The 144,179-nt window shown below is 44.7% G+C and overlaps 2 long non-coding RNA genes across 2 annotated transcripts; both read left to right on the plus strand.

Annotated features, from left to right (window-relative positions):
• The first annotated feature begins 21,463 nt into the window (after window positions 1-21,463).
• On the plus strand, window positions 21,464-111,588 carry LOC308467823. Its single transcript, XR_013981318.1, has 2 exons — window positions 21,464-21,966; window positions 111,383-111,588. It is a non-coding gene; the product is annotated as an uncharacterized lncRNA (long non-coding RNA).
• Window positions 106,644-108,757, plus strand: LOC308467804. Its single transcript, XR_013981298.1, has 2 exons — window positions 106,644-107,134; window positions 107,742-108,757. It is a non-coding gene; the product is annotated as an uncharacterized lncRNA (long non-coding RNA).
• Window positions 111,589-144,179: the final 32,591 nt, after the last annotated feature.

Genomic DNA, 144,179 nt, shown 5'->3' on the forward strand with positions numbered 1-144,179 from the left:
CAGCGTTGTCAATAACTGAAAATGCATATTGGCAGGAAGCTTTTAAATTATTACGACCATCATATCATTTGCCAAGCAGACATTGCTTGAGCAAGCCTCTTTTGGAGTCAGAATATGAGCGTGTGATGGAATCTGTACAAGGAAAAATCAGTGAAGGACTGTCTTGCAATACTTACAGATGGGTGGACAAATGCTCAGGGAGAAGGAATTATCAACTTTGTGATAACAACACCTTAACCAGTCTTTTATGGAAGCATTGAAACTGGAGAGAACAGACATACTGCAGAGTATATCAGCAGTGAAATATGTGCAGTTTTAGAGAAAATTGAGAGTGGTAAAGTATTTGCTTTGCTGACTGACAATGCAAGTAATATGAAAGATGCATGGAAAATCATAATTGAAAAGTATCCACATATTACTGCAATAGGATGTGCATCTCATGGACTAAACTTACTTCTTAGTGACTTCATGAAACTGGACACCCTTCAAAGGATTTATAGAAGAGCTAAAGAAGTTATCAAATATGTAAAAGCTACTCATGTTGTCACCGCAGTCTTCAAGAAGAAGCAAGCAGAAAAAAATGCACAGAATAAAATAGTGACACTGAAGCTCTGTAGTAAAACACGTTGGGGTGGAGTGGTGATCTCCTTTGAAAATTTACTAAAAAACAAAGATGCTCTTCAAGCAACAGTAATAATTGAGGATCTTAAAATTCCCAGAAATATAAGGAACACTGTGCTTAATGAGGACGTGTTTTGGGTTCAGATGCAGAACTCCCTACAGATTTTAACACCAATTTTTTCAGCAATCCATTCATCTGAATAAGACGCTGCACTTTTGTGAGAAATTCCTAACCACATGGCTATGATAAAAACATCTGTTTTTGAAAACCTAAGTGCATCTCCACTTGCAACTGCTGAAAAAAGTAAAGTGAAAGATTTTATTAAGGAACAGGAATAATTCTGTTGCCATCCAATACACACTGCTGCAAATCTACTGGATTCAAGATGCAAAGGCAGTGGTGTGAGTGATGAGAATACAGCTGCTGGATTACGATACAAGCTGCATATTTAGGACTTGATGTTGGAAAAGTACTTTCAAATGTTGCAGAATACAGAACATCTTCAGGGATTATGGCCAGGAATGTGTCAGTGTTTGAAAAAGAAAAGGTTCTGACCTCCTTTGTCTGGTCCTTGGACCCTAGTCGGCACAAAGAGTCCTTGAGAAAGAGTACTTTGCAGAATGCTGCTTTTATTCTAAAAAAAGTCTTCTCCAACCACAACCGAGAGCTTTATACATATCAAACGCAACCAGCTTTCTACCAACCAGCCATTCTATATATACAGGCACATGTAAGTGAAAGGTTGCATGAGTCATGCAGGCTTTGCCGATTCATTGTAGGCCACTGACTCATGCAGACTCAGTTCCTTTTGTATTAAAGAAACAGCGGCTAATTTTAAGCTGTGACACCCCTTCTGTTTCTTTAAATGAAAAAAACTCCCAACAGAAACAAAACATATATACACTATATACATAAACCCAGTTTTGTCATCAATTCGGTATGACATGCTGTTGGCAAAGGCTTGGTAAACAAATCAGCTATATTATGTTGTGATTGACAATATTCCAGTTTGATTACCCTATTCTGTACACAATCTCTAACGTTTGCATGACAAATAGCAATATGTTTTGATGCGGATTTCATTATTTCCGAACTCGCTAATGCAATTCATGATTGACTATCTTCATACACTTGGATGGGCAAATCCACTTTACAATCTAGGTCTTTTAGTATCTGGATAAACCACATGATTTCATTACATGCTAGACAGTCTCCCGTATTCTGCCTCACAGGATGAGGTTGCGACAAATCCCTGTTTCTTTGACCTGCATCCTATTGTGCAATTGGCAAACATTACCATGCCACTTGTGGATTTTCTGGTAGCTACACTGCTCCCCCGGTCTGCAACAACAAATACTTCTAGTCTCTCATTTTGCATACTAGATATCTTTAAACATACACTTGATGTCTCTTTTAAATATCTGATAAGCCTTTCCACAGCACGCCAATTGGCAGTGCTGGGTTTAGATACACGTTGGCTCAGTACATTTGTAGCACACGCAATGTCTGGCCTTGACCACTGGCTTAAATACAACAGTGATCCTATTTTTGAGTGGTACAACTCAGGCTGATCAAATTCATCATTGCACACTGTCTTTGGGAAATCTGGTGTCATGGGAGTCTGAACTGACTTGCAGTTTTCCATGCCAAACTGCTCTAGCAAACGAAGATTGTTTTCCTTCTGGCTCAGTAGGAAGCTTCCATCAGCTTCACACTTTACTTCTACCCCCCCCCCCCCGTAGTTGCTTACAGGTCCTAGTGCTTTAAGCTTAAATCTCTTTTCCAGCTGACTTGTGAGCTTCTGGATTTCATCTGTGGAACTCCTTGCTACTAGCAAGTCATCAGCAAAGACTAGGAGCATCAGATATTTGTCACCTGTTCCCTTGGTGTAAAGGCATGGATCAGGCACACTCCTTTTAAAACCAAGTTTTACAAGGGCTTCATTTAGACACTGGTTCCAACACCTTCCACTTTGTTTGAGGCCATAGACAGCCTTTTTCAAACGCCATACTGCACCATTCCCCTCTTCAAACCCAGGGGGTTGTCTCATTAACACTTCATGGTCTAGATTTGCATGCAGATATGCAGCATCAAGGGACGCGGGTGGTGCTGTGGGTTAAACCACAGAGCCTAGGACTTGCTGATCAGAAGGTTGGAGGTTCGAATCCCCGTGACGGGGTGAGCTCCCGTTGTTCGGTCCCTGCTCCTGCCAACCTAGCAGTTCGAAAGCACGTCAAAGTGCAAGTAGATAAATAGGTACCGCTACGGCGGGAAGATAAACGGCATTTCTGTGTGCTGCTCTGGTTCGCCAGAAGCGGCTTAGTCATGCTGGCCACATGACCTGGAAGCTGTACGCCAGCTCCCTCAGCCAATAAAGCAAGATGAGCAACCCCAGAGTTGGCCACGACTGGACCTAATGGTCAGGGGTCCCTTTACCTTTACCTTTATGCAGCATCAAAATGATGCACTGCTAATTGTCTTACAGCAGCAATAGAGAGCATTAAACAAAAAGTTTCACTTTTTACAGTGGGAGAAAACACCTCATCATAACTCTCCCGTTTTATCTGAGTGAACCCTCTAGCTACTAATCTGGCTCGAAAACGTGGCTCCTCAGATGCAAGGGTTTTCCTTTTGTAAACCCTCTTGCATGACACCATTCTGCCATCAGGTGGCTGCATTATAACCTCAAACACTTTGTTACATTTAAGAGAGTTCATTTTTTCTTTCATAGCTTGTTGCCACAAAGCACATTCCTCAGGATGTAAGTCTAAGACTTTGTTATAGCTTTGTGGTTCCACATAACTCACATCTTTCACTCTCACTCCTCCTAGGGTCAAACGCTGGGGAGGTACACCCTTGTTTGAATGCTGAGAGCATCTAGCTACAACTACTTCTTCCTGCTCCCTTATCTCTGGGCTCTTCTTCCTCTACCTCTGGAGAAGTAGTATCATCTATTGCCACATCTTTTGGGGAAGTGTGTGCCTCCTCCTCATCCTGCTCCTGTGTTGCCAATGGCTGAGAATAAACCGCTTCTCTTGAGAACTTCCGGGTTGGCGCCATCGATAATGGCGGATTCCCTCTGAGTCTCTGAGGGACCAGCTCCGCGGGATCGGGTCTTACCGCTGCGGCGAAGTGGGCGCCCTTTAAAAATCACAGGCGGGCGAAGCCTGTGAACGTGGGGACTCGGCGGGCACCTTTTGCGCCCCCCCAAGTTGCGAAGGGACCCTTTTAAGAGCTCCGGAGTGGGACGGGGTGAGCGACGCGGTGCTGAGAGTCGACTGCTTCTTCCGCGGAGTGAAGCCGCATAGCCGTTATCAGAGAGCGCTGACTTTTTCCTGGGACAATTTGACTTTGAAAGCAACTACCCGTGAGTAGGATTAAATTGGATTTAAAGGGGAAAAAACAAGTTAATTCGGCACCGAAGCGGGAAGGTATAAACAGGAAGTCTGCCTTCCTTTCTTGTAAATAGATCAAAGCAAAGAGACTGTAAGCGGAAACTTGGAAAGACGTTTGAAAAAAGACTTAAATCTTAACATCTGGAAAGCGATCTCCCCTCCGGATTGCAGGAGAGGAGGGGGGAAAGGTTTGAACTGTATTTACCTGCAAAAAAAGAGGGAAAGGAAGCTAAAATCCACCGCCTAAAACCTGGGAACGGACTGCCCCGAGATAAGGAATGCCGCTCTGTGGAAAGCCTATCGGTAAGCAGAGAACTTTTGACAGCTAACTCTGCTAAAGAGATACAGTGTTTCTGAACTTCTCCTGGTTTTAAAGTAACTGATTAAGTGCAACTGAAACTGTTGTTTTTATGTGAATTGGGCGACTTATAAGGACTATTTTCTTTTTTAAAAGTTGCAAGCTTTGGCTGTTACTGTGTCCCCCTAGAGGAGGCTTGACATTGCTACAATAACAACTGGGCTAGAGGAATTTTCCATTCCAAAACAAATTTCCAGCCGTGGGATCGACCTTGAATTCTCATGAGAGTGTTATGGCAGATGGAAGAGGAAAGTTAGAGTTGGCGCAGGAAAAAAACTACTAGGTCTGGCAGACCCTATCGGACAGATACTGCGTTGCAGCGAAGGGCTTCAACATCTGGACCATCTGGAATACCAGGGGCTGCACCTCCACAGGTTAAACCAAAAGTTATGTCGCGCGAAGACGTTTTGGCACAGGCACTTGGAAAAATTCATGAATCTTTGGAAAATTTAGCTAGACAAGTAGCTGAAACAAATAAACAAGTAGCTGAAACATCAGTTAAAATTGACCAGAATCCTACAAGCATCAATAATTTGGGACAGAAGGTGAATACCAACACAGAGTCTATTGAAAAATTACTACAGGAATCTGCTTCGACCTGAAAGATAGCTGAAGAAGCAAAAGATATAGCAACTGCTACTCAAGAGAAGATACCACCGGTATATAAGCAACTGGAGGACCACGGTTTGACATTGTCTATGATTGAATTGAAAGAGAAACAAAGAAATTTAAGAATCAGGGCTGTACCAGAATGTGAGAAAGACAATTTGGCTGATTTTCTTATGCAGGAATTCGCAGATTTCTGGCAACAGGATTTGGGGAAGGAAGAATTTAAGATAGTGAGTGCATTTAGACTTGGAAGAGGAGGAAGGAGGAATAAGGTGAGAGACTGCTTGATTACCCTTCGAACAAAAGAGGAGAGAGACAAAATTTTGAATCTGCATTACCAAAAGACTTTGGAAATTTACAACTCAAGTGTGGAGATATTCAAGGACATTCCAAAACACCTTTTGGACTTAAGGCTCAACTACGGAGATCTGGTTGCCCTGCTGAGAAGAAACAGAATCATCTTTAGGTGGGAATTCCCTCAAGGCCTGTCCTTTAAATATAAAGGAAGAAATATAAAAATAAGATCAGTCAATGACAAAGATAGGTTTCTGAAGGATCATGGAGAAGATCTACAGAAAGAAGTGGAATCCGGAGAAGAGCCAAAAGCACTGGAAAAAGGAATACTAGACATAGCAAACTTATCTTTTGGATTGCATGGTCCAGAGACACCACTGACAGAACAAGAACAGACACTTGGCGCAGTTGGAGGTAAAGCGAAGTAACCCCATCATGGCTCTGCAACTGTTAAGTTGGAATTGTAATGGTTCGAACTCTCCTCGAAAGAGAAAAAGTGTTTTTCATTTACTAAAAAAGGAACAATTGGACTTGATTTGTCTACAAGAAACACATGTAACAAGGTTACACAGGAAACTACTGATTAATAAGAGATTGGGACAGGAGTTTATCTCATCTGACAAAGTTAAAAAAAGAGGAGTTGTGATATATGCAAAGGAGAAACTATCACCAAAATTAATTTTTAAAGATGACCAAGGAAGATTTTTGGCAATTGAAATTCAAGTTCAAGGAGAGAAATTCTTGATAGTAGGACTTTATGCACCGAATGAGGGGAAATCTGAATTCTTTAAAAAGTTGCATGAGACCTTATTGGATTATTTGGATTACAATCTGATTTTGATGGGGGACATGAATGGAGTAGTATCTACAAACATGGATAAGGCACAAAGACAGGTAGTCACCAAGGATGGTAGACTACCGAAAACATTTTTTGAGATGATAGACAATTTTGATTTAGTGGACACTTGGAGAACAAAGAACCCCTTGGGAAGAGAGGGAACCTTCTTTTCTGAAGCTAAGATGACATGGACTAGAATTGACCAAATATGGGTAACTAGAGGAATGGCACCAAAGATAAAGAAAGTGGAAATCTGCCCAAAAACCTGCTCCGACCATAATGCGGTAAGGATGGAGTTGAAGCTAACATCAACTGACTCCTTCAGATGGAGGATGAATGACACCCTATTTAGAGATGAAGAAGTGTATAAAAAGGCCCAAAAAACCTTGAGAGACTATTTTGAAATAAATATGAATACTAATGTAGAAAAAAGAGTAATCTGGGACGCAAGTAAAGCTGTCATGAGAGGGTTTCTTATACAACAGAATGCAATAAAGAAGAGAAGTCAAAATGAGAAGAAAGATAAAATTTTGGGGAAAATAAAAGAAAGTGAAAAGAAATTGAGAGCAAAACCAAAGTCGCATGAGATTTTGAGAGAAATAAAGTTATATCAAGTACAATACATGGAAATGATGAATCAGGAAATAGAATGGAAAATTAAACAAATGAGACAAAAAACATTTGAATCAGCTAACAAATGTGGGAAATTGCTGGCCTGGCAAATGAAAAAAAGACAAAAATTAAATACTATCACAAATTTAGAAGTGGAAGGAAAGAATATACATAACCCAACTGAGATTAGAAACTGTTTCCACGGGTATTTTAAACAACTATATACACAAGGGCCACAGAAGGAAATGGATATAGACCGATTTCTGAAGACAAATGGATTACAAAAAATATCCCAAGAAAGCAAATTAATGTTGAACTACAAAATATCTGAACAGGAAGTAGAAGGTGCCATTCAAAACATGCAATTAGGCAAATCTCCAGGACCGGATGGGCTGACTTCTAGATATTATAGATCTTTGAAAGAGTGGCTATTACAACCTTTAAAGGAAGTCTGCAGTGAAATATTGGAAGGGAAAAGGGCACCAGAGTCGTGGAAAGAGGCGTACATTACACTTATACCAAAAACAGAGACTGAAAAGACTCAGCTTAAGAACTACCGCCCCATATCGTTACTTAATGTGGATTACAAAATTTTTGCAGACATTTTGGCCAAGAGATTGAAAAAAGTATTGACGGAAGAGATTCATAAAGACCAAGCGGGCTTTCTCCCGGGAAGACACTTGTCTGACAATTTGAGGAATATAATTGATATTTTGGAAAAACTAGAAGTGAACATAAATGTAATGAGTATGGGTTGCTCGTGCGTAAGTTGCCGCCTCTCCTGGCTTTGTTGCCTTGCTAAACCTTTCAGTCTGGGCAGCCCTTCACTTCATGGCTGCCTCAGTTGCTAGCAGAATCCGTCAGTGGGCGTTTCTTAAATCTTTTCCAACATAAAAGTTGTTTGACACCCAGTCTCCTCCTACTCTCTCTGCGCGGAAGTCTTCTGCGCAGGGTGGGCGTGTTAATGGTTTCAGAACTCACAGAGTTAAAGAGTTCTGGTGACGTCTCTTTCCTGAGGCGTGGTTAGAAACACTTAAGGGAGGGGTTTGACTCCGTGTGTTTCAGTCTGACTCTCGGACGCAATGCGAGAGGGAGAATGTGTCAGTTCTCGCCAGGTCTGAATTTATGGTGTTATTCTTCATGATTAAAGGCAAGAGTAGATAAGGACTGCCTTGTGTCTGCTCTGATTTATTCCACACGTGCTGCACTTTGCTTCTCACCGCTGTGTTTCGCTCTGCTACCGGCAAGAGAAAGAGGCCTGAGGAGGACTTTTGCAGGAGGCACGGATAGCTTGCAGAGTTTCGCAAGGGAAGTGTGCCAGGCTCCATGTTCAGCCTCTGTTTACACTCTTGTCCGGTGTAAATCTCAAGAGGGCGTGGGTAGCGGAGGACCCGTCCTCTCCCCGCTGGTGTCCGGTGAAGAGTCCTGGAGCCCTCTCGCCGATTCCCCCATCAGCCCCCCTTTATCCCTGGTGTTGCGCTGATTTGCTTCCCCATCTGTGGAGCTGCCTCTCTCCCTGCTGGGCCCTTCTCCAGCATCATTTGAGAGCCTTCCCTCCGCCTCTAGCTCCGATGTCAGTTCCCTGACATCCACCTCCCCCCCAGGACCCCCTCCACCCCCGGCCCGACCTGCTGACCCAACTTCGTCCCTTTCTTCGGCCGACGATGCGGGGAACCCCCGGAAGGAACTGTCTCCATCCTCTGAGGATTCAAAACCCGCTTCCCACCCACTCTGATCCCTTCCCGCGGGGTGGGCCTCCCAGTCTGATTCTTCTTCCTCCGAAGCCTCTTCTCCCTCCCCTTCGGAGACAGAAAAACCCACAAAATCCTCTTCATCGTCTGTGGTTCCAAATTGCTCCTCCCAGAATCTCGCTAGTGGTTTGGGTTTGTCCGGGAACAAACGGTGGAATTCCTCCACCAGATACCCGTCAGTGATTGCCTCCGCGGGAACCCATGTTTTTTCCGACCCGGGTTCTCCCTCCCAAGCCACCAAGTACTCCACCTGGCGCCCTCGCCACCTTGAATCAAGTATTTCCGTGGCCAAGTTGTGGTGCTCCCTCTCTTCTACCTGCGGGTGTGTGGTGACTTCTCCCTCTCGCCCCGGGAATCCCCGTCCTTCCCTGTACGGTGAGAGTAGGGACCTATGGAACACCGGGTGTATCTTCATGCTGTCTGGCAATTTGAGCTTGAATGCCACGGGGTTCACCTGCTGTGTTACCTCAAACGGTCCCAGCCACCTGGGTTGCAACTTCTTGCACCCCCCCTTAAAAGGTAACCCTTGGGTTGACAACCACACCCGATCTCCCACCTGTATGGTCTCCCCTTCCCTATGGCGCTTGTCTGCCTGCCTCTTGTAAATTTCCTTGGCCCGCTCCAAGTTCATCTTAAGTTGCTGGTGCAGGGCTTCCATTTCTTCCACAAACTGCTCTGCCACCGGTACGCTCCACCCTTCCTCCCCACTCCCCGGGAAGGCCCTGGGGTGACACCCATAATTGGCCATGAACGGGCTCATTCCTGTTGACACATGTTCAGCGTTATTGTACGCAAATTCAGCCAGCGCTAGTTTCTCTACCCAATCGTTCTGCCTCTCGCTGACGTAGCAGCGTAGGTATTGCTGGAGAATACTGTTCGCTCTTTCTGCTTGCCCGTTGGTTTCCGGGTGTCTCGCCGTTGAGAAGCCCACTTCGACCTGCAGCAAGCTCATGAGCTTCCTCCAGAAACGGGAAGTAAATTGTTTCCCGCGGCCGGATATGACCCTCGAGGGAGCCCCATGCAACCTGAAGATGTGATCTACAAACAACCTGGCTGTTTCCTCTGCCGTGACCGCATGTGAGCAAGCTATAAAATGGCACATTTTTGTTAGTAGATCGACCACTACCATGACCGCTGTCTTCCCCCGGGACTTGGGCAAATCGGTCATAAAATCAATGGACACCACCTCCCAAGGTTTCCCCAGCGTGGGTAAGGGTTCCAGTAATCCTGCGGGGGCAGCCCGCTCCCCCTTTGCCCTTTGGCAGCGGTCGCAACCCCGTACATATTCCCGTACATCCTCCCTCACCCTGGGCCACCAGAACTGCCTGGTGACGAGCATCATGGTTTTGTGCTGTCCAAAGTCCCCCGCTGTTGGGTTGTCGTGGAGTTGTTTGAGTTCCTTCCCCCATAGGGTCTCCCCCGGTACGTACAGCGCCCCCTTATAGTACAGCACCCCTTCCTTCTCCTCAAACCCTCCTTGGGTTTCTCTTCCGTCTCGGAGTTCCCAGATTTTAGTTTGTGCGAACACGTCGTTTCTAGTAAGTCCAGCCAGTTCTCGTTGCCCCACCAAGGTTCCCCCCCACACCCATCGGTCCTCGGGGATCACGTGTCGTATCTCCGGTGGCCCCTCTCCTTCCAAGTACTCCGGTTTCCGGGAGAGAGCATCTGCTCTCACGTTTTCCTCTCCTGGTACGTATCGGATTTCGAAGGAAAACTTGGAGAACTCCTGTGCCCATCGAATCTGTCTCTGGTTGAGCACTCGTGTGATCTTCCAGTATTCCAAGTTCTTGTGATCTGTACAAACCTGGATCTTGTGCTGCGCCCCTATTAGTAGATGTCGCCATCGACAAAACGCCGCATAGATCGCAAGCAGTTCGCGGTCATACACCGTATAGTTTTGCTCCGATTTGTTCAGCTTTCTCGAGAAAAAGGCACATGGTCTCCATTCCTGCTTGCTCCTCCCTGGCTGCAAAAGAACCGCCCCAATGGCTCTGTCGGACGCGTCGGTCTCTAGCCTCATGGGTTTCTCCAGATCCACGTGCAGGAGCTGCTCTTCCGATGCGAACGCCTTCTTCAGTTTTTCAAAGGATTGTTGGGCCTCCTCTGTCCAGGCGAACTTCCTTTTGCTACTGAGACAATCTGTGATGGGTGCTGTCAAGTGGGCGAAGTTCTTGATGAACTTCCTGTAGAAGTTGCTGAACCCTAGGAACCTCTGCACGTCCTTCCGGGTTTTGGGCGCCTTCCACTCCAGCACTGCCTGCACCTTGCTTGGGTCCATCGCTAAGCCTTTGTCTGACAACTTGTACCCCAAAAACTCGACTTCTCTGGCGTGAAACTGACATTTTTCCAGCTTGACCCACAACTGGTGCTTCTGCAGTCTCTTTAGCACTTCCCTGACGTCTCTGACATGTTGCTTCTCATTGTCCGAATAGATTAAGACGTCGTCCAAGAAGGCTACGCAGTTCTTGTACAGCAGGGACCCCAACACGTGGTGCATGAAAGCTTGAAAACAGGTGGAGCCTGACTGTAATCCAAAAGGCATAACTAAGTACTCAAAGGCCCCCAGGGGGGTGAACATTGTGGTCTTCCATTCGTCACCCTCCCTCATCCTAATCAAATTGTAGGCTCCCCTAAGATCCAGCTTGGTAAAAATCTTTCCCTGCCTCACCCGTGTTAAAATGTCGTCAATCCTGGGCATTGGGAAGGTTACGGGTTCTGATACCAAATTTAACGCCCTAAAATCTATGACCAATCTGGGCTGGTTAGTCCCTTTTTTGTCCACGAAGAACACCGGACTGCCCCCCACCGCCTTTGATTCCCTTATGAACCCCCTCTTCAGGTTCTTGTCAATAAACTCCTGCAACTCCTTCATCTCCCTGTCCGACATGGCATACAGTTTACCCACCGGTAGCTGCGCCCCAGGCAGCAAGTTGATTTGGCAGTCAAAGGGCCTATGTGGGGGTAGTCTATCTGCCTCCTTCTCGCTGAAGACCTCCTGCAGGTCAGCATATTGTGGTGGCACCTCCCCTTTCGGCTCCACAGCTATCCCAGCCACCCTGGCCACGGTCATTCTTGGGGTTTCTCCCCCTAGACAGTGTTCCAAGCAGTAAGCGGACCCAAAGGTGACCGTTCTCTGATGCCATGCCACCACTGGATCATGTTGTGCTAGCCAGCTCATCCCTAATATTATTGGGGCCCCTGCCAGTGGGGCTATGTGAAAGGCGATGGTCTCCATGTGCCTGGAAACCCTCATTCTCATTGGTGGGGTCTGGTGCGTCACTTCCCCTCCCAGAAGCTCCCTACCATCAATGGTGGTTACTTGCAAGGGGAAATCCAGTGGCAGCAGGTGGAGCTGGTGCTCTAGTGCAAAGTCCTTGCTGAAGAAATTGCAGGAACTGCCTGAATCCAACAGCCCTTTCACCTGTACTGGGTGCCCATTTGGGAGTTCTAGCATCACTTCTATGGCTATAGCCGCCCTGGGGGGGGTCTGGTCTGGGCACTTCTATTGGTTGCTGGCCTGGCTGCTGTGCCCGCTGAGTGGCAGCCAAGCTTTGGCGTTTCCCTGCTCCTTTACCATCTCCTCCTCACCCCCTGCAGCTCCCACCATCCCTTGCCAAGCCTTTCTTTGCGGGCAGACCCTGGCAAAATGTCCTGGCCGCTGGCAGAGAAAACACTTCTTGGTGGTCTTCCCATCCTTTCCCTCCCTCTTGCGACCTTCACTGGAGTTTGAAATCTACCGCGCGCGCGCCCCATCTATTTCCATGGGCTCCGCCGGCGGGGAAGGCTGCCTTGGTATTTCAGGAATGCGGTAGTCATGGTAACGTTGCTCTCTCCCTTCCCGCTTCTCCTGGGCCCGCGCTTCCTGCCTTACACCAATCGCAAGCACAGTCTTGGTCAGCTGATCCATCGACTGCGGGCGGGGTGCGCGGGAAAGCTCGTCCTTCACCGTTGGGGACAACCCCTCCTCGAACAGCATTTGAATGGGTTCAGAGTCCAAATCCCACCTGAGCCGGTGGACTAACATGGCAAAGCGTGACCAGTAGTCTCTAACTGACTGGTTCCCCTGTTTGCAGCCCATCAGTTCCCGCCGAGTCACACTTTGCTTTACATCACTGGAATACATCGCATCCATCGCCTGGAAGAATTTCCTCAGGTCTTTCAAGGCGGCATTCTGCGTTGCCATTGGGGGCCTGATCCATTCTCTGGCCCCATCCTGCAGATGTAAGACAATATAGGCAACCCTCTCCCCATCGTCTGCAAAATCATTCTGTTGCAGTTCCAAAGCGTACTCTATTTCCGTTCGGAACGCACTGTAGTCCTGGGGTTTCCCTCCAAACTTGTGTACCAGTCCCGGTACCTTCCTTGCTACGGGGGTGGGTCTGACCTGAGCATCCTGAGACCTCCTTTCGTCCAGCCGCGCCGTCAGCAGAGCCACATGCTGTTCCAAATCTCGGTTCCTTTCCACCAGATTTTGCCCTCCACCTGCTCCCTCCGTGGCGTCAGCTTCTCCGGTTTTGCTCATGATGCTGCCTGCCTGTCGCTGTGCACGAGCGACGTCAGGGACTGACGGATTGCTGTAATGAGTATGGGTTGGTCGTGCGTAAGTTGCCGCCTCTCCTGGCTTTGTTGCCTTGCTAAACCTTTCAGTCTGGGCAGCCCTTCACTTCATGGCTGCCTCAGTTGCTAGCAGAATCCGTCAGTGGGCGTTTCTTAAATCTTTTCCAACATAAAAGTTGTTTGACACCCAGTCTCCTCCTACTCTCTCTGCGCGGAAGTCTTCTGCGCAGGGTGGGCGTGGGTAGCGGAGGACCCGTCCTCTCCCCGCTGGTGTCCGGTGAAGAGTCCTGGAGCCCTCTCGCCGATTCCCCCATCAGCCCCCCTTTATCCCTGGTCTTGCGCTAATTTGCTTCCCCATCTGCGGAGCTGCCTCTCTCCCTGCTGGGCCCTTCTCCAGCATCATTTGAGAGCCTTCCCTCCGCCTCTAGCTCCGATGTCAGTTCCCTGACAATAAACACTAAAGCAGTTTTGATATTTGTGGATGCGGAGAAAGCTTTTGACAATATCTCTTGGAGTTTTATGAAGAAGAACCTACAGGGGATGGGGGTAGGCCAAGGTTTTGAAAACGGTATAAGTGCAATTTATTCAGAACAAAAGGCTAAACTAATTGTAAATAATGTGGTGACGGAATAATTTAGGATAGAAAAAGGGAAAAGACAAGGTTGCCCAGTTTCCCCATTGCTTTTTATATCGGTCCTGGAGGTTCTGCTGAATATGATTAGAAGGGACCGGTTAGTTAAAGGTATACAGGTTGGAGCCAAACAGTACAAACTGAGAGCATTTGCAGATGACTTAGTATTGACGTTACAGGAGCCAGAATCTAGTACCAAAAGGGTTTTAGAACTGATTCAAGAATTTGGTCAAGTTGCAGGATTTAAGTTGAATAAGTTAAAGACCAAGGTTTTAGAGAAAAATTTAACACCAATGGAGAGAGAGAGGTTTCAGAATGAGACAGGTTTAACAGTGGTTAAGAAAGTTAAATATTTGGGGATTAACATGACAGCAAAAAATGGGAATTTATTTAAAGACAACTATGAAAAATGCTGGGCTGAAGTGAAAAAAGATTTAGAAATTTGGTCAAATTTGAAGCTTTCACTGCTGGGCCGTATTGCTGTGGTAAAAATGAATGTATTGCCTAGAATGTTGTTTTTGTTTCAAACATTGCAAATTGTGGAGAAAATGGACTGTTTCAAGAGGTGGCAGAGAGATATTTCTAAATTTGTCTGGCAGGGCAAGAAGCCTAGAATAAAATTTAAAATATTAACAGATGCAAAGGAAAGAGGTGGATTTGCCCTGCCAGACTTTAAACTATACTATGAATCAGCAGCTTTCTGTTTTTTTATTTTTATAAGATATTTGTTAGGATTTTTTAAAAATATTACATTAAAAAATGGAAAAAAAAATTCAAAATAAAAATGATTAAAAACACTCAGATTTTCCATTTCTTATTTTTCTTTAGCTTGTTTCCCGGACCTCCTCATACCTCCCTTTTTTGTATTCCAGTTCAGTTTGTTGGTTCAGCAAATCCTTACCCTATTTGTTTATCCTAATCTTTGGTCTTAAAATAATAACGTTAGATTTTTACCTCTTAATAACCCCTTTTTCATATTCCCTTGAAGCATTACAGCTAGAAACCACTTAATTTCTATCCAACATTGTTCTAACATTCATTAATTTTACAGTATTTCTGTAGATAATCATTGAACTTCTTCCAATCTTCTTCCACCGACTCTTCTCCCTGGTCTCGGATTCTGCCAGTCATTTCTGCCAGTTCCATATAGTCCATCAGCTTCATCTGCCATTCTTCCAGAGTGGGTAAATCTTGTGTCTTCCAATACTTTGCAGTGAGTATTCTTGCTGCTGTTGTGGCATACATAAAAAAGGTTCTATCCTTCTTTGGCACCAATTGGCTGACTATGCCTAGGAGAAAGGCCTCTGGTTTCTTCAATAAGGTATATTTAAATATATTTTTCAATTCATTATATATAATTTCCCAGAAAGCCTTAATCCTTGGGCACGTCCACCAAAGGTGAAAGAATGTACCTTCAGTTTCTTTACATTTCCAACATTTATTATCGGGCAAATGATAGATTTTTGCAAGCTTGACTGGGGTCATGTACCACTTGTATATCATTTTCATAATATTCTCTCTTAAGGCATTGCATGCCGTAAACTTCATACCTGTGGTCCATAACTGTTCCCAGTCAGCCATCATTATGTTATGTCCAACATCTTGTGCCCATTTAATCATAGCAGATTTCACCGTTTCATCCTGAGTATTCCATTTCAACAGCAAGTTATACATCTTTGACAGAATCTTAGTTTTGGGTTCTAACAGTTCTGTTTCTAATTTTGATTTTTCCACCTGGAAGCCAATTTTCTTGTCCAAATTATATGCCTCCATTATCTGATAATAATGAAGCCAGTCTCGCACTTTGTTTTTTAATTTCTCAAAACTCTGCAATTTGAATCAGCAGCTTTCTGCTGGTTGAAAGAATGGTTGCTTCTTGAAAACATTGACATTTTGGATTTAGAAGGTTTTAACAATGTATTTGGATGGCATGCATATCTGTGGTATGATAAGGTCAAAGCACATAAAGCATTTAAAAATCACATCGTCAGGAAAGCATTGTTTAATGTCTGCATAAGATACAAGGACTTATTGGAAAATAAAACTCCAAGGTGGCTGTCACCGATGGAAGCAAAAGCTCTGAAAAAGCTCAATATGGAGGCCAAATGGCCGAAATATTGGGAAATTTTGGAACAAGATGGAGACAGACTGAAATTGCAGAGTTTTGGTGCTTGCTGAGCCCCTTCTGTGGGGCCTCCAGCAGTCTCTTCTGACTCTCTTTAGAGTCCAACTGGACGGTCCTGGTTGGCACTCACCGGCTTCTAGATGCCGCCTCTGTCGACCCTCAGGTCCCTGTGTTGCAAAATATGAGTCAGCAATATCAAAAGCAACACGATGGCCAGAAACAATTACAATGTGAAAAACTTTATGGAATAATTCAAAACATCAAAACTAACAAACTGAAGTATCTGAAAGTCTCTGAAAAACCTTAAATGAATCACAGTGCCAGACTTTACCTGGCGGAGAACAAGCTGTGAAGCTTTGTATAATCAGCAAATGTCCAATTCTGATGTCCAACTCTGAACTCTGCTGAACAGTGCTTCCTGATAACAACTACTGTTTCGGTGAATTCTTCATCAGCCAATTAGTTCAGCACTCGTAAGTATAAAGATATGTAATTTCTTCATTAACTGAAAATAAAATATTCAAATGATGACCTGCACATGCATAACAACAACTTCAAATAGCGTAGAAATTATAAACTGTAACATAAAAAAGTTACATAGCCAATTTTTTTTGAATAGCTATAATATACAGGAGAATGAAAAATACTCTGGAATAGTGCTCATGTGATTATGTAGTCACTGTTACTAACAACATTTTTTGAAAAAAATATATATAGCCAATCCCGGGTGATACTAATAACAAGGAGACCGAGTTTAAAGACACGGTACAAAGTAACAGCAAAGATACAGATAATCAAAACAATTGAGGTCTAATTCAGAGTTAAGTCCCCCTGCATGAATAGTTTTAAACATAAAAATAAAATGGGTTTCTTGCTGCCGTAACTGTCACTCATAATCTTTTCTGATACCAATTGTCTTCTGATTCACCCATAAAACTGTAAATAATAAATCCATGTCTGAAGGATTGTGAGAAACAAAGTGTTCTACCACAGGTGCCTCCATATTGGCATTACGTATGTGTGAGTGATGTTCCCCAATACGAACCCCAACTGCTCGAGTGGTATTCCAGTTTTTTATTGCCTTCCTAAGATCCACAAGGACATTCATTTCCCCCCAGGCAGGCCTATAGTATCAGGATTGGGTTCCATTTTGGATCCCACAGCGAAATACTTACTTTTTTCTTCAACCGTTTGCCAAGGATTCACCAGCGTATTTACATGACACGTCTCATTTTATTCGAGTCATAGAGCAGACCAGAGTCACTGACGCTATGGTTCTAGCTGCTCTGGATGTAGCCTCGCTATAGACCAACATTCCTTTAGATGAGGTACATTCAATTATCAGTCGCCTTCTGCGATCCCACACAGATCCTTCACACACACACACACACACACACACACACACACACACACCGGATTTCCCTCTTGATTTATTGGATATTATATTGGCAGGGGGAAAATACTTCCGTTTCATGGACCAATTTTATTTTCAATTGCAGGTAGTGGCTATGGGATCTCCCATAGCCCCCTCGGTATCTAATATCTTCATGAATGAATTTGAAAAATCACACATTTTACACAACAATCCTTTTTCTTCTGCTTTATTACTTTATTACAGATACATTGATGATTTATTTTTCCTTTTCAGTAATGAACAAGAGTTTTTACAGTTTTCCACATGGCTTAACTCGTTACATCCATCTTTATCTTTTTCGGGTCATCATAGCTCCGTTTCTTGTATTTTTTTGGATGTTGAGGTTATAAAACATAATGGCTTCCTTGCTGTTAAACCTCAGAAAAAAAACCCACTGATTGTAATTCTCTATTACACTATTCTTCTTTTCACCCCAGACGATTGAGGGACAACTTACCTTATGGACAATTTTTACGCCTTAAAAGAAATTCCTCTTCTGGACCATGATTTCCATAACAGTGCAGAAATTCTAGCTCACTCTCTTCGTTCCAGGGGATATCCTCCCACCATTGTCAACAGGTCCAAATATAAATCTCTTACGAAGGACTGGACATTGCTTCTCGGTCCCACAACCACATCATGGTCTCAAAATCGCGTTACGGGCTCATTAGAATATACTACTCATGCAGATAGAATTATTAAAATTATACGCAAACATTGGCATGTACTCTGGAATGTACCAGGTTGTAATGAATTTCCTTTGATTGGCCTGAGACGGACCAAATCAATTAAAGATATGTTAGTACACACGGATATGAATTCCAAAAGAATTATAAATTCTGGTTTCCTGATCCTTGGATTCTAGCCGCTCCAGCATTGCTTCAGACAGTTACAGCTTGCCACTAACTGCTTCAACACACAGCCACTGGCTCCATACACCACCAGGACTCACCAGCTCCCTGCTGAGATGCTGTCAGTCATCTTGCACTCTGCACACGCTCAGAAACACTGGGCCCATAACCTGTCAGTGTTTTTAAAAGAAAAGGTTCTGACCTCCTTTGCCTGGTCCTTGGACCCTAGTCGGCACAAAGAGTCCTTGAGAAAGAGTACTTTGCAGAATGCTGCTTTTATTCTAAAAAAAGTCTTCTCCAACCACAACCGAAAGCTTTATACATATCAAATGCAACCAGCTACCAACCAACCCATCACACACAATCAATGACCACTCTATATATACAGGCATATGTAGGTGAAAGGTTGCATGAGTCATGCAGGCTTTGCTGATTCATTGTAGGCCACTGACTCATGCCGACTCAGTTCTTTTTGTATTCAAGAAACAGCAGCTAATTTTAAGCCGTGACAGAATGCATTCTGGGATTCTGCAAAACATATCCCTCCTGCAACATGGTGGCAAGGTTTCTGCACCACACAACCTCTGACACCTCTTGCATCTCGCTTACTGCAGATTCCTGCATCTTCTGCTGCATGTGAAAGAATCTGGTCTATGTTTGATAATATTCATACCAATTCAAGAAACAAACTGACCTGTGAAAGGGTAGAAAACCTTGTTTCAATCCATGCAAACAAAGTTTTTAGAAGTCCATGAGAAAAATGACAGAGGAAGAGGAAGAAGCAATGGAAAATGATAGTAGTAGTTCAGAAAATGAGATAGAATAAATTGCAGGTATATGTTGTGTCTTCTGTTTCTTTTTTTTTTTTTTTTTTAAGCACCACTCAAAGGGTAGACCTTCTATGGAGCTTAAATATTGAGGTGGACCTTAACATTATTTGCTGTTGGTTATTTTTTATGTTGGTGGTCTCTTGCTTTTTTGTTGCTTTTGAGGAAAAGGGGGGTTACCTGTTTTATTGCCAGCATAATACTTTTATATACACTGTGTTTCACGCAATTTGTAAAACTACTCCACACTGAACTTTGTTTCAATTTCCCCAAAATGTCTATTTTTTCTGGGGAAAACCAGCAGATACGTTGTTTTTTTTTCTCATGGCTTCAATATTTCTGGAAATTTTACATCTCTAGCTATCACTACTGCCCTCAGTCATTTGTACTCTGACATTAATGGGAAGGGGGAGACCAAGCTTCAAGTTAACAATCTTTTGCAGAAAATGAAAGAAATGCTGCATTTTTGGACCCATGTGCTAGGTCATTTTCACAAGGTCAGCAAAGCCCTTCAGAAATCATACCTGTTATTGAGTTCTTGTGCAAGTTTGTACAGTTCACTTCTGGATTTTTTTTAAGGAAAGTTAGAGAAGATTTTGATGAACTTTAGAAACAAGGGGGAGTTGACCAAGATGGCGCCGAGGCAAGTCACGCTCTCCGGCGCTCACTTTTATTTTTAAAAACCTTATCTTAATTGCCCTCCGGATGCCAATTTTTAACAAACGGAAAACATTTTAAAGACTCTGAACATTTTTATAACTCCTGTCGGCTCTGCGAGCTTCAGCTTGTCCCAGCCTGCTCCCTCCCTCCTTATCAGCTGCCCGGTCAAGGTTGCCAGAGAGGAGAGAACGCTGCTGCCTGAACTGAGAGCAGAGAGACAGAAGAGGTCTAAAGACAGAACTGTGAACTGCTTACCCGACCAACGGTGCCTGGAGAAGGAGGGTAAGGAGAGATACGACTGTGAGCTTTGCTTTGAGATTGGCCCATAGACACCCAGCTCTGCTGAACACAGAGAAAGATAAAGCTTGGAGATTCGGGGGTTAACGGAACTGACTGACCCCCGCCCAGCTGGGGGGCTGTGTGAACTAGCTGGGGACAACATTCCTGCTTAGTTGAAGAGGAAGTGCTGTAGCTGGAAAGACTCTTCATTTTAATAAATTCTTTCGAGGAGACCAGCTTTTATATTCTCAGAGACTCCTGGTGAAGGCACCCTGAGTTTTTTACAGGAAGTTTTTAATCTACACAATAACTCCACAACAGTGTATCGGATAGGACCCTCTGGAGGTTTGGAAAACCGGCTTCAGCAAGATATCGTTCTGTGCCCTGCCTTATGTGGTAGGCCTTTGAAAGACTACCTAGAAGGAATCAGCGAACCAGCCCACAGAAAGTTTCCCTTCTGGGGCTCTTGGATATCCTTCGTTCAGTATAGGGCGGTGGAAGATGGCCTCTAAAGACTAAGCTAGGCCTCTAAAGACTAAGCTAGGACCCGAAATACAAGGTTATCATAGCTGTACATGCGCTATAGCCAAACTCCACTATTATCCTTTTCCAGCTGCACATAAATTGCCTAAATAAGGCAATTTTAATTTTAATGTAGTTTTTAGCCGTTTTATTACTGCTGTCTCTTTGGCAGCATTGTTTTATTATTATATTCTGACTAGGTTGCAGTATTTGTGAAACAGCGCTGGTCGCATGATTGAGGTGAAAACTACAGGCTTAGGACAATTGCCAAGATCTAAAAGCAGAGAACTCAAAATAGAGAAATATATTGAGGCTGTTGATGAGCACATCAGGAAGCTGTTGCAGAGAGCAGGTGGGAATATAGATTGATACCCCCACTTGCCCCCCAATCTAAGGCAGTCGCACCTGGGGTAAACTGCCCTCTCTCTATATCAAGACCACTTTTACCATGGTTTTTACTAGAAGAAAATACAAGGAGTTGGGTATCCTGCCTGACTCGGCAATCAGCCCCTCGGGCCCTGGTAAAAGACAAAGCAAAATCACAAATTACTTTCCTAAGATGGAGGAGGGTAAGAGTCCACAAAAAGAGTTAATTCTTGATGAAGTAATACCCCCCTCTCTTACTGTTCTTGATTGGACGTCTAATTTTAAAGAGATATACCAAGATACTGGAAATATTAACTCCCCATGCAGCCTAGCGCAAGAACTAGCTTTAGCCGAGGAACTTCAGGAGGGAAATACCTCTATTACTAAGGAACAGCTGCCCACGGAAGAAATTACATCAACCCATCAAAACCAGATACCTACTCCAAAATACTCTCAAACAGAATTGAGTGACGGTCGCCCTTTGGATTATTCCCTAGCAATAAGTTCTGATTTAGCCAACATAAAAAATTATCTAACAATAACAAACGGGCTACTGCTGACGTTAGTAGAAAATTTCACATCTCAATTAAAAGAGTTAAAATTAAATGATATGCCACAAGAACATAAAACAGTTGAGCTAGCGTCGACGAACAAACCAGTAATAAATAAGAATCTGCAAAGACATAACTCAAGGGTAAAAGTGAAGAAAAGTAAAAATATTAAAACAACAAGGAAAGCCACGTATACCCGCAGTAATCGAAACATACATTGGCAGAAATTGTTTAAACTTCTTCCCCCAGCCCCAAATAAATCGACCACACGGGGCAGCAAAAAGAAGGGTAAAAAGAGAGAAACAAAGGTAGTTACACAGCAACCGGCTAAGGAGGACTCGCCAAGGCTGACTCCAGTAGCAAGTGAGAAGGCAGAAGTAACAACTCAGTCCTTGGATAACCAACTTTTTAATAAACCTGATGCTGCGGAAGTAGAGGCCTCTTCCTATGAAGGCAATAAAACACTTAGCAAATCGAACAGCGGGGAAGAGGAAGCGTTTAGTAGAGATGATACCCCCCTTCAGACCTGGCAAGCCTCCAGTCAGGAAAGAGATTGGAATTTGATCCTAAATCCCCAAAAACTGGTATTCACGAACTTCCCGAAGCCTAAGGGCTTCCTTACAGGGAAACAGCGAATAATGAACTTTGTATCTAGTCTAAATGACATACTGCCAGGAATGGTTAATGCTAATGATATCACCTCGGTGGAATATTTACATTATGATGGTCACTCAGTGAGAGCACTGACCACTTTTAGGGATCAGAACCTGGCCAAGTATATTTTTAGGTCAAGACCTGCCTTTTTAAAAGCACGGACAACAATACTTAGGCTCTTTGAAAATAAGGCTCCTTTGAGCCCCCTTTTGAAAACTAAGCAGGCAAATCTTAGAAAGGGGAAACAACTCTCAAAATTCTGGCCTGACAAACAGAACCCGCAATGCCTTGCAAGCAAAGGTGAGGATTTCTTTACTATGGAAGAAAATATCCTAATTGACCAATTCTGGATGTTCCCACCATTAATACAAACTGACATCTTGGGAAGACTAGATAAGCTAAGAGATAAGCTGGCCGAGAGAGCTTCAGCCAACGAGGTTATCAAGGGGGACCAAAAAAAGACCACAACACGTAACCTTCAGATCAAAGCGGAGATTAACTTTCCACCAAGAGAGAATGTGCCACCCTTCAAGGAGAGTACTCCATCACCCCCCCGAAGGAGAAATACCCCCAAGGTGACCCCACAAGACGTATGGGACAAAATGAGATACCTAGATGAAACAGAATTGGGCCAAAATCAGGCCAAAACAGACTATCCACAGAAGGAATTTATGCATAATAAAGATCTGGTGTTCACAAACGTGAGCACTTTGCATCCACCTATTGAAATCATAGAGCGGCTGGATAGCCCGCCATTCAAAGACGATAGGCGTCCGATACATAAAGCGACAAACCCTAAAAGTACGTTAGCTAATAATTGACAAAGATTCGATTGTGATAAAGCCAATCTTAAATTTTTATCATGGAACATTGCTGGTTGGCTCAACAAGGCGACTGACCAATCATTTGTCAATTTTATTCAAGATCATGATATAGTCTTCTTGCAAGAGACATGGCTAACAGGGGATCTAGATGTAAATGGTTTTGCCTCATTTTCGCTCGCAGGTTCACCAAGCAACAAAGGGGGACGAGTTAAGGGTGGGCTAGGCATTCTAATATCCACAAGGCTGAGAGCATCTTTCGTCGAGCTGGAGCCTCTGAGCAGTGTGGCCATGGCATTATTAATGAAATGCAGATATTGCACACTTCTGTTGATTAATATATATGCCCCTCCCCAAAGAGGCAAGCAGCTTATCAAAAATCTCTGGCATAGGATAGAATCTTATGTCGATGAGCTAATGAATCAAACTCCTGCTGCGGCAGTGCTGCTGGCTGGGGATTTAAATGCCAGAATTGGCCAATCAGACGAAGCGTTATATGCTCATTTTCACGACGTACCTCCCATTTCTGAAGAAGCCCATTCTATTCCCCCAAGGCTCTCAAAAGACAAGGGCTGCAATTACGCAGGCCTATGCCTTCTACGTTTTTCCAACAATCTGGATTTGACTGTATTAAATGGCCGTGTCGACAGAGAACCCAGTGGGGAATTTACATTTATATCCAACATGGGAGCCTCCACTATCGATTACGTCCTGGTGTCATCTAACCTTTTGAGCAGAGCACGGGAATGTAAAGTGGTGGAGAGGGTTGACAGCGACCATCTACCGCTCTGTTTAATACTGGATGTAAGAAAAGATTTATTTTGCTCTGATAAACTTGTAGCCCCATGCTTCGAAAACATGGAGCTAAGATACTCACGTATTAAATGGTCCAGCAAATTGAGTGATGAAATATCGGAAAGACTTCACTCAGATATTTTTCTTGCTAGAAAGGAGAACCTCGTTAATTCCCCAACTCCTGAGGCTAGATTAGACATGTTCCGGGAACTGATTTCGTCGCTACAACCTTATCTGACCAACAAAAAAACGCCACGGCAATCTCGACACTTTAATAAATCCAAACCTTGGTTTGACCAAGAATGCATGGCTATGAAACGCCTCCTGCTGGATAAGTACAGGAACTATAGAACAGCGAACTTACCTTCGCTTCCATTAGACTGGTTTGAGTCAAAACGCAGTTATAAAGCTTTGATTAGCAAGAAAAAGCTCCAGGCACAAAGGGAGGAATGGCAGTGCCTAGTGGAGGCCTCCCAAAGGAAAGATTCTGCCACGTTTTGGAAAATAATTGCAAAAAGCTGGAGAGACTCCCCGATTGAAATCAAATACTCTATACCCGCTGGAGCATGGGAGGCCTATTTCCTCTCATTATATTCATCAAATCAACTGGCCCCAGCTCTGCTTCCTGCTTCAAGTGAATTTGGTAAGGAATGGCCCCCTGTAACTACAGAAGAAATTACTGGCCTTATTCAAGCTCTTAAATCAGGGAAAGCCCCGGGTGCTGACAATATCCCACCAGAAATTCTTAAGGCAAATGTCGAATGGTGGGCCCCTGTGCTAGCCGCCTTGTTCACTAGTATAAATCAAGCGGCTATTATCCCCGAGGACTGGGGTTTAGCCATCATCATTCCAATATTTAAGAAAGGAAACAGAACTGAGCCAGCTAACTATAGACCAATCAGTCTATTAAGTATTATTAGCAAACTGTATGCTGCTCATTTATGTGATAAATTAGTGGAGTGGATGGAAAGAGAGCATATTCTATCAGAAGCTCAAGCTGGTTTTAGAGCAAAGCGTTCAAGTATAGACCAGGCCCTTACCCTTCAACACCTGGCAGACAAATACTCTAGAAAAGGGGGGTCTTTATATGCAGCATTCGTGGATTTTAAATCGGCGTTTGATCTAATACCAAGGGATAGACTCTGGGAAAAGCTTGGCGCTACAAACATAGATAAACGCTTATTACGCCTTATCCGTGGTCTATACGAAAACACCAGGGTGAGGGTAAGATGCGATCGGTCAGGCCATCTAACTAAAGAAATTCAAACGCACTATGGGGTTAAACAAGGATGTGTCCTCGCGCCAACGCTATTTAATTTCTATATCAACTCTCTAGCAGTAAATATGGCGAAAGAAAATGCCCACCCTCCCAAACTGGCAGGTATTCCCATCCCGGTGCTTCTGTATGCGGACGACGCAGTCCTACTCTCCTTTTCCTGCGTTGGCCTGAGGAAGCTTTTGAGATCACTTGCTGACTATTGTCAAGCGGAACAACTATCAATAAATTACAGCAAATCTAAAATTATGGTGTTTTCAAAAAAAAGAAGGAAACACAAATGGAGAATTAATGGTCAACCTATTGACCAGGTAGCAACTTTCAAATACCTGGGAATAACTTTTCAGGAAAGGGTCTCGTGGCACCAACAGATGAAAAACGCCATTGCCAACGCAGGAAGGGCTAATAAAGCCCTTACAAGATTTTTTCACGGGAAAGGGGGTAAATACGTTCCGGCGGCCTCCCAGGTTTTTGCTGCAAAAATACTCCCACAACTCACTTATGGATCCCAGGTTTGCAGTTTTAAAAATTTTGCGCCTATGGAGGCATTTCAAACAAAATTCTATCGGTGTTTATTGGGGATCCCCCCCTGTGTATCTAATATAGCTGTCCGCTTAGAAGTTGGACAACCACCCGTTAATGCGCGGCTGTGGATTCTAAAGATACACTACTGGTTAAAACTTATTTTTTCCCCGGCCGGTTTGGCTCCTTTAACACTCTTAGACACCTTTCATTCCACCTGGAAAGCTTCCCTGTTTGAAAAGATAAGAAGCTTGGGATTCTCCCCGCAGATCTTGATAGCGGCAGGATATGAGAGAGCCAGAAGTCAAGTGCTCCAACGCATTAGGGACATAGAGCTGCAATGTCATATGGGCAAAATGGATAAACATGCCATAATTAGAGACTTTGGGAGAGGGTTCTCACCCGCAAATTATTTGGCTGATTTACAAATACCTAAGTACAGACACTCCTTTACCCTGGCCAGATTTAACGTTCTACCCTCTGCCCTGCTGCTAGGCAGATATGAGGGCAAACCATATGAGTCACGTGTTTGCCCGTGTGGCTCATCGGAAGTGGAAACAAGTCTGCATGTATTGCTGCACTGTAGTTACTACGAGGATCTACGTTTGACCTTTATTGCCCCAGTTCTACAAAAGCTTAAAAATGAACCAGAACTCCAACGTATGAGAGCCTTGGTAGAAGATAAGGTTCCTGAAATTACGATCAATGTGGCCAAATTTTGTGTAGCCGCTATTAGGCGCAGGAAACAAGAGCTTTCCAATGTCAATATGCAGGCGAAGGCAAATACTTAATTTTATTTATGCTGTCTAATTTTAAATTGAGTTATGCTGTTATTGAGTTCTTGTGCAAGTTTGTACAGTTCACTTCTGGATTTTTTAAGGAAAGTTAGAGAAGATTTTGATGAACTTTAGAAACAAGCAAAAGCCACCTTGCCAAATGTTAACTACAAAATAAGGAGACGAAGAGTGAGGGAACAGCAAATAAATGACAGAAGTGCACCTGATGCCTTAGATGCACTTTCTTCAAGAGATAGGTTTAGAATAAAATCCTTTATTCCTATGTTAGATGCACTTGAAGCCTATTTAAAAAGAAGTACTGTGTACTGTGTTTTCCATTTTTGCTAATCTGACAGCATCGAAGCAAGAAATTCAGCAAGGTGTTGAACTGTTGATGGAAGCATACCCAGAAGATATTGACCTGAAACTTATTGATGCACTTTTGCACTTTCATCTGTACGTGAGACAAAGCCATGGGCTTACAGCAGAGCACTCTCTGTCTCATACAGACCTTTATCAAATTATATACAAGAAAAAAATTCAGATGGCCTTTCCTAATGTGGAAGCAATCTTGCTGCTATTTCTTAGCTTTATGGTCACTAACTGCTTGGGATAGAGGAGTTATTCAAGACTCAAAAGAATTAAAAATAAATTAAGGGCCACAATGTCTCAAGAGAGGTTGTCTGCACTGAGCATTCTGTACATTGAAAGTGACAAACTTGGACAAACAATTTTTTATGAAGTTTTGGATGAATTTGCTATGAGGAAGGAAGGCTAGAAAAAACATTTTTAGGACTTCCGGTTGGTCACCTGGTAATGGGAGACAGGAGCTCTTTCAGCTGAAAGAGCCCCAACGCTGTGAAGTTTGGGGTGACCCTGAAAGCAACACGGTACCCCAGGAAAAACCTCAGATCGTGCGTTCTGAGGGCTTGTTGTTCTGGCGGGTGCCCCTGGTGACTCCCCCACTCCCCGGTAAGCTCTAAAAAGAGCCCCAAGAGTGAGTGGGGTCGGAGACGTGGGCACTGTGGAATTGATTCGCTTCCCTCACAGCGCGAAGCTCTGAGTCCGGAGATCGTGAGCGGCCGATTTCTCCGTTAAAAATAAGAATTTGAAATTGTGAGTAAAGAAAAAAGATGCAATTTGGACTATTAAATTAGAACAAAAGGGATTTAAACACGGAGGTCGATCCCTTTCTGCTGACTTAAAAGCGAAAGCAGCTACCGCTGACCGAAGTCGTAAGCGGAAAAAACTGTCAGAAAACTTACAAGTAATCTTCAAAATCCTCCCTTCTAGCAGGGGGAAGGGGGGCAAAAACTTTGTTTTAAGAAGAGATCCCTGCATGTTCGAGATCTGTTTTTAAAGAGACTCTTTCTTTCTGAAGTGGACCTCCTGGTAGGAGAAGGCTAGACTCCATTGTGACGTCACAAAGGGAAAGGAAATCTTCAACTTTCATTGTTGTTTTTTTAAAAAAATGATATTTATTAGTAGTTTCAGAATTATAGAAAATAAAGAAAAAAGAAAAAACAACATTATAATACATAAAAAAGAAGAAAAAACACAAAAACCAATACAACAATACAGCAAAAAGAAAAAAAAGAAGACAAAAGGAAAAAAAACAACAAAAATCCCAAATTACATATCTATAACTTCCATTTGCTTGTTTCATTGACCTCCTCACACCTCCCTTTTTGTATTCTAGTTTAATTAATTATTTCAGCAAATTCTTTCCATCTTTCTCAATTTTTATTAAAAAAATTATCTTAACAATTTAACCTAATAATTAGCTCAACAAATCCTTTCCATCTTTCCCCATATTCTGTTATTCAAATTACCTTAATTTATTTAACCTTATCTTACCCTAAAATACCTTAAAGCTTGAATCTTAGTTTTCAACTATACATAACTCCTGATATCATTTCTGCTAGAGTCATATAGTTTCATTCCAACATTTTCCCTAATATTCATTAATTTTAAGCTAATTCCCTAAATAGAAAGTTTTCTTAATAATTTTTCTTCCAATCTTCATCCAACGTCTCTTCTTCCTGGTCTCGGATCGTGTCAGTCCTTACTGTCCATTCCATCTAGTCCATCAACCTGGAAGCCTTATGTCCGAGGCCCTTAAATCTCTTCCATGTCCCTTCTGCAGTTCTTCTTCTTCTTGTTTATACTTGCCCTTTTCCTTGTCTTTTGTTGGTCTCTTTCTTAATTTCTTTCCTTTCTCATTGAGGAGTAGGTCTCTGGGGGATTCCAACCCAAAATTGTCTCCATCTCCCTTCATCAACCCCGCCCATTCCCCACAGTCCCACTCCCCACAGTCATCAATATAGTCCAAAAAGTATTTAAAAGCATATTTCAAGGTCTCTCCAAAGTTAGGAACCTCCTCAGCTCCAGACTCCCCCTGGCCCACTCCAACTTCAATCTTCAATGACAGCGGCTTATGCTCCTGTAGGGCCTCGGGTCTCTCCATTTGTATTATTTGAGGTGCAACCGCATCCTCCTCCATTATCTTCTGCACTTGCCCAGTCAGTACAGATTCATGAGTTGGTCCCTGAATGATTTCTGTATCAATTTTCCCTGTTTGTCCACAGTTATTAACCACAACAGTCATCAAATCCATTTTCTCATTCATCAAGTCCATCTTCTCGTGCATCTGTTCCAGCAAGGCACTTGTCTTGCATAAAGCAAGCACCCAATCTTCCTCCCAGCTCATCTTTAGTCAAGGTCAGAAAAGACTGTTCCCACGGTCTTAATCTCACAGCTGTTGAGTCCTCAAGTATACTGCAGCAACAATTTAACAAGCTCCCTCTAGAGGAGACAATTTCTATTTGTATCCATATTTTTTTTAAGGCAAGTCCAACAAAGGAAAATTATTCATTTTTCAGATATTTTGTTTCTTTAGAATGCAAAAGGCAACATTGGAATCAGCTTGTTTCTCTTCTTTAGCTACCTGTCAAAGTATTCCATTCACAGTCGATGAACCTCTCCAACAATTTCTGTCTCTGACACCCCGTTCCCAGGTTAGAGACGGTGGAAACTTATCCTTCTTCACTCCCTCTCCTGTTAGGGTTAAACAAAGTCCCCCCCCCCTTTTCTCCTGCTTCCAAGGGGGTTTCAGTAATTCTGAATGAAGGAAATTTAGACTTTTTTAACAGCTTTCCAGGCTTTAGCTTACAAAGTTTTTGCTTTAGTCTATATACAAAAAGTGGAAGGCGGACTTCCTGTTTTGAGCCTTCCCGCTTCGATGCCAAATTAAGATATTTCTTGATCCAATTTTCTGTTTCTACTCACGGGTACTTGTTTTAAATCCAATTGTCCACAGGAAAAAGTCAGCGCTCTCCGGCAATGGCTGTGCGGCTTCACTCCGTGAAAATAGCAATCAGTTCGCAGCACCACGCCACTCACCCCACTTCGCTCCGGCGCCCCAAAATGGGGTTCCCGGTGAGTAGGGGGGGTGCTCCTGGTGCCCTGCTGAACCCCACGTTCCCAGGCTTCCTCTGCCTGGGATTTCTAGCGGGTCCCCACCTTCGCCGCAGCAGGAAGACCCTGTTTCCACGGAGCCCGTTCCTCCGGTCGGAGGAACTCCGCCATTCACTGATGGCGCTGACCCGGAAGTCTCGGAAATCTTCAACTTTCGTTTCCTCTTTTGGCAGAGAGAAAGTAAACTGCAGCTGCCTGAACTGGTTTCTATATTTTTAAAAGTATCTTTCACCCTCAAGGAACATTTTTTAAAGTATAAAGAGATTCTGAGGAGTATTTAACAAATTGTTTTATGAGTAAAAAGGAAAAGGGGAGCTGCAGAACTGCCTGCAGCTGGCTATGGTGGGAAACTGCCCCCCCCCCTTTCTCTCTGACTGTGTGACTGACCTTGAAATTGTTGTGCAACTATGAATGGGGAGAAAGGAGAGAAGAGCAAAGTAAGATGGGGCTCTAGAGCTGTACCCTTTGAGGAAAATGTGATGCAATTACTGACTGAAAATAAAACGAAGGTGAAAGGAAATCAGCAGAGTATTGAAAAACTGAGTCAAGATTTTGCTGACTTGAGAGCTGAACTGAAAGAGGTCAAAACTGAGGTCACAGGCCATGAGACAAGACTGACACAACTAGAGACAGTTAGAGTACCGGATGTTGAGAGACTACAGTTTGAAAACTCCAGTGCAATTGCTTTCCTTCAGATGAGGGAACGGGAAACCCAGTTAAGATTCAGAGGTGCACCTCAACTGGAACAGGATCATCTCAAAGATTGGCTAATTGATCAATTTCTTGCATGCTGGGATCTTCAGAAAGATGAGTTAAATTCTTGGGTTGAAAAGGCTTACAGATTTGAACCTTAAAAAGATTCTAAATTATACATGACTGTATAGAGGTCTTTAAGACCAAGGAACAAAGGGACACTATTTTGGGCCTTCATTACAAAAAAAGGTTAAAGATCAAGGATAAACCAATTGTTTTGTTCAAGGAGATCCCAAAACACTTTTTGAACTTGAGAAGTAACTACGCAGATCTTGCTGGCACCTTAAGAAGGACAAATATCTTCTTTAGGTGGGAATTCCCGGAAGGACTTTCCTTCAAATTTGAGGGAAGAAAACAAAGAATCAAGACTGTTGGAGAAAAGGATAAGTTTTTGGAAAAATATGCAGTTGAATTTGGATTGGAAAGTCCACAGCCACGGGGGGCAGGGGCAGCGGCCCCTTAATATGAAAGATGGATGGCCCTGAGAGTCTACTCTTGGAATGTTAATGGACTAAATTTTCATCAGAAAAGGAATCAGATTTATCATGTGTTCGTAAAACAAAATTTGAATATAATTTGTGTACAAGAAACTCATGTTATTAGATTACCTAGAAAAATTCTTCAGAACAAAAAACTCGGACAAGAATTTATTTCCTCAGACAAAGTTAAATAAAGAGGAGTGGTATTCTATGTTAAAGAAAAAAGGAATCCAAAATTTATATTTAAAGACGAGGAGGGAAGATACATTGCCGTAGAGATTAATGCACAAGGTGAAAAATATCTATTGTTGGGAATTTATGCACCAAATGATGGCAAAGCAGAATTTTTCAAAAATTTGGAAACAAGACTGCTGGAATATTTGGACTACAAAATAATTTTGCTGGGTGATCTGAATGGAGTTGCATCAACATTAATGGATAGAACACAGAGACAGAAAATAATGAATGCTGGCAGACTACTAAAGACTTTTTTTGACATGATCGACAGATTTGATCTGTCAGACATATGGAGAATAAGAAACCCAACAGAAAAAGACTTCACATTCTTTTCAGATGCAAATCAATCTTTTTCCAAAATCAACTATTTATGGATATGCAGAGACTCGGTTCCTAGAGTAACTAAAACGGAAATTTGCCCTAAAACCTGCTCAGACCACAATGCAATGTCTATGGAAATGAAATTATCTGTGCAGGGATCCTACAGATGGAGAATGAATGATGATTTGTTGAGGAACGAGCAAATAATCAGCAAGGCCCAAAAGACTCTAATAGATTACTATGATAAATATGAATTCCGGGATGGAAACAAGAGTCGTTTGAGATGCAGGCAAGGCAGTAATGAGAGGATTTCTCATACAACAAAATTCAATCAAGAGAAAGGTACAGAATGAAAAAAAAGACAAGATTTTGATGCAACTAAAAGACAAGGAGAAGAATCTGAGAAGTAACCCAAAGAACTTGCAGATACAAAAGGAAATTAAAGCTTTACAGATGCAGTATTCACAGATCATAAACCAAGAAATAGAATGGAAATTAAGAATGATGAGACAAAGGAACTTTGGATCTGCAAACAAATGTGGAAAACTGCTAGCTTGACAGTTAAAAAAGAGACAGAAACAAAGTACTATTACAGACATTGCATCAGAAAGAAAGTCTGTGGAGAACCCTGCAGAGATAAGAAGATGCTTCCAGAAATACTATAAACAACTGTATAAAAATGGTAAAGAAGATAAGGAGAAAATTGAGCAAGTCATCAAAACCAAAGGACTGCAAAAAATTCCCCGAAAACAAAAGGATCCTACTTAATGGATTAATTACATGACAGGAGGTTGACAAGGCGATAAACCAGATGCAACTTGGCAAAGCCCCGGGGCCAGATGGAATATCAGCAAAGTATTATAAGACTATAAAAGACTGGCTTATTCAGCCATTGGTAGAAGTTTGCAAGAAGATAATAAGAGGGGACAAAGCACCCAAAACCTGGAAGGAAGCCTTTATAACCCTGATACCGAAACAAGATTAAGATAGATCCAATGTAAAAAAATTACAGACCAGTCTCATTACTTAATGTGGATTACAAAATTTTTGCCAATATTATGGCCAACAGGCTGAAGAAGGTATTGTCAGATTATATTCACAAGGACCAGGCAGGGTTTCTGCCTGGAAGACATATGAAAGATAATATTAGGAATATAATCGTTATCTTGGAAAGGCTGGACATTAAAAAAAAAATGTAAAGCGATGTTAATGTTTATTGATGCAGAGAAGGCCTTTGATAATGTGTCTTGGAGATTCATGATACAATATTTAGAGAGTATTGGGGTTGGACAAGATTTTCTAAATGGTATTAATGTGATCTATTATGAACAAAAAGCAAAAATTTTAATAATGTGGTGTCGGAGGAAATTAGAATTGAAAAGGGTACCAGGCAAGGGTGCCCACTTTCCCCTCTGCTTTTTATATCGGTTCTGGAGGTTTTGTTAAGTATGCTAAGGAAGGAGGAACAAGTCTTAAAAAAGTAAAGTACCTAGGGGTAAACATAACAGCAAAAAATCTAAGTCTATTTAAGGATAACTATGAAAAGTGTTGGGCAGAAATTAAGAGAGATTTAAACAGTTGGACAAAATTGAAACTTTCTTTGTTAGGCCGAATTGCTGCTATCAAGATGAATGTATTGCCAAAGATGTTGTTTTTGTTTCAAACACTTCAGGTTCTGGATAAGACGGAGTGTTTTCAGAAGTGGCAGAGAGATATTTCTAAGTTTGTCTGGCAGGGCAAAAAGCCCAGAATTAAGTTTAAGATATTAACTGATGCGAAAGAAAGAGGGGGCTTTGCCCTGCCAGATTTAAAGTTGTACTATGAGGCCGCAGCTTTCTGCTGGCTAAAAGACTGGCTACTTCTTGAGGACACTGACGTGTTGGATTTGGAAGGGTTTAACAATACTTTTGGATGGCATGCATACTTATGGTACGACAAGGTTAAAATTAATAAGAACCATATTGTCAGAAAATCACTGTTTAATGTCTGGTTAAAATATAAAGACTTGCTGGAAAATAAAACTCCAAGGTGGCTTTCACCTTTGGAAGCTAAGGCCCGAAAAAGACCCAATATGGAGGCCAAATGGCCAAAATATTGGGAAATATTAGAAAAAGATGGAGACAACTGGAAATTGCAGAGTTTGGAGAAAATGAAGGATAAAGTGCGAGACTGGTTACATTACGCTCAGATTAAAGAAGTTTTTAAAAATGATAAGAAACTAGGGTTCCAGGTGGAGAAATCGAAACTAGAAACAGAACTGTTAGAACCAAAGACTAAGGTGCTTTCAAGGATGTATAACTTGCTGTTAAAATGGAATACACAAGATGAAATGGTTAAATCGGCTATGATAAGGTGGGCGCAGGACATTGGGTACAATATCATGTTTGAGGACTGGGAAAGGTTGTGGAGTACTGGGTTGAACTTTACTGCATGCAATGCTTTGAAAGAAAATGTAATGAAAATGATATATAGATGGTATATGACCCCAGTCAAACTTGCAAAAATATACCACCTGTCTGATAATAAGTGTTGGAAATGTAAAGAGAGTGAAGGAACATTCTTCCACCTCTGGTGGACCTGCCCTAAAGTGAAGGCGTTCTGGGAAATGATTTATAATGAACTGAAAAAGGTATTTAAGTATACCTTCACAAAGAAACCAGAGGCCTTTCTTTTGGGTATTGTCGGCCAAGGGGTGGCAAAGAAGGATTGGCCATTTTTTATGTACGCAACAACAGCAGCAAGGATACTTCTTGCAAAGCACTGGAAAGCTCAAGATCTACCCACACTGGAAGAATGGCAGATGCAACTGATAGACTATATGGAACTGGCCGAGATGACCGGCAGAATCCGTGACCTGGGAGAGGAGAGGATGGAGGAGGACTGGAAGAAATTCAAGATTTATCTACAAAAATATTGTAATTTGAGTGAATGCTAAGCAGGATGCTAGATCATAAATAATTGAGCACCACTAAATTAGATGATTTAAGATGATAATGTGAGATTGAGAAAATATAAATTTCTTCGAGAATTACAAGATTATAAATAAATAGATGGGGCATAAGAATGCAAACAAGATGATAAATTGCTGGCAAAAAGTTATAACGATGAAAGTGGGAGCGGGAGATGTGAGGGAGTCCAAAGAAGATGTGAAACTATATTAAGACATATGCTACATTGTTTATTATATCTATTTTGTATGTTAAACCCTATTAAACATTTATAAAAAAAAAAATAAGGAAGGAGGAACAAGTCAAAGGTATAACAGTAGGATCCAAACAATATAAATTAAAAGCCTTTGCTGACAATTTGGTGTTAACACTTCAAGATCCAGATTCCAGTGCAGTAAAAGCACTGGAGCTGATACAGGAGTTCGGGCAGGTAGCAGGATTCAAGTTAAATAAGAGCAAACCCAAAGTATCAGGGGTGGGGAGGGGATGGATAATGAGGAAAGAAAAATTCTTCAAGAAAAAACAGGCCTAGTCTTTGTGGAAAAAGTTAAATATTTGGGTGTTAATCTATCGGAGAAAAACCTAAACTTATATAAGGACAACTATGAAAAATTATGGAATGAAATCAAGAGAGATCTTGAGATTTGGTCAAATTTAAAACTGTCATTAATGGGCCGAATATCTGTGGTTAAGATGAATGTATTGCCAAATAGTTGTTTTTGTTTCAAGCCCTACAAATTATTGATAATGTGAAATGTTTTAAGAGTAGCAGAAAGCTTTGTCTAAATTTATCTGGCGGGGGGGAAACCCCAGAATTAATTATAAATTGCTAACAGACTCAAAAGAAAGAGGGGGATTTTCCCTGCCAGATTTCAAGATATATTTTGAAGCCGCAGCCCTTTGTTGGGTTAAGGAATGGATCCAATTAGACAATGCTGATGTTCTTGATTTGGAGGGGTTCGACAATGTATTTGGTTGGCATGCTTATTTATGGTATGAAAAGATAAAGGCCCACAAAGGTTTTAAAAATCATGTAATTAGGAAATCATTATATAATGTTTGGATTAGATATAAGGATCTCTTAGAAAGGAAAACACCCAGATGGCTTTCACCAATGGAAGCTAAGGCCCCCCAAAAAGTTAAATATGGAGAATAAATGGTTCAGATATTCTGACCTTTTGGTTGTGGATAGTGAAGGATTTAAATTAAGACCATTTGATCAAATCAAAGATAAAGTGGACTGGCTTCAATATCATCAGATTAATGAATTATATAAATTTGATTTAAAAAATGGTTTTGCAATAGAAAAAACCAAACTGGAAACGGAGTTGTTAGATACCAATGTTAAAAACTTATGTAAGATGTATAATTTATTGTTGGAGTGGCATACAAAGGATGAACAGGTGAAATCGGTGATGATAGATTGGGCAAGAGATTTTGGACACAATATAATGATGGAAGATTGGGAAAGGTTGTGGAAGAAAGGGGTTAAGTTTACTGCTTGTACTGTTTTAAAGGACAATATCATGAAAATGATGTATAGATGGTACTTAACCCCGGTAAAATTAGCTAAGATCTACCATACGAGTGATAATTTATGTTGGAAATGTAAAGAAAAGGAAGGTACCTTTTACCATATGTGGTGGACGTGTCCCAAGGTGAAAGACTTCTGGGAAAAGATTTATAATGAATTGAAAAAAATGTTGAAATATACAGTTATCAAAAAGCCAGAAGCCTTTCTACTTGGAATAATAGGTTTGGAATTGCCCCCAAAAGACGCTAGATTGTTTTTGTATGCCACAACTGCAGCAAGAATTTTGTTAGCCAAAAATTGGAAACTACAAGAAATACCAACAGTGGAGGAATGGCAGATGAAGATGATGGACTTTTTGGAGCTGGCCGACCTGACTGGAAGAATCCGTGATCAGAAAAAGGAGGAACATCAAGAAGAATGGAAGAAATTTAAGGACTATTTAGCTAGATATTCTAATATAACATAAGTAGAACTACTCATAAGTACCAAACTGGCCTAGGAATAAAATATGTGGAATTGTATAACATTATGGATTGAAAATATTATGAAAAGAAAGAAAGATGGTAATTTGAATAAGTCAATTTTATTTGAAAGTGGATATTGGAAAACTGCTACAATGAGATCTATAGAAACTCAGTTTAGGGGGATTCGAGGAAGTCATCTAACAATGATAACTAAATTGGGACATTAACAGTTAGGATACATGTTTGTTTGTTTGTTTGTTTGTCTTTTTAATAGTGTAATTGTCAGGGGTTCAGGAGCAGAGGCACAGGAAAGGGAGGAAATAGAGAGCGAGGGGGAGGAGTCCGAAGGAAATGTTAGCGATGACAGCGGTCCGAGGTCTCTGAGTCTTTCCAGCGAATCGGAAGATTCACAGAAAGGGGCTCCCATGGTCAGAGCAAGGGGGGTGCCGAGGGGGACACCCCAGGAAGAAGGGGCCAGAGGGGACTCAGAGAGCAGCAGTTGGAAATCAGGACCAGCGTCCACACCAGAGTGCAGTAGGGGGGAGGAGTCCCAGGCATCGGGATCAGGCGGCGCACTGCCAGTGGGAGGACATGAGTCAGGATTGGCCACGCCTCCATCGGGGAGCGAGGAAACGGTCGAGAGGAAGGTTGAAGGCTGGGCGCGCGCGCCAAGTTCAAATGTACAGGAGGGCGGCGCAGTTGGCAGCCCGGATAGGGAGCCAGGTCCCAAAGCCCGCCGAAAAGAGGGGGAGGAGTCAGGGGGGTCAACGTCAGCGTCAGAAGAATCCAGGAAGGAAGGGACCCCGGGGGGTAGCAGGACCCAGAGGAGAAAGGAGAGACGGAAGAGGTGGAGTAAGGCTAGAATCTTAAACTGGTGTACAGGGGGCGGAGACTCAGATGGAGCTTCGCCGATCTAACCCCTAGACGTAGAGCTGGGGCGCTGCGGCTTGAAAATGGAAACTGTACTTCAATAAAGACTTTTGTACATTACTGCCGGCTAGCGTTGGTCCTCTGTGAGCTGGGACCTGGAGCCAGCTCTGACAGTAAGCTCCATCTCCAAAAGTTTTGCACCAAAAACCTCGTAACGTGAGTGGACGCAGCGAGGGAAGAAGATTGGTGCTTCGCGAGCTCACAAAAGTCAGGCAAGATGACTACAGAACAGCAACTAGCAGCCCTGCAAGATGCAGTGACACAACTCAACGCGGAGGTACTCGCATCCAGGAAAAGGGAAGAGGAAGCGGCTGCCGCCTGCAGGGATCTCCAAGCCAGGTTGGAAGTGCTTGCTAAGCAGGGGCAACCGGGACCCAAATCAGAGGGGATTGGGCTGGGGAAAAGAGGAGGCAGCCTGGTATCTCATTTCGATGGGAATTTGCAGCAGTACCCTAACTTCCGAGCAGACGTGCTGTTTGCGCTGGAACTGCTGGATAAAGACTTTAGAGATGAGCAAGAGAAGGTGGGGTTTATCTTGTCCCATTTGCATGGGGAAGCTAAAGCGTGGCTGCGCAATCTGTGGAGAGATAAGGATCCGGCGCTCCAAAATGCGGATGCATTCATTAAAGCGATGGATTCGTGTTTTTTATCAAATATAGACATTGATATCGCCAGAAAAGACATACATGGGCTCAAACAAGGCAGAGCCAGTGTAAGGCAGTACCATTCCCGCTTTTTTGCATTAGTCCATGCGCTGGGATGGGAGAAGGATTCTGCCCCAGCCAGAGACCTTTTTTGGGAAGGCTTGAATGCAAATGTGAAAGATGAGATTGCAAGGGGGGAGAGACCAAAGAGCACTCAGGAGGTTGTCCAGCGGGCGCTGCAAATTGGGGTGCGTCTGGAAGAACGTCCATGGAACAGAGAAGAAGGACGTTGGGGACGTACGCCAGTGAGAGCACCTCCCCTCTTTCCCAAGGATGCAGCGCGTGCGCAATCCACACCTCCGCAGGGAGGGGGAGAGGAACCGATGGAGATTGGAGGCGCCAGGGCTCAGTCAGCAACCAGAGCCCTAACACCGGGAGCAGTCAAAGCGAAGCCTCCTAGAGGAAACAGGAAGTGCTACATCTGCGACAGTGCTCAGCACATGGCGAAAGAGTGTCCCCAGAGGCTCCACAAGCACACTGCAGCCTCAGCAACAGTAACAGACGCAACTCAGCAGAGAGAACCACAGCAGGGAAACGACAGAGTCTGGTTGGAGGAAGAGGCACTGGGGCCCAGCCAGACAAGTCAATGAAGCCGTCCCCAGAGATTTTGCAGCCCACAGACCCCCTCCCGCCCAAACCAGTGGTGCAGCTCACAGCATCGCTCCAACTACCCAATGGACTCACTATGGAAGTGCCGATTACCATTGACTCTGGTAGTAACGCAGACTTCATAGGACTGGATTTCATTCAAGAGCACAACATAGCACTCCTGCCAGCCACGCTGCCTCTGAAGGTTGTCACGGTGGATGGCAGGGAATTGCTGGGGGGGCAGGTGGTGCAGCAAACGCCTCCGATGGTGATGCAAATTGGGAATCACCGAGAAGTCATCAGCTTCAATGTCACCCAACTGTCGGACACGCCTATAGTATTAGGCATGAGTTGGCTGCACAGGCACAGCCCAGCATTGGCGTGGTACCAGCGACAACTGACCTTCGGCTCCTCATACTGTGCGGAACATTGCATTCTGCCTAGCCCGGAAGGGGAAGAGGATGACCCGCAGCTACAATTAGGCACGCTGCAAGCAGTGCCACTCAAGTACGCAGCGTTTTTGGAGGTTTTCTGCGAGAAGGAAGCGGACAAGCTGCCTCCCCACAGGTCCTATGACTGCAAGATTGACCTCCTGCCAGGGGCGACGCTGCCAACCGGGAAACTGTATTCCATGTCTGAAGACGAGCTGCAGGAACTCAGGGAGTTCATAGACCTCAACTTGAAGCGCGGTTTCATCCAGGAGTCGAAGGCAGTGGGGGGCAGTCCTGTATTCTTTGTGAAGAAGGACACGCCCCAAAAAAGGCTTGTGGTGGACTATAGAATTTTGAACTCGAAAACCAAGCCCACAGCCTTTCCCATGCCCAAGATAGATGACCTGCTCGCAACGGTGAGGAAAGGATGCGTTTTCACAAAGTTGGATCTGCGAGGGGCGTACAACCTGATTCGCATACGGGAGGGCGACGAATGGAAGACTGCCATGTTCACGCCCCTGGGCACCTATGAATACAGAGTTATGCCCTTTGGATTACAAAATGGCTCCCACTGTTTTCAAGCCTTCATGCATCACGTATTGGCGGGTCTCCTCTACAAGAAATGCGTCTGCTTCCTGGACGACATCCTGATATTTTCAGAATCAGAGGAGACCCACGAGGGAGACGTCAAGGAAGTTCTGCAGAGACTGCAGGAGCACAGGCTGTACGCCAAGCTGGAGAAGTGCCAGTTCGACATGAAGGAGGTAGATTTCCTGGGCTACAAGTTGTCGGACAAGGGGCTCGCCATGGACAGCGCCAAGGTTCGCTCAGTGTTGGACTGGAAGAGCCCGCGCAATCGGAAGGAGGTCCAGCGGTTTGTCGGTTTCGCCAACTTTTACCGCAAGTTCATCAAGGGGTTCGCGATGCAGACGGCGGCCATTACCGACACGCTCAGCTCCAAGAAGAAGAAGTTCATCTGGACGGAGCAAGCGGAGCAGTCCTTTCAGAAACTCAAGCGTCTCTTCTCGTCCGAAGAGCAGCTACTGCATGTGAATCCCAGCAGACCGATGAGGGTTGAAACGGACGCCTCAGACAGAGCCGTGGAAGCAGTACTGTTGCAGCAAGACCCGCATGGGGACTGGAGACCGTGTGCCTTCTACTCCAGGAAGCTCAGCAAGTCAGAGCAGAACTACACCATCTGGGACAGGGAGTTGCTGGCCATTCATGCAGCATTCAAGGCGTGGCGGCACTTCCTCATTGGAGCCAAACACACAGTGCAGGTCCGCACGGACCATAAAAACCTGGAGTACTGGCGCACGGCAAGGTTCCTGAACCAGAGGCACATACGATGGGCGAAGTTCTTTGCGGATTTCGACTTCAGGATAGAGTACATCCCAGGCGACAACAACATCATGGCGGATGCACTGTCCAGAAAGCCGCAATACCTCGAGGAGGCGGCACCAGCAGCGGCCAAGCACATTTTCGCACCGAAAGCGTGGGCGTGCGCTTCAGCAACCGTGGACCTGGATGCTGTACGTCGAGCACTGCAGGAGGACCCCTTCGCACAAGCCAAGATGGAGGAGGTGCAAAGGGGCACGGCGGAGGACGACGAGTTCCAGATACGCGACGGATTGCTCATCCGCAGAGGGGCCCTCTACGTACCGGGAGACGACCTCCGCGCGAAAGTACTGCAGCAGTTGCACGACGCACCCACCGCCGGGCACTTTGGCAAAGAGAAGACGGTAGAATTAGTAGCCAGAGATTTTTGGTGGCCCAAGATGCGGGGGGAAGTCGCGGATTACGTCTCGAGGTGCGACACCTGCCAAAGGGCCAAGTCAGTGCACAAACCGCCGGCGGGACTGCTCGAACCGCTGCAGACACCGCTCGAACCGTGGGAGAGGGTGGCCCTGGACTTTGTCACGGATCTACCCAGCTCGAGGGGCAAGACGGCAGTGCTAGTGGTGGTGGACATGTTCACCAAAATGGCCCACTTCATTCCGTGCGCGAAGGTGGCCACGGCGGAACAGACCGCCAAACTGTTCATAGACCACGTGTTCAGGGTTCACGGTCTGCCACGGTCTATCCTGTCCGACCGGGGGCGACAGTTCATCTCGAACTTCTGGCAGAAGCTGATGGGTTTCCTGAACGTCAAGATCAACCTAGCGTCGGCGAGACACCCGCAGACGAACGGACAAGCGGAGCGAGTCAACGCCATCATGCAGCAGTACCTGCGATGCTACGCAAATCAGCAGCCGGCAACATGGGTGGACTACCTGCCGCTCGCTGAGTTCGCCTACAACAACACGAAGCACGTGTCCACGGGGGTGACACCGTTCTTCGCCAACAACGGGAGGCATCCCAGAACCTTCCCGGGATTAGCGAGAGCGGGGGAGGGGGAGCCACAGGCAGCGGAAGCCTTAGCATCAGAGTTGCAGGAGGTTCACGAACAGCTTCGGAGGCAGTTAGAACTAGCAAAGCACGCATACAAACTGCAGGCTGACAAGCACAGAAGGGTTGGGGAAGACATACAGGTGGGAGACTGGGTTTGGTTAGCAGCCCAGGCAGTGCCGGCCAGATCGTTAGCGAAGAAGAAGCTAGGGCATAAGCAGCTAGGACCTTACCAAGTCGAGGCACAGGTCAATCCAGTGGCCTTCCGGTTGACACTGCCGGAGGGATCCAGAATGCACCCAGTTTTCCATAGATCAGTGCTCACGCCCTACAAAGCACCTCATAGATTTCAGGAGCCAGGCACGGCACCAGACCCGTTCAGGGAAACGCCCACAAGGGGGGGTCGCCAAGGCGGGAACCCGTCAACGAAGTCACAGAGATTTTAGACTCGAGATGGGGGGAAGAGGGAGTAGAATATCTTCTCGCCAGAGAAGGTACCCCGGCCAGCGCCAACAGTTGGGTGCCAGACTATGCCTTGGACGAACCTCTTCTCAAGGACGAGTTTCATGCCCTTTTCCCACACAGGCCCATGCCAGCCGAGTATTTCGACGACTGGCTTTTCACACCCACATTTTCAGCCAGCACATTCCAGGGGTTCACCTCGGACGAGGAACCGGCACTAGAAACACGTTCCCCGAAGGGATCACCCTCGGGGTCTGCCTCAGACCGTTCCTATTGGTGGGACGATCGACCAGAGGAGCAGTGGCGCAGGAAGTGGCTGGGGGGTCCTTGGCAGGCAACGTCCCCGGAGGAGACCGGGGGAGAGACGGACATGGACGTGTTGGGGGAGGACCTTGGGTTCGAGCACGGCGGCAAAGAGATGGAAGCAGAGGAAATTGAGGTCGGCGAGAGCACGGAGGACGAGCCGGACTTATCCGGCGGGATGCACGCCACGGGGGACGAACTGTATCCGGCACTCACCCCCACAACGACGGAGCACCCAGTACCCACACCGGAAGGAGGGGAGGGGGGAAGGGGGGGCTTCGAGGGGGGGATGGATGTCAGGGGTTCAGGAGCAGAGGCACAGGAAAGGGAGGAAATAGAGAGCGAGGGGGAGGAGTCCGAAGGAAATGTTAGCGATGACAGCGGTCCGAGGTCTCTGAGTCTTTCCAGCGAATCGGAAGATTCACAGAAAGGGGCTCCCATGGTCAGAGCAAGGGGGGTGCCGAGGGGGACACCCCAGGAAGAAGGGGCCAGAGGGGACTCAGAGAGCAGCAGTTGGAAATCAGGACCAGCGTCCACACCAGAGTGCAGTAGGGGGGAGGAGTCCCAGGCATCGGGATCAGGCGGCGCACTGCCAGTGGGAGGACATGAGTCAGGATTGGCCACGCCTCCATCGGGGAGCGAGGAAACGGTCGAGAGGAAGGTTGAAGGCTGGGCGCGCGCGCCAAGTTCAAATGTACAGGAGGGCGGCGCAGTTGGCAGCCCGGATAGGGAGCCAGGTCCCAAAGCCCGCCGAAAAGAGGGGGAGGAGTCAGGGGGGGTCAACGTCAGCGTCAGAAGAATCCAGGAAGGAAGGGACCCCGGGGGGTAGCAGGACCCAGAGGAGAAAGGAGAGACGGAAGAGGTGGAGTAAGGCTAGAATCTTAAACTGGTGTACAGGGGGCGGAGACTCAGATGGAGCTTCGCCGATCTAACCCCTAGACGTAGAGCTGGGGCGCTGCGGCTTGAAAATGGAAACTGTACTTCAATAAAGACTTTTGTACATTACTGCCGGCTAGCGTTGGCCCTCTGTGAGCTGGGACCTGGAGCCAGCTCTGACAGTAATGTTTTCTTTTATGTTTGCCCAAAATTTGGAAAACCAAAAAAAAATTGGGGGGGGGGGGGGACAAAAGAAAAAACATTTTTAGTGTTACTGTATTTGATGGTAGTAGTTTACTTCTTAATATGTATTTTAAAACTGACTGTTTTGTTAGAGGGGGTTTTTTCCCTCTGGTGGCAGATGACAGAAACTACGACACCACGAGACCGGTGTAAAACCAAACAAATAAACGTTTGGGGTTTTTTATTAAAAAAAATTATTCAAAATTATAACAAGACCTATTATCCAAAAACATATCATCCTTGTTTTTTCCCCCATTCCCCCCCTCCCACACAAAACCCAACCACCCCCACCCCACCCCCCGACTTCCCTCAGTTCCAGTCTTTGGTTTCTCTAAGAATGCTGTTTTCTGCATGTTAAAAGTTGTATAGATCCTCAAACTATTTAGCTGATTATTATCAATAAAAGGTTTGTGAATGTTTATTCAAAACCTGCCAAAGAGTCCAGTTCGCTTTGTTGCGTCTTCAGATACTTTGTAAAGGGTTCCCATTCATCCTTAAAGTCACAGTTATCCTTGTCCCGTAGCTTATATGTCAGTTTTGCCAGTTCTGCATAGTCCGTCAATTTTTCTTGCCATGATTTTTTAGTTGGGGTTTCTTCAGTCTTCCATCCTTGTGCTACCAGAACTCTCGCGGCCGTTGTTCCATACAAGAAGATGTTTTTCAACCTTTTTGGCAGTTCTTTCCCTACAATCCCCAACAAAAATGCCTCGGGTTTTTTAACAAATGTTAAATGGAACATTTTGTTCAATACGTTGTTGTATATCATTTCCCAAAATTTTTAAATTACCTTACAATCCCACCACATATGATAAAATGTCCCCTCCTTTTCCTTACACTTCCAACATATATTTGAACTAGTTTTGTACATTTTCCCTAACTGCACTGGTGTTGTGTACCATCTGTACATCATCTTCATTTAATTCTCCTTCAGTAGGGAACACTCTGTAAATTTTAAGTCAGTTTTCCATAATTTAACCCAATCTTCCATCATAATGTTGTGACCTACATCTTGTGCCCATTTAATCATAACTGATTTTACCTCTTCATCCTTTGTTTCCCATTCTAATAGTATGCTGTATGCGGCCTTCAGTAGTTTCACTTTCCCTTCAATCACTTCCGTTTGAAACCTAGATCTAGTATAACTAAATCCTTTCTTGCTGTCTTCTTTATGTGTTTCAAGTAGTTGTTGATAATGCAACCAACTCTGAAAGTGGTCTTTGATCTCATCATAATCTCTTAATTTCCATTTTCCATCATGTTCCTTTAATAAATCAACATATGTGAGCCATTTTCCTTTCTTTCCAAGTGGTTTGAGCAGTAATGCTTCGTGTGGTGAAAGCCACCACGGGGTCTTTTGTTCCCATAAGTCTTTGTATCTCTCCCATACTCTCATTAGTGATTTCCTGATTATATGGTTGTAAAAACTTCTATGAACCTTCCCTTTCCCGTACCATAAGTATGCGTGCCAGCCAAATCTTTTGTCATGTCCTTCTAGTTCTAATGCCTCTTGCTTGTTCAATCTCATCCAGTCCCTGATCCATACCAAACAAGCAGATTCATAATACAATTTAAGGTCTGGGAGGGCAAACCCGCCTCTATCTTTTACATCTGTAAGTATTTTATGTTTTATCCTTGGCCTCTTGCCCCCCCCCCCGATAAATCTTGAAATCTCTTTCTGCCATGCAACAGAAGCAACTTAATTTGAAATTTAAAGGAGTGGGAGAAGAAGTGAACGAGAACATAAAAGAAAAAATGATTAAGGAATTAGCAAAATGGTTGGAAATAAAAGAAGAAGAGGTAGCATATACGGTAGAAAATGCATTCAGAATAAGAGTGAAATCCTAACAAATTAAGTCAAAAAAAATTACTGGTGATTGTTTAGTTATTTTTAACTCAATCGAGATGAAAAACACAATATTAAGAACGAGCTATCAAAAAAAAATTAATAATTGGAGGCAGGCCAATTATTATTTTTAAAGAAATTCCAATCAGGATCCTACGCAAAAGGGAAGGATATAGACAAATAATAAGTGTCTTGAAAAGAAATGCTATACAATACAGATGGGAGTTCCCAGAACGAATCTCCTTCTACTACAAGGATAAAAGATTTAAACTGATAGACACTCAAGAAGTGAAATTTTTTTTGAGAAGATACGAAAAGGAACTTGGAAAAGTGGAAGAAAGACCTGGAGGAAGAGAGACGAATACGGAGGAGAAGAGAGGAAGAAAGGAAAGAGAAGTCGAGAGGGCAGAGACAGGAGGGGGAGAGGAGGAGGAAGATGGAGAAGAGGAAGGAGCAGTGGGAGGAGAAGAGGAGGAAGAGGAAGAAACTATTGGAAATAGAACCACTAGAATATAAACCAGAAAAACAGAGTAGAACGAATAGTAACTAAATATAACAATGACTCTTAAGTTTTTGTCCTGGAATGTGAATGGTTTGAATGAAAAATCTAAGAGGAATAAAATTGAGAAGGTTTTAAAGAAAAAGAACTTTGACGTGATTTGTTGTCAGGAAACAACATGTGGCCAAAAAACATAAGCATATTTTGATAAATAAAAGGTTGGGAATAGAATTCATTAACTCAGATACTAATAAAAAAAGAGGGGTAGTGATATACGCGAAGGAGAAATGGGAACCCAAATTAATTTGTAAGGATGATGAAGGAAGAATTTTGGGAATACAAATTAACCATCAGGGAGAACAACTTAATGTGGTAACTGTTTACGCCCCAAACACAAATAAAGCAGAGTTCTTTAAGAAATTGGAACAAATATTACTAGATCTAGAGAGTTATAAGCTGATTTTACTTGGAGACTTAAATGGAGTGCCAACACCAGAATTAGACAGAAGCTCAAAAAGGAGAAAACTGAATCAAGGGAAACTACCAAGATCGTTTAATGACCTCGAGGAAAACCTAGACTTAATAGACATATGGAGATATAAAAATCCAATGACGAAACAATTCACACATTTTTCAGAACCACATCAGAGCTGGGGTAGGTTGGATCAAATATGGGTCTCAAGAGAACTAACAACAAGAGTTGTGAAATGTGAGATACAACCTAGAACCCTCTCCGATCATAGCTCGATAGTTTTGGAGTTAAAATGTGAAGTACAGGATACATACAGATGGAGAATGAACGATTACTTACTTGAAAATGATGAGGTGATTGAGAAGGCCAAAGTTACCCTGAAAGATTATTTTGATTTAAACATTAACAAAGAAACAAACATAGATATAGTTTGGGACGCCAGTAAGGCAGTTTTAAGAGGGTTTTTGATTCAACAAAACAGTTACAGGAAAAAGTTGAGAGAACAAAAAAAAGAAGAGATACTCAATTAAGAGAATGTGAAAAAAATCTAATAACAAAACCTAGTGAGGAACGAAACAAGCAATTGTACAAGATGTTACAAACACAATACTCAATATTAATAAATCAAGAAGTGGAATGGAGAATTAAGTTAATGAAACAAAATTCCTTTGAATCAGCAAATAAAACGGGGAAAATTTTGGCGTGGCAATTAAGAAAAAGGAAAAAGCAAAACATGATTAACAAAATAAAAATAGAAGAGCAACTTTTGGAAGACCCTAATGAAATAAAGAAATGTTTCCTTAAATTTTATGAAAAATTATACAAAAGAGAAGAGGAAGATATAACAGAAATAGAAAAATATTTAGAAGACAATAGAATCAAATGCTTAACGAAAGAGGAGAAAAGCCAACTAAACAAACCTATAAAAATAGAGGAAATCCAAGAGGCGATAAAGAAGATGAAACTAGGGAAAGCCCCAGGGCCTGATGGTTTATCGGCAAAGTACTGTAAAGTCCTAGAGTAACGAATAACATCTTAAGAGGAGGAAAGATACCAGACTCCTGGAAAGAAGCATACATTACGTTGCTACTCAAACCAGACTCAGACAAACTCAATATTAAGAACTACAGACCGATATCATTATTAAATAATGATTATAATTTTTTTGCAGAAGTAATGGCGAATCGGTTCAAAAAATGTTTAATTAATTTTATTCATACGGATCAAGCCGGATTCCTACCCAATAGACAATTAAAAGATAATGTAAGGCACATAATAAACATTATTGAATATTTGGAATGTAAAAATGAAATCCCCGCGGCACTAATTTTTATTGACGCCGAAAAAGCTTTCGATAATGTATCCTGGCAATTCTTATTAAAATGTATGGAAATAGCAGGGATAGAGGGCACATTATTGGAAGGAATAAAAGTGATCTATTCGTATCAAAGAGCTAAACTGATTATCAATAATAACTTAACTGACTCATTTGAAATCTCGAAGGGTACGAGACAGGGGTGCCCTCTGTCACCCCTTTCGTTTATAATGGTGCTAGAAATAATTGCAAATAAGATAAGGAAAATATCAGAGATATGTGGAATTAGAATTGGTGTAAAAGAATATAAACTGAAAGCATATGCTGATGATTTGATGTTATCGTTAGAAGATCCACAAAAAAGTGTTGGTAAAGTGTTAGAATTACTAGAGGAATTTGGAAAGTTATCCGGCTTCAAATTAAATAAAACAAAAACTAAAATGATGACTAAGAACATGAAGGAAGATTTAAGAAACCATCTTAAATCACAGACTGGGATTAAAGTGGTAAAAAAGGTAAAATACTTGGGAATGTGGCTAACCATGAAAAACATAAACTTAATGGAAGATAATTATACAAACACCTGGAAAGAAATAAAAAAGGACTTGGATACTTGGAACAGGATAAAACTCTCATGGTCTGGAAGAATGGCGGCAATTAAGATGAATATACTTCCAAAACTGCTGTTTTTATTCCAAAACATTCCAGTAATCAGGGGAACCTCAGTATTTAAAGATTGGCAAAAAATTCTCTCAAAATTCATTTGGCAGGGGAAAAGACCGAGAATTAAATTTAAATTACTTATTGACCAAAGAGACAGGGGAGGATTTGCGGTTCCAAATCTGAGAATATATTATGAAGCCTCGTGCCTTTGTTGGATCAAAGAATGGATTGTTTTAAAGAACACAGACTTGCTGGACTTAGAAGGTTTTAACATCAGATTTGGATGGCACGCATATCTGTGGCACAATAAGGAAAAGGTCCATAAAGGATTCTCTAACCATATTATTAGAGGGCCATTGCTTGAGGTATGGGAGAAAAATAAAAAACTGCTCGAAAGAAACACTCCCTGGTGGTTATCACCAATTGACATCTTAACAGTTAAAAAAATAAACATAGAAGGCGAAAGATGGACTTATGAAGACCTTCTAGTAAGAACAGAAAAAGGATGGAAAATCAGATCATATGAAGAGATAAAGAATAAACTAACAGGTTGGATCCAATTTCACCAAATCAATGCTCTGTGGACTGAAGACAAAAAGATAGGGATGAATGAAAAAAAATCCAGATATCAGGTAGAAATATTAGAAGGTAAATCTAAAATTCTATCCAAAATGTATAACCAGTTGCTAGAATGGGACACCAAAGATGAAGAGATAAAAGAAGTAATGGTAAAATGGGCGATAGATTTTGGATATAATGTAGAATATGACAGTTGGAATAAAGGTATGAAATTTACAGCTTGCACGGCACTTAGAGAAAATATGGAAAAAATGATGTACATCACACCTGTAAAATTGGAGAAAATGTACAAGACTGGAGATAAAAGATGATCATCCAAATGTCATAGACCAAATGGAGCAAACAGCACGCAGACCTAGTGGTAGGAGGAAAAAATCCTTAAATAAGAGACACGGGGGAATGATTAATGGACTTCAATGTCTGTACACTAATGCGCAAAGCATGGGAAATAAACAAGATGAGCTTGAGCTCTTGGTACAGCAAACTAAATATGACATAATAGGCATCACTGAAACCTGGTGGGATAAGTCCCACGATTGGAATGTAATAATGGAGGGATACAATCTATTTCAGAGAAACAGACCAGACAAGAAAGGAGGAGGAGTGGCGTTATATGTCAGGGATGTGTATACCTGTGAAGAGATCCAAGATTTAGAACCTCAAAGCCAAAGTGAGAGCATTTGGGTCAAAATTAAGGGAGAGAAGAATAACAGTGACCTCACTGTGGGAGTTTACTATAGATCCCCAAGCCAAACGGAGGACATAGATGATGCCTTCCTGGAACAGATGGCCAAGCATGCAAAAGGAAGGGAGATCGTAGTAATGGGGGACTTCAATTACCCGGATATTTGTTGGATGTCAAACTCAGCCAAGAGCATAAGGTCAAACAGATTCCTCACTGGCCTTGCAGACAACTTCATTGTCCAGAAAGTGGGAGAAGCAACAAGAGGAACAGCCATTTTAGATCTGGTCCTAACCAATGTTGATGACCTGGTTAGTGGGGTAGAAGTGGAAGGATCATTAGGCGCGAGTGATCATGCTCTTCTGAAGTTTACTATACAGCGGAAAGGAGCAGCCAAGCATACTAGGACTCAATTTCTGGACTTTAAGAAAGCCGACTTCATAAAACTTAGGGAAGTGCTGGGTGAGATCCCATGGACAGTAATACTAAAAGGAAAGGGAGTTCATGATGGCTGGGAGTTTGTTAAGAGGGAGATAGTAAAAGCACAACGTCAGGCAATACCAATGAGACGGAAACATGGAAGGTGCCTAAAGAAGCCAGGGTGGCTATCTAAAGAACTTTTAACTGAGTTAAGATTAAAAAAGGATGGGTACAAAAAATGGAAAAGGGGGGAAACCACCAAAGAGGAATTCAAACAAATAGCCAGCACATGCAGACACAAAGTCAGAAAAGCTAAAGCACAGAATGAACTCAGGCTTGCTAGAGAGGTTAAAAGCAACAAAAAATGGTTTTTATGGGTATGTTCGTAGCAAAAGGAAGAACAAAGAAACAGTGGGGTCACTCAGAGGAGAAGATGGTGAAATGCAAACAGGGGACACAGAAAGGGCTGAACTCCTCAATGCCTTCTTTGCCTCAGTCTTCTCCGATAAAGAAAACAATGCCCGACCTGAAGAATTTGGAGCAAATGATTCAGCAAAGGAAACACAGCCCAGAATAACTAAGGAGATAGTACAAGAATACTTGGCTAGTTTAGATGTATTCAAGTCTCCAGGGCCAGATGAACTGCATCCAAGAGTATTAAAAGAACTGGCAGATGTGATCTCAGAACCACTGGCAGTCATCTTTGAGAATTCCTGGAGAACAGGCGAAGTCCCGGCAGACTGGAGGAGGGCAAATGTTGTCCCTATTTTCAAAAAGGGGAAAAGAGAGGACCCAAATAATTACCGCCCAGTCAGTCTGACATCAATACCAGGGAAGATTCTGGAGCAGATCATTAAGCAAACAGTCTGTGAGCACCTAGAAAGGAATGCTGTGATCACCAATAGTCAGCATGGATTTCTGAAAAATAAGTCATGTCAGACTAACCTGATCTCGTTTTTTGACAGAATTACAAGCCTGGTAGATGAAGGGAACACAGTGGATGTAGCCTACCTTGATTTCAGCAAGGCATTTGACAAGGTGCCCCATGATATTCTTGTAAAGAAGCTGGTAAAATGCGGTCTTGACTATGCTACCACTCAGTGGATTTGTAACTGGCTGACTGACCGAACCCAAAGGGTGCTCGTCAATGGTTCCTCTTCATCCTGGAGAAGAGTGACTAGTGGGGTGCCACAGGGTTCTGTCTTGGGCCCGGTCTTATTCAACATCTTTATCAACGACTTGGATGATGGACTCAAGGGCATCCTGATCAAATTTGCAGATGACACCAAATTGGGAGGGGTGGCTAACACCCCAGAGGACAGGCTCACACTTCAAAACGACCTTGACAGATTAGAGAACTGGGCCAAAACAAACAAGATGAATTTTAACAGGGAGAAATGTAAAGTATTGCGCTTGGGCAAAAAAAATGAGAGGCACAAATACAAGATGGGGGACACCTGGCTTGAGAGCAGTACATGTGAAAAGGATCTAGGAGTCTTGGTTGACCACAAACTTGACATGAGCCAACAGTGTGACGCGGCAGCTAAAAAAGCCAATGCAATCCTGGGCTGCATCAATAGGAGTATAGCATCTAGATCAAGGGAAGTAATAGTGCCACTGTATTCTGCTCTGGTCAGACCTCACCTGGAGTACTGTGTCCAGTTCTGGGCACCACAGTTCAAGAAGGACACTGACAAACTGGAACGTGTCCAGAGGAGGGCAACCAAAATGGTCAAAGGCCTGGAAACGATGCCTTATGAGGAACGGCTAAGGGAGCTGGGCATGTTTAGCCTGGAGAAGAGGAGGTTAAGGGGTGATATGATAGCCATGTTCAAATATATAAAAGGATGTCACATAGAGGAGGGAGAAAGGTTGTTTCCTGCTGCTCCAGAGAAGCGGACACGGAGCAATGGATCCAAACTACAAGAAAGAAGATTCCACCTAAACATTAGGAAGAACTTCCTGACAGTAAGAGCTGTTCGACAGTGGAATTTGCTGCCAAGGAGTGTGGTGGAGTCTCCTTCTTTGGAGGTCTTTAAGCAGAGGCTTGACAACCATATGTCAGGAGTGCTCTGATGGTGTTTCCTGCTTGGCAGGGGGTTGGACTCGATGGCCCTTGTGGTCTCTTCCAACTCAATAATTCTATGATTCTATGATTCAATTTCTACCACATGTGGTGGACTTGTGAGGTAATCAAAAAGTTTTGGGAACTTATTTATAATGAATTAAAAAAAATATTTAAATATACTTTTGTTAAAAAACCCGAGGCCTTCCTTTTGGGGATAAATGGAGATGAAATTAAAAAAGAAGATCAGATATTATTCCAATATGCAACAGTAGCCGCTAGAATATTGATAGCACAAAATTGGAAGACACCAAATACCCCAACTGTAAAAGATTGGCAAACTAAATTATTTGAATACGTAGAACTGGCAAAAATGACACAAAAAATTAGAAACCAAAAAGGTACAAAGTTTATTAATGATTGGAACAAATTCATAACATATATTGAAGTCGATGTAAAAAATTTAAAAATCACAGTAGGTTCGATATAACTCCTGCGACGGACCTCCGGGTTAGCGCCATCGGGGAATGGCAGAGTTCCTCCGACCGGAGGAACTGGCTCCGTGGAAACTGGGTCTTCCCACCGCGGCGAAGGTGGGGACCCGCTAGAAATCCCAGGCGGAGGAAGCCTGGGAAAGTGGGGTTCGGCAGGGCACCAGGAGCGCCCCCCCTACGCACCGGGAACCCCATTTTGGGGCTCCGGAGTGAAGTGGGGTGAGCGGCGCGGTGCTGCCCGCAGAATGCTACTTTCACGGAGTGAAGCCACACAGCCATTGCCGGAGAGCGCTGACTTTTTCCTGTGGACAATTGGATTTAAAACAAGTACCCGTGAGTAGAAACGGAAAATTGGATCAAGAAATATTTTAATTTGGCACCGAAGCGGGAAGGTTCAAAACAGGAAGTCCGCCTTCCGCTTTTTGTACATAGACTGAAGCAAAAACCCTGTAAGCTAAAGCCTGGAAAGTCGTTAAAAAAGTTTAAATTTCCTTCATGTATAATTACTGAAACCCCCTTGGCAGCAGGAGAAAAGGGGGGGGGGACTTTGTTTAACGCCTGCAGGAGAGGGAGTGAAGAAAGTTAAGTTTCCACCGTCTCTAACCTGGGAACGGGGTGTCAGAGACAGAAATTCTTGGAGAGGTTCATTAACTGTGAATGGAATACTTTGACAGATAGCTAAAGAAGAGAAATAAATTGATTCCAATGTTGCCTTCTGCATTCTAAAGAAACAAAATATCTGAAAAACGAAATTAATTTTCCTTTGTTGGACTTGCCTTAAAAAAATGGATACAAATAGAAATTGTCTCCTCTAGAGGGAGCTTGCTAAATTGTTGCTGCAGTCTACTTGAGGACTCTACAGCTGTCAGATTAAGATCGTGGGACCAGGCCTTTTTGACCTTGACTAAATATGAGCTGGGAGGAAGTTTTGGTGCTTGCTTTATGCAAAACAAGTGCCTTGCTGGAACAGATGCATGAGAAGATGGATTTGATGAATGAGAAAATGGACTTGATGACTGTTGTGGCTAATAACTGTGGACAAACAGGGAATATTGATACAGAAACTATTCAGGGACCAACTCAGGAACCTGTACTGATTGGGCAAGTGCAGAAGATAATGGAGGAGGTTGCGGTTGCACCTCAAATAATACAAATGGAGAGACCCGAGGCCCTACAGGAGCATAAGCCGCTGTCTTTGCAGATTGAAGTTGGAGTCGGCCAGGGGGAGTCTGGAGCTGAGGAGATTCTAAACTTTGGAGAGACCTCGAAATATGTTTTTAAATATTTTTTGGACTACATTGATGACTGTGGGGAGTGGGACTCTGGGGAATGGGCTGGTTGGATGAAGGGAGACGAAGATAATTTTGGGTTGGAATCCCCCAGAGACCTACTCCCCAACGAGAAAGGAAAGAAACTAAGAAAGAGACCAACAAAAGACAAGGAAAAGTGCAAGTATAAACAACAACAAGAAGATCTGCAAAAGGGACATGGAAGAGACTTAAGGGCCTCAGACATTAGATTACCAGGTTGATGGACTAGATGGAATGGACAGTAAGGACTGACACGACCTGAGACCAGGAAGAAGAGACGTTGGATGAAGATTGGAAGAAAATTTATAAAGAAATTTTTTTTCTCTAGGGAATTAGCCTAAAATTAATGAACATTAGGGAAAATGTTGGAATGAAACTATATGACTCTAGTAGAAAAGATATCAGGAGTTATGTATAATCGAGTATTAAGTGTTAAGCTCTAAAGTATTTTTTGGTAAGATAAGGTTAAATAACTTAAGGTAATTTGAATAACAGAATATGGGGAAAGGATGGAAAGGATTAGTTGAGTTAATTAATAGGTAAATTGTTAAGATAAATTATTTAGTAAAAATTGAGAAAGATGGAAAGAATTTGCTGAAATAATCAATTAAACTAGAATACAAAAAGGGAGGTGTGAGGAGGTCAATGAAACAAGCAAATGGAAGTTAAAGATATGTAATATGGGATTTGTGTCTTTCCCCCCCCTTCTTTTTTATCTTTTTGCTGTATTGTTGCATTGGTTTTTATGTTTTGTTTTTTTCTCTTGTTTTTTCCCCTATGTATTGTAGTGTTGTTTTTAACTTTTTTCTTTCTTTTCTGCAATTTTGAAATTATTAATAAATATTATTTTTTTTTAAAAAAAAGATATAACTCCTGCGACGTGCAGAGGTTAAAAAATGAAACTGCAGAAAGAAAATCTTTTGTAATACAGTCCAAAACCGAGTTGAAGGGAAGTCAACTATTGTTGCGTTGTTTAACTATTGTATGTCTTGTTTTTTCTTTTTTTTGCTGTGTTCTTTGTTTCGTCTTTGTTGGTTGTTGTATGGTTAATAGAAACTAATAAAAAGAATTATAAAAAAAAGAAACCTATTTCTGCCAATTTTTTAAAAATGATATTTATTAGAGTTTCACATGAAAAGAGACACATTAATAAAAAAAAGAATTTAAAAATAAAAAGAAAAATACACATTACAAGTTACAGAATACAAAAAGAAAAAAGAAAAAACAGTTAAAAACAATTCCATCTTTTCATCACTACTTTTACCTTTACTTGTTTCCCGGACCTCCTCATACCTCCCTCTTTTGTATTCCAATTCAGTTTGTTAGTCCAGCAATTCCTTTCCCTCCTTTTTAATCCCAGTCCTTCATCTTAATATAATATAACATTAATTTTTACCTATTAAAAACCAATTTTCCATTCTTTTAACCTTTTTTAGTCCTAATCCTTAATCTTAATCTATATATAACTTTAAAACCTGTACAGCTAGAAGCCACTTAATTTCAAAAAAGTTCTATCCTTTTTTAACACCGATTGGCCGACTATGCCCAGGAGAAAGGCCTCTGGTTTCTTCAAGAAGGTATATTTAAATACCTTTTTTAATTCATGATATATCATCTCCCTATTTCTGCCATTTTTAAAGCATTAATCTTTCAGGATGACTGGTATTGATTGAAAAAGAAATAGCATTTTTGGCAACACATTCATTTTAATCGCTGATATTTTTCCTAACATTGAGAGATTCATTCTGCTCCATATTTCTGAATTTCTTTTTTTTTTTTAAATATTTATTAAGATTTAAAAGGTTACAAAAAGAGAAAATAGAAAACAGCATATTAAGCAAAAACAAAACATCACATCACAATAAGGAAGAAAACGAAAAAAACAAAAAAAAAAAACTAGAAAGATAAAAACAGTTAGAAAAAAAAAATACAATGAACCTTCCCATAACTTATCTTTCATTTACTTGTTTCCTTGACCTCCTCACACCTCCCTTTTTTGTATTCTAGTTCAGTTAGCTATTTCAGCAAGTCCTTTCCATCTTTTCCAGTTTTTGTCCTATATTTTATCTTAATATAATGTAACTTTACTTTCCCTCCTTTCACCATTTAACAATCTCTTTTTTCTTAATCCTTTATAGCATTTCTGCTAAAACCACATTACTTCATTCCAACATCCCTCTAACATTCCTTAATTTTACAATGTTTCTGTAAATAAACTTTAAATTTCTTCCAATCTTCTTCCACCGACTCTTCTCCCTGGTCTCGGATTCTGCCAGTCATTTCCGCCAGTTCCATATAGTCCATCACCTTCATCTGCCATTCTTCCCGGGTGGGTAGATCTTGTGTCTTCCAGAAATAGCATTTTTGGCAACACATTCATTTTAATCGCTGATATTTTTCCTAACATTGAGAGATTCATTCTGCTCCATATTTCTAAATTTCTTTTTACCTCAAGCCAAATTTTTTCATAGTTATTTTAAAATAGGTTTATATTTCTTGATGTTAACCAAATCCCTAAATATTTAACCTTTTTATGGACTTCAATATCAATGTTTTGTTCTAATTCGGTTTTTTCTTCTTCCTTCATGTTTTTAACTAATAATTTAGTTTTATTCCTATTTAGCTTAAATCCTGCCACTTCCCCAAAATTCTGAATTTTTTCTATTACTTTAGGGAGTGAAGTTTTAGGTTCTTCCACTGTTATCACTAGGTCATCTGCATACGCTTTTAACTTGAATTCACTTTTCCCAGTTTTTACACCTGTAATCTCTTTATTTGCTCTTATGTTTTTGGTAAGTACTTCCAAGACCAGAATAAACAATAATGATGATAATGGGCATCCTTGTCTTGTTCCTTTTTGGATCTTACAGTCATCCGTTATCACCTGATTTATAATTAGTATGGCTTTTTGTTCTGAATAGATTGCTGCTATTGCTTTTAAAAACTTAGGACTGCTTCTGATTTGTTCTAACAACTTTATCATGAACTTCCAAGAAACATTATCAAAGGCTTTTTCAGCGTCTGTAAACATCATTGCCACTTTCTTTTCATTTTTAGCCTCCAAATATTCTATTATATTCAAAATATTCCTTATATTCTCCTTCATTTGTCTTCCTGGTAGGAACCCGGCTTGATCTTGATGTATATATTCATTTTTAAAAAAAAATATTATCTGTTAGCTAGAATATTTGCAAAGAATTTGTAATCGTTATTTAAAAAGGAGATAGGCCTATAGTTTTTAATTTGCAGCAAATCTGCGTCTTTTTTTGGAATTAATGTTATATAGGCCTGTTTCCATGTTTCTGGGATTTCGCCTGTGTTCAATATTTCATTCATGACATCTTTCAATGGGTTCGCTAATTGTTCATTTAATTTCTTATAATATGTTGCCGTAAAGCCATCCGGGCCTGGAGATTTGCCATTTTTAGAGTTTTTTATTGCCTCAAGTATTTCTTGCATTGTTATCTGGGAGTTAAGGATGTTCCTTTGTTCTTCTTTTAAATATGGCATATTGCTATTTCTAATGTACTCTTCTATCTTAAATGTTTTTTTCTTTCACTTGTCTATACAGCTCAGAAAAATATTTAACAAATCCTTCTCGTATTTCCTTCAGTTTGTCTGTAATTCTACCATTTATGTTAATTTTATTTATGGAGTTCCTTTGTTCACTTTTATTCAACTGCCAGGCTAACAACTTCCCCGGTTTATTTGCATGCTCAAAATATTTTTGTTTTACTCTTTTTATTTTCTTTTTTTTTAAAAAAAAATTTTTATTAACCGGCCAATCAAATCAAATTAAATCACATCACATAAATTCCGAATTACAAAGCCGAATTTTAAATTTTGTTGGGGGGACCCATATTTCAAGATCCGAAGGGGGATTCTGATCATCTTCTTGCTACTGCGTTAATGTCCAAATCAGTCCAAACAGAGTTCATAATTCTATCCAGTCTTATCTTGCTGTTTCCACATCACATCTTGTTTATATATTTTCTCTTTTTTCTTTATGATCTCTTCTGATAGTCTCCTTAAGCCGATAAACACCAATAATAATAATAATCCTGTGTGAATTTTCCGTTCTTCCATTCCTCAAATCGAGATGGTTTCCATATATCATCGCCTTCATAGATAACATCGCTCTTTCCATCTCGCAAAACTGTCGCTCTTAAGTCCCTCTGAGGAGTTTCACCCACAATATATAAACAGCTCTATTTCTCTCTTTCTCCTCCCAGACTCAAGACCTCCGACAGAACTTCCCAATATGGCGACGGCATTTTTAACTGCGTCATTCCCAAGCTCTTATACATTCCTCGCTCTTCTTAAAACATGCTTTGGTTTGAAAGTTTATCTCCACACAGCCTTAAATCCACAGCTTAAGTCCTTAAAACGACATTTCTGACTCGTGACTCGTGAGGGGAGGGGATTCTTGTTAATCACATAAGAAAAGAAAGGAAAGTTTTTTTTCCCCTCCCCCATCAGTCATTTGCCATACCGTGTCTTGGCGTATCTTCTCATGTTTTATTCTTGTCTTGTTTTATCAGAGATCTCGTCTATAGCAGTCTTTACTCCCCTCCTTCCTTGAAATATGTGCATTCCTTCATCCAAATTATTTTCTTTTGAAGTTCAAGCAGCTAGTGGCACGAATCAGGGACGGCGTCCAGGAGTGCCGGAATCCCACAGGAGGGCTTTGTGCCTAGTGCCCCCATCCCCACAAGTTCGGGGGTGGTATAGGGCACAGCAGGCAAGGGCAGTCCCCCCCACCGTCCGGGGGGGGGTTAGGGAGGCTAATTACTCCCATCATAGCCTCCAAATTACCTCGTGTGGGTCGGAGAGATGTTATTGTCAGCCATCTTCCGATGTGCCCCCTAGTGGCCCCCCTACTCTTTTTATTTTCCAGCTGATTTCCTCGTTTATAATAATTGAATATTGGGTTTGTAATGTTTTGATTGCCTGTTTTACTGCCTCTTTATTTGCTTTGTTTGACAGCTGTTTCTCCTTTTTCATAATTTCCTCTAATATTTCTTTCTTTTTATCTCTCAATTTCCTTTTAAATGAGTTTTGTTGTATAAAGAGTCCTCTAATTACAGCCTTGCTTGCATCCCAGACCGTCGGTAACTTTGTTAGCCCTTGACTATTTATTTCAAAATAATCCATCAAGGTCTTTTTTGCTTTTTCAACAAATTTGTGATCATCTAATAAATCATCATTTAATCTCCATCTAAAAGAGACTTGGCTTCCTTTTTGTAATTCCATAGTCAGGGAATTATGGTCTGAAAAGGTTCTGGGATTGATTTCAATTCTTTTGACTCTTGTCTCCAGTTCTTTGGAAATCCATACAGAGTCTGTTCTTGAGCTGTTGTCATGTACATGGCTGTAAAAAGTATACTCTCTATCAAACATGTGTCTCATTCTCCAGATATCTATCAGCTTTAGATTTTGAGTCATGTCAAAAAAGGTTTTTGGCAGTTTACCTTGTTTGGTCTCTTTTTTCCTGGCTGATCTGTCTTTGTCTAAAGTTGGAACTCCATTTAAGTCTCCCATTAAGATAATCTTTTGATCTGCAAATTCAAGTAGTTCTGTTTCTAGTTTTCTGAAAAAAGTTGCTTTTTTATCATTGGGGCGTAAATACCAACCAATATCACTTTCTCTCCCTGGATTTTAATTTGTATTATTAAAATTCTGCTTTTTTCGTCCTTCTGAATCAATTTGGGTTCAAGTGCAGGATTAATATAAAAAACAACTCCTCTCTTTTTTGTTTTATCTGATGAGATGAAATCCATAACTAATTTTTTGTTTGATGGGAAGTTCTGCTTCTGCACACGAGTCTGGAATGTTCAGTTCACATTGAGTTCATGAAACACTGTACCCTGACCTGTTCTTAACGCATTGTTGACCACATCTACGGAATGCGATTGTTATGCTCTTTCAAGTCATGCAGTATCAATCATTAGTAATAGTTTAAGTCTTACTAAATCAATCACTAGTGATTGTTTAATAAGGAGGGTTTCACGCCTGTCCAATTCTGTGTTCCTTTTCCCAACCTTTAATCTATTGATGATTAATGCCTATATTCAACCTTTGCATTGTATTTGTGTTAACCAATCAGCAACAAGCACATATGTGGCAATGCTGTAATATTCAATAAAAGGGACTCTCCGACACATGCTCAGCAGATGCCTCCCATATGACACTTGCCATTCGTCTGTCGTTTATTTCAACCCAACATTTGTTAATTAAGACCCTTTCATGCTTTCTTGCAATATGTGTCTCTTGGAGACAGATTATATCCAATTTCTGTTTTGCTATTACATGTTCAATCCGATGTCGTTTGGCTCCAGAATTTAAACCGTTAACATTCCAACTCAGTAATTTAAGATTGGCCATTTCCAGAGTCAGTTACAATATCTGTTTTCCCTGATGCCGCCTCTTCCAGTGCAAGTTGTTCCAAGGCTTTCTTTTGCTCAGATCGGGGGTCTCCCCTGTCTTGTTTGGGGTCTAAGTCTCTCCTATTTTTATCCAGGAATTCTCTCGCCTGAAATTCTGATGTCAGTTTATATCTCCTCTTCATGTATGTAAAGGAGATACCCTCAGTGTGGGAATGTTCTGGGGTGCGGGAGAGGATTATATCCTTTATATCCTTATCCAACTTGTGCTAACAAATTCCCAAAATATCAGCAGAGTTTATAGACATTCCCCTTTAAGTTCGCAACGGTAACATCTGCACAGGTTCGCTAGAACCTCTATAATAATTACTCTGGTAATTTCCCCTTTGCTCCCTCTTAAAATACAAGACACAACACAGTCATTATAAAAGTATAAAAGAGTTTACTCATGTTCTGTTCACAATATGATCCCAGAAGGCAGACAGCTTTAAAAAGGTTACATCCATTCAGAATCTATCTTATAGGAAGATAGTCCTGTCCTCTCTTGGCTGAGAGCCAAGAGGGAATCCTGCTTCTTCAAAAGATGAAGATGAGAAAGAGCAAGAGGCAAGAGAGAGAATGTCTGCCTGCCCTGTGCTTTTATCATTTACCTGCACAGGTGAGGCCACACCCACCTCTGGTCACATGCGGAGGAAGTCCGTCCCCAGGAAGTTTACCTGCTTGCTGGACAGACATCCCTCCCCATGTTCTAACATGTACACTCTAGGAATGTTGTCACTGACTGCTCCTGTGTTTACATCCCACACTCAGGAAATTCCCATTTGTATCTGATGTCGGCTCTCCTAAGAGCCGTTGTCAAAAACCGGTATTTTGTTCTTCTTAATCTCAGTTTCAGAGGAATTTCTCTAAAAATGTCTACTTTCTGTCCAGCAACCACGAGATCATTTTCAAAGCTATTTTGAAGGATTGCGTCCTTCACTTTTTTTGTCACTAATGTTAACAAAATGTCTCCTGGCTGCTTCCGTTCTCTGCTCTGAAACAATTTAATTCTATAACAGCTTTCAACTGAACCATCCAGCCAATCTGTACTTTCCCCCATCCACTCTGAAATTATCTGTGTCACATATGTCTCTAGGCTGCTTGCCCACCAGGTTTCTCTTACGCACAGCAACCCAGGCCCTGTGGGCGGGGAGGGGGGGGTTGCAGTGATTTTTAGGAAGTCATTAGCTTGCATCAGGCGCCCTACTGGGAAGATCCAGTTTTCTGAGTGCATGTTCTGGAAGCTGGGCAATAGGGGCAGTACAGGATTCCTTTTGGTGTACCGACCTCCCCGCTGCACCAAGGATTCCCTGTCCGAGCTGCTTCAGGTCATGGCGGATGTTCTCCTGGAGACACCTAGTTTGGTTGTCCTAGGGGATTTTAACATCCATGCCGACATGACCTTACAAGGGGCCGCTCGGGACTTCGTGGAAAGCATGGCCTCCATGGGGCTGTCCCTGAATAGGTTTGGCCCAACTCATAGTCATGGACATGCCTTAGACCTGGTGTTCACCTCTAGTGACGTGGGTGATCTGACACTAATTAAAAGTGAAACAAAAGAAGTGCCATGGTCAGATCACTTCCTGGTGCAACTGGACTTCTCCGCGACCCTTCCCCTCTGCAGGGAGGTGGGACCAATTCGGATGGTCCACCCTCGACACTTAATGGATCCAAATGGTTTCCAGAGAGTGGTAGGGGATGCTTTATCCCATGTTGATGGCCTTTCAGCTGATTCCCTGGTGGCCCGCTGGAATGCAGAGTTAACCAGGGCTATCGACTGTCTGGCTCCAAAGCGCCCTCTCCGATTGCATGGAGCCCGGACAGCCCCGTGGTTTTCTTCGGAGCTGAGGGCGATGAAACAATCACTGAGACGGCTAGAGCGTCGGTGGCAGAAAACTCACTCCGAATCTGACCGGACACAGGTTAGAGCTCAACGTTGAGCCTACCAAGTGGCAATAGCGACGGCGAAGAAGACTTTCTTCACCGCCTCTATTGCATCTGCAGAAAATAGTAGCAGGAGACTCTTTCAGGTGGTCTGCAATTTAACGGAACCACCTTTACCACCGGGGCCTTGTAAAGTCCCCAAGATCTCCTGCAACGATTTTGCAAAGTTTTTTGCAGATAAAATCACTCATATTCGGAAGGAGCTAGACACCACCGTGGGAGCAGGGCTGGGGCGGGAGAGTGCTAGAGCCCTGTCTGGTCAAGTTGCATGGAATCAATTTCAATCAGTTATCCCCGAGGATGTGGACAGGCTGCTTGGACGCGTGAAACCAACCACCTATCTCCTTGATCCTTGCCCATCCTGGCTAATAAAAGTAAGCCGGGAAGGGCTGGGCGATGGGCTCTGCGGGGTGGTGAATGCTTCCCTCTGTGAGGGAACATTCCCAGATCCGCTGAAAGAGGCGGTCATTAAACCGCTTCTTAAAAAAACATCTTTAGACCCGGCCAGTATGGCCAACTATCGCCCAGTCTCAAATCTTCCATTCTTGGGCAAGGTGATTGAGCGAGTGGTTGCTGAACAACTCCAGGCACACCTGGAGGATGCGGACCATTTGGATCCCTTCCAATCGGGATTCAGGCCTCATCATGGGACTGAAACTGCCTTGGTCGCGCTGGTTGATGATCTCCGGCGAGCTAGGGACAAAGGTGAGAGTTGTTTCCTGGTTCTGCTGGATCTCTCAGCGGCCTTTGATACAATCGACCATAACATCCTTCTGGACCGTCTAGAGGGGCTGGGAGCTGGGGGCACTGTCATACAGTGGTTTCGCTCCTTCCTCCTTGGCCGTGTTCAGAAAGTGGTGGTGGGGATTGAGTGTTCAGATCCCTGGGCCCTCACTTGTGGGGTGCCTCAGGGTTCCGTCCTCTCCCCCATTCTTTTTAACATCTATATGAAGCTGCTGGGAGAGATCATCAGGGGGTTTGGACTGGGTGTCCATCAATATGCAGATGATACCCAGCTCTACCTCTCTTTCAAATCAGAACCAGTGAAAACGGTGAAGGTCCTGTGTGAGTGCCTGGAGGCGGTTGGAGGATGGATGGCGGCTAATGGATTGAAGTTGAATCCTGACAAGACAGAAGTACTGTTTTTGGGGGACAGGGGGCGGGCTGGTGTGGAGGACTGCCTGGTCCTGAATGGGGCAACTGTGCCCCTGAAGGACCAGGTGCGCAGCCTGGGAGTCATTTTGGACTCACAGCTGTCCATGGAGGCGCAGGTCAATTCTGTATCCAGGGCAGCTGTCTACCAACTCCACCTGGTATGCAGGCTGAGACCCTACCTGCCCGCGGACTGTCTCGCTAGAGTGGTGCATGCTCTAGTTATCTCCTGCTTGGACTACTGCAATGCGCTCTACGTGGGGCTACCTTTGAAGGTGACTCGGAAACTACAACTAATCCAGAATGCGGCAGCTAGACTGGTGACTGGGGGCGGCCGCCGAGACCACATAACACCGGTCTTGAAAGACCTACATTGGCTCCCAGTACGTTTCCGAGCACAATTCAAAGTGCTGGTGTTAATCTTTAAAGCCCTAAACAGCCTCGGCCCAGTATACCTGAAGGAGCGTCTCCACCCCCATCGTTCTGCCCGAACGCTGAGGTCCAGCGCCGAGGGCCTTCTGGCAGTTCCCTCATTGCGAGAAGCAAAGCTACAGGGAACCAGGCAGAGGGCCTTTTCGGTAGTGGCGCCCTTCCTGTGGAACGCCCTCCCATCAGATGTCAAAGCGATAAATAACTACCTGACATTCAGAAGACATCTTAAGGCAGCCCTGTTCAGGGAAGTTCTTAATGTGTGATATTTTAGTGTATTTTTGGTTTCTATGGAAGCCGCCCAGAGTGGCTGGGGAAACACAGCCAGATACAAATAATTTATTATTATTATTATTATTATTATTATTATTATTATTACACTGGTCAACAACAAATTTGTTGTCTGCGTTTTTTCAGTTGATTTAGGACAAATCTGATGCGCTGAATCCAAAAATCACATTGGTTTTGCTCAATCAGGTCAAGTTTTTGAGCTATGGACACGTCATTTTTTTACGTTTTTGTTCACATGTACGCTTGTGTGGAGCATTTTAGAAGAAGTTGGTGGGGGTAAAATGCCATGTCGAATAATTGTTTTGATTGGAAATGATTATTTTAATGACAAGAAGTATTCAGGTCCGATAGTTCTGGGCGATTATGTCGAAAAGGGATCAGTTTGAAGTCATAAAACCTCAAAATCTTCCATAAATTTGTGTGGCAAAGCATAAAGTTGGGGGATCAAAACTAAGTTAATGGGGCAGCCGCCCCACAAAGTATCCTGATCTTCAATCAGCACGTCGTCCTGTAGCTCATTGTGATGAAATTCCAGTGCCTATCTTTGGAGAACTTCCTGACATTAGTGACGAAGATGCCTCCAGTGTTGAAGGACATGAAGAAGAAGAAGTGGTTCTTGAAGAGGATGCTCCACATCCATTTTCCCAAAAGGAGTTGAATGATCTAGTTCACGACCTCAGCTTGTCAAAGGACTCTGCCGAACTGTTGGCATCTAGATTGAAGGAAAAAAACCTCCTCTCTGACAGTGCTCGCATCAGTTTCTTCCGCAACAGGCATCAAGAGTACCTCCGTTTTTTCTCGGAAGAGAAGGACTTGGTGTACTGTGCAGATATTGCGCAGCTTCTGCTCAAGCTTGGAGTGCCACAGTACGAACCCAAAGATTGGAGACTGTTCATTGACAGCAGCAAGCGATCACTGAAATGTGTTCTGCTACACAACGGCAACCAGTTTGCCTCTATACCCCTGGCTCACTCGAGTACACTGAAGGAGAACTATGAAGCGGTGAAGTATGTGCTGGAGAAAATTGGTTATGATTAGCATAAGTGGTTTATTTGTGTTGACCTGAAGATGATGAACTTTTTGTTGGGACAACAGTCTGGCTTCACCAAGTACCCATGTTTTCTGTGCATGTGGGATAGTAGGGACCATGCTCAGCATTACACGAAGAAGGACTGGCCTGTGCGGGAGGAATTGGTGCCTTGCAGAAAAAGGAACGTCATCAACGACCCTCTGGTGGACAGAGACAGAATACGCTTCCCACTGCTGCACATCAAGCTCGGCTTAATCAAGCAGTTCACCAAGGCTCTGGACAAGGATGGTGACTGCTTCACTTACTTGTGCCAGGCTTTTCCAGGATTGACCATGGAGAAGTTGAAAGCTGGCATCTTTCAGATCCATCATCTCATCAGAGATCCAGAGTTTGGAAACTCAATGAACGAAGTGGAACTGGAAGCATGGAAGGCATTTGTTCTGGTAGTGAAGAACTTTCTTGGCAACAATAAGGCCAGAAACTACGCAGAACTTGTCAACAACATGCTGACTGCTTTCAGAAACCTGGGCTGCAACATGAGCGTCAAGATGCACTACCTATTTTCACATATGGACCGGTTTCCTGAGAACCTGGGTTCAATGAGTGACGAGCAGGGGGGAGAGATTCCATCAGGACATGAAAGAGATGGAGACCAGGTATCAGGGTCGCTGGGACGCAGTCATGATGGCTGACTACTGTTGGACTCTGAAGAGAGACCTCCTGCCGCTGAGCATTCCAGGAGTTCCAAGAAACGGAAGTTCAAGCCCTGAAGTTTGAAAAATGGTGAAGCAACATGCAATTTACGTGTACTTACCCTTATCAATGCCCACCATTCAGTTTACAGTAAACCTGACCTGGTGGAGAGAAACGGATGCCATTTCCTGATTCAGCAGTGCAAAAATACCCTAAATCAGTTGTAAAAATCTAGACAACATTCAAAAAGTAAAAAATTGTTGTTGGAGAAAGTGAAAAAAGATTGAGAACAAAACCAAAGTCCCAAGAGATTCTGAGAGAATTAAAGCTATACCAAGTGCAATACATGAAAATGACGAATCAGGAGATAGAATGGAAAATCAAACAAATGAGACAAAAGACATTTGAGTCGGCTAATAAATGCGGGAAACTGTTGGCTTGGCAAATGAAAAAAAGACAAAAATTAAATACAGTTACAAATTTAGAAGTGGAAGGAAGGAATATACAGAACCCAGCTGAAATCAGAAATTGTTTCCAGAGGTACTTTAAACAACTATATACACAAGGGCCATTGAAAGAAACTGATGTAGATAGATTTTTGCAAACAAATGGATTACAAAAAATCTCTCAAGAAAATAAATTAATGTTGAACTACAAAATAACTGAACAGGAGATAGAAGGTGCCATTCAAAATATGCAATTGGGTAAATCTCCAGGACTGGATGGACTGACTTCTAGATATTACAGATCCTTGAAAGAATGGCTAGTACAACCTTTGAAAGAGGTCTGTAATGAAATAATGGAGGGGAAAAGGGCACCAGAGTCGTGGAAAGAAGCTTATATTACACTTGTACTGAAAACAGAGACTGAAAAGACGCAGCTTAACAACTACCGTCCCATATCATTACTTAATGTGGATTACAAAAATTTTGCAGACATTTTGGCTAAGAGACTGAAAAAAGTGTTGTTGGAAGAGATTCATAAAGACCAAGCGGGCTTTCTCCCGGGTAGACATTTGTCTGATAACATGAGGAACATAATTGACATTTTGGAGAAACTAGAAGTGAATATAAACACTAAAGCAGTTTTGATATTTGTGGACGCGGAGAAAGCCTTTGACAATATTTCTTGGAGTTTTATGAAGAAGAACCTACAGGGTATGGGGGTAGGCCAAGGTTTTGAAAACGGTATAAGTGCAATTTATTCAGAACAAAAAGCTAAATTAATTGTAAATAATGTGGTGACGGAAGAATTTAAGATAGAAAAAGGGACACGACAAGGTTGCCCAATCTCCCCATTGCTTTTTATTTCGGTCCTGGAGGTTTTGCTGAACATGATTAGAAGGGACCAGTTGGTTAAAGGTATACAGGTTGGAGCTAAACAGTACAAATTGAGAGCATTTGCAGATGACTTAGTATTGACGTTACAGGAGCCAGAATCTAGTACCAAAAGGGTTTTAGAATTGATTCAAGAAGTTGGTCAAGTTGCAGGATTTAAACTGAATAAGGTAAAAACTAAGGTTTTAGAGAAAAATCTAACACCAATAGAGAGAGAGAGGTTTCAGAATGAGACAGGTTTAACAGTGGTTAAGAAAGTTAAATATTTGGGGATTAACTTGACAGCAAAAAATGGGAACTTATTTAAAGATAACTATGAAAGATGTTGGGCTGAAGTGAAAAAAGACTTAGAAATCTGGTCAAATTTGAAGCTTTCACTGCTGGGTCGCATTGCTGCCGTAAAAATGAATGTATTGCCTAGAATGTTGTTTTTGTTTCAAACATTGCAAATTGCGGACAAAATGGACTGTTTCAAGAGGTGGCAGAGAGATATTTCTAGATTTGTCTGGCAGGGCAAGAAGCCCAGAATAAAATTCAAAATACTAACAGATGCAAAGGATAGAGGTGGATTTGCCCTGCCAGACCTTAAACTTTACTATGAATCAGCAGCTTTCTGCTGGTTGAAAGAATGGCTGCTTCTTGAAAACACTGACATTTTGGATTTAGAAGGTTTTAACAACGTATTTGGATGGCATGCATATCTGTGGTATGACAAGGTCAAAGCACATAAAGCATTCAAAATCCATATTGTCAGGAAAGCACTGTTTAATGTTTGGATAAGATATAAGGATATATTGGAAAACAAAACTCCAAGGTGGCTGTCACCAATGGAAGCGAAAGCCTTGAAAAAGCTCAATATGGAGGTCAAATGGCCAAAATATTGGGAAATTTTGGAACAAGATGGAGACAAATTGAAATTGCAGAGCTTTGAAAAATTAAAAAACAAAGTGCGAGACTGGCTTCATTATTATCAGATAATGGAGGCATACAATTTGGATAAGAAAATTGGCTTCCAGGTGGAAAAATCAAAATTAGAAACAGAACTGTTAGAACCCAAAACTAAGAATTTGTCAAGAATGTATAACTTGCTGCTGAAATGGAATACTCAGGATGAAACGGTGAAATCTGCTATGATTAAATGGGCACAAGATGTTGGACATAACATAATGATGGCTAACTGGGAACAGTTATGGACCACAGGTATGAAGTTTACGGCATGTAATGCCCTAAGAGAGAATATTATGAAAATGATATACAGGTGGTACATAACCCCAGTTAAGCTTGCAAAAATCTATCATTTGCCTGATAATAAATGTTGGAAATGTAAAGAAACTGAAGGTACATTTTTTCACCTTTGGTGGATGTGCCCAAAGATTAAGGCTTTCTGGGAGATGATATATAATGAATTAAAAAAGGTATTCAAATATACCTTCCCCAAGAAACCAGAGGCCTTTCTCCTGGGCATAGTCGGCCAATCGGTGTTAAAAAAGGATAGAACTTTCTTTATGTATGCTACAACAGCAGCAAGAATACTCATCGCAAAGTATTGGAAGACACAAGAGCTACCCACACTGGAGGAATGGCAGATGAAAATGATGGACTACATGGAATTGGCGGAAATGACTGGCAGAATCCGTGACCAGGGAGAGGAGTCGGTGGAAGAAGATTGGAAGAAATTCAAAGATTATTTACAGAAATATTGCAAAATTAATGAATGTTAGAGTGATGTTGGGTTGAAATTAAGTGGCTTCTAGCTGTACAGGCTTTAAAGTTATAAATATATCAAGATTAAGGATTAGGATTAAAAAGGTTAAAAGAATGGAAAAATTGGTTTTTAATAGGTAAAAATGTAATGTTATATTATATTAAGATTAAGGATTGGGATTAAAAAGGAGGGAAAGGAATTGCTGGACTAACAAACTGAATTGGAATACAAAAGAGGGAGGTATGAGGAGGTCCGGGAAACAAGTAAATGTAAAAGTAGTGATGAAAAGATGGAATTGTTTTTAACTGTTTTTTCTTTTTTCTTTTTGTATTTTGCATTGTGTATTTTTCCTTTTATTCTTGAATTTTTCTTTTATGTTGATGTGATTCTTTCTTGGTGAAACTTTAATAAATATCATTTAAAAAAACAAACAAAAAGTAAAAAATTGTTGCCCAGTGTTATAGGACTGGCTCACAGTCAGAGTCTGGTAGCCCTCTGATTCTGATCATCCTGTCCCGTTCTCGTAATTTCAGAAGTAAAACCTGATCTTCTAACTGGCCCCAACAACATCACACATACCATCTCGGGACTATTCAATTGCTCATCATCTAACATTGTGTATGGCATCAAATGCCAACAGTGTCCTTCAGCTCTCTATATTGGACAAACAGGCCAAACCTTACGCCAAAGAATAAATGGACATAAATCTGACATCAAGAATCACAAAACAGAGAAACCAGTAGGAGAACACTTCAACCTCCCAGGACATTCTATACAAGATCTCAAAGTAGCTGTTTTACTACAAAGGAATTTCAGAAATAGACTGGAAAGAGAAGCTGCTGAATTGCAACTCATTACCAAACTTAAAACCATGGAGAGACCTGGTTTGAACAAAGACATTGGATTCTTATCCCATTATACATGACTAAGCCATTTCTCACCTTCTCACCCCTTGCCTTTTCCTGTAAGACCTATTACAGTCGTTAAGAGTCGTCAGCAGGCTCATCTCAGCTATCTGCCAATCTCCCATTCCCACCACCCTTCTGAGTAATACCCCTCCCCACCTTCTCACTATATAGAAGGATCTGGCAACTTCTGTTTCAGTGTATCTGAAGAAGTGTGCTTGCACACGAAAGCTCATACCAAGAACTAACTTAGTTGGTCTTAAAGGTGCTACTGGAAGGATTTTTTTATTTTGACTATGGCAGACCAACACGGCTACCTATCTGTAACTGATCTTCTAAGTCACTCTTTTTCTCTTGAACCCCTTGTACCAATCCTAACATCCCTTTTTGTTCCTCCCTTACTTCTGTGACCTCCTCTCTTAATTTTTCTAATTTATCTAATTTTGTCTCCAAGTTACTAACCTTGTCTCCTAATATCCCTAATTGTTCTTTTAGAACTTTATTTGAGTTCTCAATATCTCTATGTACTTGTTCCTTCAATGATAAATTAGATTTTTCCATGTCACTACGGACCTGTTGTGTAAATTCTTGCATTGATTTCATCATCTCTTTCCTGAATTCTAAAAGCTGCAGTGCAAAAGGGTCTGTCTGTTCTTTGTCACCTTTTCCCCCATTATCGCCCTGTACACTGGCCTGTCTTGCAGCTGCAGCAGCAACCAAAGCTGCTGTTTTCGTGTTGTTATTCTGTCTGGCCCCGACATTTCTTATCTGTTGGTTCCCAGTATTATATGAGTTGTTCAAGGTCACACCTGCCAGCTCTGAGTCTGTTCGGCCATACAGGTATCCCCCCTCCCAGCTTTCTCCCAGTTCCCCTTTTGTCAGCTATCTCTCTCCCCGTCACACTTTCACATTCACTTTTATCCCCTAGGCAAAGGAAGATATGGGAAAAAAGGGGGGGACTTTCAATAAAGCATGTAACATAGAATATGTAAATATACAATACAATATTTAACAATAAGGGGGGGGGACCAGTTAATTAATATTCCAAGAACAAGGGAGGTAAAATTAAAAAATATATTAGGTCAGTCCAATTTCCAATTTCCGATATTGTCTTGTAACAAAAGGAATGCACAAAACAATTTTTTAAAAAACAACAAACCAGCAGAGAAGAGATTATTCTTTAAATTATACTTATCTACTTATAGTCTCTCAAATGGTGGTGATTTGTAATATTTCCAGAACTTGTAGGTCCTTTTAGTTGGTTCTTATTTTTAATTCCATGACCGTAGTCTTTTTTTCCAAATCGTAAATTCACAGGCAACTAAAGTTCCAATTCGCAAGGAGCTGAGGCTTTGATTAACAAATCTTATTTGGAGAGCTCTCCGATTTCTTTTTGGGGTACTTTAGAATACTTGGGAAGCTGTTCCAGGCTCTTTCCCACTTTTATTTTGGAGGTTGCCCCCCCCCCCAAATGTGCAAGAGTTCCCTGCAGGCTTCCTGTCTTTACTTCCCCCTTTCTTCTTTAGCTCCTCCATTTTTTTATAAAGTTGCTTAAACCTCCAGCTGTGTAGATATTCACTTATATCTCACTGGGTAACTGGATACAATTAAAGTTGCAAGCCGTTAGAATGTAACCATCCTTCCAGTCAAAGTTAGCTGTAGCAATTCTCCATAGCAATAAACAAAGTCTGAGTCCCATTAACAAAAAAGTTCCCTTGCAGAGCCTGTCCGCAAAGATCGGAAACTGACTTCCTCTTTTGTTTCCGTTTCGCCAAATTGAAGTTTTATGGTTTAATTGTGCCTTTAAATTGTTTTATTGGCTTTTACCTCTAATTAGGAAGGTCTGCTGCTTCTGTTGTTGGATCGTAGCTTCGGCAGGAGGATGCGTTGTTGCCTGGAGCGTCCTCAAGCCTCTCCCCCTTTCCTCCCGTGTGCTAAACAGCCGCCGGGGGGCTCGGGGGGCGAGAATTTTCGCTCTGCAGGAACCCTTGGGTCCCCACACTCCTGTGGGGGTTTTTTGGGGGTGCGCTGAGCTCTGGCGCTGCCCTCAAAGCCTCTCTGCCGGCTCCATGTCACAGACGACACTTAGCACACCAACATTTTCTGTAGGAGTGCAAATATCCAGAGTGTGGGGTCAGGTGGGATTACTATGAGAAATTAAAAAATATGCATCAAGCCATTGTGTCCACGATGAATGCATTGTGTTGACTGGGTTTAATTCACTGACAATAATTTCTGATCAAATCCCACAACCCTCTGCATTTCTGGCCATTTCCTCTACTGTCCATCTCTCTTGCTTCACAAGTTACGTACACAGCCCAGTTGCTTCGCCAGGCAGGATCCTGGGCCATAAAGATAGTGGGCAAGCTTCTTTGAAGGCCTTTCTGATATGTTAATCTTAGGGCCAGGAAACAGATCCCACATAAAGGTGATAATGATCGCTGTCCTCCTGGCCATCCTTCTTATCATGTATATTGCTTGTTTATGACCTCCGGGGTTGCTGAATGAACTCCTTTGTAGTTCTGTTAATTAGTTTTGGTAGTTTAACTTGTCCCCACATGGGGTTTGTTGAAATGCTCAGAAGAAATCTGATTGGTTCTTATGAACACTCTGTAAAAAGTTCTTTTGTGAATAAAACGACCTGGGCCGAGGGCTGGAGGGACACAGAGAGAGAGATTATTATATGCACCCTTCCCAGAGTCTTGCTGGTTCAAGCCTCTGTGTGTATTCTTATTAATCAGAGTTCAATCCTTCCTTTAATTTGTGAACGCCTCAATTTTCCACCGCAGCAGTCCAGAAATAAAGTTCTTATTACAAAACAACAAAGCTTGTGGGTGTTTTCTTCCTGCAGGCAAAGTTCAAACTGCAACTTTTCCTCCTTTTGTAGTCATGACCAGCTGTACCCAATCTGCCCAGAGCTCACAGAAACAATTCTTAAAGGTACAAACATCTTTACTGTTTCTTTGCGGAATGACTCCCAACACCCCCTCTCATTCAAACAGAAACAAAACAGTACTTTAAACATATACCAAACATTTATGCATCATGCACAACAATTCCTAATTTTGTCACTAGTTGTGCATGTTTCTCAAAAGTTGATGCTTTCGTAAATATATCAGCCACATTTTGCATGCTCTCACAGTATTTCAGCATTATCAGGTTTTGTTTAACATTTTCACTTACATTTTGATACTTAATTTCTAAATGTTTGGATTTATTTTTAAACTGCTCAGACTCAGCTAAAGTTATTACAGCTTGATTGTCTTCCCATATTTGAACTGGATAATCACATTGTATATCTAAATAATTGAGGATTTGAACGTAATATTTTATTTCATTACACAACTCCAATAAAGCACAGTATTCAGCCTCTGTTGAAGATGTGGCCACGATTCCTTGCTTTTTGGACTTCCAACCTATCAAGGAATACCCAAATTGAAACACCATACCAGAAATGGATTTTCTATCAGGCAGGTTGGCCCAATCGCTGTCAACGTAACACTGCAATTTTGTAGACCCTGAAGATGGTAATCTTAAACAATAATCAAGTGTATGTTTTAAATACTGGAAAATACGTTTTAAACCCTTTCAGGCATTTTCTGTGGGGTAGCTTACTAGTCTGCTCAGTATTCCAACTGCATAACTCAAATCTGGTCTGCTCCACAATGAAATGTATAATAAACTTCCAACTATTGAATGGTACTTTTCAGGATTTATTGGTTCTGTGCAATCTCTTCGTTCTTGAAAAAAACTATTTCCATTGGGGTTTTTACTCCCTTGCTGTTTTGCATATTGCTTCTTTCAAGTAATTCCATTATTTTCTCTTTTTGACTCAACAAAAAAATTCCATCGTTTGTCCTTTGAATTTCTAGACCAAGATTATTTTTTACTGGTCCCAAATCTCTTACTTTAAATTCCTTTCTTAGTTGTTCTGCAAATTTTCCCACTTGCTTGTCATTATTTGTAGAATAAAGCAAATCATCAACATAAGACAAACATAATTCTTGCTTATCACCCTTTCCTTTAGTGTACAAGCAGTTATCAGCTAACCTTCTTTTAAAGCCAAGTTTTTTTAAAGTATTATCAAGACACTCGTTCCAATTTCTAGCTGATTTTTTGAGCCCATAGATTGCTTTGTGTAACCTATATACAGAATTCTGTTCGCCTGTCACAAATCCTGGTGCTTGATTAATAAAAATTTCTTTGTGCTGAAATTGTTGTTGTTTAGTCGTTTAGTCGTGTTCGACTCTTCGTGACCCCATGGACCAGAGCACGCCAGGCACTCCTGTCTTCCACTGCCTTCCGCAGTTTGGTCAAACTCATGCTGGTAGCTTCGAGAACACTATCCAACCATCTCGTCCTCTGTCGTCCCCTTCTCCTTGTGCCCTCCATCTTGTGCCCTCCATCAGGGTCTTTTCCAGGGAGTCTTCTCTTCTCATGAGGTCGCCAAAGTATTGGAGCCTCAGCTTCATGATCTGTCCTTCCACTAAGCACTCAGGGCTGATTTCCTGAAGAATGGATACGTTTGATCTTCTTGCAGCCCATGGGACTCTCAAGAGTCTCCTCCAGCACCATAATTCAAAAGCATCAATTCTTTGGCGATCAGCCTTCTTTATGGTCCAGCTCTCACTTCCATACATCACTACTGGGAAAACCATAGCTTTAACTATACAGAACTTTGTTGGCAAGGTGATGTCTCTGCTTTTTAAGATGCTGTCTAGGTTTGTCATTGCTTTCCTCCCAAGAAGCAGACGTCTTTTAATTTCGTGACTGCTGTCACCATCTGCAGTGATCATGGAGCCCAAGAAAGTAAAATCTCTCACTGCCTCCATTTCTTCCCCTTCTATTTGCCAGGAGGTGATGGGACCAGTGGCCATGATCTTCGTTTTTTTATGTGAAGCTTCAAACCATATTTTGCGCTCTCCTCTTTCACCCTCATTAAAAGGTTCTTTAATTCCTCCTCACTTTCTGCCATCAAGGTTGTGTCATCTGCATATCTGAGGTTGTTGATATTTCTTCCAGCAATCTTAATTCCGGCTAGGGATTCATCCAGCCCAGCCTTTCGCATGATGAATTCTGCATATAAGTTAAATAAGCAGGGAGACAATATACAGCCTTGTCGTACTCCTTTGCCAATTTTGAACCAATCAGTTGTTCCATATCCAGTTCTAACTGTAGCTTCTTGTCCCACATAGAGATTTCTCAGGAGACACATGAGGTGATCAGGCACTCCCATTTCTTTAAGAACTTGCCATAGTTTGCTGTGGTCGACACAGTCAAAGGCTTTTGTATAGTCAATGAAGCAGAAGTAGATGTCTTTCTGGAACTCTCTAGCTTTCTCCACAATCCAGCGCATTTTTGCAATTTGTGAGGAGATTTCACCCCTCCCATTCCAATAATGTGCTGATGTTCTCTGCTGATTCTCCAGAGAGGAGGGGGACGGTTTCTGCTCACTACTTATTCCGCTCCAGCCTCATCTCAAAGAGAGAGACTGAGTGTTAGAGAGAGAGAGAGATATCTATGTGTTGATAAGGTTGCTGCTAAGAGCAGCTGCAGACACTCAATGCAGTTCAGCTTCTCCATTTAGCTCTGTGTATAGTTTGTATGATAGTTGTAGATAGAATAAAAGTAGTTATTCTACAGAGCTGTTCTCTGAGTGGTTTATGCTGTGCTGTACTCTGCTGTGCAATGACTGTCTTTGGAGTGAATTTGGTGCTCACAACTCTGAGTTGTGGGTCCACAGCACTTTGACCTGTTCCTGTACAGAAGGTGGTCTCTGAAAGTGCTACCCCAGCTCGCCTGGCCCAGTCGGGCTGAAGTGGATGAGTCCAGTCGTTGGCACTGGTTCAAGGGCGATGCTGACAATTTGGTCTCTGGTTCCTCTGCCTCTTCTAAATCCAGCTTGCACTTCTGGGAGTTCTCGGTCCACATACTACTTAAGCCTGCCTTGTAGAATTTTAAGTATAACCTTGCTAGCGTGTGAAATGAGTGCAATTGTGTGGTAGTTGGAGCATTCTTTGGCACTGCCCTTCTTTGGGATTGGGATGTAGACTGATCTTCTGCAATCCACTGGCCACTGCTGAGTTTTCCAAACTTGCTGGCATATTGAGTGTAGCACATTAACAGCATCATCTTTTAAAATTTTAAATAGTTCAGCTGGAATACCATCACTTCCACTGGCCTTGTTATTAGCAGTGCTTTCTAAGGCCCATTTGACTTCACTCTCCAAGATGTCTGCCTCAAGGTCAGCAACCACACTACCTGGGGTGTACGAGCCATCCATATCTTTCTGGTATAATTCCTCTGTGTATTCTTGCCACCTGCTTCTGTTAGGTCCTTACCACTTTTGTCCTTTATTATGGTAATCTTTGTACGAAATTTTCCTTTCATATCTCCAATTTTCTTGAACAGATCTCTGGTTCTTCCCATTCTGTTGTTTTCCTCTATTTCTTTGCATTGCTCGTTTAAGAAGGCCTTCTTGTCTGTCCTTGCTATTTTTTGGAAATCTGCATTAAATTTCCTGTATTTTTCACTATCTCCCTCACATTTTGCTTGCCTTCTCTCCCCCGCTATTTGTAAGGCCTCGTTGGACAGCCACTTTGCTTTGCGTGGCGAGTTCCCGCCTCCCACCAGTAGGAATAAAGACACATGACACCGATATTTTAAGGCTTATGGGCTAAAATTGGCCACAACTTTATTGGTTAAAAGTGATGAGCGGTATTGGCTTAGGCATTGGTCCTATCCGACTAATCAGCTTCAGCCTGCTTGCTTGAAGACCTGGAAGGGTTAACACCAGGCAGGGGGATCCCTGCTGATGCACATCAACTAGGCACTCCCCTGGGGTCACCGCTCGAGGGAGTGCCTTGGGCCCTGGCCTCCATAGGCTTCGGACGGGGCCATGCCCCCAGAATCCTTTACCAGACTACCCTTCAATATCTGGGGGAGGTGATGGCGCTCCTCCCCATACATCTACATAACAATACCCATACCAATGCCTAACCGCCACTCGAGGAAAGCTCGCCGCCAATACCCTCAGACCTGCAACAAATCCCTAATCCCCGCAGATATGTCAGCCAACCAAACATTGTTTCCCGCATTGGAAATCATAGAATCATAGAGTTGGAAGAGACCACAAGGGCCATCGAGTCCAACCCCCTGCCAAGCAGGAAACACCATCAGAGCACTCCTGACATATGGTTGTCAAGCCTCTGCTTAAAGACCTCCAAAGAAGGAGACTCCACCACACTCCTTGGCAGCAAATTCCACTGTCAAACAGCTCTTACTGTCAGGAAGTTCTTCCTAATGTTTAGGTGGAATCTTCTTTCTTGTAGTTTGGATCCATTGCTCCGTGTCCACTTCTCTGGAGCAGCAGAAAGCAACCTTTCTCCCTCCTCTATGTGACATCCTTTTATATATTTGAACATGGCTATCATATCACCCCTTAACCTCCTCTTCTCCAGGCTAAACATGCCCAGCTCCCTTAGCCGTTCCTCATAAGGCATCGTTTCCAGGCCTTTGACCATTTTGGTTGCCCTCCTCTGGAAAGATGCACGCCATCCTCACGGTACAGGGTCACCTTGCTGAACTGGATGTTGGGGTGGTCAATGACCCTCCCCCCAGCGCTGCCACTCTACGAGCCACTGAGCGTTCCAGGATCTTTCTGGATTTGTTTATAGCAATAGGGCATCGGCAGTCCCTTCAAGTGCGCCTTTCCAACAGTGATGACCAAATTAAGACTAAATTTGGGAAAGAAATCCTCAGATCATCAAAATCATTGAAAATTGTAATGGTTCTAGGGGTTGCTCGTGCGTAAATCGGCGCCCCACCTGGCTGGGTTGCCTGAGTGAACCTTTTCTGTCCGGACAGCCACTCGCCCGTGGCTGTCTCAATCGCTGGCAGCATCCATCAGTGGGCGTTTCTTGAACTTCTTCCAGCACAAAAGTTCTTTGACGCCTAGTCTCCGCCTAGTCTCCCTGCGTGGAAGCCTTCTGCGCAGGGAGGGTGTGGGCAGCGGAGGACCCATGCTCTCCCCGCTGGTCCCCAGCGAAGAGCCATGGAGCCACCTCGCCGCTTCCCCCATCTGCCCCCCTTCTCCACTGGTGCTACGCTGATTTCCTTCCCCAGAAGATGTGCTGCTTCTCTCCCTCCCGGGACGCTCTCCGGAATCCCTCTGGAGCCCCCCCTCTCCCCCTGGCTCCGATGGCAGTTCCCTGACATCCACCCTCCACCCCCGGCGCGATTTTCCGATATAACCTCGTCTCTTTCCTCGGCCGACGATGCGGGGAATCCCCTGAAGGAGCTGTCACCATCCTCTGAGGATTCAAAACCAGCCTCCCACCCACTCAGATCTCTCCCCTCAGGGTGGACCTCCCATTCTGATCCTTCTCCCTCTGACACCTCTCCTCCCTCCTCTTCGGAGGCAGGAAAACCCACAAAGTCCCCTTCGATGTCTGTAGTTCCAAATTCTTCCTCCCAGAATCTCGCTAGTGGTTTTGGCTTATCCGGGAACAAACTGTGGAATTCTTCCACCCGATACCCCTCATTGATTGACTCAGTGGGGACCCACGTGTTTTCTGACCTGGGTTCTCCTTCCCAAGCTACCAGGTACACCACCTGGCGACCTCGCCACCTTGAATCGAGTATTTCCGTGGCTTGGTTGCGGTGTTCCCTCTCCTCTACCTGCGGGTGGGTGGTGACTCCTCCCTCCTGCCCCGGAAATTCCCACCCCTCCCTGTACGGTGAAAGTAGGGACCTATGGAACACCGGATGTATCTTCATGCTGTCCGGCAACTTGAGTTTGAATGCCACTGGGTTCACCTGCTGTGTTACCTCAAAAGGCCCCAGCCGCCTCGGCTGCAACTTCTTGCACCCTCCCTTTAGGGGTAACCCTTGGGTTGACAACCACACCCGGTCTCCCACCCGTATGGCCTCCCCCTCCCGACGGTGCTTGTCCGCCTGCCTCTTGTAAACTTCCTTGGCCCGCTCCAAGTTCATCTTGAGTTGCTGGTGCAAAGCCTCCATTTCTTCTACAAACTGCTCGGCCGCGGGTACACTCCATGCTTCCTCCTCCCTCCCCGGGAAGGCTCTGGGGTGACACCCATAATTGGCCATGAAAGGGCTCATTCCCGTGGACACATGTTCAGCGTTATTGTATGCAAATTCAGCCAAGCCTAGTTTCTCTACCCAATCGTTCTGTCTCTCGCTGACGTAGCAGCGTAGGTATTGCTGGAGTATACTGTTCGCTCTTTCTGCTTGTCCGTTGGTTTCTGGGTGTCTCGCCGTCGAGAAGCTCACCTCGACCTGTAGCAAGCTCATGAGCTTCCTCCAGAACCTGGAAGTAAATTGTTTCCCGCGATCCGAGATTACCCTCGAGAGAACCCATGCAGTCTGAAAATGTGATCCACAAACAACCTGGCTGTCTCCTCCGCAGTCACCGCGTGTGAGCAAGCTATGAAATGGCACATTTTAGTCAGTAGATTGACCACTACCATGACTGCTGTCTTCCCCCTTGACTTGGGCAAATCTGTCATAAAATCAATGGGCACCACCTCCCAGGGCCTTCCCGGCGTGGGTAAGGGTTCCAGTAGCCCCGTGGGGGCAGCCCTCTCTCCCTTTGCCCTCTGGCATCGGTCGCACACCCGTACATATTACCGTACGTCTTCCCTCACCTTTGGCCACCAGAACTGGCTGGTGACGAGCAGCATGGTCTTGTGCTGTCCAAAGTGCCCCGCTGTTGGGTTGTCATGGAGTTGTTTAAGTACCTTCCCCCTCAAGGTCTCCCCCGGTACATACAGTGCCCCCTTATAATACAGTAGCCCTTCCTTTTCCTCAAACCCTCTATGGTCGTCCCTTCCGTCCCGGAGTTCCCTGATTTTTGCTTGAGCGAACGCGTCGTCTCTAGTAAGCCCTGCCAGTTCTCGTTTCCCAACCAACGTTCCCACAAACACCCACCGCTCCTCGGGAAACACATGTCGGATCTCTGGTGGTCCCTCTCCCTCCAGGTACTCCGCTTTCCAGGAGAGAGCATCTGCTCTTACGTTTTCCTCTCCCGGCACGTATCTGATCTCGAAGGAAAACTTGGCGAACTCCTGGGCCCATCGAATGTGTCTCTGGTTGAGCACCCGTGCGGTCTGCCAGTATTCCAAGTTCTTGTGGTCAGTACAAACCTGGATTCTGTGCCACGCCCCTATCAACAGATGTCTCCATTGCCGAAACGCCGCATAGATCGCAAGCAGTTCTCGGTCATACACCGTGTAGTTTTGCTCTGACTTGCTCAGATTCCTTGAGAAAAAGGCACACGGCCTCCAGGCCTGCTTGGCCCCGGGCTGCAAAAGGACCGCCCCAACAGCTCGGTCGGACACGTCCGTCTCCAGTCTCATGGGCTTCTCCAGATCCACGTGCAGGAGCTGCTCTTCCGAAGCGAACGCCTTCTTCAGCTTTTCAAAGGATTGCTGGGCACTTTCTGTCCACGCGAACTTCTTTTTGCTACTGAGACAATCTGTTATGGGTGCTGTCAAGTGAGCGAAGTTCTTTATGAACTTCCTGTAGAAGTTGCTGAACCCTAAGAACCTCTGCACATCCTTCCGGGTTTTGGGGGCTTTCCATTCCAGCACTGCCTTCACCTTGCCTGGGTCCATAGCTAGGCCCTTGTCTGACAACTTGTACCCCAGAAACTCGACCTCCCTGGTGTGAAATTGGCATTTTTCCAGCTTGACCCACAACTGGTGCTTCTGCAGTCTCTGTAGCACTTCCCTGACGTCTTTGATGTGTTGCTTCTCATCGTCCGAATAGATTAAGAGGTCATCCAAAAAGGCTACTCAATTCTTGTACAGCAGGGGCCCCAACACGTGGTGCATGAATGCTTGAAAGCAGGCGGAGCCCGATTGTTATCCAAATGGCATAACTAAGTACTTGAAGGCCCCCAGGGGGGTGAACATGGTAGTTTTCCATTCGTCCCCCTCCCTTATCCTGATTAAATTGTATGCCCCCCTGAGGTCCAGCTTGGTAAAAATCTTCCCTTGCCTCACCCGTGTTACAATGTCGTCAATCCTTGGCATTGGGAAGGTCACGGGTTCTGACACCAAGTTCAACCTCCTATAATCCACGATCAATCTAGGCTGATTAGTCCCTTTTTTGTCCACAAAGAACACCGGACTGCCCCCCACCGCCTTGGATTCCCTTATGAACCCCCTCTTCAGGTTCTTGTCAATAAACTGCCGCAACTCCTGCATCTCCCGGTCGGACATGGCATACAGCTTACCCACCGGCAACTGAGCCCCTGGGAGTAGGTTGATTTGGCAGTCAAAGGGCCTGTGGGAGGGTAGTCTATCTGCCTCCTTCTCGCTGAAGACCTCCTTCAGGTCAGCATATTGTGGTGGCACCTCCCCCTTTTGTTCCACGGCCAGCCCAGCCACCCTGGCCACCGTCATTCTTGGGTTCTCCCCTCCCAGACAGTGTCCTAAGCAGTAAGCTGACCCAAAGGTGACTGACCGCTGATGCCATGACACTACGGGATCATGCAGCACCAACCAGCTCATTCCCAGTATTATTGGGGGTCCTGCCAGAGTGGCCACGTGAAAGGCAATGGTCTCCGTGTGCCTGGAAACCCTCATCCGCATTGGCGGGGTCTGGTGTGTCACTTCCCCTCCCAGAAGTTCCCTGCCATCGATGGCTGTCACCTGCAAGGGAAAATCTAGAGGCAACAGGTGGAGTTGGTGCTCTAGAGCGAAGTCTCTGCTGAAGAAATTACACGAGTTGCCCGAATCCAGCAGTCCCTTAATTTTGACAGGGTGCCCATTCGGGAGTTCTAGCACCACTTCTATAGCTATAGCTGCCTTGGGGGGGTCAGGCTGGGGCACTTCTATTGGTTGCTGACCTGGCTGCTGCCCCTGCTGGTTGGCAGCCAGGCGTTGTCTTTTCCCTGCACCTGCCCTTCCTCCCCCTTCTTGTCGAGGACTGCAGCCCCCACCATCCCTTGCCAGGCCTTTCTTTGAGGGCAGACCGTAGCAAAATGTCCTGGTCGTTGACAGAGGAAACACTTCTTAGTAGTTTTCCACCCCTTTTCCTCCTTTTTTTGACCTTCACCGGAGTTTGAAACCTCTCGCGCGCGCCATCAATTTCCATTGGCTTCGCCGCCTGGGAAGGCTCCCTCGGTATCTCTGGAATGCGTTAGTCATGGAAATGATCCTCTCTCATTTCCCGCTTCTCCTGTGCCCGCGCTTCTTGGCGTACGCCTATCGCGAGCACAGCCTTTGTGAGCTCGTCCATCGACCGTGGCCAGGGTGCTCGGGACAATTCGTCTTTCACTTCGGGGGACAGACCCGCCTCAAACAACATTTGTATCGGTTCAGAGTCCAGATCCCACCCGAGCCGGTGGACTAACATCACAAAACGCAACCAGTAGTTTCTGACGGACTGGCTCCCCTGCTTGCACCCCATCAGTCCCCACCTTGTTACGCTTTGCTCCACCTTGCTGGAGAACATCGCGTCCATTGCCTGAAAGAATTTCTTAAGGTCCTTCAGGGCTTCATTTTGGGTCGCCATTAGGGGCCTGATCCATTCACGCGCCCCATCCTGCAGATGCCCCACAATGTACGCCACCCTTTCCCCATCATCAGCAAAGTCATTTTCCTGCAGCTCCAAAGCGTACTGCACTTCTGTTCAGAAAGCATTGTAGTCTTGGGGCTTTCCACCAAACTTGTGTACCAGCCCCGGTACTTTCCTTGCGATGGGGGTGGTTCTGACCTGTGCATCCTGAGCCCGCCTTTCCTCCAGCCACGCCGTCAGGATAGCTACATGCGTCTCCAAGTCTCGGTTCCTTTCTACCAGGCTCCGCACCGCAGCTGGCTTCTCCGTCTCTCCGGCTGTCCCTGTTTGGCTCATCGTGCTGCCTTTCAGGGGCTGCGCACAAGCAACGTCAGTGACTGACGGATTGCTGTAATGGTTCTAGGGGTTGCTCGTGCGTAAATCGGCGCCCCACCTGGCTGGGTTGCCTGAGTGAACCTTTTCTGTCCGGACAGCCACTCGCCCGTGGCTGTCTCAATCGCTGGCAGCATCCGTCAGTGGGCGTTTCTTGAACTTCTTCCAGCACAAAAGTTCTTTGACGCCTAGTCTCCGCCTAGTCTCCCTGCGCGGAAGCCTTCTGCGCAGGGAGGGCGTGGGCAGCGGAGGACCCGTGCTCTCCCCGCTGGTCCCCAGCGAAGAGCCATGGAGCCACCTCGCCGATTCCCCCATCTGCCCCCCTTCTCCACTGGTGCTACGCTGATTTCCTTCCCCAGAAGATGTGCTGCTTCTCTCCCTCCCGGGACGCTCTCTGGAATCCCTCTGGAGCCCTCCCTCTCCCCCTGGCTCCGATGGCAGTTCCCTGACAAAAATGTTCCACATTAAGTCCACGCCCTTCCGGTAGGCCAAATCATTTTCACTCAGCTGAATGACAAGGGCATCCAGTGGGCCTTTCACGGCGGCTCTTGCTTTTACCGCTGGCAGAAATTCCGCCCAACACATTCCACAGAGAGTGATCCAGGAGATTTCAACATTTTTTGGCAGATCTAACCCGCACCCCTGGCCACGACTGACAGCATGGTTTCTGGCCCAGTGGACGATGCTATGGCCTATGATCCAAACGTGCACAACCACGTCACCTAAAAGAAAAAGAGCATAACAAGGAGGGGTCAGGGGTTATGAAAACAGTCATAAAGGCCTCCGAATGTACCTTTTAAAAGCATCTGACTTCCATCGACCCAGATCCTTTATCCTTTCAGCTGGTAAGCCTAAGTGTACCGCTGTAGTGGCTGCCCTGATCCGAAATGAGTGGGCCGCAAATTCACCTGGGGGCAAACCACAAGCAGCAATTGCCTTACACATAACACGTGTAAACTCATGTCTTGTAAGGCGGGAGCCATCTGCATGTATGAAAAATGGTCCAGGGGTATTTGGTCTCAAATATATAAATTGTCTTGCGTCCTTTACTGGGCATGGCCCTTTCTTTTGAGTTGCTATAAGCCGAATTAGGGCCCCTTTTCCTAGCTGATCAGTTTTTGAGCTCCGGATATGGAGCACTATATCTGAACGAGATAATGTCACATCCTTTAAGAGGATCCCACGTGCAACAGAATCTGGCTGGTCGGCGCAAACCACCTCGCCTATGCGCAAGGCGCCGAAAAAGGCGATGGAGTAAGCTGCTGAAAATAGGCGTGCTTCATACTTTGACCAACAAATGGCCCTTAGTTTTTTATGGATTTGACATAGGATGTCGAAGGTTATGGGTCTTCTACCATCACTGCTGGGAGGCTGAAGCCTGCGCCAGCCCTCCAGCACCTTCCTCACCAGAAAATCAGCACAAGGGTCTACTGAGTACATGGCGTTACAAAAGAAGGAGATCGCTGCAGACTGTATGTTAAGTGTCTTCGCTGTGCGGCCCAACCCTCGTAAATGTTAGTTTCTGTTCTTATTCTGAAGTGATTTATTGCTCAGAGAGATAAGTCTGGTGTCCAGCGCTTCCATCACTGCGCCAGGCCTCTGCTTCGCAGCCTGCATTCCAAAGGCATTCCAAAGCTCTGAGCAGAAGCAGAGTCTAGCAACAGTCAGAAAATAAGCCTCTGTCTTCTGTGCGTTGGTGTGCATAAATCAGAGTCACTAAAAGCTAAAAGCACTTTAATACAGCAGAATTATCCACAGTCACGGAACATCGTGCAAGCATGTCTGTCCCGGACAAAAACCGAAAGCAGAATAGAACAAAGGACTGAGACTCTCAGAAGTGATGCAGAGTCTCTCTGCCCCACAGTAGGCAGGACGCACACTCTGAGCTGTTTAACACTGTAAGCTCAGGTTCTCCTCACACCCCTTCTCGTCCTACACTACTGGGGGCAAGCAAGTATCACCACTTACCCCAACTCCAAACCACCACAGAATTCCCCATGACACTGGAAGCTCAATGGTTTAGTAAAGCCATCAGACAAGTTATCGTGACTCGCACAATATTTCAGCTGTATCAAACCTGATTGAACACTTTGACACACATTCTGGAAACGTATGTCTAGATGCTTGGTTCTGGCCTTAAACTGCCCAGATTCTGCTAGCTTCAGATAGGGTTGATTGTCTTCCCAAACAGTGATGGGCAAGCTACAATTCCCATAGATCTCTTGCATACAAGCATCTATAGAACTCCAGTTCCCGACACAAAGCTGACAGTGCGCTGAACTCAGCCTCAGTAGAGGATAGCGCAATGAGACTTTGCTTCCGGGACTTCCACCCAACAAGAGAATCCCCAAACTTTATCACCATTCCAGATACGGACTTCCTGTCATTCAGATTCGCAAAGTCGCTGTCTGCCCAGCATGTGAGCTTCGTCTCACCTGCAGCTGACAGTTTGAGACTAAAGTCTTTGGTATCCTGCAGGTAGCGCAGTACCCACTTGATACAGTGCCAGGCACTTACACTGGGCTTTGAAGCTTCCCTACTGAGCAGATTGGTAGCAAAAGCAATGTCTGGTCTGCTCCTTTGGGACAGATACAACAGACTACCCAGAGCTGACTGAAAGAGCTCAGCGTTCTCGAACTCAGCACGTTCTGCTTGCTGACTGTCTTCCACATAGCTTGTCTCCATGGGTGTCCTAACCCCTGCACAATCAGACATTCTGAACTTCTCAAGCAACTGCTCAATCTTGCCTTTCTGACTGAGCAAGAAGCTACCATCCTCAGTTCTAGCTATCTCCACGCCCAGGTAGATCTTTACTGCACCCAGGTTCTTGAGCTGAAACCGCTTCCCAAGCTCTTTGGCAAACTTCTGTACCTGTTTGTCTGCACTTGCAGTGTAAATGATGTCATCAACGAAGATTAACAGCATTTCCTGTGACTCTCCTGACCCTTTAAGGTACAGGCAACTGTCAGCAAGACTCTTCCTGAAACCTAGCTTCTCTAAAGCTTCATTCAGGCACAAGTTCCAATTCCTGGCCGATTGCTTCAGGCCGTAAATCGACTTGTGAATTCTCCATACAGTACCTTGCTCATTGCCTTCAAACCCTGGAGGAGGAAGCATGTACAGATCCTCCTGGAGGTCTGAGTTCAAGTAGGCTACATCCACATCAAAGTGATGCACCAGCAAACCTCTTTGTGCAGCAATGGCTAAGAGCATGCGCAGAGTTTCACTTCTGGAAGTAGGAGCATAAACCTCCGTATAATGCAGCCGCTTCCGCTGCATGAACCCTCTGGCTACCAGCCTAGCCTTGTACTGCGGTTCTCCAGTTGCTGTGGGTTTAAGACGGTAAACCCAGCGGCTACTCACGGCCTGTATGACCACTGGCAACTTCATGAGGGAGAACACACCTAGAAACTCCATTGAGCTCATCTCCTTCTGCATCGCCTCATGCCATTTCCTGGCTTCTTCCTGAGGCAGTTTCTGAACATCCTCAAAACTCTCGGGTTCACACTGTGCCATACCAACCCACACACTAGTGACTGCAAAACTGTCAGGAGGTTTCCCTTTCGTTGCCCGAGTTGAACGACGCAACACAACTTCAGGTGCCCCCTCTGACCCACTAGGGCCAGCCAAAATGTCCTTGGCATCAGAGAGCTCCCCCTCTGACTTGCTGCGCCTTCTGGACTTCTCAGCTGAACCTGTCGGAGAAGAAGGAGCACTGCTGTGTTTAAACTTCACAGCTTTAGGAGAAGTTCTCCCCTCTACCTGCTCTGTGTCTGGACTCTGTGCCTTAGCAGCAGGTTCAACCTCTTCCTCTTCCTCTTCTTCATCAGCAGAGTCAAGCAGACTCTCTGAAAGAATATCAGGGTTCCCATGTATCTGTGTCCACCCACTCTGCTCACAGAATTCAGCACTGTTGCTGAGCAGAATTCTGGACTGATTCCCTGATGGATAAGCGAACCTCCACCCCTTGTTCCCTGGCTCATACCCACAGAAAATCATCTTTTGGGACCTAGGGCCACCCTTTCTGCGTTTGGCCTTTGGCATGAGGACCCAAGCCTCACAGCCAAAAACACGGAAGAAATACATCTTGGGCTTCTTGCTGTGCATCAGAAAATAGGGTGTGTCCCCTACCACTGAACTGAACGACCTGTTCAAGGTAAAATTGGCCGTCTGCCAAGACTCCCCCCCAAAAGCGCTGTGGGAGCCCGGCATCAAACAGCAATGCTGCGGACATCTCCTGCAGCGTTCTGTTCAGGCGTTCTGCAACGACATTCTGCTGGGGACTGTGTGGAGCTGTCAACCTGTGTTGAATTCCCTTCTGGCAGAAGAAACTTTGTAGCACAGACCCGGTGAATTCTTCACCGCGGTCGCTCTGAAAGTTTCGCACACGCGTGGAAAACTGCAGTTCCACTGCCGCAATCCAGTCTATGATTAGCCTCACTCTTGTGTTTAAGCGTGAACAGCCAGCCATTCCTCGAAAACTCATCTATCAGCACCGACGCAAATTTAGCCCCGCCAAGACTGGTTACTGACATGGAGCCACACAAATCTGCATGTACTAGCTGAAAAGGCCTAGTGGTCACCTTTTCAGACCTTGGGTATTGGCACGTTTTCACCTTTGCGTGCTTACACGCTCTGCACTCAAGAAACCTAGCACAGGATTTCATTTTGCACCCCTCAGTACATTCTGGGATCTTCTTCACGGAACCCCAGCTCTCTATCTGTGAGCCTCCTCATTGCAAAGACGCCCCGCAATATAATCCAGACGCAGCTGGTTGGCCGGCATAGTCTCCAAGGTCAAACACAACATCTCATAGCTCCTGTCCAATGAGCTCAGGAGAATGTACACTTTGAGCTCCTCAGAGAGAGGGACTTGCAGCTGTGGAAGCTTATTAAACATGGCCAGCATCTGGGTTATATGCTCTCTCATCGAACCCCCTGGCATAAGCTTCATCTCAAAAAGACTCCTAGTAGTATGGATCTTGGCCCCAGCAGTCGTTCTCTGATGGACACACTCCAGAGCGTCCCAGACGGCCTTCGCTGTGGTCCAACCGTCAACATGAGGGACTTGGGGGGAATCCAAGGCAAGGATTAAAAGCCCCAACGTTCTCTGGTCCCTTCTCAGTGCAGTAGCTGCCTGCAACCTCGCTGCTTCATCAGCACCAGCAGCTGCTGGGGTAGGTTCACGTTGAACACAGCTCCACAGGCCTTTCCCTGTTAGCCACGCCCGTGTTCTCCTCGACCAGTCCTCCCAGTTATGCCCATTAAGCCATTCAAATGGCACATTAAAAGTTTTCTGGAGCTCAGCCATCTCCTCCCCCGGTCCTCCCTTGGGGCTCAGAAGTACTCACACGTACCAGCCGGCTTCCAAGGAGAGGCCTCCAGTGACACTTTGCAGCACACAGCTTGCAGCCAGCAAGACCCCCTGCTTTCCTCCAGGCAGGGTCTCAGAGCTGGGCTTCCTTCTTCAGCAGCCAAAAGCTTTTTTAGCACACAGCACATAAAGCAGGCTTTCTCTGACAGCTTAAAACTTCGGCCATAACCTCTGAAGTGATTTATTGCTCAGAGAGATAAGTCTGGCGTCCAGCGAGCTTCCATCACTGCGCCAGGCCTTTGCTTTGCAGCCTGCATTCCAAAGGCATTCCAAAGCTCTGAGCAAAAGCAGAGTCTAGCAGCGGTCAGAAAATAAGCCTCTGTCTTCTGTGTGTTGGTGTGCATAAATCAGAGTCTTATGCAGAGTTACAGCAGAATTATCCACAGTCATGGAACATCGTGCAAGCATGTCTGTCCCGGACAAAAACCGAAAGCAGAATAGAAGAAAGGATTGAGACTCTCGGAAGTGACGCAGAGTCTGTCTGCCCCACAGTAGGCAGGACGCACACTCTGAGCTGTTTAACCCTGTAAGCTCAGGTTCTCCTCACACTTATCACTAAGCAGCTGTGTGGAGTCACAGGACTCTGTTTACATTCCAGGGATTCCAGGCTATTGGAAGTCTCACGGAGACGGGAGACAGGATGTGACATTAGTGGTTTCTTGTTTCCTTTGTTCCTTTGTATCGTTGCTCTCTGCTCTCACAGGGAGAGGATGTGTTAGGTAGATTTATTGCTTTATTGTTCGGCGTCCGGCACGCTTCCCCTGCACGCCTCTGCAGGTCGTAAAGCAATTAGCAGAACTGCACAGCGTCCGTGTTGAAAGGGCAGTAAAAGAAGTCCCACACGTTTCTTCTTTCCTAATATCACTTTATTTGCTCAAAAGTAGCATATTTACAATCCAGAAATTCCATCTGATTCAAGCTGCATTTTTCTCTGCGTCCTTCTCTCTCAGTTTGCAGCTGCGTAACAAAGCTGCTTTCACTTTTCACTCAGCTCACAGCATTCCAAGCTGCTTTCGTCACGTCCTGGCTTACTTCCCTTGTAAGCGCCTCCTTTCAGCCTCGAGACACAGAAGGTTAACCCTTCACTACACCTAACACCCCCTCTTGTCTCGCGCCTGAGGGGAGAATCGACCCTTGGTCGTCCCAAACCCAGACCTTCACAAAACTCCCCATGTCTTTGGAAGGTGAGTGGCTTCGTGAACCCATCAGCTAGGTTCTTGGCAGAGGGACAATACTTCAGCGCAACTAATCCCTCCTGAACACTCTGGCACACATTCCGAAAGCGAATGTCTAGGTGTTTAGTTCTGGCCTTGAACTGACCTGACTCTGCCAAACGCAGGCATGGTTGATTGTCCTCGAAAACACGTATCGGCAGACAATCCACTTCGCAGAGTTCCTGCACCAAACAAGCATAGAATTCTACTTCTCTGCACGTCTCTGAAAGAGCACTGAACTCAGACTCAGTGGATGAGAGCGCTATAAGACTTTGCTTCTTGGACCTCCATCCAACTACTGAGTTCCCAAACTTCACCACTAGGCCAGACACAGACTTGCGATCCTCAAGATTAGCCCAATCTGAGTCCACAAAGCAAGTCAGTTTGACTTCTCCTTGTGCTGGCAACCTAAGACAAAAGTCTTTGGTCTCCTGCAAATACCTCAGAACTCTCTTGATGCCATTCCAGGCTTGCACACTAGGGTTTGATGCCTCCCTGCTGAGCAGATTGACAGCAAACGCTATATCAGGTCTGCTCCACTGGGACAAGTACAACAAACTCCCTAGGGCTGACTGAAACACTTCAATATTTTCGAATGCAGCGCGTTCTACTTGCTGGCTGTCCTTCACAAAACTAGTCTCCATAGGACTTCTCACTCCTGCACAATCACTCATCCTCATTTTCTGAAGCAATTGCTCAATTTTACCTCTCTGGCTGAGCGAAAAACTTCCATCCTGTGCACGCTCAACATTGACACCTAGATAGGTTTTGACAGCACCAAGCTGTTTAAGCTTGAACCGTTTACCTAGCTCTTTGGCAAACTTCTCCGCCTGTTCATCTGTTTCTGAGAAGAAAAGCACGTCATCAACATAAATCAGCAAATACTCTTGTGTTGCTCCTGAACCTCTCAAATAAAAGCAACTATCAGCAACACTTCTCCTGAAACCTAGCTCTTCTAAGGCTTCATTCAGGCACATGTTCTAGTTTCTAGCAGATTGACGTAATCCATAGATGGATTTGTGCAATCTCCACACAACATCCTGCCTTGAGTTCTCAAACCCCGGAGGAGGAATCATGTACAGCTCCTCCTGGAGATCTGAGTTAAGGTAGGCAACATCCACATCAAAGTGGTTTACTTTCCAGCCTCTCTGTGCTGCACAAGCTAAAAGCGTTCTCAGAGTCTCCGCTCGTGACGTTGGCGAATACACCTCCGTGAAGTGTATTCCCTTCCTCTGAGTAAATCCTCGAGCAACTAACCTGGCTTTATACTGCGGCTCTCCAGCGTCAGTGGGTTTCAAGCGGTAAACCCACCTGGAACTCACAGCCTGCTTGCCTGGTGGCAACTCTGTGAGTGAGAACACACCTAGATCTTTCATGGACTTCATCTCTTTGTCCATTGCCCTGTGCCACTTGCCTGCTTCTTCCTCAGGTAAACTCTGAATATCCTCAAAGGATTCAGGTTCACATCTGGCTGAACCTACCCAGACGCCTGAAGCGTCGTACCGATCAGGAGGCCTCCTTGTCCTCGCTGATCTCCTCAGTGTGAATCCTGGTGACCCTGCTGCTTCACTGGGTCCAGCTAAGTCATCCTCAGTGTCTTCCCCCTCTGACCTGCTGCGCCTCTTGGGCCTTACAGCTGGTCCAGCAGGTGAGGAAGGCTCACTCTTTGGCTCAAACTTGACACTTGCCTGAGGAGGTGTTCTAGGTTCCCCCCTCTGAGGGATCCTGAGCTGTCCCTGCAATTCCTCAAAAGATCAGGAGATGGCACCAACGAATTTGAGGCACCACTGTCAATTATTATAGTGAGAAAGTCTTGTTGTTTACATTCCTGGGTCGCCAGGGCAACAATCTCCTCACTACCCCCCTCCTTGGGGCTTCTGCAGATGTCCTCTCTGGTTGTCACGGCAACAGACTCCCCCCGGCAGGAAGACTTGCCCACGACCTTCACAGCTTCCGTAGATGCAACTCTCTCAGTTGCCATGGAGACTGGATTTGTCTCGGCGTTCCCACACAACTCTGAAGCTCTTATCTCTACTTGCTGCAGGTGGCCGACCTTGAAGCCTCTAGCTCTTTTCAGCTTCCCAGGCTCCGACTCACAACGTAAACAACTCTTGGCAGCTTTTGGAAAATGAGGCGTCTCTGAGCTTTCACTGCTCACTGCCCCCCCCACTGCTCACAGGGTCTCCAGGACGTTTTCCTGCACCCCCTCTGATGGGTAAAGGGCTCCCAACACTTGGCCTCTTTCCAGGCTTCTCACACAGACACGTTGCAGCATCCACACAGCTCCCAGGCTCAGCAAAAGCACAAGCAGCATTGCTAGCAACAACAACAGCAATAGTCCCTTCGCCCCCCTGTGGGGGCTCACAGCTCCTCCCAGCTGTGTATCGGCTCTCAAGAATGTGGCCGGCGCCATCTTGCCTCTCCCTTTCAGATGCAGCCACTTCTCGGCCCTTGCTTCCCACTCCAGCTCCACAAGCTTCTTGGAGTGCTAGCCAAGCGGCCTCTGGCCTTCTTGCACCCAGGACAACAGGCACCAGATGAGCATCCACACTTTCTGCCAAAAAAGCAAGCACACGCTTCTCAACTTCACTTTGCTCTGCAGCCCTCTTAGCCTCTGCTTTCCCAGCTGCATTCTGTGTGGGGTGAATTACATTCCACAGCTGCTCCCCAACTAGCAAAAGCTCCACTTGAAAGCTCCACTGCAGCCAATTTTGGCTAGTCAGTTTCTGACATGGCAGTTTAAGCTCAAAGCCATGCTCACAGGGCTGAGCCATTGCCTCCCTTCTGTTGGCTTTTCCAAAGGTACTCACTCAGCAGTCAAACTGGGAACTCCGGACGTCATGGCTCTCAGCTCCCACTCCGTCAGCCTCCTCCGATCTGTCCTTTGAAGTCTCCGGCAGTCGATCAAACTGACGATCAGCAAATAAAGCTTCAAAGCCCTTTCTCACATGCTTCACGTTGACCCATAACCATGTTAGGTAGATTTATTGCTTTATTGTTCGGTGTCCGGCACGCTTCCCCTGCACGCCTCTGCAGGTCGTAAAGCAATTAGCAGAATTGCACAGCGTCCGTGTTGAAAGGGCAGTAAAAGAAGTCCCACACGTTTCTTCTTTCCTAATATCACTTTATTTGCTCAAAAGTAGCATATTTACAATCCAGAAATTCCATCTGATTCAAGCTGCATTTTTCTCTGCGTCCTTCTCTCTCAGTTTGCAGCTGCGTAACAAAGCTGCTTTCACTTTTCACTCAGCTCACAGCATTCCAAGCTGCTTTCGTCACGTCCTGGCTTACTTCCCTTGTAAGCGCCTCCTCTCAGCCTCTAGACACAGAAGGTTAACCCTTCACTACACCCAACAGGATGTATATTTCTTTGCTCTCTGCATAGCTAGAAAATAAAGCATAGCAATGTAGCTCATACTATCTCATCCTTCCGCGTGCTGTTTTGATGCTCTGCTGGGACGACGTGCCTTTGGCCTTATCAAAGGATCAGGTCGTCAATTAACCGTCGGTAGGTGATTCCGAAGATGAGCCTTATCAGCTCGGTCGAACGGAGATTCCGACATTTTTGGTCCTGGGCCCAGAAGAACAGAATCCAAACGAACGGCAGAGGAACGGAACACAGCTTATCTTCTCTGCGTGTCAAGAAGATTGATGAGAGGTATGTGCTCTTGCCGCAGGAAGCCTGCCAGTCCTTAATTAATGGCAATAAGGGGTGGACTTTGAACTTCAAGCCAAAGCACTAATCAGCTGCGGCAGAAGCTCAGGAGAAAGCGAAAGCCTTATGCAGTGTGCTTTTGGAATGCAGCTGGCAAATAGACGCAGTCTGCTTTAAAAGACACAGACATGGCCAGTCCAAGAGTAACAGAGGCTCTTGAGAACGTGTTTGGATTTCCAAAACTAAAAAAAAAAAAAAAAAAAAAATCAAAACTGGGTGCAGCATGCAGAAGCTCTGCTACGAAAAGAGGGTCTGTTTAATGTGATATCAGACGCCCCCCCAGCTCCAGTGACTGAACAATGGAAGGCTAAGGATTCCAAAGCAAGGGAAATCTGACGCTTATCGTGTCTCCTGAAGAGTTATGTCTTTTGCGTGACAAGGCCTCAGCCAAAGAGATGTAGGACAGTCTCCAACACTCACATTTAAGAACAGACGCGGGAGCTTCTTTGTTCTTTTATGCCAAGTTGCATGATATGGCACTTGTTGAAGGAGCAGACGTACGTGCTCACCTCATGGAAATGCAGAATCTCAGGCACGAGTTGCAACAGCGTGGAATCACCTTTCCAGAGGCTGTGCATTCCTTCATGATTCTACGTTCTTTGGGTTCAAGTTGGGAAGCGATTGCCAGCCAGCTTGCTGTTTTGCCTGTGGTAGCGCATGTCACTGCTGTGGTGTTAAATGAAGCAGATCGGCGTAGTGCTAGCTGCATCACCAAGGGGGAGTCCTCACAGACGTCATCTCAGAATGCAGTGGAACCACTAGATGGTGCCAAAGCTTTGAAGGCAGTGAAATGCTACTCGTGTGGACGTCTAGGCCACGTGAAGGGGGAATGTGAATATTCCAAGGCCAAGGCAACAGAGCAGCGCAGTGAAGGCTCAACGCGTGGAAAAGGCAAAGGCAAAGGTCCGAAGTCCAGGACAACGCAACACAAGGCAATGGTCTCACGCTTCACTCCAAAGGTCCAGAAGACGTCTAGATCTTTCTCCATCGTCGACTCGGGAGCTACTAGGCACATCTGTCGGGACAAACACCTGTTCGTGGTCTTTACTCCGCAGGAAGGTGCGATTCACCAAGCGGATGACCACATGATCTCCAGTCAAGGATACGGAACGGTTGTTCTTCACAGCTTGGATGCATCGATACGCAACGTTCTTTTTGTTCCAGATGCTGCACACAACCTATTGAGCATCTCACAGCTGACTGAACAGGACATAGACGTTTCCTTCAAGAAAAGGAAGTGCACCATCACCAAGAAAGATGACTTTGTATTGCATGCTGATTATATTGATCATTTGTTTGTATTGCATTATGATGATTCTGTTGATGTTGTGCAGGATGAAACTTGTTGAATTGCAGATACTAACAAGGTTTTGCACGCAGGATGTATTCATGATTATCACAGGAAACGTGGTCATTTAAACTTCGAGGCAGTTTCCAAAATGCCTGCCTTAGTTGAAGGTATGGCTATTAAACCCTGCAGGTACCACATGAAGTGTAAGGCATGCGCAGCAAACAAAGTCAAAATGGCTGCAAAAGGTAAGGTGTCTAGTAGACAAGCTACAGAACCATACCAGGTAGTGCATGCAGATCTCGTTGGTCCACTAACACCCTCTTTGGGTGGAGCCCAGTACTTCATGGTCCTCATTGATTTATTTTCCAGGTATATTCACGTGTTCAATCTCAAGCAGAAATCAGAAGCGTTTCCTAGTTTCAAGGAATTCTGTGCTTGGTTGAAAAATGTGCATTATAAACAGGTGAAATGTTTATTTACAGATTGAGGGGGAGAATTCACTTCTCAGCAGTTTGAAGCTGTTCTGACTGAGAAAGGAATTCAACATGACCTTTCAAGTCCACGGTCTCCTTGGATGAATGGACTTTGTGAAAGGGCAAGCCAAACATTGCTTCAAGGCTTGAAAACCTTGCTGCATGATGCCAATCTTCCAGAGAGTTATTGGGCAGAATCGCTCAGCTGTTTTGTTTATACTTATAATTGCAGATTGTCATCACCGATTGGTTGTACCCCCTATGAAAAGATGTTTGGCAAGAAACCATACATCAAGCACATGAGAAGCGAGCCACGGACCCGACGCAAGCAGGATTTTCTCGGAGAGGGAAAACCTGGGCTTTCGGGGACAAACGGGGGTGCTACAGGGCACAGTAGAAGAAGAAGAAGAAGAGTTTGGATTTGATATCCCGCCTTTCACTCCCCTTCAGGAGTCTCAAAGCGGCTAACATTCTCCTTTCCCTTCCTCCCCCACAACAAACACTCTGTGAGGTGAGTGGGGCTGAGAGACTTCAAAGAAGTGTGACTGGCCCAAGGTCACCCAGCAGCTGCATGTGGAGGAGCGGAGACGCGAACCCGGTTCCCCAGATTACGAGACTACCGCTCTTAACCACTACACCACACTGGCTCTCAAAGTAGCCCCCCAAAACCCCTCTGGAGGGAAACCAGAGGGTCAGGATCCCAGCGGAGCTGATTGCAGACTGCCTGGCCGTCAGGTAACTCCGTAATAGGAGCGAAGAGAATGGCGGGTGGAGAAGCAGGCACCGGGAAACCATTGTCTTACCCCCGAGAGCGCAGCCCCAGGCTTGCAGGGCGAGTGACCGATTCTCAACTCATAAGAAATTCGAACCAAATTTGGATTTATAATTGGATTTAATAAAAAGGAAGGTTTCGGAATAAAAAAGAAGGAAAACGGAGGTCAGTTTCATCTGAGATTGGACAGGAACGCAAGACTACGAGCGGAGTTTGGAATGAGAGGTTGGTGATTCGGCAGGCGGTTTGAACTTCTTTCTCTGAGAAAGTTTGCTAAAAGTAACATACATTGTTGCAAAAGTTGTAAAAAGTGGGCAACTAAAAGAGGAAGCAGAGGTTGGTTATTTTGTGACTTTGGAGGTCTTAGTTGTAACGATTGGTTTGACAGAAGTAAAGACAGTAAGACGCTTCCCTGTACTTTCGGTTTAAAAAAGAACTGCGCAATAAAATAGAGCTTTTGCACCTCCATTTTAATTGGAGTTTAAAGCAACCCAGCAACAAAAAAGAAGAAGAAAAGAGATAAAAAGACAGATTGAATGAGTTATCTGAATATATTTGGTAATGTGTTTCCTCTATAGGTTTTTTTTTATTACTTCTGTTTTCAACCTAGCTTTTTTATTATAAAAGGGAAAATGACTGAGCTTGAGTGAAGGATCTTCATGTTAATCCCCTCTTTAAAATTTCAAGTACCTACGAAGTACCTACAAAGGAGAAGGAACTGCCTATTCGGCTGCATTGTGGTATAACGTCACTTGATGTATATTTGGATTTAATTTAAACGTGGATTTGGCTTTTTTCTTTTTCATCTCTATATCACCAGATTTGGGGTTACTTCTTCAACATCTCTTCTTTTTTTGGTGATTTTTTTTTCTTTCCTCTGCATAATCTGAATGCACTGTCTGCCAATTGGTTTCTGTGGATATATTGCGATATTTAGGCATTTCGAAAATATTTTATATTCAAATTTAATTTTTTCATCTCAGCACTTTTGAACCCCGGATTGCCCTTTCAATTTTTTCCCCCTTTGCAACACTTCTGGTCACTTTCCTCTTTTTTGCAATAATTTTGGCTATCTTAAAGATTGCACATAGTGTTGAATGGTATACAATTGATTGGACATTATATTATTTAACCTCTGGAGTCTGCCTCGGACTGTGGATAGGATTGGAATTAGCCTAAGTGGTGGCAAGAAGAAAGAATAAATTCTGTTTTGTGTTTTGTTTTTCGAAGGGTGTTCAGTTTTACAATTATAATTGGAAATTATCAATGGAAATTGGGTTTTGACAGTTATATAAGTAATAGGAGAACTTATTTCTAAAATCTTTTGAATTATAATTTGAATTTATAATCCAGTTGAGTTATAAATTAATTTTCAACATTTATATTTGCTATTGGGTGTATGAATATTTCTGGGAGGTGTATGAAAATTTTTGTTTATTCTTTCTCTCTCTTGAAAAAGTGTTTTCGTTACCTTACTACTGACTGTATACTTTAAGTGAAAGTGTTAAGATTTACTAAGATTGGTGGGGGAGATTGAACATAATGTCTCATACACAGAAAAAAGTGAGTGAAGGCGGAACGCCGGTGGATAGGAGAGGGTCTAAACAGGAAGCAGACTTTAGAGGAGAGATTTTGAAAATGTTTGCAGAAATTAAAAGTGATATTAAGCAGAGTGAAAAGAATTTAGAAACAAAACTAGAACAAAACAAAACAAAATTAGAACAAATGGATAAAAGAATGGGCCAGATGGATAAAAAAAATGATGTAACAGTTAATGAACTGAAAGGGCAATTAAAGGAGGTGAGCAGGAGGACACAGACTCTGGAGGAAGGGATGAAAAGGACAAAATTGGAGATGAAGGAGATGAGAAAAGAGGAAGAGAAAATAAGAACAGGGATGTCAGAAATTAACAAATCACAGGAGGAGGTCTGGGACGCGATTGCCATGAATGAACATAAGCAGAGAGAAGTGAACTTAAGATTTAGGCTTGTCCCAGAGGTGCAAGGAGAAAATATTAAAGAGAAATTAATAAAAGAGATAGCACAATGGATGGAGTTGCAGACAGATGAGGTTGCAAGAACAGTGCAGAACGCATTTTGAATGAAGATAAGATCTGCTAAGGCAAAGAAGTTCCCAGGAGATTGCTTGATTACATTTAAAGATAAAGAGATGAGAAACTTGATACTTCAGAGGAATAGAGAAAAGAGATTGAACATTGAGGGAAATTATATAATTATTTTACAAGATATCCCAATCAGGCTGTTAAAACGGAGAGAGCCATACAAACCAATGGTGCAAGTTCTAAAGAAAAACAAGATAGAATTTAGATGGGAATACCCGGAAGGGATTTCCTTCTTCTACAAAAGTAAAAGACAAGTCCGGAGGAAACAGGTAAATTTTTGAGAAGGTACAAAGAGCTACGAAGCGAAGATGAAGAAGCAAGAGATGCAGAACCAGGAATGGAGGCGGCAGGAGGAGTGGACTTGGATGAGATAGAAGAGGAAGAAGAAAGGAAGAAGATAGACGAAGAAGAGGAAGAAGAAGAAGAAAAGGTAGATAGATTATAAAATTTGTAATAAAAATTTCAATATGGCTAAAATGGCGTTGAAATTATGGACTTGGAATATTAATGGGATTAACGGGGGAAAATGGAACAAAATTGAACAACATTTAAAAAAGAAAAATTTGGACATTATTTGTTTACAAGAAACTCATGTGGCAAGAAGACATAAAAAAGTTTTGATTAATAAAAGATTAGGAAATGAATTTATATCCTCGGACAAGACTAAAAAGAGAGGGGTAGTTCTGTATATTCGGGGAAAAATAGAAACTCAGCAAATTTTCAAGGATGAGGAAGGCAGAGTTATTGCAGTCCAGATCAAGTGGCAAGGAGAAAAAATAATAATCGTCAGGATCTATGCACCCAGTGGTAATAAGACAGACTTTTATAAAAATTTAGAAGAAAAACTATTCGAATATATGGACCAGAAGATTATAATAATGGGAGACCTGAATGGAGTGGTGTCAATGGAAATGGATAGATTGAGAACAACAGGGGTGAGTAAAGATGGAAAATTACCTGTGATGAGTATGAGTTACTCGTGCGTAAACTGGTGCCTCTCTAGGCTAATTTGCCTTGTTAAACCTTTCTGACTGCACAGCCCTTTCTACTCATGACTGTCTCAGTCACTGGCAGAATCCGTCAGTGGGCGTTTCTTGAATCTCTTCCAACATAAGAGTTGTTTGACACCCAGTCGTCTCCTCCTCCTCTCACTGCGCGGGAGCCTTCTGCGCAGGGAGGGTGTAGGTAGCGGAGGACCTGTCCCCTCCTCACTGAGTTCCAGTGAAGAGTCCGGGAGCCCTCTCTCCGATTTCCCCATCTGCCCACTTTTGTTCCTGGTGTTGCGCTTAAATGCTTCCCCCTCCACTGAGCTGCTTCTCCCCCTGCTGCTGGGTCCTTCTCCAGCATCATCTAGGAGCCTCCCCTTCGCCTCCCGCTCCGATGTCAGTTCCCTGACATTACCTAAGACTTTTTTTTCAATGATAAAGAACTGTAATTTGATTGATATTTGGAGACTTAGACATCCGCTGGAGAAACAATTCACATTCTAATTTTTTTAAAAATTATATTTATTGAGAATTCAAAATTACAGAGAAAGAAAGAAAAAAAACAAGAGAAAAAGAAAGAGAAAGAGAAAGGTAGACAAAAATAACAATTGAACAATACAAGTCAACAAAAACCAAAGTCAAAAACAAAAAAACAACAACACAATACATCAAAATCAAAAAACAAAAATAAACAAAAAAATTAAAAACAAATCCAATATTCCCAAATCCTTATTTTCCATTAACTTATTTCATCGACCTCCTCACACCTCCCTTTTTTGTATTCTAGTTATTAATTATCTCAGCAAATCCTTTCCATCTTTCACAATATTCTGTCATTAAATTACCTTAATCTATTTTAACCTTATCTTACCATAAAAAAACCTTAAAGCTTAAAACTTAAGTCTTATTTATACCTAATTCTTTTAACCATAACATATTCTTACATAATTCTTTTTAACATTTCTACTAAAGCCAAATAATTTCATTCCAACATTTTTCTAGTACTCATTAATTTTACGATGATTTTCTAAATAAGTTCTTAAAACTTTCTTCCAATCTTCATCCATTGTCTCTTCTTCCTGGTCTCGGGTTTTGTCAGTCCTTTCTATCCCATCCAACTAGTCCATCAACCTGGTGACCTTCTATCCGAGGCTCTTAAGTCTTTTCCATGTCCCTTCCGCAGGTCTTCTTGACGTTTGTACCTGTACTTTACTTTGTCTTCTGCTGATCTTATTCTTAATTTCCTTCCTTTCTCTCGGGGAGACTCCAACTTGACAATATCTTTGTCCCTTCTCGACAAGTCAGCCCATTCTCCATAGTCGACACTGAAATCCATATGATATTTAGGGGCATGTTTCAAAGACCCTCCAAAGTTAAGGGCCCCCACAACTCCAAACTCCCCCTGGCCCAAAGCCAAATTCGAAAGGTCAAAACATCCCTGCATAGGGGGATCTATCCAGCTTCCCATCTCCAAGCCAAACAGAACTCCATCTCTCCAAATCTGGCTTTCTCCAGATTCATTCGTCAGATCCAACAACTTATGTTCCTGCAGGGCCGCAGCTCTCTCCATTTCTGCTACTTGAGGTTCAGCAACAACCTCCTCCTTTATCTTCTTCACCACTTGATCTGTCAAAGCACATTCCTGGATTAATTCCTGAGTGGGTTCTATATAGGTATTCACTGTTTGTCCAAGATTTCCGACTGCAACAGTCATCAAATCCATTTTCTCATGTAGCTGTTCCAGTAAAGCACTTGTCTTGCAAAGAGCAAGCACTAACGCTTGTTCTAGGCACATTCTTGTTCAAGGTCAAAGTCTGGTCCCACGATCTTTAATCTCTACAGCTGCAAAGCTCCCCAGATCAACTCTAATAACAGTTTCACAAGCTCCCTCTAGGGGAAACAATTTCTATTTGTATCCGTCTTTTTAAAAGCAGATCTAGCAACAAAGTTCCTTTCCTTTTTCAGATATTTTGTTTCTTTTAAATACAAGAGGGAATATTGGAATCAATATGTTTCTCTTTTTTAACTATTTGTCAAAGACGTTTGTCCACAGTCAATGAACTTCCCCAAAGCGTCCGTCCTGACACCCCGCTCCCAGGTTCAAGACGGTGGAAATTTATCTTTCTTTACTCTCTCTTCTGCAGGTTTAAACAGTCTAAAAAGATTCCCCCCTCTTCTCCTGCTTCCAAGGGGGTTTAGTAATTTTAAATGATGGAAATTTAATCCTTTACAGACGACTTTCCAGACTCTAGCTTGCAATGTCTTTGCTTCAATCTATTTACAAAAGCGGAAGGCGGACTTCCTGTTTAGACCTTCCCGCTTCGGTGCCAAATTAAGAAATTTCATAGTCCAATTTTCCGTTCTACTCACGGGCAGTTGTTTAAAATCCAATTGTCCACAGGAAAAAGTCAGCGCTCTCCGGCAACAGCAATGCGGCTTCACTCCATGAAAAAAGCAGTCGATTCGAAGCACCGCGCCATTCACCCCACGTCGCTCCGGATCCCCGAAACCGGGTTTCCCCGCGAGTACGGGAGGCGCGAAAGGTGCCAGTCGAATCCCACGTCCACAGGCTTCTCCCGCCTGTGGTTTTTAATGGGTCTCCGCCTCGCCACGGCGGTCCAGACCCTAATTCTCACGAAGCGGATTCCTCCCAATCAGAGGAAATCTGCCATTGCCAGAGGCGCTAACCCGCCATTGCCAGAGGCGCTAACCCGGAATTCACATTCTATTCGGAGCCAAATCAATCCATGTCAAGAATAGGTCAAGTATGGGTCTCAAATGAACTAACTCCAAGAATCTTGGACATTGAATTCAACCAAGAGTAATTTCGGACCATAGTGCAATAAAATTTGAATTAAAAGGTTATGAAGAAAAATCTTTCAGATGGAGACTCAATGATTACCTTCTAGATGATCAAAAAGTTTTCGAGAGTGCACAAAAGCATCTGTCTGATTACTTTGTAAATAATTGCAACAAGGGGACAAAAATGAATATGCTTTGGGACGCCAGCAAAGCTGTGATGAGAGGTTTCTTTATTCAGCAAAATGTTTTGAAAAATAAAAACAGAAAGTAAAGAAGGAAATTCTGAGGCAAATAATGGAGAGTGAACAAAAATTGATTAAAAAACCCAACAATGTGAAAATAAGACAGAACATAAAGACTTTACAAACACAATTTGGAATGATAATAAACAGGGAAGTAGAAGGGAATATAAAAAGAATGAGACAAAGGAGCTTTGAGTTTGCTAATAAATCAGGAAAATGGCTGGCGTGGCAGATAAAGAAAAGAAAGGAACAGAACACAGTGAACAAAATCATCATTGAAGGTGCAGAAATAGACAATCCAAAAGAGATTAGAAAAGGATTCTTGAATTTTTACAGACATTTGTACAAAAGTAAAGAAAAGAACAATATGAGGAAAATAGAAAGATTTTTAAAGGAAAAAGAGGTGCAGAAGATCCCAGCGGGGAAAAAAGATAATTTGAATGCTCCAGTTGAGTTAGAAGAAATAAAAGAGGCGATAAAAGAGTTGAAGAAAGGAAAAGATCTAGGACCAGATGGATTTACAGCTAGTTACTACAAGGAAATGAGACATATCCTACTTACACCAATGAAAGAAGTTATGAACAATATTATGAAAAATAGAGAAATTCCGGAAACGTGGAAAGAAGCTTTTATTACATTTATCCCAAAACAAGATTCGGATTTAATGCAAGTTAAAAATTATAGGCCTATTTCTTTGTTAAATACTGATTACAAAATGTTTGCAAGTATATTAGCAAAGAGAATGAAGAAGTTATTGCAAGAATTTATACATAAGGATCAGGCAGGTTTCCTTCCTGGCAGACAAATGAAAGATAATATAAGAAATATAATCAATATTTTAGAAGATTTGAATGCCAGGAATGAGAAACAAGCTATGTTAATTTTTGTGGATGCTGAAAAGGCCTTCTACAATATATCATGGGACTTCATGTTAAAAAATTTAGAACATATGGATGTGGGTAAGGAATTTTTTAATGGAATAAAAGCAATATATACGGAACAGAAGGCAAAGTTGATAGTAAACAATATCATGACAGAAGATATAAAAATAACTAAAGGTACAAGACAGGGTTGTCGTCTATCGCCATTATTATTTATCTTGGTACTGGAAGTTTTGTTAAAACCAATAAGGAAAAATGAAGAAATAAAAGGGGTAACTGTAGGTAAAAACGAATACAAAGTTAAAGCGTTTGCAGATGATCTGGTGATAACGGTAGAGGAACCACTGGACGGTGTCAAAAGAATATTAGAAGAAATAGAACAATTTGGTCAAGTTGCAGGATTTTATATAAATAAAAAGAAGACTAAAATTATTGCAAAAAATATGAATCAAGAATTAATAGAGGTAATGCAACAACAAATAGGTATAGAAATGGTGAATAAAGTGAGATATTTAGGAATTTGGCTAACCCCCAGAAATATTGATTTGTTTCAGAATAATTATTTACCAGTATGGAATGGAATAAAAAGGGATCTGGAGGTGTGGGGAAGGTTAAAGTTATCTTTTTGGGGAAGAATATCTACGATAAAGATGAGTGTGCTGCCAAATATGTTATTCTTATTTCAAACACTCCCGATAATCAAGAGGGTATCAATATTTAAAGAATGGCAAAAGATAATTTCAAGATATATCTGGCAGGGTAAAAGACCAAGGATTCAGTTTAAGTTATTAACAGATGCAAAAGAAAGAGTGGGCTTTGCTCTGCCAGACTTGAAATTATATTATGAAGCATCATGCCTTTGTTGGTTAAAAGAGTGGATTAAATTAGAAAATGGAGAATTGTTGGATTTGGAAGGTTTTGATAATAGATTTGGTTGGCATGCGTATTTATGGTATGAAAAGAAGAAAATTCATAAAGGATTTGAAAATCATATCTTCTGAAGATCACTTATAGATGTATGGGACAGGTACAGAAGCCTGTTAGAACCAAGACTTCCCCACTGGATTTCGCCATTAGAAGTAATGAGTGTGAAAAAGATAAACATGAGGGGGAAATGGATAACGTATGGAGGATTGATAGTAAAAGAGGGAGAGAAATGGAAAATGAAAACGTATGAAGAAGTAAAAGAGTTTGTCTATGATTGGTTGCATTACTATCAGGTTAATGAAATGTTTAAAAAAGACTGTAAAGAGTGGGGATATGGAGAAAAAGACTCAAATTTTCAAACAGAGGTAGTGAATAATGAGTACAAAACTTTGTCTAAAATGTATAAAATGTTGCTGGAATGGTATACAAAAGATGAAGAGGTTAAATCAGTAATGATACAATGGGCCAGAGATTTTGGATATAATATACAATATGATGATTGGTTTAAATTATGGAATGAAAGGTTAAAATTTACGGCATGCACTGCGTTAAAGGAAAATGTAATGAAAATGACATATAGATCGTATATAACGCCAGTAAAATTGGCCAAAATGTATAAAACATGTAATAAGTGTTGGAAATGTAAAGAAAAAGAAGGGACATTTTACCATATGTGGTGGGAGTGTAAAAAGGTGAAAGGTTTCTGGGAAATGATATATAAATGTAATGGTTCTAGGGGTTGCTCGTGCGTAAGCCGGTGCAAACACCTGGCTGGGTTGCCTGAGTGAACCTTTTCTGTCCAGACAGCCACTCACCCGTGGCTGTCTCAATCGCTGGCAGAATCCGTCAGCCTCCTCCTCAGGACCCCCACCCCTGGCGCGATCTTCCGATACAACCTCCTCTCTCCCTTCGGTCGACGATGCGGGGAATCCCCTGAAGGAACTGTCATCATCTTCTGAGGATTCAAAACCAGCCTCCCATCTGCTCGGATCTCTTCCCGCTGGTTGAACCTCCCAGTCTGATCCTTCTCCCTCAGACACCTCCCCTCCCTCCTCTTCGGAGGCAGGAAAACCCACAAAGTCCCCTTCGTCGTCTGTGGGTCCAAATTCTTCCTCCCAGAATCTGGCTAATGGTTTGGGCTTATCCGGGAACAAACCGTGGAATTCTTCCACCAGATACCCGTCAGTGATTGATTCAGCAGGGACCCACGTGTTTTCAGACCTAGGTTCCCCCTCCCAAGCTACCAAGTACTCTACCTGGCGACCTCGCCACCTTGAATCGAGTATTTCCGTGGCTTTGTTACAGTGTTCCCTCTCCTCTACCCTCGGGTGGGTGGTAACCCCTCCCTCCCGTCCCGGGAATTCCCGCCCCTCCTTGTAAGGTGAAAGTAGGGACCTATGGAACACCGGATGTATCTTCATGCTGTCAGGCAACTTGAGTTTAAATGCCACTGGGTTAACCTGCTGTATTACCTCAAAAGGCCCCAGCCGCCTAGGCTGCAACTTCTTGCACCCTCCCTTGAGGGGCAACCCTTGGGATGACAACCACACCTGGTCTCCCACCCGTATGGCCTCCCCCTCCCAACGGTGCCTGTCCGCCTGCCTCTTGTAAACTTCCTTGGCCCGCTCCAAGTTCAGCCTGAGTTGCTGGTGTAAGGCCTCCATTTCCTCCACAAATTGCTCAGCCGCAGGTACACTCCATCCTTCCTCCCCCCGCCCCGGGAAGGCCCTGGGGTGACACCCATAATTGGCCATGAAAGGGCTCATTCCCGTGGACACGTGTTCAGCGTTATTGTACACAAATTCAGCCAAAGCTAATTTCTCTACCCAATCGTTCTGTCTCTCGCTGACATAGCAGCGTAGGTACTGCTGGAGTATACCGTTCGCTCTTTCGGCTTGTCCGTTGGTTTCTGGGTGCCTGGCCGTCGAGAAGCTCACCTCAACCTGTAGCAAGCTCATGAGTCTCCGCCAGAACCGGGAAGTAAATTGTTTCCCGCGATCCGAGATTACCCTCAATGGAGCCCCATGCAGTCTAAAAATGTGATCCACAAACAGCCTGGCTGTCTCCTCTGCCGTTGCTGCATGCGAGCAAGCTACGAAATGGCACATTTTAGTCAGTAGATCGACCACTACCATGACTGCTGTCTTTCCCCTTGACTTGGGCAGATCTGTCATAAAATCAATGGACACCACCTCCCAGGGCCTTTCCGGTGTGGGTAAGGGTTCCAGTAGCCCCGTGGGGGCAGCCCTCTCTCCCTTTGCCCTCTGGCATCGGTTGCACCCTCGTACATATTCTTGTACGTCTTCCCTCACCTTTGGCCACCAGAACTGCCTGGTGACAAGTAGCATGGTCTTGTGCTGTCCAAAGTGCCCAGCTGTTGGGTTGTCATGGAGTTGTCTAAGTACCTTCCCGCTCAAAGTCTCCCCTGGTACATACAGCGCCCCCTTATAGTACAGTAGCCCTTCCTTTTCCTCAAACCCTCCATTGACTTCCTTTCCGTCCCTGAGTTCCCTGATTTTTGTCTGAGCAAACTCATCGTCTCTGGTGAGCCCTGCCAGTTCTCGTTTCCCAACCAACGCTTCCCCACACACCCACCGGTCCTCGGGGAACACGTGCCTGGTCTCTGGTGGCCCCTCTCCTTCCATGTACTCCAGTTTCCGGGAGAGAGCATCTGCCCTTACGTTTTCCTCTCCCGGCACGTATCAGATCTCGAAGAAAAACTTGGCAAACTCCTGGGACCATCTGATCTGTCTCTGGTTGAGCACTCGCGCGGTCCGCCAGTATTCCAAGTTCTTGTGGTCAGTTCGGACCTGGATCTTGTGTCGCGCCCCTATCAATAGATGTCTCCATTACCGAAATGCCGCATAGGTCGCAAGCAGTTCTCAGTCATACACCGTGTAGTTTTGCTCCGACATGCTCAGCTTCCTAGAGAAAAAGGCACACGGCCTCCAGTTCTGCTTGGCCCCGGGCTGCAAAAGGACCGCTCCAATCGCGCGGTCGGACGCGTCCGTCTCCAGTCTCATGGGCTTCTCCGGATCCACGTGCAGGAGCTGCTATTCCGAGGCGAACGCCTTCTTCAGTTTTTCAAAGGATTGCTGCGCATCCTCTGTCCACGCAAACTTCTTCTTGCTACTAAGACAATCCGTTATGGGCGCTGTCAAGTGAGCAAAGTTCTTTATGAACTTCCTGTAGAAGTTGCTGAAGCCTAGGAACCTCTGCACATCCGTTCTGTTTTGGGGGGCTTTCCATTCCAGCACTGCCTTCACCTTGCCCGGATCCATGGCTAGTCCTTTGTCTGACAACCTGTACCCCAGGAACTCAACCTCCCTGGCGTGGAATTGGCATTTTTCCAGCTTGACCCACAACTGATGCTTCTTCAATCTCTGTAGCACCTCCCTGACATCTCTGACGTGTTGCCTTTCATCGTCCGAATTGTTAGGGTGTGAAACCTAAGACGCTGGCAAGTTAGCAATGTCATGTGACTTTAAGTAGTCAAGCTCGTTAAGTTGTTAAGTTGCTCAGTATATAAAGAGTGTTTGTTTTCTCTGCCTGTGGGGCGTGAAGCAAAAATGTCTGAAAGCTCCGGAGGTATTTCTGTTATCTTTCTGCAATAAACCTGTCTTTGGAAAGACAGGCTTCCCTGTGTCGTTATTTCTTTGCTGCTGAGACTCTGAAGCTTGTACTGCAACAAGAATCTCTGCACTGGACTTAATTAATACTCTGCAAAGAGAGCTGTTGCTGGTGGTGCAGCGGAAGCGTTTACTGGACCAGTACACAAACTCTCTTAGGTTATGGATCCTTCTACGTTTCTACAGCTGTATTGTGTGCAGAGAAAGTGAAAGCAGCTTTCGGATGAGAGAAGACCGGCTTGGTCGTAAATCCAGCTCTTAAAGGCTTCAGAGGAGGCTGGAGGCGTCTGAAAAGTGAGTAAAACAAATCCCAAGGGGAAAAAGAAGAAAGGGCACACAGAGGGAGTAGCAGCAGACCCCAAGAATGGCAGTGGAAAATTTCCAGGTTCCCTTTACAAAGTTGAACTCTGCTAATTACGTGCAGTGGTCTAAGAGGGCTCAAGTCTGGTTGGAAGCCAAAGAAGTGTGGGCTGACTATGTCCAGAGGCGAAAGCCGTTTGTGGCTGTTGCAGCAGATGCCACAGCAGAGCAACAGGCTGCTGCACATGCTCAGAATAGGGAACATGATAAAATGGACACTAAAGCTAGATGCATGTTGATGGTATCGATAGACGATTCCCAATTACCTCATGTGGAAAATTTAAGGTCTGCATTTGAAATTTGGGAAGCTCTTAGGCGAATTCACCATACAGCCACGCCCGGAGAGAAGGTGAACATTATACGTGCTTTGTATGAGTTGAAACTGAAGCCAGGGGATAGTGTGGTTGAACACACGTCACAGATGACTGAGTATTTCAACCGACTGTCATCTTTAGGTGTGAATTTTCCTGAAAATATTAAAGTTTATACTCTGCTTAGCAGCCTGCATGCAGGGTTTGAAAACTTAGTACTAACTTTACAGGTTTTGCCAGAGGACCAGCTGAATATGAATTATGTGACTGGTAGATTGTGTGAGCAAGAATATCAACATCATCGAAAACGTATTGATAATTCAAATACCCCAAGGGTTGGATGTTCAGATAATTCCCAGCGTGGGGAAACTAGCAGGCAGAGCTGTAAGGAAGCCTCACAAGTGTCTGCTATGGCCAGCAAGTCATGTTTTCGATGTGGCAGCAGGTTTCATTTGATAGCAAAGTGTCCAGAAAAGCAACAGGAATTTCAACAGTCCAGGGCCAGTTTCCGGAGCTACAGGGGAAGACGACGTGAGAACTACAAGAATCAACGATCCAGAGGGGGAGCAGGTGCTGATAAGGGACTATCTGCAATGGCAGCACAAAAGAGTCCTAAAAGGAGCCAACAAACCTTGAAGTGGATAATTGACAGTGGAGCAAGTCACAGTTTAGTTCCAGCGACATCTAGTGGCCGCTTGATGAACTGCAAGACATTACCAGTTGCAAAAACCGTGACTATAGCAGACAATAGTAAACGAGAAATGAACCTTAAAGGCACAATTTATGTTAACTGTTTGCAAACTAACCTTCCTGTTTTTGTTCTTCCAGGAATGAAGAATGGACTTTTGAGTGTGTCATGCCTGGTAAAAAGTGGTTTTAAGGTTGAGTTTGAAAATGATGTGTGCACCATTTCGAAACAGGGGAAGGAGCTAGTTAAAATTCCCTGTGAGGCTGGGCTTTTTGTTTTGGATGAAGAGCAGTTAGCAGCAGGTAGATGTTCAACAGGTGAAGCGCAAGCTAAGTGTGTAAATAAGGCTCCTCATACAGGTTGTGCACATCTACTACACAGAAGGTTAGCTCATATATGCTTTAAGTATGTAAGCAAGATGCCAGATTTAGCTGAGGAGTGTAACATTAAACCCTGTCCAAATTTTCTGGATTGTTGTGCTTGTAAACATGCTAAGGTTAAGACATGTAACTATCCTAGATCTGATAGAGTAAGCAAGAAACCCTTTGAACTTGTGCACACAGACGTGTGTGGCCCTATGCCAGTCAAATCGCTTGGAGGTGCGAGATTTATGCAAATTTTGGTGGATGATTTTTCAAGGGCTAGTTGGGTTTTCTTTCTGAAAGAAAAATCACAAGCAGCTTCCATCCTGATGGATTGGATTGAAGAAGTCGAATGTAAATTTGACACCAGGGTACGTAAAATACAATCAGATCGTGGTGGGGAATATGTGAACCACACGCTGGAGACGTGGTTAAAAAGGAAAGGTATAGTTCATAGGCTTACCAATCCCTATTCACCACAGGAGAATGCAGTTGCTGAAAGAAAATTTCGAACATTACAGGAAGCCATTGCTGCTTTGCTGTTTGATTCTGGACTTCCACAGCGTTTTTGGGCTGAGGCTGCACTGTATGCGAATTATACTTTTAACAGAGTGTACAATAGCACAGTAGGCAACACTCCTTACTTCATGCTATTTGGAAAAAAACCAAAAATTGATCATCTAAGAGTTTTTGGATGTCGTGCTTATGTGCTGGTGCCTAGGGCACAACGTAGGAAAGGCGATCCTAGGTCTAAAGAAATGTTTTTCTGTGGTTATCAAGCAAACACAAAAGGTTGGAGATTTGTGAATGTAGAAGGCAATCAAACGAAAATCACAATCAGCAGAAGTGCAGAATTTTGTGAACAGGATGGTTGGAATAAAATTCATAGAAATCCTGACATACTATTTGATGTGGTGAACAGCAATGAAACTCAGGCCCCAGGGCAGGTATTAGTTCCAGAACAGACTGAGGAATTTGAGTCTGAGGATAAGGGTGAGAAATCGCCTAGTTCACCCAAGTCTGTAAAGTCAGAATCTTCTAGTTCTAAAAGTTCACCTGTACAGCAAGAGAGACGTGTAAAGTCAGAATCAGAAAGTTCTACAACTACTAGTGACAAACAGGTGACGACTAGTGATTCTGGGTCAGAGGGGGAAACTGAAGGAACATCGCAGGAACTGTTAAGGCGTTCTAAGCGTACCAACAAAGGTAAACCTCCTGAAAGGTACCAAGCTATTAGTGTTTGGGCTGGTTTGGCAAATTGCGAACCTGAAAGTTTTGAGGAGGTTGAACAATTACCCCAGGAGGAGGCCAGTAGGTGGCGTGAGGCCATGCAAAAGGAGTTGAATTCTATGAAAGAACTGGGTGTGTTTTCCATCACCAAACTGCCAGAAGGTACCAAAGCAGTAAGTTGTAGGTGGGTGTATAGGATAAAGACAACAGCGATGGGGAAACCAGAGTACAAAGCAAGGCTTGTAGCTCGAGGTTTTACGCAAAGAAAGGGGTTACATTATTCCGAAGTCTATGCACCCACTTCAAGGAGTGAAACCCTACGGGCACTATTAGCAGTTGCTGCTCAGAAAGGGTTCAAAGTGAATCAATTTGATGTCTCTACAGCTTATCTTCATTCAGACTTGGCTGAAGAGCTCTATATGGAGCTACCGCCAGGATTGAAAGTTGGTAAATCAAATCAGGTATGGAAACTACATAAATCTATTTATGGACTCAAGCAATCTGCTCATAATTGGAATGAATGTTTGAATGACGTTTTGGTAGGCATTGGTTTTAGCAGGAGCAAGGCTGACAATTGCTTATATTTCAGAAGTTCAGGAGATGCTCAAGAATCTTTGCTTGTTTATGTAGATGACCTGATTTATACTTCAAAGACACAAGAACAAGTAAAAAAACTAGCCAAAGAGTTAAATAAACACTTCAAAGTTAAGAATCTTGGTGATGTGAAGGTCTATCTTGGTGTTCAGATAGATAGGACCAAAAATGGCAGTTTTCTACTGAATCAAAAAGGCAAGATATTGCAAATGTTGAAAAAGTTTAACATGACGGAGTGTGCAGGTGTTAGAACACCAATGGAAATGGGTTTTGTAAAAGACAATGAGTTCAAGGATAGTGCTGAATTCAAGCGTGCTGAAATCTTTCAGTCAGCACTGGGAAGCTTACTTCATCTTTCGCAATGGAGTAGACCAGATATTGCTTACGCTGTTAACTTACTCAGCAGAGAAGCTTCGAAACCTAGTGTAAATGCATGGAAAGGAATTCAAAGAGTGTTAAGATATTTACAATACACCAAAGATTTTTGCCTTGAATTGTTTTCGGAAGGACAAGCACAGATTACTTGTGGGCAGATAGTGATTGGGCAAATTTAAAGGATAGAAAATCAGTGTCTGGCTGTGTAATAAAATTTGGTAACTCTCTGATTGGGTCGAGATCCAAGAAACAGAACCTAATTGCTTTGTCGTCAACAGAAGCTGAGTTCTGTGCCTTATCTGAGTTATGTAGAGATCTAGAATTTTACAAATGCTTGGCACAAGAGATGTATGAAAAGGCCATCACTCCAATCACTGTATGGGGTGATAATCAACCGTGTCTTAAGTTAGCACAAAATGGGCAGTTTAAAGGTCGTACAAAACATTTGGATATCCGCTTTCAAAATGTTTGTCAAACGGTAAAAGCAGGAATTGTTAAATTAAATTACTGTCCCAGTCATGAAAATCAAGCTGATGGTTTTACAAAACCACTTGGGTTTCAGCGGCATGAAAACTTTTGTGAAGAAATGGGTCTGAAGTAATTTTGTTTTTTGTATTGCCAGCGAGAGGGGGTGTTAGGGTGTGAAACCTAAGACGCTGGCAAGTTAGCAATGTCATGTGACTTTAAGTAGTCAAGCTCGTTAAGTTGTTAAGTTGCTCAGTATATAAAGAGTGTTTGTTTTCTCTGCCTGTGGGGCGTGAAGCAAAAATGTCTGAAAGCTCCGGAGGTATTTCTGTTATCTTTCTGCAATAAACCTGTCTTTGGAAAGACAGGCTTCCCTGTGTCGTTATTTCTTTGCTGCTGAGACTCTGAAGCTTGTACTGCAACAAGAATCTCTGCACTGGACTTAATTAATACTCTGCAAAGAGAGCTGTTGCTGGTGGCGCAGCGGAAGCGTTTACTGGACCAGTACACAAACTCTCTTACGAATAGATTAAGATGTCATCCGAAAAGGCTACGCAATTCTTGTACAGCAGGGGCCCCAACACGTGGTGCATGAAGGCTTGAAAGCAGGCGGACCCAGATTATAATCCAAAGCTTCTGCCTCCATCGCAACCTTCCCTAACCCTCCCTACAACTCAGCTCACATCCACCCCCCCATCCCTCCTTCCCTCCCTCCTTCGCCTGCCTCAGCCCCTGCGTGCTCTCCCACAGGAGCTGTGCGCGCCGCGCTTTTTCAAGCTAGGCAGCAAGGAATCCTCTCCTTAGAGGATGAGGCTGGATGGGCTGGCGAAATGCCATCTGCTTTCCCAATCTCCTATATAAACCCTGGCACTGCGCAACAACAGATTATGTACGAGGCACTTCCTTATTCTATTCTGAGGGAATTAAGAAAAGCCATTACTGATTCTGGCCTAAAATCTTCTTATGTGCTAGGGATGCTGGAGGGGATCGCAAATGGTTACACAATGCTACCTCAAGATTGGAAAGATCTGATGCGCATGCTTTTATCCTCGGCTCAGTATGTGGTTTTTGAAAGTGAATTTAAGCATGGCGCAACAGCCCTGACTGATCCACAGCATTCAGCCAATCAACTTCTTGGCGCTGGTCCGTATGATAATATACCAGCCCAGGCGCAATTGACACCTTTACATTTCAGTCGCACCGCGACCTGTGTACAACGCGCCTTTCGCAAAGTCCCTGTCTCAGGGCAACCACTGAGCTCCTTTGTTAATATTAAGCAACAACATTCGGAGCCTTACCATCAATTTATAGACAGATTGAAAGACTCAATCACCAGGCAGATTGATGACCCTACAGCTCAAAATGAATTGATGAAAAAATTGGATTTGGAAAATGCAAACACCGATTGCAAGAAGGCTTTGCAGTCAATTATACACCGCCCTAAATATGACCTGGCCAATATGATTCAAACCTGTGCAGATGTTGGCAGCCAGAGCCACACGATGTCTTTGCTTGCCGGTGCCATCCAGGCTGGCAATAAACCTATGGGCAATTGCTTCAATTGCAAACGCCCAGGTCATTTTGCTAAACAATGCAGAGCCCCTGGTGGGGGAGCAAACAGGAATGGTGAAGCCAATAAGGCTAAGCCTTCCAAGAAATGCCCGAAATGCGGAAAAGGCTATCATTGGGCAAATCAGTGCAGGAGTTCGGGAAACTCCATGGGAGCCCTGCTCTCGGGCCAGGACAAATAGAGAGCCCTCCGCCGTTAGTCTCCACTATTAGGACCTTTTCTAAGGATGTACCCTCTGATTTCACCATTCATTTAATTAATCAGGAAACCAAAGACCCTGTTTTACCTGGTGAAATTGTGGTCATGCCCACTCAGTTGGCGGGCCCACTACCACCTAAGGTCGCAGGCTTAATTTTACCCAAATTCTCTGCGGCCAAAGAAGGAATCCTGGTTATTCCAGGGGTCCTAGATCCTGACTATGTGGGCACAATCATGGTTCAACTCTGGAGCCATATGCCCATGCAGTTAAAAAAGGGTGATTCTTGGGCGCATTTGGTAGTGCTCCCTTCTCATCCTACTGCTTTTATTGTGGATAGGAATTTGCACCAGCTCTCTCCCCTTCCCCTTTCTCCACAGCTGTTAGCTGTAATCCAGAGGATTGGTGAACAGAAACTTCTTCGTAAGTATAAAATCAATGGCAAGGTTCTGGAAGGCTTGATTGACACTGGCGCAGACATTTCTGTCATATCCAGCTATTGCTGGGACCCCACGTGGCCCCTTGAGTCTGCCTCTGCAGTTTGGGGTGTGGGTGGATCTCAAACCTCTTCCAAAAGCGTACAGTGGCTGCCTGTTTCTCTGCCTGATAGCTCTGAAACCATTGCATACATCCAGCCCTGTGTGCTGAAAATCCACCTCAATCTGTGGGGCAGAGACCTATTACAACAATTACAAGCTACCATTCAATTTAATGAATAAGCTTGCACTTCCCCTCAACTCTAAATCCACCACCCCGTATGGGTGGAACAATGGCCCATAACGGGGGAGAAACTACTTGCTTTAAAACAATTGGTGAATGAACAATTATCGGCAGACCATATTGAGTCCTCTGTTAGCCCCTATAACACCCCCATCTTCGTCATAAAAAAGAAAAGTGGGAAATGGAGATTTCTCCAGGATTTAAGGAAAATTAATGACATCCTTGAACCCATGGGGCCTTTGCAGTGTGGTCTGCCTAATCCGAATGTGATCCCCCATTCTTATCAATTGGCTATCATAGATTTGCAAGATTGTTTCTTCTCCATGCCCTTACAGGAGAAGGATCGTAAATTTTTTGCTTTCACTGTTCCTGTGTTAAATAACAGCCAGCCCACGGAACGGTATCAATGGAAAGTCCTACCGCAAGGAATGCTGAATTCCCCTACTAATATTATGTGAATCAAGCCCTCCAGCCTTTCCGTCTGCAATATCCACACCTCTTAGTCTAACGTTACATGGATGATGTGTTAATTGCTGGCCCCCACCTTCCCCCTCAATGGAAACATGATATGGTAGCCTGTTTGTCACTTTATGGTTTGAAAATTGCTCCCGAAAAGGTACAGGAATCCTCTCCTTTTCATTATCTGGGACATAAAATGATAGCTAGCTGTTCTATTCCTATAGTCCCTGAGCTTCATGTTCCAAAAACAATGAAATATGTCCAGCTACAACAATTGCTGGCCAATATCAATTGGATAAGACCATATTTTAAAATCCCTCTTGAAGTTTTACGGCCGCTTTTTTCAGCCTTAAAAGGCCATCAATCTCCTGGTGAGCAAATTACCTTAACCTCCCCTCAACAGAAAACCGTTGCCCAGTTAAAGGAAATTATGCGTCTCCACTGGGTTGACCGAGCAATTCTTAATGTCTTGCCAGATGTAGTCATAATGACAGATTCTGTCCAACCTTTTGCAGCCCTTATTCAGTCAGGCCCATCAAAAGTTCATATTATTGAATGGTTGTATTTACATCATACACCAAAAAACAGGGTGACTCCTCTAGTGGACCTCCTTGCTCAGCTCATCAGCAAGGGCCGCCGTCGATGTAAAAGCCTTTTTGGCACCGATTGCCGCCAAATTATTGTGCCTATGCTCCTGGAACAATGGGAGACTGTTCTTTCCACTAGCATGGATTTGCAGTGCGCTTTAGCAGATTTTGTCGGCTTGGTGGATTGCCATATCCCCGCCGATCCTCGACTGCAAATGAGTAGACAATTTTCCCTATCTTTCTCTTCCATATCGTCTCCTGTTCCTTTGGATGCCCCTACTGTTTTCACTGATGGAGCCCCCTCCGGGGGGGGGGGTGGTTGCATGGCAACAAAATGAGGAATGGCACAGCCTCTATACTCTCCCACAAAAATCAGCTCAGCGTTCTGAGTTAGCAGCTGCAGTTAAAGCCCTGCATCATTTCTCCTCACAGCCAATTAATTTGGTAGTGGACAGCCTTTATGTTGCCAATGTTATAACTCATTTACAGGGCAGCTATGTAAGTCCCTTATTAGATGACAACCTATTGAGCCTTTTTCTGTCCTTGCAATTGCTTCTCTCCAATCGCTCCCACCCACTATTTGTGGTGCACATTCGCTCTCACCAACCTTTCCCAGGCTTTCTCACTGATGGTAATTCAAAAGCAGACTCTTTGCTTAGGGCTTTGCCTGTCTCCCCCATTGAAAGTCATGCTTTCCATAATCAGAATGCAAAAGCCCTTAACCGCCAATTCCAAATTCCGTTGGAAGCGGCTTGTGCAATTATCCAACAATGCCCGCAATGCTCTAATCAGATTGGCCACCCCAGCCCTGGTGTCAATCCCCGTGGGCTGCAGGCCAACCAATTGTGGCAAATGGATGTGACTGTGATGGCCTGGGATTCCGAGTCTGAGAGTGAACCGGAGGAATCCCAGCCGGCACAGGAGTCCCCGCCTCCAGGGCCGGCTGAACTGGGGCAAGGCCTAGATGCTGAGGAGCCTGCACCTGTGCCAGATCCTCAGGGGCAGGCACCAGGTGAGACCATTCTGGCCCCAGAGGTGCTGGAGGACTCAGTGGCTACAGGTGAGCCTCCCCCGGGGCCCAGTAACCCTTCGGCCTCTCCTGAACTGCAGAGGCTTAGGGCAGAGAGGCGAAGGGAACTGGTCTCTCCCAGGAGGAGTGCTCGCCTTAAGGCCAAGAGAGGCGGGGCTCCTGGGGGCCGGGACCGCCCCCGGCCTTAGAAGAAGATAAAGGTCAGGCAGCCCGGTCCCAGGTTGCGGGAGCAACGTCGTTGTGGAGTACCTGCTTTACCCAGACCTAGATCTGCACTCCCAGTGTGCCTGTTTCACGCCCGGCTTCCTGCTCCTGACTCTCCGGTGTTCCTGTTCCTCGCCCAGCTGCCCGCTGCTGACCCACCAGTGTTCCTGTTCCCCCGCCCGGCTCCCTGTTTCGGACCTCGCGTCTCATCTAGTGATTGTCTACCCTGCTAGTGACTCTGGACTGAACTTCGGCTACGGTATTAGTACCTTCCCCCCCCCCCCCGGGACCAGCACAGTTTGCTCCCGCCTCACCCGCACTCCCTCTTTGTTGGGGTGCGTTCGGGAAGAGTCAGAGGCCATGGCCGACCAAGCGGCTAGACTGTTGGCAATAGCCCAGGAGAACCAGGCCTTGAGGCACACCGTGCAGCAGCTCAGTAATGCGGTTACGGCACTTCAGCAGCGGTTGGACGCCCTCCCGGCTCCTGGGGCCGACGCCCCGGCTCCTGGCAAGTACCCAGTGGCCTTGCCTGAGAAATTTGATGGGGCCCCGGCCAGCTTTCCCATGTTTCTTGCCCAGGCCAAGCTGTACATTCAGGGGCGCGCCCGGAACTTCCCTGACGACCGCACCAAGGTGCACTTTTTGATTAGTTTGTTAAAAGACCAGGCGGCCAAGTGGGCGTTGCCGCTGCTCAGGCAGGACTCCCCTTTGCTGGTGGACTATGTGGGGTTTTGCAATCTGTTGGAGGCCGCGTTCGGCAACCCCCAGAAGGGGAGTCAAGCCAACCGGGCGATTCGGCGGTTGAAACAGGGCAAGTCCACGGTGGCCGCATACACCACGGAATTCCGGCTGCTGGCACAGGACTTGACCTGGAATGACTCTGCTCTTCGGGACCAGTATCTCGAGGGGCTTTCAGACGAGATACTGGACCAGCTGGCCACTATGGAACGCCCCACCACGCTAGACACCCTCATTCAACGGAGTCTACAGATAGACGATCGGCTAGAGGACCGTCGTCAGGCTCGGGGCCGCCGGCACTTTCAGTTCTCGGCACCAGTTTCTACCAGCAGCCCCACAGGCACAGCTGAGTCATTGGAGGAACCTATGCAGCTTGGGGCAGTGCGGCCACGCCTCTCCCCCGCAGAGAAGTCGCGGCGTCGGGAGGGGAATTTATGTCTCTATTGTGGCGGAAGCGGACACTATGCCCGGTCCTGTCCTGAGAAACGCCAGCCACAGGGAAACCGCCAACCCCAGTAGCTGATGGCCCTGGCTACCTGGGGTCCCAAACAGCACAGAATGGGGCCGCATCAATTGAACTACAACACCTTATGGTTCCGGTACGTCTATACCCTCCAGGTGGACCCTGGATTCTTACCCATGCTCTAGTGGATTCGGGGGCAACCCGCTCCTATATGGACGCTGCTTTTGCTGCCCATCATCGGGTGCCACTTCAGAACAAGCCAGAACCGGTACAGGTGGAGGCAATCGACGGGCGGCTCCTGCGTTCGGGTGCCGTTACTCAGGAGACTCAGCCCCTGGTCCTGTGCCTCCAGCAGCACCGTGAGATGCGAACTTTGGATATTGCCTCCATGCCCCGGTTCCCCCTGGTGCTTGGGATGGACTGGCTGGAGGCTCACAATGTGCAGATTGACTGGGTCAAACGGACTGTACACTTCCCAGACCCAAGTTCTCCTGCTGAGACTGAAATGCTAGCAGCTGCGCCCACTGAGGAGGCTGCTGCAACGCTCCCCGCTGAGTACCGGGACTATCACGACGTGTTCGAGGAACGGGGGGCCGACCAGCTGCCGCCGCATCGGTCCTTTGACTGCGGCATAGACCTCCAGCCCGGAGCGCCCCTACCGGTGAGTCGCTTATACTCTTTAACAGAGCCAGAGCGCGAGGCTTTGCAGGACTTCTTGCGCAAGAACCTGGAGCGTGGGTTCATTAGGCCTTCGACCTCGCCCACTGCTGCGCCAGTGCTCTTTGTTAAAAAGAAATGTGGGGAGCTCCGCCTTTGCCATGATTACCGGGCCCTGAACAAAATTACCATCCCAGACCGGTACCCCTTGCCCCTTATTTCGGAGTTGCTGGAGCGGGTGCAAGGGGCGCAGGTGTTCACCAAGCTAGACCTCCGGGGTGCCTACAATTTGATTCGGATCTGAGCCGGGGATGAGTGGAAGACAGCATTCGGGACCCGGTACGGGCAGTTCGAATACCTGGTTATGCCCTTCGGTTTGTGCAACGCGCCTGCTGTGTTTCAACGGTACATCAACCACGTGTTCCAGGACTTGCTAGACAAGTACGTGGTGGTGTACCTGGATGACATTCTGGTTTACTCCCGTGACCCGGCGCGCCACGAGGGTCATGTCCGGACCGTGCTGCAGCGCTTGCGCGAGCACCGTTTGTATGCAAAGCTCAGCAAGTGCGAGTTCCATCAGCGGTCAGTGGACTTCCTGGGTCACCGACTCTCACCAGGTGGGGTGCAGATGGATCCTGGGAAGGTGGCAGCGGTTCGAGAATGGGCGGCACCTCGGAACCGCAAGGACCTACAGCGTTTCCTGGGGTTCGCCAACTATTACCGGACCTTCATTGCGGATTATGCTCATCGCACCACCCCGTTGACCCGGCTACTGCGCCCCAAGACGCCGTTTTCCTGGGACAAGGAGGCAGAGGAGGCATTTCAAGGGTTGAAGGCCTGTTTCCAGAGAGCGCCAATCTTGCAGCATCCGGATCCTTCTCGACCCTTTGTGGTAGAGACTGACGCCTCCAGTACGGCTCTCGGTGCCGTCTTGTCTCAGCAGTGCGGACCAGAAGCGCCACTCTTACCCTGCGCCTTTTATTCCCGCCAGCTCCTTCCAGCGGAGCGTAACTATACCGTGTGGGAGCGGGAACTACTGGCCATCAAGGTGGCCTTTGAGGTTTGGCGCCACCATCTTGAGGGGGCACGACACCCGGTGGAGGTGAGAACCGACCACCGGAACCTGGAGTACCTCCAGACCACCCGCAAGCTGAACCAAAGGCAGATCCGGTGGGCGTTGTTCTTTTCCCGGTTCCAGTTCCGGATCCGCTACATCCCTAGCTCCCAAAACCAGAAGGCGGATGCCCTGTCCCGGAAACCTGAAGACAACGCAGACACGGTACAGCAAGCAGTACCCACCACGATTCTACCACCAGCTGCATTCCTGGCCACCCAGGAGGTTGAGCCACTGCAGGCTCGGGTGCGGGAACAGCAGCGGGTCGACGCTTGGGCCCAGGAACGACTCCGGGAACTGGCCGAAGGGTCATGCCCTCAGTATCCAGGGCTGGTCTTGCATCAGGGTCTTCTGCTGCACCACGGGCGCCTGTACATCCCACCAGGGCCGCTGCGGGCTGAGGTTCTCCGGATGACCCATGATGCTCCAGCAGCGGGGCACTTTGGGCGGTATCGGACCACCCATCTGGTAAGCCGTGAGTTTTGGTGGCCCCGTCTGAAGGCTGACGTGGCTCGCTACGTCGCTGGTTGTGATGTCTGCAGGCGGGCCAAGGGGCCTACCGGGCGACCCCCCGGCCTTCTTCAGCCGTTGCCGGTTCCACCACGTCCTTGGCACACAGTTTCTCTGGACTTTGTAGTGGAGCTACCCCCGTCTCGGGGCTACACCTGCCTTCTAGTTTTCTCCGACCATTTCACGAAGATGGTGCACTGTGCCCCCTGCCCATCCGTACCCTCAGCTAAGGAAACCGCTCAGCTGTACCTTCAGCATGTCTTCCGCCTGCATGGTCTACCTGAGCGTGTGGTGTCCGACCGTGGCGTTCAGTTCACGTCCCGGTTTTGGCGAGCTTTGCACCAGGCCCTCGGAACAGAGGTCTGTCTCTCATCTGCTTACCACCCACAGACTGATGGCCAGACGGAACGGGCGAACGCGGTGCTGGAGCAGTACCTCCGGTGTTACTGCAGCTACCAGCAGGATGACTGGGTCGACCACCTAGCCTTGGCGGAGTTCGCTTATAACAACGCGGTGAATGCGTCCACCCAGCAGACCCCGTTCCAGGCCAGCTACGGTTTTCATCCACGGTTGTTCCCGGATGTGCTGCCGGCATCTGCGGTCCCTGCGGTGACAGAGTGGCTTCAGGAGCTCCAGTCCCAGCAACAGCTGTTGATGGAGCAGCTGCGCCAGGCCAAGGAGGCGTACAAGGTCCAGGCCGACCGCCACCGCCAGGTGGGGCCGGAACTCCACGTCGGTGACCTGGTATGGCTCTCCACTCGCCACCTCCACCCTTCTCGACCTTCGCGGAAGCTGGACGCCCGTTTCACCGGCCCGTTTCCCATCGTGCACCAGGTCTCGCCGGTGGCATTCCGTCTCCGGTTGCCAGCAACCCTGAAGGTTCACCCGGTATTCCACAGGTCCCTTCTGAGTCCGGTGGCCCCACCCGACGAGTTCCACCCGAACCGTCCCCGACCGCAGCCAGTTTTGGTTCAGGGAGAGCCTGAGTACGAGGTGGAACGCATTCTGGACTCCCGATACCGCAGGGGAAAGCTGCAGTATCTCATAGACTGGAAGGGGTATGGGCCGGAGGACCGTTCCTGGGAACCAGCGACCAACGTCCACGCACCTGCCTGCCTCCGAGAGTTTCATGCGGCGTACCCCAACAAGCCGGGTCCGGACCCTCAATTGAGGGGGGGGCCTGGGAGGGGGGATGGTGTGATGGCCTGGGATTCCGAGTCTGAGAGTGAACCGGAGGAATCCCAGCCGGCACAGGAGTCCCCGCCTCCAGGGCCGGCTGAACTGGGGCAAGGCCTAGATGCTGAGGAGCCTGCACCTGTGCCAGATCCTCAGGGGCAGGCACCAGGTGAGACCATTCTGGCCCCAGAGGTGCTGGAGGACTCAGTGGCTACAGGTGAGCCTCCCCCGGGGCCCAGTAACCCTTCGGCCTCTCCTGAACTGCAGAGGCTTAGGGCAGAGAGGCGAAGGGAACTGGTCTCTCCCAGGAGGAGTGCTCGCCTTAAGGCCAAGAGAGGCGGGGCTCCTGGGGGCCGGGACCGCCCCCGGCCTTAGAAGAAGATAAAGGTCAGGCAGCCCGGTCCCAGGTTGCGGGAGCAACGTCGTTGTGGAGTACCTGCTTTACCCAGACCTAGATCTGCACTCCCAGTGTGCCTGTTTCACGCCCGGCTTCCTGCTCCTGACTCTCCGGTGTTCCTGTTCCTCGCCCAGCTGCCCGCTGCTGACCCACCAGTGTTCCTGTTCCCCGCCTGGCTCCCTGCTTCTGCTCTACCAGTGTTCCTGTTACCCGCCTGGCTTCCTGCTGCTGCCCTACCAGCGTTCCTGCTCCCCCGCCCGGCTCCCTGTTTCGGACCTCGCGTCTCATCTAGTGATTGTCTACCCTGCTAGTGACTCTGGACTGAACTTCGGCTACGGTATTAGTACCTTCCCCCCCCCCCGGGACCAGCACAGTGACTCACTTTTCCCCTTTCTCACCTTGGAAATTTATACATGTCTGCATTGATACGTTTTCTGGCTTTATTTGGGCCACCCCTCAAAGGGGAGAACAAGTTAAGCATGTTTGCAATCATCTTGTTCATACCATGTCAGTCATGGGCAAGCCTCATTCCTTAAAAACTGACAATGCCCCAGCGTACTGTGCAAAAACCTTTGCTCAGTTCTGTGAAACTTGGAATATTCACCATTTATTTGGCATCCCTTACAATTCTCAAGGCCAAGCTATTGTTGAACGTGCCAACCGCACCCTTAAAACTGCCTTGATTCGACAGGAAAAGAAGGCCGGAGTTCCAGCCTCACTTTCTGAAAAGGAAGGCTGGTTGGCTAGTGTTCTCTTTACTCTCAATCATTTGAATGTCTCCATACAGGATCATCAATCCTATACTCGCCTTCAAAAACATTTTCAGCAAAAAGAGATACTTCCAGCCCCGCTGGTCCGTTATAAAATATTACCCTCCAACGAATGGAGTGAACCAGTAAAACTTATTACCTGGGGAAAGGGTTACACTGCAGTTTCTACTCCACAGGGTGCTCGCTGGGTTCCCGCACGCTGCGTCCGCCTCTACCATGGCATGGCAACAGGCCCTGCAAAACCTGATACCGCGGTTCGACTGCCAACTCCAGATCTCCCAGGATGTGGCGTCCAGCCCCCCCCCCGACTCGCAAGCGGGGAAATCGTAATGGACCGGTGACGTGGGGCCAGATAAAATCACTCTCATTTCAAGCTGAACAGCTTAGAAAGGAAAAGCAGCTAGAAGCAACCCCATATAATTTGCTTCTGTGTCTCATCTCCTGCCTTAATATTAATTCCATGATAGTGCTCATTTTCAGCGTTTTGTTTTTACCTCTCTCTGCTTCCGCTCCTAATAGCAGTGATTCCACATCAACAAATGTGTGGGAATCTTTCGCAAAGACCCTCAATGTTTCTTCCTTTTGCCTAACCCAACAGGTATCAATAGGTGAAATCCTTGGCTCCTGCCTTATACCTGTTTGCCATGACCCTTTTGACATACAAAATGATACCTGGTTTTATTCATCCCTACCCCAAAATGATTCTCTCCGCACCCTTGGTTATTCCGGTTACTATGTCTGGGGTAACCAAGTGCGCCGGCGCCCTCCTCTGGCCATTGATTTGTTGACCCCATACGTGGCTTCCTTTAATGTCACTTGCGCCCGTATGGTCAATTGCACAAAAACCAACTGTGTGAAAATAGGCAAGGATAATTTCAACTGCTCTAATTATGTAAATATTTCTTATGTATATAAATATACAGAGCTGCCTGAAGGCTGGTTCTGGTCGTGCCCAGGATATACATTCAATTATATTCCAGCAAACATTAGCCATGGCACACCTTGCTGTTTAAGCCGTTTGTCCATCATTTTACCCAAAAGGCATCATCTGTCCCGCTCTAGATATCGCCGCTCTGTGGAATTGACTAATGATTGTGATGATTCTGTCTCTCTTCCCAGTAGATCTGAATATATCTCTTTAGCTGTTTCTCTCTTAGGAGTCCCTGGATTGGCTGTACGGAATAGTATGAACATTAATTCTTTAGCTTGCTCCGCAGCAAAAGTTCTGAATTTTACTTCCCAAGCTCTTCACCTTTTGAATAAAGAACAGAGTGAACTCCAGCATGGACTTCTGAAAAATTGCGCTGCTATTGACTATTTACTGATGCTTCATCATTATGGCTGTGAACAAGTGGATGACATGTGTTGTTTTAATATTACTGATAATTCTAAAGCCATTCAAAAGCAAATCTCTCATTTGCAAAATCTTACACACCACATTAAACAGGACGTTGGATTTTCTGGCCTCTGGGATTCATTCACCCAGCGGCTTACTGGTTGGTTGCCAAATCTGAATTGGCTTCGTAATCTTTTTCAATATGCTATTGTCATAATATGTATATTAATTCTGCTATGCTGCTTCATCCAATGCATTCCTGGTCTCATACGTCTTTGGTCTCGGCTTTTCTACCCCCCTCAGCCACCTAATAAGTGGCAGCACCAACTGTAAATAATAGGGGAGATGTGGGTGAACTTATTTTGGGCATGCGCTGGCATACCACGTATCCCAAAGTATTTTTGTCCCATCCACCCTGGAGAACTTATTTTGGGCATGCGCTGGCATACCACATATCCCGAAGTATTTTTGTCCTATTCACCCAGAAATCATATAGTAACACCTCGCAAATAAGAAAAGAAAGGGGGAGATGATGAAGAATGGTTTACATTCTTTTCTTATCACCCTGGAGTGTTCAGTTCACATTGAGTTCATGAAACATCATATCCTGACCTGTACTTATCTTTCTGTGTACATTCTTTTCTTACCACCCTGGAACGCTCAGTTCACGCCATATTAATCATGATAAGAAGGTTTTCATGCCTGTCTAACTCTGCGTTCCTTTTCTCAACCCTTAACCTATTGATGATTAATGTCTTATATGCAACCGTTGCTTTGTACTTGTGTTAACCAATCAGCAACAAGCACATATGTGGCAATGCTGTAATATTCAATAAAAGAGGCTCCCCGACACATGTTCGAGAGATGCCTCCCGTATGACACCTTGCCATTCGTCTGTCGTTTATTTCAACCCAACACTTCCGAGATTAAGACGTCATCCAAAAAGGCTACGCAATTCTTGTACAGCAGGGGCCCCAACACATGGTGCATGAAGGCTTGAAAGCAGGTGGACCCCGATTGTAATCCAAATGGCATGACTAAGTACTCAAAAGCCCCCAGGAGGGTGAACATGGTCGTTTTCCATTCGTCCCCCTCCCTTATCCTAATCAGATTGTATGCTCCCCTGAGGTCCAGCTTGGTAAAAATCTTCCCCTGCCTCACACGTGTCAAAATATTGTCAATCCTGGGCATTGGGAAAGTCACGGGTTCTGACACCAGGTTTACGGCCCTATAATCCACAACTAATCTGGGCTGATTAGTCTCTTTTTTGTCCACAAAGAACACTGGACTGCCCCCCACCGCCTTTGATTCCCTTATGAAACCTCTCTTCAGGTTCTTGTCAATAAACTGCCGCAACTCCTGCATCTCCCGGTCGGACATGGCATACAGCTTACCCACTGGTAACTGAGCCCCTGGAAGCAGGTTGATTTGGCAGTCAAATGGCCTGTGGGGGGGGCAGTCTGTCTGCCTCCCTCTCGCTGAAGATCTCCTTCAAATCAGCATATTGTGGTGGCACTTCCCTTTTTTGCTCCAGGGCCACCCCAGCCACCCTGGCCACAGTCATTCTTGGTTCCTTCCCTCCCAGACAGTGCTCTAAGCAGTAAGCTGACCCAAAGGTGAGCGACCGCTGATGCCATGACACCACTGGGTCATGTATTAGAATCATAGAATCATAGAGTTGGAAGAGACCACAAGGGCCATCGAGTCCAACCCCCTGCCAAGCAGGAAACACCATCAGAGCACTCCTGACATATGGTTGTCAAGCCTCTGCTTTAAGACCTCCAAAGAAGGAGACTCCACCACACTCCTTGGCAGCAAATTCCACTGTCAAACAGCTCTTACTGTCAGGAAGTTCTTCCTAATGTTTAGGTGGAATCTTCTTTCTTGTAGTTTGGATCCATTGCTCCGTGTCCGCTTCTCTGGAGCAGCAGAAAACAACCTTTCTCCCTCCTCTATATGACATCCTTTTATATATTTGAACATGGCTATCATATCACCCCTTAACCTCCTCTTCTCCAGGCTAAACATGCCCAGCTCCCTTAGCCGTTCCTCATAAGGCATCGTTTCCAGGCCTTTGACCATTTTGGTTGCCCTCCTCTGGACACGTTCCAGTTTGTCAGTGTCCTTCTTGAACTGTGGTGCCCAGAACTGGACACAGTACTCCAGGTGAGGTCTGACCAGAGCAGAATACAGTGGCACTATTACTTCCCTTGATCTAGATGCTATACTCCTATTGATGAGGCCCAGAATTGCATTGGCTTTTTAAGCTGCCACGTCACACTGTTGGCTCATGTCAAGTTTGTGGTCAACCAAGACTCCTAGATCCTTTTCACATGTACTGCTCTCAAGCCAGGTGTCACCCATCTTGTATTTGTGCCTCTCATTTTTTTTGCCCAAGTGCAATACTTTACATTTCTCCCTGTTAAAATTCATCTTGTTTGTTTTGGCCCAGTTCTCTAATCTGTCAAGGTCGTTTTGAAGTGTGATCCTGTCCTCTGGGGTGTTAGCCACCCCTCCCAATTTGGTGTCATCTGCAAATTTGATCAGGATGCCCTTGAGTCCATCATCCAAGTCGTTGATAAAGATGTTGAATAAGACCAGGCCCAAGACAGAACCCTGTGGCACCCCACTAGTCACTCTTCTCTAGGATGAAGAGGAACCATTGATGAGCACCCTTTGGGTTCGGTCAGTCAGCCAGTTACAAATCCACTGAGTGGTAGCACAGTCAAGACCGCATTTTACCAGCTTCTTTACAAGAATATCATGGGGCACCTTGTCAAATGCCTTGCTGAAATCAAGGTAGGCTACATCCACTGCGTTCCCTTCATCTACCAGGCTTGTAATTCTGTCAAAAAACGAGATCAGCTTAGTCTGACATGACTTATTTTTCAGAAATCCATGCTGACTATTGGTGATCACAACATTCCAGCCAGCTCATTCCCAGTATTATTGGGGGTCCTGCCAGCGTGGCCACGTGAAAGGCAATGGTTTCCGTGTGCCTGGAGACACTCATTCGCATTGGCGGTGTCTGGTGTGTCACTTCCCCTCCCAGGAGTTCCCTGCCATCGATGGTGGTCACCTGCAAGGGAAAATCTAGTGGCAACAGGTGGAGCTGGTGCTCCAGAGCGAAGTCTCTGCTGAAGAAATTACACGAGCTGCCAGAATCTAGCAGCCCCTCCACTTTGACTGGGTGCCCATTTGGGAGTTCTAGCACCACCTCTATGGCTATAGCTGCCTTGGGAGGGTCAGGCTGGGGCACTTCTATTGGTTGCTGGCCTGGCTGCTGCCCCTGCTGGTTGGCAGCCAGGCTTTGTCGTTTCCCTGCACCGGCCCTTCCTCCCCCTTCTTGTCGTGGCCTGCAGCCGCCATCATGCCTTGCCAGGCTTTTCGTTGAGGGCAGACCTTTGCAAAATGTCCCGGTCGCTGACAGAGGAAACACTTCTTGGTAGTTTTCCGCTCCTGCCCCTCCCTTTTCCGGCCTTCACCAGCGTTTGAAACTTTGCGTGCGCGCGCGCTCCATCAATTTCCATCGGTTCCGCCGCCTGGGAAGGCTCCCTCGGCATCTCCGGAATGCGGTTGCCATGGAAACGTTCCGCCCTTATCTCCCGCTTCTCCTGAGCCTGCGCTTCCTGGCGTACACCGATCGCAAGCACAGTCTTTGTGAGTTCATCCATCAACCGCAGGCGGGGCGTTCGGGACAACTCGTCTTTCACTTTGGGGTCCAAACCCGCTTCAAACAACATTTGTACTGGTTCAGAGTCCAGATCCCACCCAAGCTTGTGGATTAACATCGCAAAACGCGACCAGTAGTTTCTGATGGACAGGCTCCCCTGCTTGCACCCCATCAGCTCCCTCTGTGTCACGCTTTGCTCCACCTCGCTGGAGAACATCGCGTCCATTGCCTGGTAGAATTTCTTAAGATCTTTCAATGCATCATTCTGCGTCGCCATTAGGGGCCTGATCCATTCGCGCGCCCCATCCTGCAGATGTCCAACAATGTAAGCCACCCTTTCCCCGTCATCCGCAAAGTCGTTTTTTTGCAAATTCCAAAGCGTATTGAATTTCCATTCGGAAGGCATTGTAGTCTTGGGGCTTTCTCCCAAACTTGTGTACCAGCCCCGGGACCTTCCTCCCTATCGGGGTGGCTCTGACCTGTGCATCCTGAGCCCGTCTCTCCTCCAGCCACGCAGACAGGGTAGCGACATGTGCCTCCAGGTCTCGGTTCCTCTCGACCAGACCTCGCACCATGGCTTCTTGCTCTGTCTCTCCGGCCAGCCCTGTTTGACTCATCGTGCTGCCTCTCCGGGGCTGCGCACAAGCAACGTCAGGGACTGACGGATTGCTGTAATGGTTCTAGGGGTTGCTCGTGCGTAAGCCGGTGCCAACACCTGGCTGGGTTGCCTGAGTGAACCTTTTCTGTCCGGACAGCCACTCACCCGTGGCTGTCTCAATCGCTGGCAGAATCCGTCAGTGGGCGTTTCTTAAACTTCTTCCAGCAAAGAAGCTCTTTGACACCTAGTCTCCTCCTACTCTCTCTGCGCGAAAGCCTTCTGCGGAAGGAGGGTGTAGGCAGCGGAGGACCCCTACTCTCCCCTCTGGTCCCTGACAAGGAGTCATGGGACCGCCTCGCCGCTTCCCCCATCTGCCCCCCTTCTCCACTGGTGCTACGCTGATTCTCTTCCCCCGAAGATGGGCTGCCTCTCCCAATCCCGGGACGCTCTCTGGAATCCCTCTGGATTTTGCTCTCTCCCTCCGGCACTGATGGCAGTTCCCTGACAATAATGAATTGAAAAAGATGTTGAAATATACGTTTGTTAAGAAACCGGAGGCCTTTCTCTTGGTAATGGTTGGAAATGATATAAATAAGAAAGATTGTAAACTTTTCCAATACGCAGTAACAGCAGCGAGAATACTTCTGGCCCAAAAATGGAAGCAGGAAGAAATTCCAACGGTGGAAGAATGGAGACTGAAACTGACTGAGTATGCGGAACTGGATAAATTAACAGGGAAGATTTGATATCAGCGGGACCAAAAGTTCATCGAGGACTGGGGAAGATTTACAGATTATCTGAAAAGTATAAGTGATGAACAGGTAACTCTTGTTGGTTTTCAAGAGACTCTGTGAAAAAATAAGGAATGTTGTAAAAAAGAGAGTAAGATGGAGAGGTGATATTTAAAGGCAATAATAAGTTTAGAAATGCGTTAATACAGTGGTGCCTCGCAAGACGAAATTAATCTGTTCCGCGAGTCTCTTCGTCTTGCGTTTTTTTCGTCTTGCGAAGCACGGCTATTAGCGGCTTAGCGGCTATTAACGGCTTAGCGGCTTAGCGGCTATTAACGGCTTAGCGGCTTAACGGCTTTAAGAAAAAGGAAAAAAACTCGCAAGAACTCGCAAGACGTTTCGTCTTGTGAAGCAAGCCCATAGGGAAATTCGTCTTGCGGAACGACTCAAAAAACGGAAAACTCTTTCGTCTTGCGCGTTTTTCATCTTGCGAGGCATTCGTCTTGTGAGGCACCACTGTAATATAAATGTAAACGGAAGATTGGCAGAGAAACTGAGGGATGTAAAAAAAAATATGAATGTGTGACAAAATGTGATTGGCTGTATAAAACTGTTTGTGAAAATGAATAAATATCAATATTAAAAAAAGCACATGAGAATGTTTTGTTCTGACATGTGGGTTAACACACCACAAAGCTCCAAGTTAGGCAAACGTGATTTGCATGGTATCTTTCTAGGATCTCAGAAAGGTTCTTGACACTAATACAATTAGGCTCACTAGAAGTGTTGAGTACAATGCCAAGTGGGGGGAGAATGTGGGTATTTTCCAATGTTATCCTGATGACAGCAGCAAAACCCCACACCCACTGATGAAGGTTCTGATTCTGAATCTGAAACTGAATCAGATGGTTCAGAGGATTTCAAGAGTGCTAAGGCCTCTATGCGACCCTCCGAAGGCTCTGATCGAGAATTGGAGAAACCACTGTTCACTATAGGCCACTTTTCTCCTAAGAAAGAAGGGGAGAGCGTTGAAGACCTACGTCTAATTTGCAGGTCTGAAAGAGCCACAAAAGGTAGACCTCCAAAGAGATTTGCTGATGAATTTGCTAAAGCAGCAAAAGCTGTAACGGCTGTTAATAGCTCCAAGAAGGTATTTGAACCTTCAAGTTTCCAAGAGATCCAGGCTTTGGACTCAAAGGATGCTGAGCCATGGTTAACTGCCATGAAGGCTGAGCTTGATTCCTTAGAGAGGAACAAAACATGGGAGCTAGTTCCATCAGTTCTAGGGATGAAACTGCTTGACAGCAAATGGGTCTTCAAAGCAAAGACAGGTGAAAATGGCAAGATAGTCAGACACAAAGCCAGACTGGTTGGCAGAGGTTTTTCACAGGTACCAGGAGAAGACTATCACGAGACCTACTCACCCACCGTGAGATATGAGAGCATTAAGCTTATGCTCAAACTTGCTGCAGAAGAGAATCTACACATTTCTCATCACGATGTGAATACAGCATTTTTGTATGGAACCTTAGGTGAATCACTTTATATGCTTCCCCCTGTACGCCCCTGATGGCGTACAGGTAAAACAGGGATTTGTTTGTTCTCTGAAGAAGTCCCTATATGGTCTCAAGCAAAGTGCATGATGCTGGCACTCTAAACACACTGAAGTGTTGTTTTTTCTAGGTTTTCAGCAAGGTAAAGCTTATCCATGTGCATTTGTCAAAGAGGAAGGGCAAAAGAAGCTGTATTGCTTGTTTTATGTTGATGATATTCTTTGCTGTTGGAAGGATGTCACAATGTACAACAGCGCCCTAGCTCAACTGAAGGAGCACTTTGACATGAAAGATCTTGGTGAGGTAACCAACTACCTATCTCTGGAAATAGAGAGAGACCAAGATGGTAATATTCTAGTACACCAGTCACAGAAAATTGCTGATGTGTTAAGCAAATTAAACCTGATGGATGCTAACCCTGTAGACACACCAATGACAACAGGTTATCAGGTAGATGATACTGAAGAAGCATTTTCTGACACTACACTGTACAGAAGTGTGCTAGGCAAACTAAACTTCATTGCCAGATGTTCAAGACCTGATGCTATGTCAGGTCTGCTCCACTAGGACAGATACAGTAGGCTACCCAGAGCTGACTGAAAGAGTTCAGTATTTTCGAACGCAGTGCATTCTACTTGCTGACTGTCTTTCATGTAGCTCGTCTCCATGGGTGTCCAAACGCCTGCACACTCAGTCATTCTGAACTTCTTAAGCAGTTGCTCAATTTTACCCTTCTGGCTGAGCAAAAAGCTTCCATCTTCAGTTCGAGCTGCCTCTACACCCAGGTAAGTCCGAACAGCTCCTAGATGTTTGAGCTTGAACTGTTTACCAAGCTCTTTAGCAAACTTCTCCACATGTTTATCTGTCTGGGCCATATAAATAATATCGTCAACAAAGACCAGGATAGCTTCCTGTGGCAGCCACAGCCTCTTGTAGTGTTCTGTTCTTGCATTCAGCAATACCATTCTGTTGAGGACTCTGTGGTGCTGTCAGTCTGTGACTGATCCCCTTCTGGCGGAAGAAACTCTGCAGTGCAGATCCAGTAAACTCCGCCCCTCTATTGCTCTGAAAAGCTAACCAATTTGGTAGAAAATTGCAACTCTACCGCTGTGATCCAATCCTTAATCAATGCAGTGGCTTCCCCTTTGTGTTTTATCGAAAAAAAACCAAGAGTTCCTCGAAAAAGCATCCACCAAAACAAGAATGAATTTTGACCCACCCAGAGACTTTACCGGCATGGGTCCACACAAATCTGCATGGACTAGCTCAAAAGGCTTGCTTGTCTCTCTGCTCGACCTGGGATATGAGCATGTTTTTACCTTGGATTGCTTAAAGGCTCTGCAATCTAAAAACTTATCACATCCCTTTAATTTACACCCCTCTGCACACTCTGGGGCCTTCTTGACATAGGACCAATTCAAATGAGCGAGTCTCCTGTGCCAGAGATGGGAACAGCCATCATGTGGTGGGACGTTTGCACACTGCACCTGTGTTACCTCGGGGGGGGGGGTCATCACCAGCAATAGGCATCTCAACCACGAACAGACTATTCTTGCACTCAACACTGAAAAGCTGCTTCCCAACCCTGGAAAAAGAACACATGTTATTTGCAAACTGAACACAGAAACCATCAGCTACTAGAGCAGACACAGATAAAAGACAGTTGGCTATTTCTGGAACCACAAAAGCCTGAACATCATGATCTGGGAATGAACAATAAAGGGTTCCAGACTGAGTCAGTGGCCTTCTGCTTCCATCTGCCAGCGACACATATCTTCCACTTTGCAGTTCTGAAGAAGCCCAGCAGATGACACTAAAGTGTGTGTGGCTCCAGTGTCGACAACAAAGGAGAGACTGGCTTCCTGTTTGGGTTTCACAACAGCCATCGAGGCAGCCAGGTGGTACAGAGATGTTTTCTCTCTACTTTCGCCGCGGCCAGGGCCCTTGCCAGCTTTTCCACGCTTGGAAGTGCTCTTTATCTGGTTGCTTTGGGAGACCACCTTGGGCCCTTCCTGTTGCGCCTCTGCAGGACAGTCTCTCACGAGATGGCCAGTACTTTCACAACGAAAACATCTTTTGGAGACAAAGGCTTTCACAGAGCTCTCCCAGCTTCTGCCTGCACCCCCACTCCTGGGTGCCCAGCTTCCAGAGGAACAGCCTGCGGCTGCTTTCCTCTCAGCTCTCTGCCTCTCTCCCTGTCCATCACACAGATGTGTTGAAGTGTAGAAACAGCTTCCAGGAACATTGTTTTCAGCCCTCACTGGGCTCACGGCCCCCTCTCGGTCTTTGGCTCCCACTGTGGCTTCACACCCCCTCTCCAGTGCCTGCCAAGCAACCCGGGCCTCCTTGCTCCCCCCAAGGTGAGGCAACAGCCAAGCGTCCACGCTTGCTCTCAGCATGCCCAGCACACTCTGCTCCCTTTCCAGAGCTGCAGCCACTTCTGCCTCAGTAGCACTCAGCAGCCTGAGGTGGTGGGGTTTGCATGCATTGCCAGAGCTGTTCTCCCAACAGCCAGTGCTTCATCCTTACGGACCACTCCTCCCAATTGGGGCCAGTCAGCCTTTCAAAAGGCAAGGTGAAAGCCTTTGGAGCCTGCACCATCTTTCCCGGGGCTTAGCTTACTCACACTTCTGCCGGCCGGTGCTCAAAGATGCTTCCTTCAGCTCCGCTTCACAAGCAAAATCTCGACTGCCTCAGCGTCTGGCAGGACTTCAAAGCTGGACATTTCCTTCTCACACTCAGCAGCAAAACGAACGGTCCATAACCTGTGAAATTTACTGCCTGTCTGGCACGCTTCCGTGGTGCAATAAATCTGCTTCCAGACAGCTGCATAGCTGAGTAGCGGTTGCTTCCGTGTGAGAAGAAGGAAAAAGGGTCCACTCACTATTCTTTCTAACAGCATTTATTTACAGCAAGCAGAACAACAAACAGTTCCATCAGAACTCGGACACACGCTGTATGTCTCTCTCTCCGCCAAAATCGAAAGTGCTTTCTACACAGACACAGACAAAGAACAACGCAGCTTCTGCTTCCTGGGAAGCTCCTTCCCAGATGCAGGACATTCAGGAGGTTTAACCCTTAACCACCACACTCCAGAGTAGCTCATACTATCTCATCCTTCTGCATGCTGTTTTGATGCTCTGCTGGGACGACGTGCCTGAAGCCTTATCAAAGGATCAGGTTGTCAATTAACTGTCAGGATGCAATTCTGAAGATGAGCCTTATCAGCTCGGTTGAACGGAGATTCTGACAGTAAATGCACCAGGTATTTTAGCACCTCTGCCTTTGTAGGGGGGGGGGGTGTCACGCCTATCTCTATTTTATTACGGAACGCCAAAAAATCTGACCAAGCCTTTTTATACGATCTAAGTGTTGACGGGGCAATGATCCATCTGGAAGCGATCCATCTGGAAACGAGATAGAGCATCCACAATGTCATTATTAACTCCTTGTACAAACTTGGCCGAGAAATAAATGTTTAGTTTTAGGCACAAAAGGACAAAGGATCTCAGCTGGGCTGCCACCCTTGGGGAACGCGATGACTGTTTTGATAGGACTGAGACAACTTCCTGGTTGTCTGTCCAGAAGCATACCATGTGATCTTTGAACTCCTCCGCCCACAAGTGTACCGCGACCACGATCAGAAAAAATTATAGGAAGGTGAGGTCACACGTTATAGGCTTACCCTGCCAGGCTGAGGGCCACAGTTGCGCACACAACTGTCCTTTAAAGTAGACGCCAAACCCTAAGGAACCCACCACGTCAGACTGTACCTGAAAGTCAGCCTGAAGCGACAGATTGTCCTGCCATAATGAAATGCCATTGTACATGTCCAAAAACTCTAGCCAAACCTCCAAATCAGACTTGACTGCTTTTGAAAGGTGCACCCTGTGCTGGGGGGTCTGCAGACCTGCTGACAACCTTGCCAAACGCCCTCAAAAGTGGCGGCCCGGGGACACCACCCGGCAAGCAAAGTTAAAATGACCTAGGAGCGATTGAATCTGCCTGAGGGTGACCTTCCTAAGAGGCAGCAGCTGTAAAATAAACTCCTTAAGGGCAGTTAATTTTTCTTTGGGTAGGCGAGATGTCTGCGCGATCGTGTCCAGCTCTATGCCCAAGTAGGTCATGGTTGTGATTGGGCCTTCAGTTTTGTCCGTAGCCAAAGGGACACTGAGCTCCTCTGCCAGGGATGTAAATGCTTGTAGTAACGCTGTGCACTTGGGCCCAGTACTTGCCACAAGAATAAAGTCATCAAGATAATGTCCAACCCCTTCGGAACCAGTTTTAAAGCGAAGAGCCCAGTCCAGAAATGTGCTAAAGGTCTCAAAGGCTGCACATGCTACCGAGCACCCCATGGGTATGGCTTTATCTATGAAATACGCCCCTTCAAATTAAAAACCCAGCCAATGGAAGTCGTCCAGGTGAAGTGGAAGGAGACGAAAGGCAGACTCGATGTCGCACTTAGCTAGCAGGGCTCCCCTACCGAATCTACGAATAAGCTTTACCGCTTGGTTGAAGGAGGCATACTTCACGGAACACAATTCCTGTGGTATTGCATCGTTAACCGAACTCCCCTTTGGATAGGAAAGGTTGTGTATCATGCGGTATTCGCCCGGGGCCTTCTTAGTGACAATTCCTAACGGCGAAATGTGTAAACCCTCGAACGGAGGTTCCATGGAGGGGCCAGCTACCCTCCCAGCCATAATTTCCTTATGTATTTTCTTTTTAGCAATATCTGGCATATCCTTTACAGATTTCTGGTTTGGGGGGTTCCCGGAGTTAGGTGTGAATGAAACAGGGATTCTAAAACCAAGGGAAAGCCCCTCCCAAAGGTACCTAGCGGCTTGCTTGTTTGGGTATAAATCAAGGAGGATTTTTAGCAGTTGCAATTTAATTGGTGAGGAGGCCAGACCGAGGGCAGTATTAATACCGGTTTCCGGCCGCACCCTGGGAGGGTCCCGGGGCACCTCGATTTCCTTGGTGGAAGTGCCCCCTGCTGCCCCAAAAGGGCTGCTTACCTTTAAAGCAAGATGTGGCCGGATGGTTGCCTAGGCACTTTTCACATTCGTGCAGGTACTTACAGTTTGGCCACATACACGTCCCTCTGTTATACTCCCAGCACTGCCTACGACGTTTTGACTCAAACTTACCAGACTTAAATGAGTCCTGTGGCTTCTTTTCCATGTATGGACCCACATGCTCCATCCAATAGTTCTGGTCCCTCAGGTCCCAGCGGGTAGTAGGCAGCAAAGAAGCATTTCTGCTTAAATCTTCATCATACGTTAAGGCGGCTGCCTCCCCAGCCAGAGCAAAGGCCCTTCGTACGTGGGGCATGTAGGCAACTAAATGCATGGCGCGTTTGGGGTAACATGCGCAAATTACGCCCATGAAGACCTGAAACCCTGTCCAGCCAGTTCTCAAAATTGCGTTCTGCCTGTGGTGTCCTATACCTTCGTTTCCTGTAAGTACGCTTCTTTTCCCCCTTCCCTGAGACCTTAGCTGGTGGAAGCAGGGTGAAAATATCCACATAATCCCCGTTAAGAATCTTGGCCCTTTTCCTTTTGGATAGGTGATTTCCCAAAATGAAATCAGTGGAAACATTAGTGGATGTTTTCACGTCCTCCACCAAAGCACCTCCCTTACATTCCAAGGACCCATTAAATATCTTACGATGGCAATTAGCCTTCCGCTCATGAACCCATAACGGGACCCCAGAAATTTCTTCCCCCAGACTCCAAGGGGGCATCACTGTCGGAATCTGATGAGGAAGTACCTGATTCATCCTCAGTGTCGGAAGGCTTACTTTTCTTACTCTTCTTCGCTGTGTGTTTCTTCTTTGCCTTTCTCTTTCCTCCCTGCACCTCACTGACGTCAGGGGTCATCTCAGCGGTTGTGGGTGTTACTTGTTGTGCCTGCGCATTATCCTCTGAAGATGATCCTGATCCCCCTTCGGTGGGTGTAGGCTGAGACAGTAGCTCCTGAAATATACTAGGAACATCTATAATCTGCTGCTGAGGAATAGAGCGATTAGACCTAGTGGAATGTGTCCTGCCACCCGTGGAACTGGGCCTAGACCTTTGTGTGCACGACGACTGTGAGCGTGTGTGAGGGCGACTACCCGTGCTGCTCCCAGGCTGCGCAGCACTTAAACTGGAGGCTGATGTACCTGGGCACTCCTGGTTGCTAGGGAGGGTGTCTGGAATGCAATCCTGCGTACCTGCTATTGGTGCAGGGGACCCTGTGACCCTCAGCCTGCATTGTAGATAGAATGTTTCAAACGCAGAAAAGAATTGTGCAAAGGCCTGTGGGTTGCAAGGCATGGCAGGGGTTTGCGTACCAGACCCGCCTCCATTGGGAGAGGGTGCCTGTGGGTTGCCCCTGGAAGCCATGGCACCACCAAGCTTATGCACTGACCACCTAAAACAGTTATTGTTATGTCGGTGCTATTAGTTCAGTATTGTCCACACTAGCCTCCCAAAACAGTTATTGTTGTGGTGGTGCTCTTAGTTGAGTGTTGTCCACACTAGCCTACAGCAGCTCAAAGGTTGCTAAAGTTTTTTATTTTGCTGGGGTTCCGACCTTGCTATTATAACTGACACCACAACAGGATTTTAACTATTCACCCGAAGCACTTACTACGGGTCCGCTTGTGCCCTGCTTGATGAGGAACAAGCCCTTTATGAGCTAGGCACTGCACTATAACACTTTAAATTTAATCCCCTAAGCACGGTAATTAAAACAGAAGCACCCAAAAGTTCTCAAACCACATGCACAAATTAAATGAAATAATATATACTTTCTGCTTGCCACAAAGGAAACTTAAAAATTAAATTAAAAGCGATTACTTCCGGGGTCAGCGCCATAGGTAATGGCGGAATTCCGCTGACTAGGAGGAATTTGCTCTGTGGGAACCAGGTCTGGCCGTCACGGCGAAGGCAGAGACCCTTCAAAAATCACAGGCGGGTGAAGCCTGTGAACGTGGGATTCGGCCGGCACCTTTTGCCCTAATCGTGGGGAACCCCGATTTTGGGGCTCCGGAGCGAAGCGGGGTGAGTAGCGCGGTGCTGTGAATCGACTGCTTTTTCCACGGAGCGAAGCCGCACAGCCGTTGCCGGAGAGCGCTGACTTTTTCCTGTGGACAATTGGATTTCAAAAGCAACTACCCATGAGTAGGATAAATTGGAAGATTTTTTTTTTTTTTTTATAAATGTTTATTAGGGTTTAACATACAAAATAGATATAATAAACAATGTAGCGTATGTCTTAACATAGTTTCACATCTTCTTTGGACTCCCTCACATCTCCCGCTCCCACTTTCATCGTTATAACTTTTTGCCAGCAATTTATCATCTTGTTTGCATTCTTATGCCCCATCTATTTATTTATAATCTTGTAATTCTCGAAGAAATTTATATTTTCTCAATCTCACATTATCATCTTAAATCATCTAATTTAGTGGTGCTCAATTATTTATGATCTAGCATCCTGCTTAGCATTCACTCAAATTACAATATTTTTGTAGATAAATCTTGAATTTCTTCCAGTCCTCCTCCATCCTCTCCTCTCCCAGGTCACGGATTCTGCCGGTCATCTCGGCCAGTTCCATATAGTCTATCAGTTGCATCTGCCATTCTTCCAGTGTGGGTAGATCTTGAGCTTTCCAGTGCTTTGCAAGAAGTATCCTTGCTGCTGTTGTTGCGTACATAAAAAATGTCCAATCCTTCTTTGCCACCCCTTGGCCGACAATACCCAAAAGAAAGGCCTCTGGTTTCTTGGTGAAGGTATACTCAAATACCTTTTTCAGTTCATTATAAATCATTTCCCAGAACGCCTTCACTTTAGGGCAGGTCCACCAGAGGTGGAAGAATGTTCCTTCACTCTCTTTACATTTCCAACACTTATTATCAGACAGGTGGTATATTTTTGCAAGTTTGACTGGGGTCATATACCATCTATATATCATTTTCATTACATTTTCTTTCAAAGCATTGCATGCAGTAAAGTTCAACCCAGTACTCCACAACCTTTCCCAGTCCTCAAACATGATATTGTACCCAATGTCCTGCGCCCACCTTATCATAGCCGATTTAACCATTTCATCTTGTGTATTCCATTTTAACAGCAAGTTATACATCCTTGAAAGCACCTTAGTCTTTGGTTCTAACAGTTCTGTTTCTAGTTTCGATTTCTCCACCTGGAACCCTAGTTTCTTATCATTTTTAAAAACTTCTTTTTTTTCTTTTTTTTTTGAAAATATTTATTGGGGTTTACAATAAAAGTGAACATAATAAACAGTATAACAAATCTTAACATAATTTCACATTTTCTTTGGACTTCCTCACATCTCCCGCTCCCACTTTCATCATTATAACTTTTTACCAGCAATTTATTATCTTATTTGCATTCTTATGTCTCATTTATATCTTTATAATCTTATAATTCTCAAAAAAAAATTTATATTTTCTCAATCTCACTTATTTTCTTAAATCATCTAGGTTAGTGGTGCTCGATTATTTATGATCTAGCATCCTGCTTAACATTCACTCAAATTACAATACTTTTGTAAATAATTCTTAAATTTCTTCCAATCCTCCTCCATCTTCTCTTCTCCCAGGTCACGAATTCTGCCAGTCATCTCGGCCAGTCCCATATAGTCTATCAGTTGCATCTGCCATTCTTCCAGTGTGGGTAGATCTTGAGTTTTCCAGTGCTTTGCGAGAAGTATCCTTGCTGCTGTTGTTGCATACATAAAAAATGTCCGATCCTTCTTTACCACCCCTTGGCCGACAATACCCAAAAGAAAGGCCTCTGGTTTCTTGGTGAAGGTATACTTAAATACCTTTTTCAATTCATTATAAATCATTTCCCAGAACGCCTTCACTTTAGGGCAAGTCCACCAGAGGTGGAAAAATGTTCCTTCACACTCTTTACATTTCCAACACTTATTATCAGACAGGTGGTAAATTTTTGCAAGTTTGACTGGGGTCATATACCATCTATATATCATTTTCATTACATTTTCTTTCAAAGCATTGCATGCAGTAAATTTCAATCCAGTACTCCACAACCTTTCCCAGTCCTCAAGCATAATATTATACCCAATGTCCTGTGCCCACCTTATCATAGCCGATTTGACCATTTCTTCTTGTGTATTCCATTTTAACAGCAAGTTATACATCCTTGAAAGTACCTTAGTCTTTGGTTCTAACAATTCTGTTTCTAGTTTCGATTTCTCCACCTGGAACCCTAATTTCTTGTCATTTTTAAAGACTTCTTTAATCTGAGCGTAATGTAACCAGTCTCGCACTTTATCCTTCATTTTCTCCAAACTCTGCAGTTTCCAATTGTCTCCATTTTTTTCTAATATTTCCCAATATTTAGGCCATTTAGCCTCCATATTGGGTCTTTTTCGGGCCTTAGCTTCCAAAGGTGAAAGCCACCTTGGAGTTTTATTTTCCAGCAAGTCTTTATATTTTAACCAGACATTAAACAGTGATTTTCTGACAATATGGTTCTTAAAGGCCTTATTGATTTTAACCTTGTCATACCATAAGTATGCATGCCATCCAAAAGTATTGTTAAACCCTTCCAAATCCAACACGTCAGTGTCCTCAAGAAGTAGCCAGTCTTTTAGCCAGCAGAAAGCTGCGGCCTCATAGTACAACTTTAAATCTGGCAGGGCAAAGCCCCCTCTTTCTTTCGCATCAGTTAATATCTTAAACTTAATTCTGGGCTTTTTGCCCTGCCAGACAAACTTAGAAATATCTCTCTGCCACTTCTGAAAACACTCCGTCTTATCCAGAACCTGAAGTGTTTGAAACAAAAACAACATCTTTGGCAATACATTCATCTTGATAGCGGCAATTCGGCCTAACAAAGAAAGTTTCAATTTTGTCCAACTGTCTAAATCTCTCTTAATTTCTGCCCAACACTTTTCATAGTTATCCTTAAATAGACTTAGATTTTTTGCTGTTATGTTTACCCCTAGGTACTTTACTTTTTTAACCACATTTAATTCTGTCTCTTTCTGAAACCGTTCTGACTCTGTATCTGTCAGATTTTTTCCCAACACCTTAGTTTTCTGTTTGTTTAATTTAAATCCCGCCACCCGACCAAAGTCATAAATCAGTTGTAATACTCTTTTCGTACTAGACTCTGGCTCCTGCAAGGTCAAAACCAAGTCATCTGCAAAAGCTTTAAGCTTATATTGTTTCTCTCCGACCTGAATTCCTTCCACCAACCGGTCCCCTCTAATCATATTCAGGAGCACTTCCAGAACCGAAATAAATAACAAAGGGGAAATAGGGCAGCCTTGTCGTGTTCCTTTTTCAATTTTAAACTCTTCTGTAACCACATTGTTGACTATCAGTTTAGCTTTCTGCTCTGAATATATCGCCTCAATCCCATTCTCAAAACCCCGTCCCACTTCCATTCCTTTTAAATTTCCCTTCATAAATTTCCAGGAAATGTTGTCAAAGGCCTTCTCCGCATCTATAAAAATTAAGACTGCTTTTGTGTTTATATCTGTTTGCAAAAGTTCCAAAATGTCAATAATATTCCTTGTATTAGCAAACAAGTGTCTGCCTGGGAGAAAGCCAGATCTTAAAGGGAAAAAAATATTTAATTTGGCACTGAAGCGAGGAGGCTCAAACAGGAAGTCCGCCTTCCGGTTTTGTAAATAGATCAAAGCAAACAGACTGCAAGCTAAAGTCTCGGAAAATCGATCGGAGAAGACTAATTTCTCAACATTAAAAAGAAAGTGACTATATATACCTGCAAGAGAGAGAGGGAAGGAAGCTAAAATTCCACCGCTCAGAACCTGGGAACGGGCTGCCGATAGGACAATAAGACTGCTGTATTTTGAAATGCGTCTTGACTGTGAGTAGACCATCCGCTGACAGTTAGCTGAGTAAGAGAGATACATTGTTTTTAGCTGCCCACTTTTGATCTTAAAAAGGAGAAAAGTAACTGAAAATGCAAACTAACTTTCTCGTTTGAGTTGTGCTTTAAAAGGTGTCATTTTGGATTAATGCAAGAACAGATATCAACTGTTTCCCCCTAGAGGAAGTTTTTGAAACTGTTACAAGAGTTGGTTCAGGGGAATTTTCCACTGTCAAGATAAAGCTGTGGGACTGTGGGACTGACCTTGGGTTTTTTTTGCTTTAAAAAAAAAAGTGTTATGGCAGATGGGAAAGAAAAAGTAGATCCATCATTCCCAGACAAAACAACAAGGTCTGGGAAGCCTTGGCAACAAAGAGCGTCAACATCCGGCCCTTCTGCCTCATCTGTGGCTGTACCAACACAACCTAAATCAAGAGGAATGTCATCAGAAGAAGCCCTAGAGCTTGCATTAAGTAAGATAAATGAATCATTGGAACAACTTAACAAGAAAGTAGATACTACAAATGCAAAAGTGGATGCTACAAATGCAAAAGTGGATGCCACAAATGCAAAAGTGGATGCTGCAGTTACTAAAATTGATGCAAATACAGAAAGCATAAATAGTCTGGGACAAAAGGTGAATGCTAACACAGAAACCATTGAGAAACTGATACAGGAATCTAATTTGACATGACAGACTGCAGAGGAAGTTAAGGAAAAAGTTACTTCGGTGGAATTTAAGGTAACACAATTAGAAACAGAGAGAGTTCCAGACCTGCAGAGGCAACTTCATGACCATAAGCTGACGGTTTCTATGATTGAGCTGAAGGAGAAACAGACAAATTTGAGGATCAGAGCTGTACCTGAACTGGAGAAGGACAGTTTGATAGACTTTCTCATGCAGGAACTTGCAGAATTTTGGGAGCTGGATTTGGAACAAGAGGAATTTAGAATTGTGAGGGCCTTTAGATTGGGAAGAGGGGGGAAGAAAGAGAAGAACAGAATAAGAGACTGTTTGATTACCCTCAGATCCAAAGAAGAGAGAGACAGAATTTTGGGTTGGCATTACCAGAAGACATTGGTAATACAACAGTCAAGAGTGGAAATATTCAAAGATATCCCGAAACATCTTTGGGACCTCAGGTCCAATTACAGAGATTTGGCTGCCCTGCTGAGAAGGAATCAAATCATCTTTAGGTGGGAATTTCCCCAAGGCCTATCCTTCAGCTTTAAAGGAAGGAAAATAAAAATAAGATCAGTAGAAGATAAAGCAAAGTTTTTGAATAATTACGAGGAAGATCTGCAGAAGGAACTTGGAAAAGAGTCAAGAGCATCGGACAGAAGATCACCAGACAGAGGACTAGAGCAAAGAGCATTGGACAGAAGACCACCAAAAAGAGGAATAGTGGACACTGCAACACTACCTTTTGGACTGGATCGCCTAGCGGCACCGACACTACCAACAGAAGAAGAGCAGGCATTGGGTGCAGTTGGAGGGAAATCAGAGTAACCACATCATGGCACTGCAAGTATTAAGCTGGAATGTAAATGGACTGAACTCCCCGGAAAAAAGGTGGAGAGTCTTTCATTTATTGAAAAAAGAACAATTGGACTTGATTTGTTTGCAAGAAACACATGTGACAAGGCTACACAGGAAGATATTGAGTAACAAAAGATTGGGCCAAGAATTTATTTCATCAGACAAAGTCAAAAAAAGAGGAGTAGTCCTTTATGTAAAGGAGAGCCTATCACCGAAATTTATATTTAAAGATGACCAAGGAAGATTTGTTGCAATTGAAATTCAATCACAAGGAGAGAAATTTTTGATAGTAGGCATTTACGCACCAAATGAGGGAAAATCGGAATTCTACAAGAAGTTACATGAGACTCTGATGGACTATATGGATTACAATATGATTTTGATGGGGGACATGAATGGAGTGGTGTCTACAAATATGGACAAGGCATTGAGACAGGTAGTTACCAAGGATGGTAGACTACCAAAACCTTTTTTTGATATGACTGACAATATGGATTTAGTTGACATCTGGAGAATGAAGAACCCTTTGGGAAGAGAGGGAACTTTCTTCTCTGAGGCCAAAATGACATGGGCAAGAATTGACCAAATTTGGGTAGCTAGAGGGTTGGCTCCGAAGATCAGAAAAGTGGAAATTTGCCCTAAAACTTACTCCGATCATAATGCTGTGAAGATGGAAATGAAACTAACACCAACTGGTTCCTTTAGATGGAGGATGAATGACACTTTGTTTAGGAACGAAGAAGTGACTAAGAAGGCCCAAAAAACCTTGAGAGATTATTTTGAGATTAATATGAATACCACTACCGAAAAAAGAGTAATCTGGGACGCAAGTAAAGCGGTTATGAAAGGATTTTTGATACAACAGAATGCAATTAAGAAGAGAGTTCAAAATGAGAAAAAAGACAAGATTTTGGAGAAAATAAAGGAAGGAGAGAAAAAATTGAGAGTGAAACCAAAGTCGCAGGAGATCTTGAAAGAGATAAAGTTATATCAAGTACAATATATGAAAATTATGAACCAGGAAATAGAATGGAAAATTAAACAGATGAGACAAAAGACATTTGAATCGGCAAACAAATGTGGGAAACTGCTGGCTTGGCAAATGAAAAAAAGACAAAAACTTAATACCATTACAAATTTGGAAGTGGAAGGGAAAAATATACAGAATCCAGTGGAGATCAGAAAGTGTTTTCAGAGGTACTTTAAACAATTATATACACAGGAGACGCAGAAAGAAATGGACAGTGACCGATTTTTGAAAACAAAGGGACTACAAAAAATCTCTCAAGAAAACAAACTAATGTTGAACAACAAAATAACGGAGCAGGAGGTAGAAGGGGCCATCCAGAATATGCAATTGGGCAAATCTCCAGGACCGGACAGTTTGACTTCAAGATGATGAAGAAGAAGAGTTTGGATTTGATATCCCGCCTTTCACTCCCTTTAAGGAGTCTCAAAGCGGCTAACATTCTCCTTTCCCTTCCTCCCCCACAACAAACACTCTGTGAGGTGAGCGGGGCTGAGAGACTTCAAAGAAGTGTGAATGGCCCAAGGTCACCCAGCAGCTGCATGTGGAGGAGCGGAGACGCGAACCCGGTTCCCCAGATTACGTGACTACTGCTCTTAACCACTACACCATACTGGCTATTATAGATCTCTGAAAGAATGGTTAGTACAGCCATTAAAAGTTTGTAATGAAATATTGGAAGGGAAAAGGGCACCAGAGTCGTGGAAGGAAGCATACATCACACTTATACCGAAAACAGAGTCCGAGAAGACACAGCTTAAGAATTACCGCCCCATATCTTTGCTTAACTGAGACTTCTCTAAACTCAAAATTAAATTGGCATGTGCTTTGTCCTCCAGTCTTTGGTCTGCTTCATCTACTTCTTTACCCTCATCTTTTACAGGAGGGTTAACTATAACAGTCCAACATTGTTCTTTCTTTAAAAATGCCTGCATCTGTAAACTCCATAATTGGATTCTCCCAGTTTCTCTACTGGAAAACATGAAGCTCCCCCTTGAGCTCCAGCTCCAAGTCGAGCCATGGA

Source organism: Podarcis pityusensis, assembly GCF_964106645.2.
Source record: "Podarcis pityusensis genome assembly, chromosome: W".
In the NCBI taxonomy this organism is placed as follows: domain Eukaryota; kingdom Metazoa; phylum Chordata; class Lepidosauria; order Squamata; family Lacertidae; genus Podarcis; species Podarcis pityusensis.